The 111,784-nt window shown below is 41.0% G+C and overlaps 9 protein-coding genes across 11 annotated transcripts; 6 read left to right on the forward strand and 3 right to left on the reverse strand.

Annotated features, from left to right (window-relative positions):
• Positions 1-3,153: 3,153 nt before the first annotated feature.
• LOC102713152 (peptidyl-prolyl cis-trans isomerase CYP57) lies at positions 3,154-8,278 on the reverse strand. Its single transcript, XM_006645971.3, has 11 exons — positions 7,968-8,278; positions 7,550-7,728; positions 7,349-7,447; positions 7,105-7,208; positions 6,882-7,026; positions 5,166-5,388; positions 4,917-4,956; positions 4,200-4,413; positions 3,893-4,036; positions 3,631-3,783; positions 3,154-3,494 (listed from the first exon to the last, which is right to left on the reverse strand). The coding sequence occupies exons 1-10, from the start codon at positions 8,185-8,187 to the stop codon at positions 3,643-3,645; spliced, it is 1,509 nt and encodes a 502-aa protein (XP_006646034.1). The 5' UTR covers positions 8,188-8,278; the 3' UTR covers positions 3,154-3,494; positions 3,631-3,642.
• A 9,221-nt stretch (positions 8,279-17,499) lies between these two features.
• LOC102713431 (protein ANTAGONIST OF LIKE HETEROCHROMATIN PROTEIN 1-like) lies at positions 17,500-19,819 on the forward strand. The gene has a single exon (XM_040520150.1). It carries the CDS (start codon positions 17,883-17,885, stop codon positions 19,563-19,565), a length of 1,683 nt encoding a protein of 560 aa, XP_040376084.1. The 5' UTR covers positions 17,500-17,882; the 3' UTR covers positions 19,566-19,819.
• A 13,913-nt stretch (positions 19,820-33,732) lies between these two features.
• Positions 33,733-39,137, forward strand: LOC102713703 (probable protein phosphatase 2C 6). Of its 2 annotated transcripts, none has more exons than XM_006645972.3 (4): positions 33,733-34,542; positions 34,690-35,016; positions 35,109-35,214; positions 38,400-39,137. In XM_006645972.3, exons 1-4 carry the CDS (start codon positions 33,913-33,915, stop codon positions 38,738-38,740), a joined length of 1,404 nt encoding a protein of 467 aa, XP_006646035.3. In that variant the 5' UTR covers positions 33,733-33,912; the 3' UTR covers positions 38,741-39,137. The 2 variants fall into 2 exon arrangements, with proteins under 2 accessions (XP_006646035.3, XP_040380518.1); XM_040524584.1 differs by lacking the exon at positions 38,400-39,137 and adding an exon at positions 35,314-35,514.
• Positions 39,138-41,208: 2,071 nt separating this feature from the next.
• LOC102713974 (UBP1-associated proteins 1C) lies at positions 41,209-44,143 on the reverse strand. The gene is made up of 6 exons (XM_006645973.3): positions 43,947-44,143; positions 43,730-43,804; positions 43,015-43,142; positions 41,906-42,353; positions 41,702-41,815; positions 41,209-41,581 (listed from the first exon to the last, which is right to left on the reverse strand). Exons 1-6 carry the CDS (start codon positions 44,031-44,033, stop codon positions 41,519-41,521), a joined length of 915 nt encoding a protein of 304 aa, XP_006646036.1. The 5' UTR covers positions 44,034-44,143; the 3' UTR covers positions 41,209-41,518.
• Positions 44,144-57,674: 13,531 nt separating this feature from the next.
• LOC102714251 (tight junction protein ZO-1) lies at positions 57,675-60,809 on the forward strand. Its single transcript, XM_040519840.1, has one exon. The coding sequence runs from the start codon at positions 58,178-58,180 to the stop codon at positions 60,428-60,430; it is 2,253 nt and encodes a 750-aa protein (XP_040375774.1). The 5' UTR covers positions 57,675-58,177; the 3' UTR covers positions 60,431-60,809.
• A 3,767-nt stretch (positions 60,810-64,576) lies between these two features.
• On the reverse strand, positions 64,577-70,609 carry LOC102714523 (myosin-17-like). The gene is made up of 19 exons (XM_006645975.3): positions 70,286-70,609; positions 70,048-70,206; positions 69,701-69,933; positions 69,493-69,612; positions 69,162-69,383; positions 68,929-69,068; positions 68,699-68,816; positions 68,527-68,625; positions 68,388-68,444; positions 68,137-68,298; positions 67,914-68,057; positions 67,614-67,817; positions 67,394-67,531; positions 67,243-67,313; positions 65,916-66,015; positions 65,734-65,847; positions 65,398-65,478; positions 65,213-65,310; positions 64,577-65,108 (listed from the first exon to the last, which is right to left on the reverse strand). Exons 2-19 carry the CDS (start codon positions 70,139-70,141, stop codon positions 64,991-64,993), a joined length of 2,313 nt encoding a protein of 770 aa, XP_006646038.3. The 5' UTR covers positions 70,142-70,206; positions 70,286-70,609; the 3' UTR covers positions 64,577-64,990.
• A 3,845-nt stretch (positions 70,610-74,454) lies between these two features.
• LOC102714797 lies at positions 74,455-76,014 on the forward strand (the record flags this gene model as incomplete). Its single annotated transcript, XM_006645976.3, has 1 exon — positions 74,455-76,014. A coding segment is annotated over one exon (1,206 nt), but the record flags the coding sequence as incomplete, so codon positions are not given.
• Positions 76,015-77,376: 1,362 nt separating this feature from the next.
• On the forward strand, positions 77,377-97,022 carry LOC102715080 (small subunit processome component 20 homolog). Of its 2 annotated transcripts, XM_040521049.1 has the most exons (31): positions 77,377-77,445; positions 77,583-77,705; positions 79,791-79,948; positions 80,753-80,797; positions 80,952-81,030; positions 81,105-81,178; positions 81,315-81,421; positions 82,629-82,814; positions 83,025-83,228; positions 83,327-83,528; positions 83,655-83,729; positions 83,819-84,171; positions 84,263-84,455; positions 84,547-84,781; positions 84,856-85,186; positions 85,756-85,936; positions 86,030-86,170; positions 86,261-86,522; positions 86,637-87,119; positions 87,375-87,838; positions 89,640-89,776; positions 89,881-90,062; positions 90,169-90,549; positions 90,628-90,753; positions 90,829-90,894; positions 91,270-93,053; positions 93,127-93,406; positions 93,570-93,803; positions 95,481-95,999; positions 96,095-96,227; positions 96,500-97,022. In XM_040521049.1, the coding sequence occupies exons 1-31, from the start codon at positions 77,377-77,379 to the stop codon at positions 96,754-96,756; spliced, it is 8,064 nt and encodes a 2,687-aa protein (XP_040376983.1). In that variant the 3' UTR covers positions 96,757-97,022. The 2 variants fall into 2 exon arrangements, with proteins under 2 accessions (XP_040376983.1, XP_040376985.1); XM_040521051.1 differs by lacking the exons at positions 77,377-77,445; positions 77,583-77,705; positions 79,791-79,948; positions 80,753-80,797 and having other exon boundaries at positions 80,967-81,030; positions 81,323-81,421; positions 84,544-84,781.
• Positions 97,023-107,352: 10,330 nt separating this feature from the next.
• LOC102715361 (probable WRKY transcription factor 51) lies at positions 107,353-108,601 on the forward strand. Its single transcript, XM_006645978.3, has 3 exons — positions 107,353-107,633; positions 107,744-107,902; positions 108,022-108,601. Exons 1-3 carry the CDS (start codon positions 107,359-107,361, stop codon positions 108,275-108,277), a joined length of 690 nt encoding a protein of 229 aa, XP_006646041.2. The 5' UTR covers positions 107,353-107,358; the 3' UTR covers positions 108,278-108,601.
• Positions 108,602-111,784: the final 3,183 nt, after the last annotated feature.

Consider the following 111,784-nt stretch of genomic DNA (forward strand, 5'->3'; position numbering starts at 1 on the left):
GCCCGACATGGCCCGAGTGGTATTGGGTCGTGTCTGAGATGACGGTATAGGCTGCCAGTGCCGCCCGACATGGTCCGGGCGCGAGCCAGGCGACCCATAAGCCCATTTGGCCAACTATAGTTGTATGGTTGGCCAAGGAGGCAAGGGCAGTCCATAAACTCTTTCATATCACCTATTTTACATTCTAAACTCTCCATAGTGGCTTGGATTGTGCTGAGATTTAAAGATTGGCTCACCTCAGTCTCTCTTGATGGCATCAAGCAATATTGGCCTTCATACATATGGCACTTCTTAGATGCCTGAGTTGTAGGTGCATCCCTTGGTTGGAGATGTCCCTGCGATCAGCTTCTTCGATGATTGTTCGGGCACTAAGGGGCAGCTGGTGTAGCCTACTCATCTTGTCCACGGTGGTGTGTTTCTGATACTTAGCAACAAGGAAGGAGATCATGCGGCTAGCTATGTCACTGGATAAGGCAGACAATAGTATTTCCATGCCTACTTAATAACAAAACAATGGGAATAAGGAATGCGTTTGGATGGTTAAAGATATATATATATATATATATATATATATATATATATATATATATATATATATATATATATATATATATATATATATATATATATATACTCCCTCCTTCCATAAATGTTTGACGTCATTGACTTTTTTATGCACATTTGACTATTTGTCTTATTCAAAAATTTACATAATTATTGATTATTTTTATATCATTTTATTTATTGTTAAATATATTTTTATGCATATATATAGCTTTACATATTTGACAAAAAAAATTTAAATAAGACGAATAGTCAAACGTTTATAAAAATTCAATGGCGTCAAACATTTAGGGACGGAGATAGTAGTAGCTAGATGAATCTTCCATTCGACCTCTGATTTTTTTTTTCCCCATATGCTGGTCTGAGAAGGTGAGGAAGTCGAGTCTGAAAAATAGAGCATATGACTTCCATAGTTCTTATCAAGTGTTTTTCTCTTTAATATATATGCATAAGCGGGTTTTTTTTTTTGCAGACCATAATACAAACACAGACTCTTTTAACACATGTACACCCACCCCTACAAACCAGCAGCGTTGGACTTGTGTGGCCATGGCGCTCACCGTATCATGATCCGGCCGCGACTAACCTAACCATCAATGCTCCTCATTTATTATTATTAAGACGCATTATATGTTTTTCTCCTTAATCTTGATCTCCACTAAACAATCTAAAAATACTTATATTTTAGAATAAAGTTACATGCTAACTTATTATCTATTAAATATCGTATTAGCCTTAGTTCATATTCATTCATCCTCCGCTAGCTAGTTTATATCTGATACAATGCTACACATCCTAAGCTAACCTACAAGTGTGAAACTTCACGAAATTAGCTAACCAAGAAGTGTGAAAGTTCAAGATTCCATGGCGGCCTTGGGCTGCCAAAAACTATGTGCATACAGGATGTTGATTCAACCACAATTAATGACTATCAATCTATTCCAACTTGTACGCGCGTGTTTTGACATGGACAAAAAAAAAGAGAAAAACGTAAGTGTGTTGATCTAGGGTGTTCAAAAAATGTATGGGTCATCTTTTCTCTTTTCAAAGAAAAACCAAACGGCATATTTACAAACAAAAAATAATTTATGAATAGAATTTTTATATACGTGGCAATCTAAAAGCTAAGGCTGACAAACAAACTACGATGAAGCCCTCCAAAATCAACTCCAAATTTATGGTTAAAAGTTTAAATTTTGGCTTATAACTATTATCTGATTTATGGAAGGATGAAACATTATCTAATTTTTTTAATAACTATTTAATAGATAAACGATGAAATTAACTATAATAAAGTTAAAAAACTATTTTAGAAATGTTAGACGATGAACTTATACATTAAAACTTTTTTGCAAAAAGACACTATTTAACAGTTTAAGTTGCACAAACGAACGCAACCTAAATACTTTGGGGTGATTGAACCAAACGGCATATTTATAAATAGAATATAAATTATGAAAATAAATTATATATGTATTTTTAGCTATCCAAAAGTCAATGCTGAAAAATAAACTACGATGAAAAAACCTCAAAATCAACTTTATATTTAAAGTTAAAATTTAAATTTTGGCTTATAAGCATATGCTTAAAAATATGCTTAAAAATAGGGTGATATCTAGGGCTGGATAACAAGCTAGCTCGGCTCGATCCAGCTCATTAATATAACGAGCTGGCTCGGCTCGCCTCGTTATCGTAACGAGCTAAAAACCCAGGTCTGCTCGGCTCGTTATAAAGCTCGAGCTAGCTCGTTAGGCTCATGAGCCATGTATAAAAAGTTAAACTAAATAATTTTTCAATAGGTTATACAAGCAAATTTTTATTTCAACATGCAAATCATATGGAATTGTATTTAAATATTAAAGTTCGAACCAATAAATGACATGATGAACCTATAAAGTACTGAAAACATGCATTCCAGGGTGAAATCACTGAACGCCGGTAAATCTTATGTCTTTGGTCTAGCTCGTTAGGCTCGTGAGTAGCTCACGAGCCAGCTCGAGCTGTCTCGTTATCTCTAACGAGCTAAAATACTGGCTCAGCTCGTTAGAAAAATGAAACGAGCCGAGCCAAGTTTATCACGATTTAAGCGAGCTAACGAGCTACGAGCTTTCTGTCCACTCCTAGTAATATCTATGGCGTCTAGTGTTTCGTGCAACTACAAAGAGTACCTGAATTCACCTTGGAACTAGAAAAAAAATTACTAGTAGTACATCATTTTGGGTGGAATGCCTGCGCACCCTTTACATGTCGAAAGAATTGTGGAAATAGGCTATTGAACTAAAAATAATAGCAGAATTCTCACGATCTTTACGGTTTTTTAGTTAAACCCAGGAGCATGCCTTGTAAAATAAAAGATCCAGTACCATGCCTTGTTAACACAAGAAGAAAGCTAGGCGAAATGCAAATGTCATTTAGGCCTGATGAGTGATGAACCGGGAAAAGCACTTCATCCACGTTGGCAAATCATGCTACAGGCTGTTTATTTGAGACTAGTCAAACTCTAATCGCTCAAGCCTGCAACGTTAGTGATGCCTGCCTGTGACAACGTCGAACTGTTATTTCCGAGATAAACCAGATCACTTATGTGGTCATCTAAATAAATTATTCTGTTGCACATGATAACATGAAAGAAACTAGAAAAGAGAACCACTGCTCCTTAACAAGGATGTTATGAACCTTAGCAAATGTTAACAAGAGCGTCTAAAACAAAGAAGGCTGTCGACAATAGTACCAGAAAAAAAACGGTTTGAATTGTACAATTGTTATTTACAGTTTCATTGACAATTATACAAATGTTCAAAACACTAGTCTACAGGTGGTCCCTCTACCATAAATCATATCATACCATCCGAAACAGTGTACAATTAACACGACCAAAGCTGCAGCCGCGGCACTGATATGAAATGAGAAATCTTTTCCACGATGCAGCTCTGAGAGGGAAACAAAGGTTAAATTATTGCAAGCTGGAAAAGTCAGAAAGGCCTACTACCATCAAGACCCATGATGAAAGAAAGTTTTGGGTACATGTAAGTGTTAAGCTAGCTTATTAAGGAAACAATATAGCACCTCAAGCAGCGGTCAGGTCAGAGATCTGCCTGCCCATTCACGCTCTCTCCGCTTAAGCTTTGCTTGCATCTTGTTGAATTTTTGTTTTCCTTTCTCCAGAAGAGGATCAACCACTACATAGTCATCTGGATCATCTTTCCTCGTCATTCCGTCCTGTAAATATCAGAATATAGCTCAGGCTAAATCCTCACACAATGAATCTATCTACTATTTATGTGCTCAAAAGATGAGAGAATGAACAGGAGGGGATGTGTTAGCATACCTTAGAGGAATCAGGTTTAAAAGTCAACCGGTTGCTGTGCCACCCTGTGTAATCCTCCACTTCATCACCCTTATTTTCTGTGTTACTAGTTGCAGGATTCTTACTGAGAAAGGAAGCCTTAAATTTCTGTAACTTCGCTAAAGTCTAACAAGAAAAACATCAGGTAAGAAACATTGCACAACTCAACTTAGAGAACGCAAAAGCTAACAGGTAGGTGTGATGTTAATCAGATTATGAATAGGCATGAACATCTTGGCATGGTATAAAAAGAAGTTAAAATTACAAGCAAGCAAAAAAGAATCGCTACCTCATCTTCACGACCTTGAAGACGGCGCCTTTTCTGTTTTTTCAAGTGTTTCTCTTGTTCAGCTGGATTCAGTAGTTGCAAATTAGCATCTCCTGTGGACATTCTTTCTGCACTGGCTTCTGAGCCAATGCCTTTTTTCTTCATAGAAAGTTTTCGAGACTTGGTTGACCGGTGGTCTTCATCATCATCGTCATCGACATTATCGTCGTCACTCCTGCAAATATCACATCGGTAAAAATTTAGTAAAACCATTGAAATCTCCCTTAAAATTATGTTTATAAATCCAGAATGCCATGGTCCCCTAATTCTGAACAACATTATGGTTAAAGGACGCACATAAATAAACCACATTTCTAAGATTGATTCTGGTTATAAATAAGAAAAAACGCAAGATAGCGTACATTTGGAGCTTCAGACAGATTCTTGTATAAGCCTGGATATTAGTTTGCCAATTACCAAATGTAAATATCGGTACCAACTGACATTTCAGACCATAATAACGTAATAATGTATAAGAGAGGGACTCCAAGGGGATACATGATAGTTGTGCAATGTTCTACATGGTGATGTTGAAAAAGAGTATATTATAGTTATTTAATACTATTACATAGCCTACAGGCCTTAAACTAACCAACCTTTTCAACATTACAACAGCTATTTCAATACATGAAGATATGTTATGGATAATGTTACACACAAATACAGTAGATAATTAACCTGTGAGCTGGTAACTCCTTATCTTTACGGTGTGCTTTATCTGTACCAAGCAACAAAATAAAGTGCATTAGTTTTCTAGCCAATATTAAACCATCATAATGCATAAGTATTATGGAGAAAAAAATTGTAAACATTGGCAGGAAATAGCAGATCACTGCCTGCCAAAACTGTTACAGTACTATCAAAGTGTTCCACAGTTGGACATTGATGGTTTCTAAAAGGAAAAAATAAATATGAAAGATCAGTTACCTGTTTTTTTGGAGGTTTCACTAGGGCGAATGTCCCCAAGCTCCCTGCGTTTTCTTAGAATTTGAGAGCGCATTCTGTTATCAAAATCCTCCTCATTCTCATCGTCAGGATAATCATCTGTTTCTGAATCATGTTCTGGCTCTCTGAAGTCAGATTTTTTCGATACTAAAGCCTCCCTGACAGATAGAACGGTCTCCTTTTTCTTGTCCTCTTGCTCCTTGGACTGCAACATTGGAATAAGCACAATGGAATTTACATTTAACAGGATGTTAAACTACTTAATACAGTAAATTCTGAAAATTACTATCCAAAATATCTCATGTAGAAAAATGCGAGCATCAAACGTGAAAAATTCTGGGAAATACTAGTGCTCCCAAATTTTCCATCCACTTCCTTAACATCCATTTTGGTGAGACAAAATCCAAATAGGACAGTTTTTGCCCTTCCAAAAGTATCCGTGGAGGGATGAGCAACGGAGTAAAATAGATTATGAATTTAATAATTACATAAATTAGCCATATTATATTTAATTTCAAAACAAAAAATGTTTGCTTTAAAATTATGAAATGTTTTCCTAGTTACTGACTTGAAAAAATCCAAAAATTCACATAAGCTGATATTTAAAAATACTTAAAATTTTGGCATGTTACAAGGGTGAAACTGCCTAAGTAAGAATATAGGAAAACAAAATGAAATTAAAAGGCACGACGTAAGGGGCAAGATGGGCACTTCATGTTCATGCCGTTAGGATGGAAAATGTGACAGTAATTGGTATTTATCAGAATATAAAATGTTTGTGATGGCATCTTGCTACTTCAGACCCTCCAAACAAGTTGATTCTTAACATAATATAAAGGTGGCATTGTAGTTGCAAAATTTGAGCAGAGTAACAGCGTATGCCCAAAAGCAACAAAAGACAGATTGTGCATCATTGATGAACAGCATATAAGAGGAAACCAGATCATAAATGAGACAATCCCTATTAGTACTAAGTACAGAGTGATTTTGCGGTGACAGCATATTTTCTGGAAAATAAAGTAAGGCATCCTTTAATAAAAAGGAATTTCCAGGATACGGTTCAATTCCTGCAGGAATCAGGCATAACAATTCACGTGTTCCAAAGGACGCCTAATATTTGGCTCAGTTTCTTGTAAGTAGATACTTGGCTATGAAGTATGAACTAGTGGGAACTGAAATACAAATATAAATAGCTCAAGTAGACCATCTTCCTTGATAAAGTAGAAAAAAATGGCACATCAAGTCCTGTTTTCATACTGTAAGAGCAATTATGCTGAAAAATTGTCCTCCAAGAGACTAACTATTTGACTTGCCATACCATTTGAATGGCCAAACATGCCTCCTCAATGGTCAAATCTAGCAAGTCATCCTCCCACCCAGTAGGATTGCTATTTGTGGGTCCCACATGGCTGGGTCCACAAGTCATCGTCCTAGCCGTTAGGATTTGGAGAGTGAGGATGGAGAGTCTGTTGTAGTGCACATCAATTTGGAAATGTAATATTTTGACATGACTATCTAAATTAAGATTTGGAGAGTCAAATTTTAGCCATTCTTTTGGAGATGCTTTAAGGCTCTGATACATTAGCACTACTGAATAGTCCGTTTTCTCATATTATTGCTACTGTGGTATGTTCACTGGTCAATTGCCAATATAAATGTACCATAAAAATTTCTTTCACTGCAAGTGATAGTACTTACTAGTTGTTCATCCTGTGGTTCCCCTTTAAGAAACCGGGGATCATCCAACACATCATGAATACTTTTAATTTTGTCCTTCCCAGAGGATGTTGCCTCATTCTCCTCCTCTTCTACTTCGTCTCCAAACGAAAGCACATTAAGTTGCCTGTATGATGAATAAAACAAGTCAAAACAAGTGCACATCTATATTTTCGAGGACGACATATAAAGGCAGTCAACTTACTTAACAGCTTTCTTCTTTGGTTTCGCCTCAGTATCCAACTTGGCCGTAGGCTCAGTCTTCTTAAGTTGTCTTGGAACAATATCATCAAACGGGTTCCAAAGCACCTTCAGAAATAGAGCAGAGATAGCCAACCATTAAATAAGTTGGTTTTACCATAAGTAGTTTGAGAAGTGTATTATATTATCAAATTGTAGATACCATAACAAAGTGGAAGAGCACCAAAAATGGGAGAACAAAAGACAACCTCAACTGAAAGAATTTTCTGTGGGTACACAGGTCGATCATCCTTATCTGTCTCACCATCAGCCAAGGCTAAAAGGTTGAAAATAGAATCGCCGGTGACCTGCATACAACATCATAACCAACCATAATCACCCTAAAATCTAAATGAAATGCATAGCCCCAAGCACTGTCCAGCGGTCAACACTCAAGGCAAACACGGTACCTTCCCAAAGATGGTATTCTTCTTATCGAGCCATTCGCAACGGTCGAGGCTGATAAAGAATTGGCTTCCGTTCGAGTGCGGCGTGCCAGCATTGGCACACGCCACTAAACCCCTGTGGTTAAACCTCAAGCGTGAATGGAACTCATCCGCAAACGGGGCACCATATATGCTCTCACCCCCTGCAGGGTAGGAATTGGACACAAGCATCAGCTTCAATTCAAAAGCACTATACAATTCCCCAATTACATAACGGCTCATACGCAAAACACTAACACAATCCGTGATCAACCAGTCAGCATATTCCAAGCTTTCGGTCACACCATTCGCTCAAGGTAGAAATTCTGATCAGACTAATCAGTACAGTACGGAATCACAAACCCTAGATAGGAAAAGGCTTAATAAGGACTTGGGATCTCACCGGTGCCGGTGCCGGTGGGGTCGCCGCCCTGGACGAGGAAGGACTTGATGACGCGGTGGAAGAGGGTGCCGTCGTAGTAGCCCTCGAGGCAGAGCTGCACGAAGTTGCGCGCCGCCTTTGGGGCCTCCTTCGGCCACAGCTCGATGTCGAGCGGGCCAGCCGTCGTCTGCACCACCACCTTGCCCTTGGTCGGCGGCTCCAGCACGTACACCGACGACATCTTCCCGACCTCCTCCTCTTCGTCTCCGCCGCCGCCGCGTTGCTCCGCCTAGGGCTCGCGCTCCGCCGGCGGGTCGGCCCGTCCGGCTGTCCCGATGGGATTGGCTGTGGCTGCGCCGGCGGTCGGGTTCGTGTGGCCGTCGTTGGGCCGGACCTGACCGGGTTTGATGCCCTGAGGCTTAGGAGGCCCAAAATTTCCGGCCCATTCCCGTGACGGACGGACCAAAATCAAGGGCACTGACGGGCGAAGACTGAGGCCCATCCCGCGTTCTTTTTCAGCCTCTGGAGCTTAGACTTGTTTGTTTCACTCCAACTTTTTTTAAGTTTATATCGTATCGAATGAGTGGACACTAATTAGTATTATTAAATATATATTATTAATAAAATTCACCTCGTATTTTGGACTATTTCACGAGACGAATCTATTGAACCTAATTAGTTCGTGATTAGCAAATGTGATGCTACAGTAAACATTTGCTAATTGTGGATTAGTTATGTTTAAAAATTTTATCAAATGAAATAGCTTTTATTTATACAAATAGTTTTGTTATCAGTCTATATTTAATATTTATAATTAACGTACAAACATCCGATATGACAATGGACTAAAAAAGTTTCTAGATCTAAACGGCCACTTAATTTCTCCTCGACTTCTGTTATTACGTTTTTCATTTCAAACTACTAAACACTACGTCTTATATAAAGATTTTTACTTTAAAAAATTAAGTAAATTATTTTTTAACTTGTAATAATCAACAATTAATTAATTTTACATTAATTATATCTATTGCTTCGCATGCGCCTAATCAGTCAAAGTCCACAGTTGATTAGAACGCGGCACTCCAATATGAACCACATTGCAGACTATTTTTGGGAGGTTGGGGTTCTCTACAGCATACCCTACAGTAATACTGCTCATATGTGAAACCGGATTCGCCTATCAGAGCATCTCCAACGACACTCCAATATGAACCACAAAAAATCAAATATTGGTATTAAAAGCTAAAAACGTACTCCAACAATTGCTCAAAAAAGCTCCCAATTTTTTAGCATCCCCAAGCACCGTTATTCTTTGAGCCAAATTTAGGCCATCTACTGGGACTTCCAATCTCACGATTCACGCTAATTCTTTTCACCTGGCACCATTTTTTGTCCACCTCGGCACCACCACCGTTATTTTTTATGCTCATGTCCTATCTATGGTTATTTATCTATCACAAGTTGTAAAAAAAAGGTATAGTTTCTCTGTTATGGGAGAATGACATATGAGCAAATATAAATAATTGTTAGTTTTTATTTTATAAATATCTAGAAATCCATGATATTCATTGTTCGACACTGAACTAAAATTAGATCATATTTCTGTCATTCTGAACTTATCTGAAGATACATATGCTACAATGGGTGCATGATATCACCTTCTGATCATTCTAGTGGATCATGAACTTAACTTATTTGATTCAGTTACTCTTATGTCCTACATTTTATATATGTGTTATCAGATTTTTATGGATACAACACTTTGGCCTAGCTAACAGTAATTTCCGACGTGGCTGACTAACAAATTTTAGGAACCAATTTTGGGGGCAATTGTTGGAGTTGGGATATGTTTTGAGGGCTAAAATATTTTGGGAGGACCCTAATCCAAGATTATTGGGGACTAATTTTTAGGCATTTGTTAGAGATGCTCTTAGTTATTCGCTACAAATATACTGTCTCGGTCCATAAACATTTGACGTTGTTGATTCATTTTATAAACGTTTGACTATTTGCTTATTCAAAATTTTTTTCAAATATGTAAAGTTATATATATGCATAAAAATATTATTTAAAAATAGATGAAATGATATAAAAATAATTAACAATTATGTATCTTTTTTGAATAAGACGAGTAATCAAACGTGTATAAAAAAGTCAATGACGTCAAACGTTTAGGGAAGGAGGGAGTAAGTATTTTTGGATTACTGATTTCCCTACCCAGCTACCCTCATAAATCTCATGCATTTTACCTCCACCTTAGTCTCTTCTGAAATTACTAGAAATACCTAGGTTGTGTTCTTTTATAAAGATGAAGATAAAGATAAAAGAGTTTTTTAAAATTTTTTGATAGCTATTTAATGGTATAAACTATGAATTAAGTACTGTAAAGTTTAAAAAAATCTACTTAAGAAAGGTAACAAGAGAATTTCTAAATAGAAACTTTTAAAAAAACGCACCGCTTAGCAATTCGGGAAGTGCGTGAAAAAACCCGAAAAAAAACTAAGGAAATTATATAGAGAAGAACTCAGGCTTCTATTGTGATTGCAGGGAGTATGTTATACATTTGATTATTTCCAAAACTGATGCAACTAGTTATTAACCCGCATGTAGTATGGGCTACTATTGTTATTATTATAGATACTCATATTAAATCATGCTCTAAAATATTGTTTATTTTCTGCTACAGTGGCATAAACTTAAAAAAAAGTATTGCAGCTTGTTGGTTTGTTATTTTAGAATTAAATTAACATTATTTATTAATTCCAAATTTTAGAAAACTAAAACTAAAGAGTCCATGATATCTTCAATTGCATACTTTATTTGACCCAAACTCTCAAATCATGATCTTAGCTACTTAACCAAATACCAGATTTAATGCAAGAGTTTTCTCCAAGTATCCAGTTACTATAGATAGATTGATGTGATGCTCTATTACAAAGTGGATCTTCAGCTAAGGGGGTGTTTGGATTCCTCCTGCTTTTTTTAAAGTCCATGTCACATCGAATGTTTGAACACTAATTAGAAGTACTAAATATAGACTATTAATAAAACTCACCACACACTCTGGACTATTTCGCGTGACGAATCTATTAAGCATAATTAGTACATAATTAGCGAATGTGATGCTACAATAAACATTTGCTAATTGTGAGTTAATTAGGTTTAAAAAATTTATCTAATGAAATGCCTTTATTTATACAATTAGTTTTGTTATCAGTCTATATTTAATACTCCTAATTAACGTCCAAACGTTCGATGTGACAAGAGACTAAAAAAATCTCTGGATCCAAACAGCCTCTACCAATGTCTCTTTCTGCTAGTGATGACTTTTGGTAAGTGCAGCAAATGTATATCAACACAGACTTATAATTGTGTCATGGACTGATATGTTGAATAAAACGTGTATCACTCGTGATATTTTTACTAGACAGGCACAATAGTAAATGATATACTTTTCGTCCAAAATATAAGTATTTCGAGCTATGTTTTGTGGGTATTAAGAAAATAGATGAAAATGATAGAAGTAAAGTCATGGTTGGTTGAGAAGAAAATACACAAAAGAAAATTAAATAGATAATGAGCATGATTGGTTGAGATGAGAAGATGTATACACAAATAACAACATTTTAGGGTCAATGATGATACAAATAGTTTTATTCTGGAACGGAAGAAGCACGAAATAATAATGGTGATTCTCCTAAGTCATGATAGAAGGTCACAAGGTACTGGTTGACACAGCCACATGCCATAAATTATAAAACAAGGTCGATTTCAAGGTTTATTTCTTTTCTTTTTTAATAAGGAAAGTGACGAACGACTTCATAGTTTATTTTTACATAATTCCCGGCAAAGTCGCTTTAAATTACACCCTAATGCTTGATTATTGAAAAGCATTTTTTGCATTTTTGGTATCTTAAGAATGGCTTTATATAGGTTTTTATTTACTCTTTCACAAATAGAGCTAAGGCCAGGTTTGTTTGCAGGGGCTTTATTTTAGTTCCTGTCACGTTGAATGTTTGGACACTAATTAAAAGTATTAAATATAGACTATTAATAAAACTCACCTCATACTCTGGACTATTTCGCGAGATAAATCTATTGAGCCTAATTAATCCATGATTAGCGAATGTGATGCGACAGTAAACATTTACTAATCATGGATTAATTGGACTTAAAAAATTTTGTCTAATGAAATAGCCTTTATTTATACAATTAGTTTTGTTATTGGTCTATATTTAATACTTCTAATTAACGTTCAAACATTCGATATGACAAAAACTAAAAAATATCCATGATCTAGATGGTCCCTACGTGACAAAGATCACGAGAATTCACACAACCAAAAAGTCCAAATTTCAGGGATCCAAAATCACCAAAAACACACTACTTTCGCTCACAGGGGGCGAAGTCAACACCCTCGTACTGCTGTGATTCATTGAGACCCTGTTTGGTGGGTGAAAAGAAAATTTTAGGTTTCACGTCGAACGTTTGATTGAGATTTTTTATCACGAATAAAAGATAAAATTTATAGCTCATTTGGACTGTAGCACTTATATTTAATCATGGACTAATTAGACTTAAAAGATTCGTATCACAATTTCTCTAAAAATGTGCAATTAGTTTTTTCCCATTGTTAGTGCTCTATTTACGTGTTTAAATATTCGATGTGATATTTTTTTAAAAAAAATTGAAAACCCTGGACATCTCTCCCCGGGTCAACTAGGCCTATCAATCTGGCCATCTTCGTCAGCGTCGCCGGCTTATACTCGATCGGCTTTGCGCTTTGTTAATGGCGATTACGAGGCTAAACCATGCCAGCTTGTCACTCTTAGCCATTGATGCGCTGGGCAAGGCGACGTCAGCCTGGCGTCGCGGTGACGGGGGCCGCCTCCACCACCACCCGCACCCCACAGTGACGCACCTGCGTGCGCGCGTGACCAAAACCGCGTGGCCGTTGGCTGCAGCAGACGAGCGGCAGTGGCTCAGTGGACTGCGACGGTAGGTGTGGCCACGAAATGATTTGGTGCACGTACGTCAGCACCTACGGATTTTTGTTGATTCTGTTTCTTCGGGTCATCGGGTGATTATTGTACTTTTTTATAGTTATCTAATAGAATAAATAATGAAATTAAATATTATAAAATTGAAAACTATGAGATTATGAACTTTTCTTATAACATTTAATCGTCTGCTAAACGCATTTATAATATAGGGCAAAAGGTTGATTTCTAACATCAATTTTACACGCAAATCAAAAGACATGACAACTACTGATACGTTGTAAAAAAACAATTAAATAAGTGTTTAGATATTTGACTCTAAATAAGTCCAACCCCTTATATTTCTCATATTAACTCTAGATTACTTCCTCTCTTTTAAGGGAATGATTTGTTTATTTCTTCCCAAGAGGAGCTCAGCCTCATGATCCATGGCATTAATATGAGGCTTATCAGTTTTATCTTGTGTTAACAACTCATTCCCTTCGTATAATCATATTCTTCTTTGTTATGTTGAGATGCTATACCTACTCCCTTGCAGCTTGTCCCTACTCATGTGCCACCTCTCTTCTTCCCTCCCCAAATGCTGGTGAAAGAAGCATATGCCTCTTTTTTTTCTTGTCTCTTACCACTTCCACAACTAGAGATACATCCCTTACCCTACTCAAATTAGACCTCACCGAAATCATTCCATGACTCAATATAACTTCATGTACAATAACAGACTATAGTCACTGAAGAGTCGATGAGCAGGACACATCATTGCTTGTGAGACATAAATTACTAATCATGACATGCACCCAAACGTCAAAATGCCGATTCTTTTTTCAAGAAAAAAATGTAAATGAATGTTTAGCAAATTCATTTGTAGTTAAAATCAACATATTTAAACTTTGACCATTAACATCGATCTCTCCAAATATTTCGGGTTTCAACTTTTAAGACAGAAAGGCTATAACTATCTCAAAAAAACATTTTTGAAGTGCCATAGCCTTGCTACATTAATGCTATAGATTTTATACTACTCCCACCATTTCATAATGTAAGATGTTTGATTTTTTTGTAATATTTGAATATTTGTCTTATTCAAAAAATTATAGAAATATCATTTCTTTTGTTTGTGACTTACTTTATTATCAAAATAACTTTAAGCACGACTTGTCATTTTTATATTTGTACTAATTTCTTGAATACGACGAATGGTTAAACGTTGCGACCAAAAAAGTGAAACATCTTGTATTATAAAATAGAGGTAATAGTAAAACTTGTACACAAGTGAGCACGTGTGTAATTCTTCGTTGGATTATCACTACCAGATAGAAGGTGGGGAAAATATTCAATTTCGACATCCTTTAGCAAACAATGAATCCATCGTAAACATTCAAATAACAATCCTAGGGTGCCCATTCAGATATCATACTGATTGGGGCATAAAAGTATAAGCTGTGTTATTTTGTCTAGATTATTAGTCAGTTTTTATATACATGTTTCTTGAACTGCTAAACGATATATTTTTTAAAAAAAATATTCGTATAGAAGTTGATCATCTTATTTCTAAAATATTATCTTATTTCTAAAATATTTTAATTTTATAGTAATTAATTTTACTGTACGTACCATAAAATAGCTATTTAAAAACTAGACAATATTTCTATCTTTAACGTGGTCTAACCAACAATACGGCCATAAAGAAAAGAAAACGATATGCCAGAACGTGCAACCTCGGACATCCAGAAAGAAAAAAAAAAAGGCGTCTTCATTCATGGATACCGCCCTAGCCCAGTTGGGTTGTGCAGATGGACAAATACGTGTCGAGATGAGTCACAACAAACCAACCAGATTTGACCAAGAACTTAATTAACCTGGTCAGGCCGAACATGGTGTGGCCTCCCAGCATTGATACCGTCATAGTACTCACTTCTATTCTATCATTCACGTCGTTTTGATAAAGTTTGGATCCGACGCTTTAAATATTTAGTTTATAAAAAACAGGTAGACAATATTCATAGATAAGTCTCAGAATATTTTAATAAAATTAAACAATAATTTATTTCATATATTATAACAGAAATTATTATAAAACATATTTTAAAAACCGCAATGTTATAAAATACAACTGGAATTATCAACCTAGACGAGACAGAATTACTCCGCAAGCAGCAGCAGCCGCATTCTTTCGTTCTCTCTACCTACTCCCGATCATGGCCTTCTTTTTCTCTCATTGGCAATTTTTTTTTCTCTCATTCTTTGCTGCGCTTTTTTCTAGTTGACAAAATTTTCCCAGTCGGCCACTAGCTAGCACTGCCCAAACAGGACATGTGCGTCTGGTTTGACCGGCTCGTACTGGTCTTCCTCTCCCGGTTCATACTCCTTTTTTTCTCCTCGCCTCCTTCTCGCTGCCGGTTCATACTGGCTCGTGGACTGTTCAACCCGATTAGATTTCGTTTCCAATTGATCCACTTGTGCGACGACTTCATTAGGAAAAAGGTCTTTTTTGGTGCCAAAGGTCAAATCCCCATGTTTTATATTTATAAGAGACGATGAAACGTTGAGAGTTTTTATGTTAGTTGATGTTTTAACCGATTATATTCGTTTGAACAAGATGTAAGAGGATGTTTAGATGACAAAAGTTTTTGGTGCAAATGTTATATCGGATGTTTGATCGGATATTGGAAAGAATTTTCGGACACGAATGAAAAAACGAATTTCACAGCTCGCATGGAAACTGCGAGACGAATCTTTTTTTAGCCTAATTATGTCATCATTACCACATATTGGTTACTGTAGCACATATAGCTAATCATAGACTAATTAGTCTCAAAAAATTCGTTTCATAATTTCTCACGTAACTGTGTAATTAGTTTTTTAGTTCATCTATATTTAATGCTTCATTTAGATGTCCAAAGATTTGATACGATGTTTTTAGAAAAAAAATTTTAGGAACTAACAACGTCTAAATATCAAAGATGTATTGTCATTTATTAATCTATCACCTTGTTTGGTATGTTCAATGATTCTACGATAGTACTGGTCATATGAATATTGCGGTTGAGGGCAAATCCATATGAACACCAACCACGTAAGATCAAGACTTGAGAGTATACGATACACGTGAAACTTTCTAAAAACATCTCAACTCATTGACTAATCGGTCCGCATAATCCTTTTCCTTCGCACTTTACTAATAAGCCACTTATGTGTAGGTAACTCTTTTTATTTTTTACCTCGAAACCTTGATCGGAAACACCCAGTGTCAATTTCTTTCATACTTTTTTTTATTAACCTCGTCTTTTCACTTATATGTATATTTATAAATTAAATTAAAATTTTAAAACTCAGTTTGAACTTTATCGTCGCATTTTTTATGAATTTTGGTTCCAAGATAGCTAAAAACATGTATCTATAATTTATTTTTAATCATTATAAACTATTTGGCTTACGCTTAACATAAGCCTATGGATACATTGTAAATATAATAAATGATGGATCACAGATTTTTAGATTGTTGCTAATTCGTGTACAGTTTTACTGTATATAAAGGGTCTGTTTGGAGAGCTTTAGATTTCGAGAAACAGCGGCTTGATACCTAGCTTATGAGAATCTAGAAAAGCTTCTAAACCCAACTTCTCCAGCTTTATTTTTCAGAATCTGTCTCAGAAACTGTAAATCGTTTAGAACAGCTTCTAGCAGAAACAGCTTAAAAAAAACTGTTGTTGGGTGAATCTCTTCAAACATACCCAAAGTGCAGTCTTGCACACCGCCTTCACCGGATAGAGGTGCGGCTTGTTCCGTAGCTCCCACCGGCCACCGCCTATGCGGCTCCGCCTGGCTCGTTGGGCGGTTTCTGTGCCGGCCAACAAATCAGCACGGTGCCGCGTCGCAGGCGAGAGTCGCAGAAGCAAATCAGTACGTGGCCGGTGGCCCCGGGCTCTCTCCCCACGTCCCGCCTCTCCCGAAAAGGTCGCCAAAAGAGAGAGGGGCACACGAGGCATGTCGGCGACTGGCGGGCTCGACACCGACGCCGCCGCGGTTTTCCCCCGAACTTTTTTACCGTGATGCCGTTGTCTCTGCCCCGACCCCGGCGGTCATTCTCGCGGATGTGCGGTGCGAGGCGATGCTGCCACGCCGACACGGGGCGCATGGGCGATTCGGCAGGCTGACCGCGGGTCGCATCCCGTCACCCCGTGCATCGCGTGTCCCCCACCCCACACACTGCTACACGCGTTCAAGGATGCGGCCGGTGGCCTCTCCTCCCGTCTCCTCCCGTGGCCGGTATCCGCGAAAGGGCAGGCACGTCCGCGGCCGGTCCACGCGGTGTCGTGCCGGGCCAGCCAGCCTATCCACCGCTATCCCCCACCTGCGAAACCGCGTCACCCGCGGGCACGCATCTCCGCGCGCGCGGTCAGCTCTCAGCTTCCCCGCCGTTTCCTGCTCTCTCTCCACCGCACGCACGCAGATGGGTCCGTCTCGCTCGCCTCCTTCCCCCGCGTTCCTTGTCCCGAAAGCAACCCGGCGTCGTCACCCCCACCGCGTTCCCACCTCGCCATCGTCGTCGTCGTCCTCCTCCTCCCCCTCCTCCCCGTCAACATCGCCCCGATCAGAGCGTATTTATATGGCGCCCCCTTTCACACCAGTCTCCTCCGATCCTCTCCTCTCGACCCCCACCCCCCCAATCGAGCCATCCATCCATCATCATCCACCACCATATCACAAGCAGCCGCAGCGGCAGCAGAGGAGGAAGAGGAAGAGGAGGAGGAGGGTTTCGCCTTCCCTATCTTCTTGACGCGCACAGGCCACCAACAACGCCGCCCCCCACCGCGACGCGCGCGCCACACACACACACACCGACGCGACGCGACGCGACGCGACCGAGCGTGAGGGGAAAGAGGTGCGTGGCCTTGGACTTTTGAGGCGAGCGAACCCCCGCGTGCGTGCGTATATGAGATCCACATCCGGCGCCCGCCCCAGCAGCGGTGGTGGTGGAGGAGGAGGGGGAGGGGGAGGAGAGGACGACGACTACGCCTTCTACTACTCTTTCTTCCAGGACGCCGCCGCCGCCGGTGCTGCTGCATCGCCGCTCAGTCTCGACGACGCCGTTGCGGCCGCAGCCGCCATGACCAACGGGGGACGGAAGCGGAAGCGGGGAGGAGGGGATGGGGCGGACGGTGCCGCCGCGTCCAGGAAGGACGGACCTGGAGGAGTAGACGGCGAGGGGGGCAACGGCAGGAAGCGCTCCATCGCCAAGATACTCACCTCGCTGGCGGCGCTCGAGGCGGAGGAGCACTCCGACCGCGCGGGCGCTGCCGACGCGTCCCGGCGGGAGCTCGCGCTGCTCGAGTCCAACGCCGACCACAAGTCGCAGGCCATGATGGACTACTACACCAAGATGGAGGGGAGCTTCGATGCGGCCGCGGAGTCCGACGCCGCCGCGCGGTCCAAGCGCTCGCGACTCGCCGCTTCGGCCGCCACAGCGGCGGTCGTGGCTACAGAGGAAGGGGCAGCCGAGACGGCCGCCGCGTCGGCGTCACCGTCGCGGGCGAGCGGCGGGGCGGGCCACCACCAGCGGCGGCTGTGGGTGAAGGACCGGTCGAAGGCGTGGTGGGACCGATGCAACAGCCCCGACTACCCGGAGGAGGAATTCCGCCGCGCGTTCCGGATGGGGCGCGAGACGTTCGACATGATCTGCGAGGCGCTGGGCTCCGCGGTGGCCAAGGAGGACACCATGCTCCGCGCCGCCATCCCCGTGCGCCAGCGCGTCGCCGTCTGCATCTGGCGCCTCGCCACCGGCGAGCCACTCCGCCTCGTCTCCAAGCGCTTCGGCCTCGGCATCTCCACCTGCCACAAGCTCGTCCTCGAGGTCTGCGCCGCCATCAAGTCCGTCCTCATGCCGCGCTTCCTCCAGTGGCCCGACGAGGCCACCGCCGCCGTATTCAAGGAGAAGTTCCAGACGACCTACGGCGTCCCGGGCGTCATCGGCGCCATGTACACCACCCACATCCCCATCATCGCGCCCAAGATCTCCGTCGCCGCCTACTTCAACCGCCGCCACACGGAGCGCAACCAGAAGACGTCCTACTCCATCACGCTCCAGGGGGTGGTCGGCCCCGACGGCGCCTTCACCGACGTCTGCATCGGCTGGCCGGGCTCCATGCCGGACGACCAGGTGCTGGAGAAGTCCATGCTGCACCAGCGCGCCGCGGCGGGGATGATGCACAACGCCTGCCTCGTCGGCGGCGCCAGCTACCCGCTCATGGACTGGGTCCTGGTCCCCTACACGCACCAGAACCTGACGTGGACGCAGCACGCCTTCAACGAGAAGGTGGACGAGCTCCGGCGCGTCGCCGTGGACGCGTTCGCGCGTCTCAAGGCGCGGTGGGCGTGCCTCCAGAAGCGCACGGAGGTGAAGCTCCAGGACCTCCCCGTCGTGCTGGGCGCCTGCTGCGTCCTGCACAACATCTGCGAGACGCGCGGCGAGGTGCTCGACCCGGAGCTCCGGTACGAGCTCGTCGACGACGAGACCTCGCCGGAGATACCCGTCCGCTCCGAGGCCGCCAAGCGCGCCAGGGACAACATCGCCCACAACCTCCTCCACCGCGGCCTCGCCGGCACAACCTTCTTCTGACGATCGATCGATCGGTCACACCGCCGCCGCTTCTTGATTGGTTCGCATTCGCATTCCCCCCTTGGTACAAAATCCCGACAAGTAGCGATTCTTTTAGCCACTAGAGTAGAAAGATTTTGGTAGGTTTGGTCAGGGCAAAGTTGGTGAAATGTAAACATCCTGTGAAAAAAAGATTCGAATTTGGGCAGGTTTTGTTTTCAAAATCAAGACAAGATATATACAGTTCAATTTACAACATACATGATTGAATTCTAGAATACTTGCAACATCTGCATTGCTATTGTGTTCTGTGAGAATGTCTTCGGCTCTATCTATGCTTGCAACATCTGCTTTGTTATTGTCGTGAGCGTGAACTCTTCTATTCTTCGTACGGTGTTACGGAGTACTTCAACCATTCATCTTATTAAAAAGTTATATAATTATTAATTATTTTGTTATAATATGATTAATTATTATAAAAATTTTAAGTATGTATTATAATTTTATATATTTGATATAAATTTTGAATAAGACGAATGGTTAATTCTAAAAGTTAGGGAGTACTACTGTACTAGCAGTATGTTTGATTGCCATAAGGCTGGCCGATTGTAGTTTGCAGCTTCGTTTGGTCGAAGTACAGGTAAGTACAGGTACATACAACCAAGTTGCAGTTGTTCGTACGCCTTAATTTGCGACGAACGAATTTGGGCTACTTGCTATCTCCAAGGGAGTACTAAAGCGCGAGTTCTTTTAGGCTGAAAATGTGTTAAACCAATTTGCTAATGTAAACTAAACTAACGTCAAATGAGCTAATTCATTAGTTCATGCTCACACAGTTCTCTCGATTGAAATAGCCAAATAGGGTGGACCAATTTACTCACAAACGGTGTATATGGCGAGCTTTCTGTTAAAATAGGCTATACCAATTTATTCACGTAAAACGAGATTTTTTTAGGATATAATTAATTATGGTTTAGCGAAAAATTTCTACAGAAATATTGCTTAAAACCAATAAATAAACCATTTTTAAGTTTTATATAATTAACATGTAATTAATCATGCAGTATTTAAATTACCTTATTTTATATGAGCAAATTCATTCCGTTTATTTTTATCCAAATGGAACTGGCCCTAATATGAAGTACTGAGCTACTCTAGTGGTGAATGTGACAAGACTATCAATCTTAGCCTAACCTTATCCAAGCTTCTCCTGACCAGTCCTTCCGGTGTTCAATGGTTCATAATTGATCAGTACTAGTACTGTGGTAGTACTTATCTTTAACCCAGATTATCCTTCTAGTTAAGCTTAGAGTCTTATCTTTCGTTTAGTCTCGTGCTTATGTTAGTTAAAATTTAAATTTTAAACCTTAAATTTGGTTTAGATATATAGTCATGACTTTTAATCGCTGAGTATGTATAAGTATATATATAAGGTTTATTTATAAATTATTTTTTATTTCTAAATATGCCACGATCAACCCCTTAGGCCGTTTTTGGCTATACCTTTTAACTACCAGATTTCCTTGTTTTTTTAACGGTTAAACAGTGTTTTTTATGAATTATTTTATAAAATCTATTTTAAAATATTATTAAAATATTATATTAATCTATTTTTTATTTTATAGCTAGTAATTAATTAATCATGTACTAATTTATTACTGCGGTTTTCGTATCGACCCAAGACAAACGTGGCTTAGTCTTTTAGTCTGACGGTGCCTTTGTGTAGATCACAATTCAGTCCATTGAACACCAACCAAAGACACAACAGACTTGTAGGTAGAACCAGGCATGGGTTGCTATGCCTGTGCACAAAGATAAAAGGATGCAATCTTGGAGAGGGGACATGGTACTCCCAGGCTTGCAGAGGGCAGAGCCGATGAAGAGGACTTCTCCAACGGGAGCGACCGACGACCGATAGTCTTGCCGCTCAATGTCCATTCTTGCGGCGTGTAGAAGGCGCGCGCGTTACATTCGTCGGTGCTCTTTTTTTTTACCTATTCGTCGGTGCTCTTTTTTTTACCTATACTTATATTTATAATCTAAAATTTAAATTTTTAATATTAAATTTAGAGTTAATTTTAAGGTTTTTTAACAAAGTTTATTTTCAGCCGTGCTTTACATATATAATTTTTTTATTTAAAAATTATTTTTCGCTAGTAGATGTTCTGTTTTTTAATGAAAACGAAATAATCATCCGAAAGAGGTTTTTTTTAAAAAAAAATGGTCGTTGGGATTGGGAGCAGAGGTCGGTGAAAGTTCTGTCAGAGCAGAGGCACACAGGCGACGCGACGAACCGGCCATCGCCTCGCTGGTCAAACGATCGGCGGAGCTACGGCCGCGGCGCCGTGCTGTCCATGTGAGGTGTGGCGCCGCCTCGGATTTGGACCCCATCTCGATCGTTCACTCACGGCCATTTTTTTTCTCCGCTGTTGCTGCTGGCCGATCGACCTCACCGACCGTCACGTCGCGCGTTGGATGCTTGTGCCGTCCGCCCGCCATTTGTGCGCTTTTGTTCTCGGCCGCCAAACATATGTACCATGATGATCATGATCGGGTTCATGCTCTCCATACCGGATCCAAAACCCCTTATTTACAAGCGGCATCTAGATTTCGCGGAAACCTGGACAAACGGATAGAAACACATGATTTGAATATGTTTTGTCAAGATTTAGAATCCAATTTGATTTTTTTAAAAAAATAAAATTGAGAAAAGAAACTAAACAATTTGGGTTACCAATCTTGGTTGACATAAAAGGCAGGATTTCATAACAAAGTCAAGAATATCTAGATATCATAAGCACTTTTAAATAATACTTGGCTTATACTCCCTTTATCCTTAAATGTTTGACTATTCGTCTTATTTAATTTTCTTTTGTAAAATATATAAACATATATACTCCATATGTAGTATATTTAACAATAAATGAAACGATATAAAAATAATTAATAATTATGTAAATTTTTGAATAAGACGAATAGTCAAACTTGTATAAAAAATTAACGTCGTCAAACATTTAAATACGAAGGGAGTAAGAATTTGGAGCGATAGAATCCGAAAATTGAAATACTATAAGATATAAAAAAGTTCAAATTTTAACCCAGATTCATCGTACTAGGACTATAGCATTGTAAACTTAACCTCCACTGTCCTAAGCAAGCAAGCATATAAACAGACAGTGTCCATAAAGAGGAAGAATAGGATAGGACTAAACAAACAGAAACAGCATATCCTTGGATTCGTTCCAACTTCCAAGCACTGGCAGCACAGCTTAAATAAACAGCAGTGCTGCTATACTTACGACGGCCGTATGCACGACTAACGGCAAAACACGGCGACGTCAAAACTATCGGCACACCGCACACAGCGGCAAAATGCGGCGACGTCGGCTAAATCGTAGATATATCGTACGAATTTATTCGGATCGCTAGGCTTAAGATTTATATATACTAATAAATTTAGATATACATATAAATCTAGAAAGTCTTGTAATATTAAACGGATGGAGTACGGTTGATGCATGGACACGGCCGATATTCTGTTCTTCCGGACGGGAGTACTGCAGTGAAAGGAGTGCCATGCCAGCTACCCAAGTGAATCACAGGAACGCCGTGCCACGTGCCCACGTGTACAGGCACGGCAGCCATCAGATTCGTTTCCAAATCGGCAAAAATATGAGTTTTGACTGTTTCTCGGTTAAATACTCAAAAGCGAACGTACTGCAAACAGTGTGTACTCCAGTACATTCCTGTGTTATGTGTTACTTTCTGTTTTAAAAATATAATTATTTTTATAATTTAAATTTGGTATAGTAATATAATCATTTCTGCACCAATTCAGACGATTTTAATCATTCTAATGATTACAGTCAGATGTTTACAAAGAAAATCTAATAAATTTAATATATTAAAAATTAATCACTAAATTGATTAAAAGATTTTAACATCTTCATAGTTTATATTATATATCATAAAAATATTTATATTTTAAAACAGAGATACCACATTATACTTAGGACATTCACAGCGGAGGTACTCCCCCATATGCCATGTAGAATCTACTCCGGATACTGCTTCTTTCATGGTGGAAGCTAGTCTAAATAGGACTCATAACAATTTTAATTAAGACCCACCACCTCTCTCTCCATCGCTCCCTCCTCTCTCTCCTCGTTAATCTCTCCCTCCCTACCGGTCCCATCCTCCCAACCCACCGGTCTCTCCCCGCAACGATGATGACGTTGACGTGGATCTGGCGATCCTCGCGATGATGACATTGATGCTGACGGCATGGATCTTACCTTCACCCTTCTTACCAGAGCCTCCTAGTCACCGGGACGTTCAACGAGAGCCTCTAGCGGGATGGAACGCGAGCGGACGCCAACGAGGCTTGGGCAGCGTGGATCAACGGGGGTGGCAACCTCGTCTTCAGCTCGATGGGTTTATGGCAACGCCCTCATCTTTAGCCTATCCCATGCCCCTCTCCCTAGCGATGGCGGATAAAATCTTGCGACAGTGATGCCGTCACCACGGACCTTGCGACGCCACCTCCACCGTCGGGCAGACCTTGCGACGCCACCGATGAACGGACCTTGCGACGACGACTACGGCGGACCTTGCGCGTGAGAGCGATTTTGGGAGATGCTACATGCCTGGGCCACACGGCGAGGAGGCAAGGTCGGGCAGTACCCAGCCCTAGCAGGTTCCTCACCGCACTCGAGGCCGGGATGCACGTTTCTTCGTCAAGGTCCAAGCAGCTTAGGGCGGGAGAAGGAGGCTAGGTGTCGCTAGCTGTCCTCCGTGGCGTGCAAAGGCCACGCGCCAAGTATTCGCAGTGTAAATGGCCTTAGCCGATATATGGCTATCGGCGCCGATGAGGGGAGAGAGAGAGAGCCGGGAGAGGGGGAGGAGAGAAAGAGAGGAGAGAGGGGAAAGAGAGCAGAGCCGACAATGAGAGAGAAGGAAAAGAGTGGGGAAAGTTAGAGTAAAAAAAGGTGTCAATTTTTTTCATGAAATCCACTTGAGGCATCATGTACTGTAGAAGATGTAGTTTTGTCCTACGTGACATGTTTGAACCACTCCATGTGAAGCTTGCACTGATATGCTCTTAGTGGGGAGCACTTCTGCCATGGACAGATGAACAGAAAATTGGCAACTGAAGGTGCCTGCTTGCAGCCTAGTACTCCTGGATTCAGATCAGGTGCTGTCATACTAGTGACGGCAACTTTGGCTGTACCCAGTCATCCAACCATTCAACAAACCATGGACGCTCCAGATTCATTGCTTGTTGCTTTTTCACTTTTTATTTACCCTTGACTCCAGCAGCTGCTTTTTGGAGGGAAAAAGGCAGAGAGAGAGTCAAGCTTGACGTCATTTTTACCATGGAAAGGGTATTTCGGCCCCAGTGGAGCGCATCCGTAACTGGATATTTTGTCCCGGTCCCTAACTGGGTATTGCATACCCGTCGGGTACCCATACCCGAGTACACACTCATCTAAATTATTATTGTATGACTTTTATATGGGTTGTATTGGGCTTAGGCCAATATATGCTTATTGGGCCTATTTTGATATAGGCATGAATAGCAGCAGCAGATTCCCCAACGGGTAACGGGGACGGGTATAGAGAGAATGTCTCCGTACCCGTCATACCCGTTGGGGATGGATTCTTGTCCATTTTGATATCCGCGGGGAGAGATATGATCTCATACCCATTCCCTAATGGAGTAAATACACATCGGTATCGGGTATCGGGCCCGTTGCCATCCCTATTGAAGATGTCATATTATCGCATAATTCATTCAAGAAACTTCAATGATATGCAGTCTTACAAAAACTACCATGTAAGTAAAGCTCATACATACTGTTGTAGTTCATCCCTAGTGCATCTAAAACAACTCACTGTGATCTTCTTAATTTGCAGGTTGTCAGTAGAACTTAGAAGCCATCGTATTGATTTTGGAAGATGATTAATCAACTTTTGGACCGTCAAAACTTTTGGATTTAGGTTACTTTGGCAGTAACTTTGCTAGTTGATATTAGATTTTTTTTTCCTCGTTGGATGAATTACACCCAACTTCTGAGAGAAAAGTTGAACACTCTAGCTCATTATGTCAGTTATGTGCAAAATATTATAAAGAGAAGTGTATTTCTATTTTGTTTTTAACTATATTTGGTATCTCTTAGAATTTTTAAAAATAAGATCAAAAAGAGAAAAACAAACAAGTAGTTATAGTAATCTTTGAAGCAGTTCGGTTCATAGTCAGTCAAATAGCTAAACGGTGAATGACGTAGTTGAATCTGGAGCATTCATTGTTTGTTGAACGGTTAGATAGCTGGGTACAGCTAAAGTTGCAGTCACTAGTGTGACAGCACCTGATGTGAACCCAGTACTCCTACTGTACACATCGTCTACTCCGAGCAGGCAGCAGCCCAGCAGAATCTCCTTTTTCAGGTAGGGTTGTGCCGGTTGATTGACGATTTTGCGCTCGCTTTGGTTCTTTCTGGAGGAGGATCAAAAGCAGGCCAAAAGCAGCTTCTGCTGCAAAAGCGATTCCTGGCCGATGCTTCCAGGAAAAGGGGCTCGATTTCACTGGAAAATCGTGCATTTCTGTTTTCGTTTTGGAAGAAACTGGCATGCAAATACGATGAACCATATAGGCTGTGTTCGTTTTGTGGAGATTTAGGGTAAGTTATAGAAAATATAAAAATAAATTATTATATGATTAATTAATTATTAATTATAAAAATTAAAATAGATTAATATTATATTTTAATGCAACTTTCCTATGAGAATTTTTTAAAAATCACACCGTTTAGCAGGTTGGAAAACCCATGCGTATACGTGAAAAACGAGTTCCTCTAGGTAAGTAGCAGGGACAGCCGCACGTGGCCATAGTAACAGTAATTATTCTGTTAAAAAGCCTACTTGTCCCCGCATGTTATAACATGGCAGATGTGTGACCAGTGCTAATACGGTTTTACTTTATTTTAATATATCTAGAATAAGATTTGAAAAATAGACCCTTCTTATGTTATATTCGAATGTAAACTTGTTGTTACGTTATTGACAGTGAAGTGGCAACAATGATTTTATATCCCGTTGCAGATGACAACTAACTATCTCTATGGTGTTATACAGACGGATCAACTATACTCCATTCCATCCGTATTTTAATAGATGACAGAGTTATCATTTTTACGCACGTTTAGCAATTCGTCTTATTTAAAAATTTAATATAATTAAAATATACTTAAGTAATAAATCAAGCACAACAAAATAAATGATAATTACATAATTTTTAATAAAACGGATGGATTAACTTGTGTCAAAAAATCAACAATATCATTTATTAAAATAAAAAAGAGTACAAACTTGAAATAGAGATAGTAGAATAATGAAAAGCCTAAATCTACCAAAACATTGAGAGGGAGGTGTGTCCCAGTGGACCCGGCAAATAACGTGTGGTTTCATAACCATGGCGGGGTGGCAACTGGCAACTATCATTCTATCGAGTGTTGCGCTACTTGTGCCAGCGGAAGGACTGCAAAATGTGCATTTGATGATGGATTGTGGTCACTCACTGGTTACTGTTCATAGGTTGAAGAGCTACTATGTGTTTTGCACCTCGAAGTCCAACCATTGAATTGAACAAGAGCAAGACTGCCTCGTATCATCTTATTAGGGTAATTTCAATACGGTTTTCGAATGGTGTCATGTGCTATGGTTCGCAACAGCTCCGTCATTGCTAAGAGGACGGTTTTTGGCTTATTCAGTAAAAAAAAATAATATATTTATAAACAAAAAATAATTTATAAGAAACTACGATAATAAAACCCTATGACTCTTAATTTAAAGTTAAAATTTTAATTTTTAGCTTATAATCATAAGTAGATGCGAAAAGATAATGATAAAATATTTGTTCTAAATCCGCCACACCATGATATAACATCAAGGGGATATAGTGTTTTTACTAATGAAAAATAAATTACGTGTAAAACTTTTATATATATGTTCACTGTGACTCAAAAGTAAAATTTATAAAATAAACCATGATTAAAAAACATGAAATGAAATTTAGAATAAAATTCCAAGAGCATCACTAATATATATGAACTACTTGGTACATATAGATGAGACCCATATGGGTGGTTTTTTGCTATTTTAATTTGCACGATGTATAAAAATAACAATAGACATAAGTTAAGATCCACAAATCACATCCAATAATCTCAGCTCTCTCACGAGAAAGAAGAGAGAGAAAAGAGATAATATATTTTAATCTATATGGATAGTCCTTATAGCTAAAAATATGTTACATGTAAGACACAAGTTGTCTAATTAACTGTGCATACAGGGTTTTATCTCTATAAAACTCATTTCATCTCTCTCTTTGTCAATACGATGTCACGTCATCAAAAATATCTACATAACACACTATTTATTACTCATAAAACTCTCACTGAGATTGGCCTAGGGACCACTTTTTAATACACAGTATGGATGCCGTAAGAGCAGGTACAATAGCAGACTATAAGCTAGCTATAAATATATTTTGAAGAGAAAAGAGAGGGGAAAGAGAGCAGTGACTACTAATTTGTAGCCAGCTGCAGCATGGGCTCTAAAACGCTTAGTGTGTATGACATGTAGGCACTTATATTAATGTTTTATAGATAACTATGGTATAAATTGGTTATTAGATTGACTATAGATAAATTAGAGCTAGCCGTTGTTTATACTGTTTGAACTTGCTCTAAGACCTCAAAACGATAAGAGCCTTCGGTCGTCATCAGCCACCGCATCGGTGTTAGTAAGGGCAAACCTACGTTCCAGTCCACGGCTACACGATGGAACTGTTCGTCCACGGCTCTTGTGATCAGTTCAAGATCCTTGGGCCCATTGGCTTTTGGGCTCGTGGCCTCGCGCAGCGATCGACTTTCAACCAGAAGGATGCTGTGTGGGTTCTGACACCAACGTGCCTCAACTGCTCATGCTACATGGAAAAGAAAGGATTTCTTTTTTTTCTGGATTTATAGCTAAAGATAAAAGTAAGGAAACTGGGGCTGTGTTGCATTTTAAGTATACGGTTTCATCCGTAAGGCACAGAGACTTTCTTCACATTTGGATTTACATAAAAGAAAACATGTTTTGTTGGAAAAGTTCTCCCAAGATATGTTTTTGGAGAACGTTAACGTTTGTTGGTTTATTTGGCAAAGAAAAAATAGAGTATGTTATAAGAAATTAATCAGTGTGTTGGATAATATAGAGCAGTGATATAATGGTTCGAATGTTTTTTTGTTTTATTATAATAGTAGTAAAATATTTAACATTTTAATGAGCCAGTTTTGAGAAATTAATAGAATAATTCATTTTCATGCGATAATGAATTAGGTAAGGAATGATACGAGTGCATGTTTGATTGCCGGCCACACTTTACCCATGATGAACCAATAAAAATGACACAATTGATATCATTAGCCACATCATGGCAAAACTAAGAAAATCTTTCCATATTTTTCTGAGTCATTGATACGTGTGACATTGAACCATATCTTTTCGCTACTACTTATGTTTATAAGCTAAAAATAAAATTTTCAACCTTAAATTTGAAGTTGATTTTAAGATTTTTTATCGTAGTTTATTTTTAGCCTTAGTTTATGGATCACTACAACATGTATATAAAAGTCTTAATTCATAATTTTTTTCCGTTTGTAAATTTGTCGTTTGGCTTTTTCAGTCACCCCATGACCTTATGGATGAGAATCTTGCCACTAATGTATCTGCAACCAAACAACTATTAAATTATTCAAAACTATCTAAAGTTACGGTGACAAACTTTATCAATTTTTTTATGAACAAACACCAAAAAGAACCGATGACCATATATCCTTTGGACCAAACACATCTTTAAGCCACAAGTGTTGAAAACTTGGAATTGCTCTCCCCAATCCCCATCGAGAGAGCAACTATTAGAAAGAAACACTCGTAGCAAGTTCAATAGCATAGCGAACTGTTGGCCCTAAATCATCTTTAGCCAACTTAATAGCCATTTATACGATAGACATATGCTACACAATTAATATCCGATCATATCTATCATACACACATGTGTCTTGAAGTCTGTACTGTAACTAACTAAAAATCCGCTGTTATTCTCTCGTCTCTCTTGTCACCTTAAAATATGGATTTACGTGCTCCTGCTCCTGGTACGATGGTGGTTGGTGCGATGAAGCCGCTTGTGGACGGACACGGTACACAGAGACACGCACCGGTCATTTTCACGGGAGATCTGCCCAAAAATCTCGCGGGGACCGGCCGCCAGGCGTCCGCCCGCCTTCCGCTGGCTCGCGAGCCCCTCTCGCCAGATTGGGCATCTCGCAATCTCCGCATGTCCGGTCTCTTCCGTTACTGGCTAGCGTAGTAGTAGTAGGATTTTTAGAGCGGCATTTGCCTTCCCCTTCGCTGTGGCCTGTGTGGTGGCACTGTTCCTGCCTGCCATGCTCATGAGAAAGAAAAAAGTTATTTTGTGACGGAGTTCTCTCTCAAAGTAAAAAAGGAAAACAGAAATGAACATCCTTATCGCTCACTTTAGAATATGATGACGAGGCAACTAAAACATCAGCTTTCATTCACAAGCCACATGTGCACAACATTCTCAACTATTATGTTTCAAGAATTCAGGGGGGAAAATACTTTCGGTTTTAACCATGTTGCAGGTTTAGACACATGACCATAGAAAACATATATACAGGATCTTGTAGTTTTTTTCAACTCCATATAGGCTTATACCAAATTTAAAACTTAAAGAATTTTTATATTGTATAGTATTTTTTAGAATGATAGAAATACACACGTAAAAGTTTTACCTATAAATAATTCTTTATTCTGTTTTGCCTAGGTTTAGAATAAAGAAAAGATAAGACCGTAAGAGTATCTTTACTTTCATTCATTTGAAAATATAACCATATCTAGAATTCAAGTTTTATGTCATAATATAAGCACCTCTATACTAATTCGCACGATTTTATTCGTTGTAATGATTCTGGAGTTAATCAGATGCTTAGAAATAAAATAAAATCAATCCAAAATTTTACTTCTCCTTAACTTAAGCCAAATAATCTAGAAAATTTATAATTTTAAAACCGAGGCGGTACTTATTTATTAAAAAAAAATCAAGGGGTTAAAAACCCGAATAACTTAATGTTTCACCTGTACTATTTTTTTTAAGTAAGCCGTAGCTTCATATATTAGATATTAATGGCTTCACAATCAGCCATTACCAAATCAAATAAACTAGGGGTGTAACATGCCACTCTACCACCTGGTTATCGCCAGAAACAAAACGAGCACACTCATGGGCTATCCTATTACAGTTTCTATCACCTGGTTATCGCCAGAAACAAAACGAGCACACTCATGGGCTATCCTATTACAGTTTCTATCGGCAAAACTAAGGGTTAAATCAGGGGCATTGTTCAGTTGAAAAATCAGAATTCTATTTAGGGTCTGTTTAGATTCATTTAAAATATTAAATGATAAATGATAAAAGTTTTGGTGACAAAAGTTTTGGTACGGCATTTTTGTAATAGAGGCATACAAAAGTTGCCTTTTTTTTATAAAAGTGAGAGATGGTCCGCATCCCTATGCGCTTTTTGATAAAATTTGCTACTCTAGACAGCCAAATGCCGAATACAAAGTTATCATTTTCTTACCTTAGTGTTTAGATTTATTTAAAAAATGCTTAAAAAATAAAACTTTTATCTGTGAACAGGGCCTTCGTAATAAAAAAAAACAAATCGCACGTACGGATTCAACGAACTTGATGAGGCGCTCGGCTCGAGCACCACCGGGCGGACCTGGCGGCGTACGCGTCGCAGCCCCGCGTCCGATGGGGGGACGCGTGGGTTTCCTCGGCCACGTGTTCCGCCGGGCCCACCGGCCGTGCCCACCTACCCACGTTTGACGTACTATTTCACCACGTGATGATCGGACCGACGGTCCGGATCGAACCGGTACTGCCCGCTGCTGGGGACCACCAGTCCACCACCTCCCCCGGAGCAGCAGAATCACCCTCACGGGGACGACGCTACTGGCACGGACAGGTGGGCCCAACGGCCCGACACGTTGGGTGGGGGGTACTTGCGGCATTGCAAAAAAGGAAAAAATATCACCCGCCTTTTCGGTTTTCGTGGTGAGGCGTGGAGACAGCACGACGCACATGGCGGCACGGCAAGGCGCAAGGATACACGCGATGTTTGCTGTGCGGCCGCATCGCCGTTTGATCGGGGTGTATATTTATTTCTGATAAAAGTCAAATACTTTATGGACTTTTTTATACATGTTTAATTATTTATCTTATTTAATTTTTTAAATATATAAAGTTACATAGATATATAAAAATATACTTAATAATAAGTAAAATAATATAAAAATAATTAGTAATTATGTAAATTTTTTAACAAGAAGGATGATCAAACGTGTATTAAAAAGCCAATGAAATATTATGTTTATAAAAAGATATAACTTGTAAATAAAATTTTTACAAACATGTTTTATAATGATCTAAAGCCAAATTTAATAAACAAACTTAAAAAATCTAAAATTTATTTTAAATTTAAGATTAAAAAATTTTACTTATAAACCCAAGCATAAAAAATGCTCCTAATATGGTGTCGCCCGTACAGAGAGAAGAGAAGGGGGCAGCGGCGCAGGCAGTGTCGCACTGTTGCCCTGCTCGTCACGTTGCCAGCTGCCGCCTCCACGTGGCGGCCGGAACAGCAGGAGTGTCACTTTCCAGGTTTCTTTTTCTTCCCTCCCCTTTTTCTCCACGCAAGCTGTTCGACAGTCTATTTTATCTGTAAATTTTTTCCGAAAATATCAGATTTTTGAACATTTAAAGAAAACATTAAACATAGATAAAAAACTAATTGCACAGTTACGAAAGAAATCTTGAGACAAATCTTTTAAGTCTAATTAGTCCATGATTAGCCATAAGCGCTACAGTAACCAACATGTGCTAATAACGGATTAATTAGGCTCAAAAGATTTGTTTTTTCATTCGTGTTCAAAAACCCCTTCCGACATCTGATCCATCATTTGACGTGACACTTCTCCTAAAATTTTTCTCAATCTAACACACCACCATAGTTCACTCAAAAAAAATTGCTGGACACTTTTTAGCCTAACACAATTCCTGCCGAAAATATATATAGCCTACTGAGAGCAGGTACAATACAGACGTAAGGCATCTATAAAAATATTTTAAAAAGATAAGAGGGGATAGAGAAAAGAGATCGGCTACTAATTTATAGCTATCTGCACTTGAATTTCAAGACACAGTGTGTGTATGACATGTGAGAGTATTACATGTGAGACTATATATTAATGTTTTATAGATAAGTATTGTATAAATTAACTATTAAATTAAATATATATATATATATATATATATATATATATATATATATATATATATGAATTGGGGCTAATCGGCTATAATGTCGAAGTTGCTCTAAAACTGGCCGAAAAGGCAGCGAGAGTGTGACATCATCCAACAGAGGACATTTGTCCAGCGCAGCGCACACACAGGAGTGAGAGGGACGGCGCCAAAGCTGCAGCTCTCCACTTCTCTAGCACCGCACAGCTGCACGAGGCCGCGACACGTGCCCCCCGCCCCCAAGGCGCTGCGCGCTGCTCGCGGCGCCGCACCCGATCCCGCGATCCCGTCCCCACCACCCCGGCTGCGCGCGGCCGACACCTGTCCCCCCCAACACACGCGGCGCGCACGCAAAAAGTGGGCGTAGCTTTCCCACTTCTCTGCCTCCCTCCGCTCTCACTCCGCTGCTGCTACAGTAAAAAGTCGTCTTCAGTATTCTCTCTCCTCTTCCGCGGGGGATCCGTGTCGCTGACATGTGGGCCCATGCACGGTGGGGCCCACGTGTCAGCCTCAGTGTCCCCCTGACTTCAAGTCAGAGGAACCTCTTCCGAGCGGGGACGGGTGCGCCTCGCCTCGTGTCCGTGGGTGTGTGCGTGCGCGCGCGCGCGCGAGGCCGCGTGTTTTTGCCCTGCGGTTGCTGCGCGCGCGCGCGGGATTTTACTTCGTTCCTCGCGGCGGGAGGGGGCGCACGCGACGCGCCAGCCGCGCGTGGGTGCGTTGGCGTGCTCGAGGTGAGGTGTTGGGGGGGGGGGGGGGGGGGATCGGGGGGCGGTAGGGGCAGATCTGGAGGCACATGAGGCGGCGCCGGAGAGGAGGAGGAGGGGAGAGTGGGTGGTGTAGTGTGGGAGACGGAGGCGATGCGGTGCGGCGCGGGTGGTGATCCTGGAGGCGGTTGTGGTGGCGAGTGAGGCGGCGGCGGTGGCGGAGGAGGGGGGCGGGATGGAGGATGTGGCCGTGGCCGCGGTTGCCCCGGCGGCGGCGCCGGTGTTCGGCCCCGCCGCCGCGGCTGGGCTCACACTGATCGCCGCGGCGGCCGCGGACCCGATCGCGGCCGTCGTGGCGGGGGCAGCCATGGACGGGGTGGGTGTGACCGTGCCGCCGGTCAGGACGGCGTCGGCGGTGGAGGACGACGCGATGGCGCCGGGAGGGGAGGAAGCGGGGGAGGCGTCGGCGGTGGGGAGCCCGTGCTCGGTGACCAGCGACTGCAGCAGCGTGGCCAGCGCGGATTTCGAGGGCGTGGGGCTCGGCTTCTTCGGGGCGGCGGCGGATGGCGCCGCCGCTATGGTGTTCGAGGATTCGGCGGCGTCAGCGGCCACCGTCGAGGCAGAGGCACGCGTCGCGGCCGGGGCCAGGAGCGTCTTCGCCGTCGAGTGCGTGCCACTGTGGGGGCACACGTCAATATGTGGCCGCCGCCCAGAAATGGAGGACGCCGTCGCCCCGGTGCCCAGATTCTTCGACATACCGCTATGGATGCTCACCGGCAACTCTGTGGTCGACGGTCTCGACCCCATGTCGTTCCGCCTCCCAGCACACTTCTTTGGTGTCTACGACGGCCACGGTGGCGCACAGGTAAGACCGCCATTAATGACATACCAAATACTCCTCCTAGTATGCCACTACGGATTGCGCAATTAATTTTGGTTGCAATTGAAACCGTAAGCACGAACCGAACAACTTCCGTACAATTACAGTAGATTTTGCCCGGCTCGTGCTCAGGTTGCGAATTACTGTCGGGAGCGGCTCCACGCAGCGTTGGTGGAGGAGCTGAGCAGGATAGAGGGTTCTGTGTCCGCTGCTAACTTGGGATCTGTGGAGTTCAAGAAGAAGTGGGAAGAGGCGTTTGTGGACTGCTTCTCTAGGGTGGATGACGAGGTGGGAGGCAGTGCGAGCAGGGGGGCAGATCCTGTAGCACCTGAGACCGTGGGATCTACGGCTGTGGTCGCTGTGATCTGCTCCTCGCACATCATCGTAGCTAATTGTGGTGACTCACGGGCGGTGCTCTGTCGTGGCAAGCTGCCTGTGCCACTATCAGTGGATCACAAAGTAAGCTTCCATGCCTGTGAGATTGCTTGCACTGAACTTTGGTTCACATATTAACTTGATGTTGATTGTCTTTCTCTTGGTATGTGCTTCAGCCTAACAGGGAGGATGAATATGCAAGGATTGAGGCAGAAGGTGGCAAGGTCATACAGTGGAATGGCTATAGAGTTTTTGGGGTTCTTGCCATGTCGCGGTCAATAGGTACACATACCATTCTTTTTCAGAAATGCGTCTTGTTGATATAGTGGAAGTAACCATGGTTTACTATTCTCATTGGATGCTATTGATATTTTATTTTAGATAATGGATTAAAACCATGCCTCTACATCCAACTTGAATTTATACGGCCGAGGATGCTATTGACATGTTCCAGCAATTTACGTGCTATTTCATTTAGTTCTTGACCAGCAGCTTGATACCTTTTTGTTTGGGTGATATACCAACTGCAATGCTGTTTAATGTTAATCTTTGCTGAACAATAATCATGACTTTTGTTTGGCTATTTGGTTCAGGCGATTGCATTTCCATTTGACCTGACCGCATGCTCATGCCAGGACTTTGTTACACTACTATTTTGCATTTCTTAGAGGTTGTCTAGTCTGTCACAGTGAAGGAAAAGGAAATGAACGATGAATTTAAGGGCCAGAATAAAAGAACCATCAGTACTGCAAGGAAGATGCTCTACTTGTTTGTCTATTTTTTTTGTTAATATGGTATTGATTGGTGAGCCTGCCAAACATTTGCATTACTGAACACAAAAGTTTAATAAGGGCTAATTCATAGAAAGTAATTTCTTTACCTAACAACTATTCATGGATTTTGGATTAGCCAGTACCTGTGTTCATTCTTCCGGACTCCGGTTTTATGCACACTGTCACTTGCGTATCATATGGTCTTGATCCTCTCCAATTTATGTTTGCTCCAAGCACCTCATGAGTCATGACTTGGTATTCCCAAAATTCAAGGCCAGCATGATGGACCATAACAAAATTGCACTGTTTATTGGAAGTTAGAACTTTCTATTGATTATGGAATAAGCATCCCATAAACATCATTATTTCTTAAGCATCCAAGAAATGGTCTTATTATAAAATTTCAATTCAGAAAGTACCTTATGCTCAAGTGATTCTTATTCTTATTCCACTTAGTCCGCGTTTGATAGTGGGGGGAGGAGGGTTAGTTATCCGGCGCGGAAAACATAGTAATAAATTAGTACATGATTAATTGATTATTAATTATAAAAATTGTAAAATAGATTAATATGATTTTTTAAAATAATTTTCCTATAAAAAATTTTCGCAAAAAGTACACCGTTTAATAGTTCGGGAAATGTGCGTGCGGAAAACGAGGGAATTTAGGGTAAGAAATAGGAGGGCTGAACGTGGCCTTATTCAGTTCCATCACGAGCTTCTTCTGTCTAAGAAAGATGGTGGCCCCACTATCCATGTTTTGTTGCCTACTACTCCATCCTAGAAAAAGAGGATTTCTAGGTTTTGTACTTGGAACGTTTGACCATCCGTCTTATTTGAAAAATTTATTAAAAAATTAAAAAAAATTAGTCGCACGTAAAGTACTATTCATGTTTTATCATGTAGTAACAATAAAAATATTAATCATAAAAAAATTCAAATAAGACGAAGAGTCAAAAATTCGATCCAAAAACTCAGAAATTCGCTTATTTTGGGACGGAGGTGGTATTATTGTAGCACTAAGGTAATTGAAAAACAAACCTAGCTAATAGCACATGGAGCTTTATCTTAAGGAAACATTATAACACTATTTGACTAAGAGGTTTGTCCTGATATTGAATAAACAAACATAGAAAAAAAGTCTGTGCACTACAAATCGATTTGTTTTTATTTCGGTTGAGCCCTTTATGTATAGGAGTATATTCCATATCCCATGTCTCTGCTTAACAGTTGTGTATTCAACAGTATATATTAAAGTGAGGTTTCAACAGGTCTTGTGGGCCATCTGCCATTCAAAATTTATATTTGGAGCAGTACTAGCAGTAATGATATAGAGCTTTTGTGTTCACTTTCTGTAGATGTCATAGATTAACAGCATATGTTAGGAACATTTCACTTGATCTCTAATTGGCGATACACATGTTGGTTGTTCGACTTCCCTTAAATGCCAACAGCAGCATAGTATTTTAGGATCATTTTGCTAGCCATGTAATTAATAATGTAACTTTTGGTGTCTGATTTTCCTTAAATGTCAAAGAATAGCAGCGTGCATTAGGCATTCTTCCTAGCTCTGTAATGTTCCCACAGAGATGACTGGAAAGTACCACTCACTAGCTACTGTTAAATCGAGGTGCAAAGCTATTTCTAGTGATATAATTCGACTTTTAAATAATCATTTCATCAGAAAGGTTTAGTAGGCAATGCTTTATTGATCCATGGTTGATCAGGAAGGCAATTGTGGCAACGTAGCAAATGCACCGCTCACTATCCACTGATTTTGAGGCTGTGAGCTTGTGATTTCTATGTTAGGCAACTATCTGATTTTTAGTTATTTCATCTTTGGTCCTTCTAACATCTCATTGTCATGTGTATCAATCCCAGGGTATTCATTTCTGAAGTGTTCATGTTGAATCTCTTTTCGTAAATGAGAGCATATCTATTTATGAAGTTCCTGCCAACCTTTCTTTATCCTTTTTGGGTAGGCATTAGTGTGTTTTTGCTCTGTGTTCCCCCACCGCTGCAATGCTAACCAGTGAACACTGCACATTCATGTAGTGTTCAATCCTATTGTCCTATATTTTTTTGAGATGGCTACATTGGTATGCCAAGTTTTATTTCATCCACAACATGTTAATAGGGTATGACTATAAGTATAGTGACAAAAGGGATGCGTGCGGATGATCTTACTTCACAGAGTCCTTATAGGTGAGGATGCGGTTGTTATTACTTTGCAGCACTCTGTAATCTTTAAACTGAGGCTAGAACTGCTTCAGATCCTTATTTGTTACTAGAAGCGCGAGATGCAAAGTTGAACAATATATGGATTGGTAAATGAATGTAAATTCTATGCCCCCATGGTATTATCTCATTTTATGATTTTGTTGGATGTTTTCATGAACCTCTTTGGATCTTTGGTCTACTCTACCAGTTCAATTATAGATTCATCTTCTGAACCGACATTTATGTTATTACCCTTGCTTTGTCAATAGATACTGTGGTTGATGCACCTCTTTATTATTGAGCGTTCAATAACTGTTGGCCAATTGTTTGGTAAACGCAATTTCTTGTTGTAAACTAGCTGTTACTGTTCATTTTGCTCGTCAATCAGCCAACAGCTTTTATCATGCAATCTTTCAATCTTCTCAAGAATTCATTATGCAAAAACATCTCATCCTTCATGTGTTGTGTCTGTTACAGGTGACAGATATCTCAAGCCATGGATAATCCCGGTCCCTGAGGTCACTATTGTTCCTCGAGCAAAGGATGATGAATGTCTTGTTCTTGCTAGCGATGGTCTTTGGGACGTAATGTCAAATGAAGAGGTATGTGATGTTGCCCGCAAGCGAATACTACTATGGCATAAAAAGAATGGCTCGAACTCATCATCAGCCCCACGAAGCGGTGACTCATCAGACCCAGCAGCTGAAGCAGCTGCTGAATGCTTGTCAAAGCTTGCTCTCCAGAAGGGGAGCAAGGACAACATTAGCGTCATTGTCGTTGACCTCAAGGCACATAGGAAGTTCAAGAGCAAAAGCTAACATCTGCTTGATGAACAGCAACAGTGACAAATTTCTAGGGATCTACCGATTTGGAGAATCCAAATTCGATCAATTTAGTGCACTCCTTTTAGTACACGACTTAGCCCAGTTCTCACGCTATTTTCTTTTACCATTTGAGCCTCCAAGGGCTGTATTCATCATGTATACGGTACAGATTGCGAAATCCGCACCGGGGTTTATGTTTTCCGATGGCGGTGATCATCCCCGTTTTCTGTTCTTCTTTCGTTGTTGCCCCCCTTATTCTTTTTGTTAAGCTGGGCCATCATGTATCTGGCAATGTATATTTAAGCCTGTAGGGTACAAAGAAACTCTGAGTGGTATAAAGGATGATGTACGGCCTTCTCAACTAAGAATCGGGTCCGGATCACCTTGTATTCTCAAAACTAAATGGAAGCAACGATCTGTACAGAGACTCGAAACTAGAGTACATCTTTAATTGACAGAATTAACAATAGACAAGAATTTAGTTCCAAACTAGGGACTCCCTCCGGGTTCTTTTTTACACCGGTTTTTTTTACGCTGTTTGACTTTTTAATATATGTTTGATTCTTATTCAAAGTTTTGTCTAAATATATAAAATAATAAATTATATTTAAAGTTATTTTAGTAATAAATTAAATTACAATAAAATAGATAATAAATATATAAATTTTTGAATACGCTGTTTGACTTTTTAATATATGTTTGATTCTTATTCAAAGTTTTGTCTAAATATATAAAATAATAAATCATACTTAAAGTTATTTTAGTAATAAACTAAATTATAATAAAATAGATAATAAATATATAAATTTTTTGAATAAAATGAAGAGTTAAAGGCGTTAAAAAAAATCAGAGGGAGTACATATCATACGTGAAGTTGCAATCGGAATAAGAAGACGAGTAGGCTTCAAGCCACATAAGTCTGCAAATGAACTGAAAACACATTTTCATGATCTGAACACAAAGAAGGGTAACTAGCGTATCAACTGATGGGGGATTGAGATTCTATTCAGAGCATACATAATGTAAAAAGGAAAGCGTGTTGAAGGTTAATTCGAGGGCAACTCTGAACAAAATGACCTTTTTAGGGAACTGACTAATGACAGTCAGAGGTCGATGTCAAACAAATTTACAATCATCATGAACAAATTACTTCCAATTTCCGAAGGAATACCACCTCGTCGTCATTACTCTCACGAAAAACCCAACATGCTATACCCGTGGGAAAAGAACAAGAACTAAAAGCACAAGCTTCCTGTTTGGAAGAATTGAACCATACTCAACCATATCAGTCTAGCATGATTTGCACAAGATAAAAATTCCAGTTCTCGACATCAATTTGGAACTACAAAGTTTGATAAACCAATCACAAATTCTGATTGAACCATGTTGCTCATGAGAAGTTCAGAACAGAGTACCAAATTAAGGACGAGACCGAGTCAAACCACACTGGCGCCATGTCAGCCAGAACCATTGTCCAAACCGTCTTGAGACCTACTGTGCACCGGTTTTGACAGTTAAAGGACTTGTTTCTATATTGTATTGTGGTTCAGGGACGCAAATCAGACACAGTGCGAAGTTAACGGATCTCAAATGAACTTGTTCCTTATACATTTTACGGGCCAGCCCAAAGAGTCAAAATGGAAATGGGCCATGATCGGATTTGGCCGAGTTAAAAGGAGAAGGATTTGGGTTGGGGCAAAAATATTGTAGCCTATTATTAAAAAAAGAAAAATGAAAGAAAAGAAAAGAAACGAAACAATTGCATATTTGCTTCGTCAATATTTTTTCCCTAATGAAAATTTGCCCTTCTCCCTAAGTGCAAATTTGCTACGGGTTCAGACTACATGGTTTCATATTTGTTACTCCATTAAAAAAGTCATTCTTTAGTTTTTTTTTTTTGGAAAGGAACACAAAAGCATTCCATTACATTACATTACATTACGTAGACACGTCGGCTAAATGACCCTCTACAGAGTTTGTTACAAACTCAGTCAAATGGCCTAAGTAAGTTTCCGAAGTGCCAATCCGCAAAGTGACTTCATGCCTTTGGAATTTTGGTTGTACTAGTAGACAGAAGTTTAGAATCCCAACTCGATGAAATATTGTTTTTCCCTGAGTTCATGAAGACAGGCTCAGTTTGGTAGGAATCCTAGATTATCTGATATGGCGACTCTTTGCATTCGAAACTTTGCCATAGTGCCAGCCACATATGGCATCATTTCTTTCAAGTGCTCTTCTCGAAACTTCGGAGGCAATTGTATGTCTTATTTAGGGAAAAACATATTTATAAATAAAAATAATTTATGAATAAGACTTGTATAAGATGTTCTTAACGATCTAAAAGTACTAAAAAATAAACTATAAAAGTCTAAAATCTAATTTAAATTTTAAGTTAAAAAATCAAATTTTGGCTTATAAGTATAAGCTGAAGCAAAAGGATTGAGCTAAAACGTGTGGCAGCTTACTTTCAAGACAAATATTATTTAATTCGAATTCATAAATCAATGTCCTATAATATTGATTGTTATTGATAGCATAACGTGTTGCCAATATCAGATTAAGATCAGATCAGCCGTTGCTCCCAAAACAATCAAATACAAAATTCACATCAGTTCCCCATGATTGTACAGATGATTCAGGCGGTACAATAATGTATCAATAACAGAACTAAAACACGGCTTTACGCCATAACAAAATCGGGACGGTAAACGCCGTCATTGATCTGACGCGAACGAACCAGTCCACACTCCTCAGGGGCATGATCCATGGCTCTTAATCCTTTGCAACCAATCTAATTTGCTTGCCATCAACAGAAAACCTGGAGCTTGAAGAAATCTGGGACAAGGAACAATTCATCATTTTCCATTAGTTATCAAACAATACGTCTTGGCCAATACTGAAGGATAGCAACTTAATTACTGGCGAGTAAGCTACAAAATTTTTACACTGTACTACCTTATCCATCAACATAGCATGCAACTGCTCCTTATCTTCGATCAAACCACATCCCAGAAGCTCCTTAGTTACTAGCTTTTGTAATTTCTTTAGCTTGAGAGTTCCATCTGGATTCTGAAAGGGGAAAAAGAAAACTGTCACATGTCCAGATAATTTTAAGCACAAACACAAAACAGAGCAGTTTTTCTTGTATAGAAGTCTTACAGTCTGTAGTACTTTGGTAATAATCTTCTTCCACTTAATTTTCTGTTTTTTACATTCTTTAAAGTCAGTATTACTAGCTAGTTCATCCTTAGTACTCTTGATCTTTGCTTTGTGTTCTGGCTCTCCATTTGCAGATTGTATCACTTCTCCGCAGTTCACGCTCGAGTTGTTCGGTCTTTTCGTGTTATCTGGCCCTTCTGAGGTTGCATCATTTGCTCTCTTTCTTTTTACTGCATCTTTGCCCACACCACTTTCACTTTCAGTACTCTTCGCATTATTTACTTGTGTTGATTCTGTCATAGGTGCAGCAATAGTTTCCTTGGGAGTTTGTTCAGCTCCATTTGCTTGTTTCTGAGAAGCATGAAAGGCTTTTGCTTTTGCTCTATGCTTCTTGCCATCTGCATGTGATAAGAGTGTTTGCTTGCTAGTGGTCGTCGTCTTGCAAAGGCTGTGAAACAAATCTACATTAAGTGCAGGATTTTGAACATCTCCATAAATTATTTGAAAGACCTAAATATCGACGTATATTAGTGAACAGTGCTTCAGCTGAAATGGCCTACCTACAAGGACAAACAAGAGAATGTTTATCTAAAGAATGATGATACATTTGTTCTGTACATTTGAGCTTGTGTTTACAAAAAGAACGGGCGACTAAAACTAGCTCTAAGAGTATGTGGTAGAAGATTGCAGCTTGAAACATATCACATTTGTTTCATTACTGTGATAGATAGTGTTTCAATAAAAAGTCTACAAGACCGCATACAAGGAACAAGTGCTCCGACCTTGTACCACTTAAGCTGCAAAATGTCTGATTATGCCGCATAAACACTAAAAGTTGGGTTAACCACATGACACCGTGGACCGATTTCTAAAACATTGGTGATAGACACAATCACACCTCACATACTAAAGAATCTAATAATTCCAAGGAAGTAAATTTCTCTATGATAGTAGCAATGCACGTAAAAAAGCACAAGGTATGAGCATTTTAAAATATAGATTGTTCGGACCAAATATGATGGGACATGGTTTCCACTGTTTCCACAGTTCCACTACAGAACCATCTGCAAATGTAACTATAAATATGCTGCAGGATGAAGTTAGCAAACCTGCAGAACCAAGGTGGATGAGTTGACAGCCCGACGTTGATATCAACATCAGCATTCGGCTTTGGCTTGTCCTGCTTGCCCTGTGCGTTATTGGACCCTTTATTCTGTCCCTTGGGACCATACTTCTCCTGAAAGGGGATGTAGTGTGATACTGACTCAGATTCAAACACACAATTTACACATCAGTCTATAGCAATCCTGAACAAATAGAATGACCTCAGGGACTTATACATTCCTCAAAATTCAGAGAAGACCCTATTGTGATGTGGAGCTAAACTGCTAAGTAATTTTGATGGAATACATCTGAGTACAGACCTATGCAATCCAAGACAGTATTCAACCGATCAATTTCACAATAATTTGATCCAATCCCAATCAAATCAAACCAAATCATCCGATCTCTGAGGTTTACTTACCAATTACTACTACGTAGAACAAACTCCGTAAAGAAATTGTCAGAAATCACAGATTCCACCCTATCCACTAAATTGTCCCAAAAGAAATGACAGAAATTCGACCTGGACTCTCATCATACAAGCAATAGCAAGAAACTGTTACAATACAATACCATCAAATTAAACACAATTCAAACGCAGGCTAGAAACTCTGAATAAATAAATTTATGCAGCGTTGCCATGGGCAAACCAACTGCATCGCTCTTCACTAGAACAGCATGAGCAATCAAGAAATGGGTAGAGGGGGAAAGTGTACTCACAGCCTCGGAGATGCACTGGGTGTGCGCCTGCACGGTGTCCTGGCTGAAGGACTCGCCGCAGTCGATGCAGGAGAGCTGCCGCCGCAAACACACACACAAAAAAAAAAAAAAGAACACGAAACAAGTCAATCATAAGCCACTTGGCCGCTCGTTGCGAGAGGAGCAAAACCAAACCGAGCGACGGAGAGAAGTGGAGAAGGGGGAGGCGGGCGGTCACCCTGTAGGCGGAGCAGGAGCGGAAGTGGCCGGCGAGCTTGGGCTTCTTGAGGTTCTCGCCGCAGTCCTCGCACTGGAACCACACCATCGCCGTCAGCCGTCGCCGCCGCGGCCTCCTTCACCTACCTACGTCGACGCGGAAGGGTAGGGTTTTGGGTGCGGCGAGGGAGGGCTGAGGACGCAGTAGCGGCAATAGGGCGGGTTTGGGGGGTTTGTTCTCCGCGAGGCCGCGGCCGTGGACCGGAAGCTTAAGGCCCATCACCATGTAAGCTCTTCCTCGAACAAGCCCATGTAATCCTCTTCGCATGGGCCACCGGACCAGACGGCCCGCCAGCATCTCTCTCTCTCATGCTTTGTTTGGGACCTAGGAGGAAAAACCCACGAAAATATTGCTCTCGAGGGGATTTTTGGGGTGACATGCACCACCCCACCATTTCCGTCGGAAACACGTCGAATATACAGGATTTCATTTCAACGGAACAAATTATAAAGCAGACGATACCAACTGATATCACCAGCATCTCGCGGTGAGGCAGCGTAGAGGGGCGGCGGAGTGCGGGGTAAGGACGTGCCGGAGTGCGAAGGCGGAGGAGGGATGCAACATGCGTGGAGATCGGCATTGGCGGGGGAAAGCCGGCGCCAGCGCGCGATGCAGCGTAGATATGAAGATAGAGCGGCGTCGGTGTCAAAAACAACATAAGGACTTCCGTCCAGACGAATGTTTGTTCATTAGGCTTTCAGTCGCATAAAATCTATGGCTACAAATTATTCTCTGCTACCGTAGGAATGACAGGGATAAAAATCATGGGTAACAAAAAATTCAGAAAATAGAGGAAAATTGCAAGCCAACACTTTCAACTATTGACCAAAATTATCGATGTACCAAAGCAATTTCAATAAAACAATGAAAAAATGAAAAAAAAAGATATTTGATGCAAACATTCGAACAACATAACGGTACGCAATGAGGCTGAAATGAAGAGAGTGAAATATGTGAACCATACATAGAGGGTGAAATATACGCATTTTGGTTGCTGCGTTTTCTGTTGTGTTGTGTGGTGTGTTTATTCATACGTCTCGACCAGCTATTTCGTCGGCGGTGAGCCACTCCCGATCGGCAACGAGGTCGGGGAGCACCACTACGTCGGACCGCCGCCAGCTCTCTGCCTCCACTCTGTTCGGAACATATCTGGTACTATATTTGTCCCATGATAATTTTATTTTTTGATTTTTTATCTAAAGTTTGACTATTCATCTTATTTAAAAATTTTGTATAGAAATTTTAAAAAATTAGTCACGTATAAAGTACTATTTATATTTTATCATTTAGTAACAACAAAAATAGTAATCACAAAAAATTTTAAATAAAACGAAGAGTCAAAATATTATATTTAAAAACTGAAAAATAAATGTATTTCGGGATAGGGGTAGCAGCAGCGTCTGCATGCCAGTCTTTCACACCGGTGCGTCATCCTTGCGCATGTTGTCGTTGACGTGAAGTGCCTCCACCGCTTCATACATCCTCTTCCTCTTGTTCGGCTTCTTCACGAAATGCTAGATCAATCCGTGAAGCTACATGATCCTGCTGAATACACGCGAATGTCTGAGAGGCTCTGCGTTGTTGTTAGATGTTATACGAACGTGCTAGTCAGTTTAATCATGTCACTGACAAGTTAATAAAATAAACCAATCGACTATTGAGCCGACAGATAACTAAGTACTCGGTCGATAGGATGTTGATGTGTCAACGTTTAGCCGATAGGTTGAACAATTGGTTGTTAAAAGACTTGGATCGACTGAGAATCCGATACACATAAACTCAAATAATTAAATAAATAATGAATCATCTGCTACAATCGACCAAACTCAACTTGCATGTGATCCTTATAAACGTTGCAACACCTAAATAACTATTGACTTAAATAAAGTCGATTGGTGTAGAAACAATGTTGTACGGTAATCAGCTATTCTATTGATATAAATACAATGAGTACGTAGACCTGCAAAGATAATCGGTTATGATCAACTGATAATTGATCAAGATCTATAAAATATCTAGCTTAGCTTGCTAGAAATAATTTTAGAAGATCAAACCGAACCGAGACAGTTCAAGATTACGCCTAGCAATATCAGACAAGATACTAAATATATCAAGATTGCTATCAAGCCAATGAGCCGGTGACTAATAACTTATTGGCTAGAACTCTGATAAAACAATAAGTAAGATACATCGATCTGATATAAACTATTTGATAAACACAATTTAATAGATCGGATTGATCCGAGATAGTATTAAATTAAAGATGTCAAATAGCAAATATCAAATACACATAGACACTCAAAATGGTTGACCAGATCAACATGTCACACATGAATGCTTAGGAGTCTATACGTCGTTCTAGTGCATGACCTAAATTCTTAGAAAGTGCAGGCGTGCTAGTTAGTTTGATCATGTAACTTCCAAGATGAATAAAATAATTTGATCGGTTGTCAAGCCGATAGATGTAGAATCTAGCCGATAGACTAAGCAATCGGCTGTTGAAAGCTTGGATCGGCTGGGAATCTGGTATGAACTCAAATAATTATTTACTAAGAAATCTTACCAATTTTTAGCATTAACAGATCCACAACAAGAGAGAGGGAGAAGGCATGCGGGCGTAGGGAAATAGAAGGGATCTAGATCCTATTACTTGGTTGCCATGCTCGAGGTAATAGAGCTCTCAACACACATTTTGAAATTGGCGTTTCTGTTTCACAAATCAATCTATTGGCGAAACTACATGACAAATTAATCTAATGTAAACCTAACTTGGGGGATGACGACTACAGATAGTATTTGAGACGTGGTGCCCCTTGGACGCGCCCTAATGGGTTCGAAAACGTTACACGACCCAACGACCCAAATGAATGTGCCATAGCCCCTGGTAGATTCTGGACGCTGACTTGTTTCTATGATTAATGTTGATCCTGACATGATTTTAATGTCAAACCAAAACCACTGGATAAATTATAAAATTATATTTCATGCATATGTGGATCATCGAAAACGGTTTGTACGCATCCTAGGTGTCCATTTTAGTGCATGTTGATCCTAGAGGCCGAGGCAGACTCAAACTCGAGATGGACTAGGCCACTTGCCTTACTTAGACGTCCTTGATGGTCTTCTCCAACTCCAAAACTCTCTCTCCAGGGACTTCATGGTTCTCTCCAATGTTCCTTAGTATGATAAAATCATTAGCTAGTAATCTATTCTCAAAACTATGAAAAGAATTACTTAGGAATGAGCTCACATGTATATATAATTTGCAGACACGAGCTCTAGTGATTGAACATTGCATATATTGTGCGTATCCAAAGTATGATGTCTTAATCAAGTTCGGTGACACCTCGACGCATCCCCCACCGGCTTTTTCCACATTCTCCACACTCGCCATATCCCCCATGTCGTAACCGCTCAACCACCTCAAATTTGACCTCTGGCTCGCTGGACCAAATCCAGGCGAGCATGTCGCTAGGACGGGCATGGCATCAGATCTGGTTGACGAGGTGCTCCAATGGTGTGGACCAACATGACTTCGCAGTGGGGCGTTGGCATAAGCTCCGGGCGACAGTTGACGAGTTAGAGAAATTCGAGCTCCACTACAACGTGCAAGGGCCTTTGGCTTCATGAGGCAACGAGTGATGATGGATTCACCAGCGTGGATGAGCTTTAGGTATGTCTCCAGCTACTGCCTCTTGATCCACACTCAAAACTGGCTACCGTCGTTCCCCTTCTTCGTCCCTCGTATGGCTTCGCCCTTTTTCCACCGAGGCCACTCGTGTCTTCTGCAAGACACATCCACCCTCCCGAGATCACTCTCCCAAGTCCCAGTGTCCTCTCTCCTCCATAGAAGCACTTCTCCTATAAGACAAGCTGAGACAACTCGTCACGTATGAGCATTATCCACAATATATGAGGCATCTTTGGATCTAAGGAGTACTATTGCTAGTGCAACATATGAGTCTTGTATGGCTCTTCTGAGCTTGGGCAAATCCACAAATAAGTGCCAATCATTAGAATTATCCATATATGCATGTCTTTACGTGTTAAATTCTATGTGTGTAATATTACATTAACATGCAGGCCTAATGTTTTTTGTTTGATAAAAACGATGTACTGTTGCAGCACTTATCAAGTACTCCCTTCTTTTCGTACCATAAGACTAGATTTGTCTAAATTAATCCATGTATCAGTGTATAGGTATCTAGATTCTCTAGATTATTTAGTACATATATAAATTTTAGGCGAGGCTAAAAGTCTTATAGCGTAGAACAAATGGAATAACTAGCTAGGCAAGGCACTAAAAAGTTCACGGTCACAAATGAGCAGGGAGCGTTTACGATCTTTACAGTTTCGTTCAATTGAGTAAAATGAGCGTCAGACGTTTCGTTTTTGCAATTAATTTTTTACACGGTCTGTTTTTGAAATGAGTTTTGTAGACGAGTCCATTTGCCCAATTTTCGGGAGCTTCCAGTGTGGTGGAGGGCAGGGCAGGTCATGTACTGGACGCGATGCAGTGTGTATCGCTGAACTCACGAACATGCCAGTCACACGCACGATTCCAGGAGAAAGGAAAGGAATTTACGCCGATCGCGAGGGCCCGGGGGGACGCGCGGCGCAAGCCACCCCTGTCCCGGCCGCGGCGTCAGTCAATACGCATGCAGCTCAAGGCCAACGCCTTGCAAACCAACCAAACCAACGCGGCGTTACGCGGTGCTTCTGCTCGCCGCATCAGCGCACCCACGCAACAACCGCGCGTACCATGGAACCACTACCCAGCCCGGCGGCTCGATCGATCGATCTGACTGACGTCGCGCCGCGGCCACTGCCCGCCTGCAAGTCGTCGTGGGCATTTTTTCGCAAAATATGATGATGGTACGCGTGACAAACGTCCGTGCGTGGCTGATGGCTCCCAGTCCCAGCTCAAACTCAGGTGGTGTTTAGCTGCCAAAATTTTTTGTAAAAACATAACATCGAATGTTTGATCGGACGTTGAAAGAGATTTTTGGACACGAATGAAAAAACGAATTTCACGGCTAGCCTAGAAACCGCGAGACGAATCTTTTGAGCCTAATTAATCCGTCATTAGCACATGTTAGTTACTATAGCACTTATGGCTAATCATGGATTAATTAGGCTCAAAAGATTCGTCTCAAGATTTCTTTCATACATGTATAATTAGTTTTTTGGTTTATTTATGTTTAATGTTTTATTTAGATATCCAAAAATTTAATGTGATGTTTTTGAAAAAAAAATAGAGGCAATAAAAGAAGGCCTCAAAATCAGCGGACGACGAATCTCCTCGATCGCCTTGACTTGAAAGGAAATTTTCAATCACAGCCTGCCCTGCCTGGCTGCCTCTTGCCTGCGATCCCTGGATGCACAGATCGGCGTATGGCCTGTCCGACGTCAACCGTGACCCGAGTAGCATCATATACCATTAGTAATGTCTTTTTTTTTCTATAATTAATGTATTTTTGGAATTCAAATTTGACCCATGGAAAATACATTTGGAGGTCTATACCCTCGTCATTTTGCTTTTCTGCTTATGCTTGAATTTTCAATCTTAAATTTAAAGTTTTTTATCATAGTTTATTATTTCAGCATTTGCTTTTATATAGCTAAGAACACATATAGAAAAGTTTTATTCATAAATTATTTTTATTTATAAATAGTCGTTTCATTTTTTTCAAAAAAAACTAAAAGATGGCAGCCCTAATTATCTCATCAATCATCTCATATTCAACTCTTGTTCATTTTACCCCTAACTATCTCTCTCACTCTATATAATCTTCTCATTTAGTAAGAGGTATTTAAATCATTTTCTATAACTAATTTAACTATACAGTACTGGAAATAAAATTATAATGAAACGGACTGAGTATTATACTACTGTAGCAGTAGATGCTAGCTGTGATCACCAATCATTTGGCGCTGAAACCCTCCTGGAGAAAGTGCAGCACGCCAACCACCGCCACCGGTCCACATTCCACAACCTCCATCTCACTCAATCTCAAAACCGGCTAGCTTCCTCTGTCCCTGCAGGTTTTAGGGAACAAAACGGGTAGAGGTTTTACCACCATACTACTCTCCTCCTCGCTCATCATTCTCGCCAAATCTATTTATCTATTATATTATAAAGATAGTTTTAAAGAACCCCAAATTTGCTTTGAAAGATAAAAATTACCACATTGATCTAAGGAAAAAAACTTGACCATTAGATCATGTTAAATCTAGTTTATAATGGTATAAATTAATCGATACAGTTGTATACAAAATACAATTATATCTATAGATGTAGAACCTATGAGTTCTATATAAAATCCACCACATACATGTAGAAATAAAAATATAAGAGTTGTATATGAAATCTAAACTTTATATGAATAGAAGCTAAGAGTTGTATTAAAATATAAACCTATATAAAAAAATATATGAGCTGCATATCAAATTCAAACATAAAAATAAAACTTAAGAGTTTCATATAAAATCCAAACATACTTCTACATAGTGATAGCTATATAAATAAAATTTTGAAGTTGCATATTAAATCTAATTATTATCTAGGCCCCAAAACCTCTTGCCTGATCTGATAACAGTAGCAAAGCCGGTGTACGCATAGCATCGCTCAATTATTATCTAGCCCCCAAAACCTCTCGCCTGATCTGATAATAGTAGCAAAACCTTAGCCGGTATTCCTTGGATGTCCCGTTTTAAGATCAAAACACGTCTTACACACAAGAAGTAGAGTCCATGTTGAGGATGAGTAGCTAGCACCAGCTACAGTTCCAAATCACATTGGTTGCATTGTTCTCCACGCAGTTTCAGAACTCAGACACTGACAGGGCAGGAGCAAGAGGCGAGGCTCCGACCTAATCCTGCACTGATCGTACGTGAGCAAAGCCACAAGTTGAGCGACGCTTTAGGTGGTGTTCATATTAGGAAAATTTTGGGGAGAAATGTCACGTCAAATGTTTGATGGGATGTCGGAAGGGGTTTTGGACACGAATAAAAAAACAAATTTCACGGCTAGCCTAGAAACCGCGAGACGAATCTTTTGAGCCTAATTAATCCGTCATTAGCACATGTTGGTTACTGTAGCACTTAAGACTAATCATAGACTAATTAGATTCAAAAGATTCGTCTCAAGATTTCTTCCGTAACTGTATAATTAGTTTTTTGATTCATCTATGTTTAATACTTTATTTAGGTGTTTAAAGATTTGATGTGATGTTTTTAGAAAAAAAATTAAGAACTAAACAAGGCCTAGACAGCGTCCATGTCGAGCTGTTGTTGCAGCAACATCGGCCATGGACCACATATATCCATCGCTGACAACAACCAGCCCGCCGGCCAAAATTAAAACCAGGGTCCATATGGCCATTAGCTAGGGCCGCCCACATGATATAGTCTTTTTATCGCTTATACTTACGTGTATATACTAAAATTTAAATTTTTAATATTAAATTTGGAGTTAATTTTAGAATTATTTTAATTAAAATTTATTTTCCAGCCTTAACTTTTAGATCGTTAAGAATACATATATAAAAATTTTATTAATACATTAGTTTTCATTTATAAATATAACGTTTGGTTTTTTTCCCAACAATCACCCCATGTATCTATCTACATCCATCTCTTGTCAACTATCATCATCATCCATCCAATGATCCAAAACGACAAAAAGTAATTAAAACGAAGGCGAAAACAGGCATCAAATTTCAGATAAGCACGGACAGATGGACGGATCAGCATTCAGCACTGAATGAAAAAAATAATCAGGTGATGGAAAATGGAATGATAGTCACAGAAAAGCACCCCCTGAAAGCATGCATGTATAGGTTGGCATCACTTGACAAGCAAATGTATGATACAGATTAACCGATACATACACACGCACGCATGCAACTTTCTGCCCCTTCTTTCTAGCTTTGTGCAGTTGCTTTCTCCAACCTCCTCACCCTTTCTGGCTGCAGGCTGATTGGTACTAACACCATCAGTGAGCAACAGCAATGAAGCATGTAGGCAGCAGTACAGTGTGGCAGTAGCCTTGTGTAGTTGACAAAAATTTTCGCTAAAGGGTCACATCAAACGTTTGACCAGATATTAGAAGGGGTTTTCGGACACAAATGGAAAAACAAATTTCAGATTCCGACTGAAAACCGCGAGACGAATCTTTTGAGTCTAATTAATTCGTCATTAGCATATGTTGGTTACTGTAGCACTTATGGCTAATTATGTCCTAATTAGGTTAAAAAGATTCGTCTCACAATTTCTCATGTAACTATGTAATTAATTTTAGCGTTCATGTATATTTAATGTTTTATTTAGGTGTCCAAAGATTAGACATGATGTTTTAGGAAAAAAATTTTAGGAACTAAATAAGGCCTTAATATGGGGATGATACCGTACTTACGTGCGTGGCTAGCGTCCAAATCACCGCTTTTTTTCTGGCATCTAAACTGTGCTATTGCTTTGTGTGGAATTCAGCTATACCTTTTTTCTTTTGGGGGATTTGGAATCTTGTTCAGGGAGGAACACTGGAACAGTACGGGTGTTCTCGTCTTTGATGGCGAGGAGAGGGAAGAGAACCATTAATTGATGCTAATTACTGCAGCCATAGATCCTGCTACTATTAATATCGCATTTAAAAACGAAATCCAGCAGTACTGGTAGAAACATTTAAGAACAAGTACAATAGTTGTAGACGTTTGTTGTCTATTTGACACACACAGATAGCTAAATAGACAGTTTATATAATGAATTGTCTATTTGTTTGTCTACAAAATATTTAATTTATCATTTGACACATAAATCAAGATAATCAATGGTACCAGCGAATAGACGATACGCGGCATACCCGTGCCGTCTCTTCATGAAGAGACGCTGTGGTCGTCTGTTAGATAGGGAGTGGTTTTTTTTACAAGTTTCGTAACATCTAGATGACTCAAAGACATGCATTGCCCTAATAGCCCATGCAAATAAATTTGGCTTGGTCTGAAACAAATGCTGGTGTCAAGTTGTCAAGTGTCAAACAAATTTTGGCTTTGTCTGAAACACATCCAGTTTGGACAAACAAACTAACAAATTTGACAGTTTTCATGGGGAGACTGCGATCCATTTGTGCTGAAGCGTTTGGACTTTGAACGTCAAGACACAAAACCGGGGTATTAGGAAAGGAAAGTTAGCGTTAAGTACTCCGTACTAGTGTTAGCTCAACATCAAATTCAGCGTGTGTGTTTGATGATAGCGTGAATGATGAGGCAAGAGAGAGGCCGGGGGGCGCCGTCCAATATTGTCGTGCCCGATGATGGCCGAGCTTGCTCGCCACCCAAAAGAACACGAGGGACAAGAGGGATTCCGAGCCCAGGAAATCATGGCGCCAGCTTGGAGAAACCGAAAGCCACCGAGCACAATGTTACCTGCGAAAGCCACCTGTGAATTATCTTCGTCGTACTCCCTCTCCGGATTTTACCAAGCGCCGTTAATGACTTTAAGATATGTGTTGTATTTAGAATTTTTTTAATACGTAAAGTGCAAGTCATACCGAACAAACAATATAAATATTAAAAAGACAAATAGTAATTATGTTTTGTAAATACATGTGATGAACGAACAAATGTATGTCAAAAGAGCCAACGCATCATCTTATTACTAATTTTTAACACTCGTTTCATCCTAAAATATAAGATTTTCTATACATATATTCTCATTTAAACCAATAAGAAGTTTCCACCACTAAAATTTCTTAACAGTGTTCCATATTCACAACTGATGATAACATTCTCTCATTTAATTTAGACACTTCCATAAGAGCATCCCCAACAGCTCATCTAAATTTGGTTGTCCATATCTTCATTTGGATGATCATCTAAACTAGTTTTATCCTTCATATCTTTTTATACTCCACTAGATCATTCATATATGGCATTCTCTATATCACTTTGGAGGATGGAGAGAGATCATCTAAATATGAAGGTTTTCTCTTCTAATATAAATGATATCTAAAAATAGATGATAGGATAGACGTTCTGTTGGAGCTCAGTTTGTAGTCTTCATCCTCTATTTCTAGGATAGAGGATGGGATAGATGAGTTGTTGGGAATACTTTAATACTTATGCTTAGCTCTAAAAGTCCTTATATACGGTTGTGCTTCCAGCTAGAATGCCAAAATGGTTGTGTTGGTGTGGCTAACAAGTCACTTGTCTGGCAAGACATGCTCATCATATGCAATGTGTGATGTATTCTGCTTCAGGGAGCAGAAAATGAGGGGGGCTAATCTGAAGCTGTGTCTGCCTTTGAGGGCACACCCTGGCTGCTGAGATGAGGTTAATTTGGTGGTGTTTAGATTGAGAAAATTTTTGGGAGAAGTGTCACGTCAAATATTTGACCGGATAACGGAAGGGGTTTTCGGACATGAATGAAAAAACGAATTTCACGGCTAGTCTAGAAATCGCGAGACGAATCTTTTGAGCCTAATTAATCCGTCATTAGCACATGTTGGTTACTGTAGCACTTATGGCTAATTATGGGCTAACTAAGCTCAAAAGATTCGTCTCAAGATTTCTTTCATAACTGTGCAATTAGTTTTTTTATTCATCTATGTTTAATACTTTATTTAGGTGTCTAAAAATTCGATACGATGTTTTTGGAAAAAAATTTAGGAACTAAACAAGGCCTTTGTTTGTTGACACCAGCTCAAATGTCCATGTTCGTTCGATCGTTCGTTCGTTTCAGGAGTTCCTCCGGAGGAAAACACTCGGAAGACGCTACAAGTTGCTACTACAAAAAGAACACGCGTTGGTTGCTTGAACTAATTAACCATCTGTGCAACTGCCCCTCGCTCAGGAGAAAAAAATTTCCACGTACTCCGTATCATATACATTGCATGTCTGGGCATTTTGTTCCCTTCACGAAATCATTGCACAGACACGTAAGGGGTGTTTTAGATGGTAAAAAAATTTTGCCAGAGATATCACATCGAACATTTGACCGGATATCAGAAGGGGTTTTCGGACACGAATAAAAAAAATGAATTTCACAGCTCGGCTGGAAACCGCGAGACGAATCTTTTAAGCCTAATTATGCCGTCATTAGCACATATTGGTTACTGTAGCACTTATGGCTAATCATGGACTAATTAGTCTCAAAAAATTCGTCTCACGATTTCTCACATAACTGTGCAATTAATTTTTGGTTCATCTATGTTTAATGCTTCATTTAGATGTCCAAAGATTCGATGTGATGTTTTTAGGAAATTTTTTTTGAACTAAACTAGTCCTAAGAATAAGCTTGATTACTGGAGGACGAAAAAAACTAGTAAACGTTGATCACTATGTAACCAACTAATGAGCTCTTCCTAATTTCATAAAGAAGCCTGATTTTTCATTTTATAACTTAAATAATCAATCTTTGAACTGAGCAGTTTTCTAATTCAATTCCGAGATAGTAGTTAATCACACAGTTTATTTATAGCTAATGACTATTCAAGTATTTGAATTCGCGACTCAATTTTGAAAACACCGGTGGGGATTCAGAATTTCAGATGTTAGCTCAAAAGTTGCACTTTCACTCAAAGAACAATACTAATAAAACCGCACTGTTGGTTCGGCAATTAAATAGCGCATAGCCACATGCCACACATGTTTGGTTTAACTTTATGATGAGGTTTTCATTATCTCTTGATACCCCTCTCAATGACCGAAGAAAAACTCGGTTTAGATTAGGGTTGCGGTCTCACGGCGTTGCCTCGCTCCATACCTGCATCGCACCCTTCACCATCGATCGCCTATGGCAGTACACAGCACAAGGCAACACCCAGTGCGCACCACTGCCAACAAGATCATGACCCGTCTACTTGTCGTTGGTCATCACTCATCTCGACTTTCTGCTAGCTGCATCTTAAGCCACCCTCTCCTCTAGCGGCCGTCGCTCCTTCTAGTCATGGATAACAATAACATGCACAGGCAAGCAGCTGTCCCTTGTCACGTAGGATGTTTGGACGTTAATTAAAAGTATTAAATATAGACTGATAATAAAATTAATTATATAAATAAAAGTTATTTCATTAGACAAATTTTTTAAGCCTAATTAAGTTACGATTAGCAAATGTTTACTGTAGCATCACATTCGCTAATTATTGACTAATTAGGCTCAATAGATTCGTCTCGCGAAATAGTCCAAAGTATGTGGTGGGTTTTATTAATAATCGATATTTAATACTTCTAATTAGTATCCAAACATTCGATGTGACAGGGACTTAAAAAAGTCCTGGGCAAACAAACACCCCCTTAGGCCTTGTTCGGTTAGAGAGGGATTGGGCCATAACCCCCATGGATTTCTTCCCTGGGAAAAAAATCGCGGCCCACAGAAAAATCGTTGATCGGTTAAGCCCAGTCGAGGTTTTAGTCCGGCCTATCCAGGATTTTTCCATTGTCTTGGGAGAGGAATTAATCCTCTTCATCGGTGGTGTGGAAAAAAATCCCATCATCTCGTGTGATAATGTGTAAGATCCCAACCTGTCACTTTCTATAAATTCATGTTAAAACGAATAGATGTTTTTATGAAAGGGATTATAGGAAAGTTAGGGATTCAATCCTACAAGGATTAGGTGATAAGGGAGGGGTTCACCCAATCTCCTTCAGGATAGATTCCTCTTGGGGATTAAATCTCAACTAAGCAAGATTCCTCTTGGGGATTAAATCTCAACTAAGCGAAGAGGCCTTAACTTGTTAGGATAAGTAGCCGAGCCGAGCCAAAGCTAGCTCAATATTCAGCCCTAGTTAAGACAGTCATGCTAATTTCAACCTAGCTGGTTTATATTATTTTTCTTTTTGGTAAAGCTGGTTAGCATGGTTATAGTTTGGCTACATTTAACCGCTTTAGCTGGGTTAGCTACATAAAGGATCCATTTGATTTAGATTATTGAGAAGATTATTGCCATTCATTATTTACTTGATTATAAGAAGATAAATCTAAGCAATTAATAATATATTAAAAATTAAGCAATGCAGCAGAAGAAGTTTATTTTGAGAAAAACCATGTTTTTATAAGTGCGAAGGAAATACAATACGTTTCAATAATCGGTGAATAACATGAAAAGAAGGTGAAGTGGTAGGAACCCCACGGTGATACATCCATACAGTTCCACTTACATAGCAAAGACGCTAGGCCTACCTGTCAGTTTGACACAAAGGACCATTTCTGCTGTCAGCTAGCTCATCAACTACTACACTAGTTCCACCTACTTGGCGCCGAAGCTTCTTTCGCACACAAAACAGCGTAATTAGCCAATAATTTATAGTAAATAACTAACTCTCTAAAAATATAAGCATTTATAAAATACAAATTTTTATACACATTTCTGCACTGATTTGTATTATATCTACCATTCCAGTTTTTAGACCCAATAAGATGCTTAGAAAAGAAATTTAAACAATTCAAAATTAAAAAATTAAATACGAATTGACTAAAAGAGAATCTATCAACCCCTCTTTTCACTCTCATTTATGCTTATAAGTCAAAATTTAAAATTTTCAACCTTAAATTTAGAGTTTATTTTTTTGCTTTTATATCGCTAAAAATATGGATAAAAATTTTATTCATAAATTATTTTTTGTTTGTAAATATATTATTTGAATTTTCTTATAAAAAGCCAAACAACAACCATTTTAAATATTTTTACTCTGTGCTAAAAATCTAAAAAAAATGATTGTATTGTGAAGCGGGGTCACTACTGTCTTAATCAAACATTTTTCACTCACCTGTACTTAATAGAGTCCAACGCATTACAATGATTAATGATCCCCCTTAACCAGAAAATGTACGCTCCTCTCTGTCTTTCTTCCAACCAAATCATGTCGTGTCGCCTAATATAATCCTCCAAAAATTATTCAAAACCCAAGCTGCCATCACTCCAAGCAAACCAAACCTCACCTCGCGTTATATATCACTTCACCAGCAGGTCTCGGGGAGAGAGAGAAGGAGAAAAGAGCAAGAAAAGATCAATCGGAAAGCCAAAGCGAGCGAGAGAAAGAAGAAGAAGAAGAGAGGGAGAGATCCAAAAAGCTCGCTACTAACCTCTAGCTGCTCCCCCGCTTTTGGATTCGGCGTCGCCGGCGTCTCGCCCCGTCGCGTCGCGTCGTGGCGTGGCGTGTGTTGGTGAGGATACGTACAGGTTGTGCGCGACGGTGATGATGGACGGGGATGCCCGGGCGAGGAGTGGCGATGGCGCCGGGGCGGGACCTGGCGCTGGGGCGACGTCACCGTCGGCGTCGTATTTGAGTGTGGATGGCGATGACAATGGTGGCGCCAGCGGGGCGAAGGTGTGGGTGCTTGTGCTGCTCTTCTCGCTGATCGTGCTCATGTTCTTGCCGTCGGCGGTGCGGCGAGGCGGGCCATGGGGAGGTGGAGGAGGTGGAGGGGGAGGGTATCAGCGTGGAGGTGGGGGGATTAGTTTGAAGAGTGGCTGGGACGTCGTCAACCTCTGCCTCGTGGTGTTCGCCATCCTGTGCGGGCTGCTTGGACGCGGCGGCGACGGGGAGTCTTCCGGCGCGGCTGCTGCTGCCGCGGCGGCGGCGGCGGCGGAGGAGGGTGGAAAGAGCTCTTCTCATCATCATCACCATCATCATCAGGTGTCGCCGTCCTCGACGGCGCCGACTGCTGAGGCCGTGGGGGAGGAGCCGTCGGTTGCGGAGGTCTGGGCGAGCTTCAACACGTCGGCGGCAACGACGAGCTACGCCAACAACCAGTACGGGCACACGGGGATCCGGCGGCTGAAGAGCAGTAGCTCGTACCCGGAGCTGCGGCTGGACAGCGACGGCGTGTGGGGCCTCACGTCGCCTGAGGCGGCGTGGAGGTTCTACGACGACGCCGAGCTGTACCGGACGCGGCGGCCGGAGCGGGCCGAGCGGAGCTGGGACGTGGATCCGCCGCTCAAGCGTACGACGACGCCGGAGTTGAAGACGATCCCGGTGGACACGTACGAAGTGCGCCGGAAATCGCTGCCCAAGGAAGAGAGGAGGCGGAGGCGGGGCAGCATCGAGAGGCTCCCGAGCATGGCCGAGATCGTCGAGGAGAGGCCGCAGCCGCAACAACCGGTGGAGACGGTGACGCCGACGCCGCTCGCGAGGAGCAGGAGGTGGAATCCTGACATGTTGGACGCGGTGCTGGAGCAGGAGACGCGGGTGCGGGTGGAGGAGACGGTGATGCCGACGCCGCTGGCGAGAAGCAGGACATGGAATCCCGAGATGCTTGGCGCGGTGCTGGATCAGGACACGCGGGTGGAGGAGCCGGCGATGCCGGCGCTGACGAGGAGCAGGCGATGGAACTCCGAGAGGCTGGACGCGGTGCTGGACGAGATGCGGGTGGAGGTGACGCCTCCTCCGGCGCCCGTCCGGCAACGACGGCGCAGCCGCAGCGTCGAGAGCCTGCCTGGATTTGAGGCAGAGAGAATCGTGGAAGAGATCAGGAACCCCCTCCCGTCGTCATCGCCGGCCATGTTCCCGCCGGGAACGCCGCCGCCCCCGCCTCCGCCTCCTCCTCCGGGGACGGTTTCACGGAGCAAGAAGAAACGGAGCGGGAGCGTGGGCGGCGCCAAGGACCTCGCCTCCGCCATTGCTCTGTTCTACCAGAAGAAGCGCAAGAGCATTGGAATCAAGAGCAAGAAGAGGCACCACCACCATCACCACCACCACCTCTCCGATGACCACTATTCATCGCCGTCGTCCGACACCTCGGCGAGCCCTGACGCCACTGTACGCACCAACCCCAACCCCGCTCCGGCGGCGCCGCCGCCTCCCCCTCCCCCGCCGCCGCCTCCATCATCCATCTTCTACAACCTCTTCAAGAAAGGCGGCAGCAAGAGCCGCCGCATCCACTCCGTCGCGGCGCCGCATCCGCCTCCCCCACCTCCACCTACCACCCGCCGATCCTGGAAACCCCCACCGCCTCCGTCCCGTCCGGCTCCTCCTCCGCCGCCGCCGCCTCAGGGGAGGCCGCGCGCGCAGGCTTACCCACAGGCGCAGCAGCCGCCGTTTTATCCCAGGCGCGCTGTCGTCTACTACACCTACCCGCTCCCTCCGCCGTCGCCGCCGCTGCCTCCGCCTCCTCCCCCGCCGCCGCCAATGTCGGAGGGGGAAGAGGAGGCCCCTTCCGTCACGGCGTCCCCGGCGCCGGCGTACTGCGCGAGCCCCGACGTGAACGCGAAGGCCGACAAATTCATCGAACGATTCCGCGCCGGGCTGAAGATGGAGAAGATCAACTCGTACCGGGAGAAGTGGCAGAGGCAGATCCAAGACGAGTCGTCGGCCGTGGCCGTGGCCGAGGACGAGGGGGAGTTCATGGTCATCGGCTCCCTCTTCGACGACGACGACGACGAAGACATCATCTCTCTGCCGGAGACGCCGGCCACCGCCACCGCAACCGCCGTCGCCGTCGGCTTCTAACCAATCCAATCCAATCCAATGAGGTAGCAACGCGAGGTGTGATACTGACTCTGAAAAAAAAAAGGAAAAGTCAAAAAAAAGGAAAAAAATCGAGGAAAAAAACAAAAAAAAGACATTTGAATTCCGTTTTGTTTTTTGGGGTTATATTCCCATCGGATTTATTCTCTATTCTTGGATAATTAGGAGAATTAACAGCTGGGGTTATTGATCACTAATGGAGAGGATCAATGCAGCCAGGGTGTGTGAAAGGGAGGGAGAGATAATTACTCCATTGAACAGAGTGGTAGAGAGAGAGAGAGGGAGCATTTTGTGCTTGTTTTAAAATGGCCAAAAGGCTCTCTTGCCATATTGCATTAGGTAATCAAGGTGATGTGGATTACATTTGTTTGTACACTTTGTGTTTGCTCTTTGTAATATACCAAAAAAAATTAATAGAGCTTTACTTTTTTTCCCCTTGTTTTTAAGCATCTTCTTTTGTACAAGTATGTACAAACTTAGTACACAACAATGTACGGTAGTATGGATATGTACTTTTCTGATTTGGTTGCTGATACCTATACTTCGCACGTATGTTGCTGGCTAGCTGTCAAAGGCTAATTAATGAAATGATTCGATGATTCGATCGGGTGTTTGGTAGTGTGGTTTAATTTTAGTTTGGTTTAAATGTGGCCGGTTGTGCTTAGCTTAAATGGAGCCTCGTGTGGTTGGGCACCATCCATCAAGACGCTGATGGGAACGGCGCATTGTGTTTTCATCATAAACAAACCTCACAAAACATCTCATCATCAGCAATAATTAGCTCAAAGGGATAAACAAACTGAGGGCCTATTTAGTTCAGAAGAAATTTTCACATAAACATCATATCGAATCTTTGGATATCTAAATGAAATATTAAATATACATGAATATTAAAACTAATTACATAGTTACGAGGAAATCGTGAGACGAATCTTTTGAGCCTAATTAGTATGTGATTAGTCATGAGTGCTACAGTAACCAACATGTGCTAATGACAAATTAATTAGACTCAAAAGATTCGTCTCGTGGTTTTCAGGCGCAATCTGAAATTTGGTTTATAATTAGACTACGTTTAAACTTCAAATATATGACCGTACACACCGAGGTGATGTTTTTGCAAAATCATTTTGCAAACTGAACACCTTCTGAGTAGCTATGAGTTGCATTTATCCACTTGCAATGCTTCCCTAAAAAAAATGTGCACTCTGCCACCACTGTTTTGGTGGATGTGGTTGCGATGTGCAATATGGTAGCTTTAGAAAAGAATAAAATTTTGATTAGTGCTAGCAATGGGTTTTTTATATGACACCCTTAATTAATCCATCCACCTTTTTCCTAGTAGTTATTTTCTCCACTCGAATCATGCTCTAAATGGGGCCTAGCTAGCTTGATGATCTAGATGATGGAGTGCAAGCCACTTTGATGTCCTAATCTTTCTGTTGGGGGCACTGCAGGTCCACACTTGACTATTCTCCTGAATATGAATATCTGGCTGGTTTGTTCAGCTATATATTTCAAACACGAGGAAATAATTCAAAAGGTCAATCATAAACTTCCCGAGTGATCAGCAGATACCTTTTTTTTTCATACGGAGTTTGAACTATATATAAAATAAAATCTTTGAGGAGTTCATCTTTCACATGAGTTGTCCAAGGACTCCAAATCAAGATTATTCTTCTAAGTTTTATTTTATTAAAATACTATAATAGTTTATCTCAAACTATATATATAGGTATATTGTTATAATGTCATGTAAATGACCAGGTACTCCCTCTAGTTCTCGTCGTTTTAGGTAAGAGTGTGATCAAACATTTAAACTTTGATTAGCAATAACTTTTAAAAATATTTAGTTTCAAGATACTATGACAATATATATAGTGGTGATTGTTTGGCTTTTTCCAAACGGTATATTTGTAAATGAAAAATAATTTGTAAATAAAAATTGTGTATACGCATTCTTAGCGATCTAAAAGCCAAGGCTGAAAAATAAACTTTGATGAAAACAAATCCTAAAATCAAATCTAAATTTAAAATTCAAATTCAAATTTTGGCCTATAAGCAAAGCGAAAATATGGAGATGATAGCTGAGTTATAAATAAAAAATATGTGTGTGTCATTATAATCAAAGATAGATTTAGACGATCACGTCGTTATTAAAAATATATATCAAATTGGAGGGAGTACCTTTTGAACATACAACCATACAGATATAGAAATTGATCCTATAAAACAAATCCTCAACTTAGGCCTTTCCAAAAAAATTTTGCATTCATCCGTCACATTGAATCTTTGAACACATGTATAGAGCATTAAATATAGTTTAAAAGTAACTAATTACATAGTTTGAAAGAAAATCGCAAGACGAACCTTTTGAGCCTAATTAGTCTATGATTAGCTATAATTACACCAGTAGCTCACATGTGCTAATGACGGAAAGTAGGCTTAAAAAATTCATCTCGTGGTTTTCTAACACCCTATGTAATTAGTTTTTAATTAGTCATCGAAATAGTATTCCGCCTTCCGGTCAAACATCCGACGTGACACTCAACCCAAAAAAATTCGCGACTAAATAAGCCCTTAGCCCTAGTTTGACGCCTAGTAGCTTCTATGTCTCGAAATATAGAGATTTTATGCGTTTTAAGAGAAATCAAACTAAGCAATGAATGATTGTAATTGATTGAAATAAGAAAGTGGTGAAAAATTAAATAGGAAAATGTTGTGATCGGTAAGATTAAAAAAAAGCCAACAAAGAAATAGATATATTTTAAAACAAATTTAAATTCGAAAAATAGCTATAATACGGATGAAGCATGTGACATGATTTAAGAGGGTCCTAAATCGAGCTCATAAAGATTGCTTTTCGACGAGTATACTCGTAGCGTGCATGTTCTTCACGGAATGGGATGACAACCTGCGCGCGTCCGTTTTTCACATGCCAACCTCGTGTGCGTGGCCTGGCCAATTTGGCAACCGGCCGGCCGTCATCTGCTCTCCTCTCCTCAGAAAGGTGACCATCTTTTCACTTGTTACCCAAATAACTGAAAAGGTATATTTATAAATTGTAAAAAGAATGAGATTTGCTTCGATCCAACAACAAAAAGTACCTCCAGATACTGGTATCTCGAGGTACCAAATCGTTTTCCACTATTGGATCTAGCTGATTAGGATATGTACCGCTAGATCCAACGATCAGAAATGATTTGGTACCGCGAGGTACCGGTACCTCGAGGTATTTTTTGTTGGACCGAAGTAAATCTCTAAAAAAATATTTATGCATAAAACTTTTATATACATGTCATTAACGATCTAAAACCAAAACTTAAAAAATACACTATGATGGAAAAACTCTAAAATTATGATTAAAAATTTAAATTTTGATTTATAAGTATAAACGAAAAGATAGTCTCTAAATGTACAGGCGAAACGGCTTCCGCCGTTTGTCACTCTGCATCTGCAAGCAAGCAAGTGATCGATTCCTGCAGCTGCAGGGTGGCGAAAATTTTCAGCTTCCGCTCCAGACTCTGCAAAATTGGCTGCTGCCTAACTGTTTGCCGGTTCACTCCGCAATGCAAGCCGTCCGTCAGATTGCCTGTTACTATCACATGAGACCATATTGGCACGCGTGACATCTTTGGATGATCAGCAGCAATTCTACTGGTTAACTGCAGAACTGCATGCATGGATTGCTTGTCTAGTTTCTGTAGAATCGAAGCCCGACCATGCTGTCTGAGTTGCATTGTTATTAATTTGCAGGCCAGGGGTGTTTGTAATCCTTTCTGGTACTACTTCAGCAGAAGAGAACCAAACCGATCATTCCTTTGTTGTTTGGTGGCTGCATGAACAACGTGGCGTGCTGCATATTTCAGAAGTGTTCATCAAGAACTGCATTGTGACAGATACATCATACATTTTGCTGACCTTGCTTTCTTCAGGCGTCACACAGTTGTTGATAAAGATGTGAGGAAGAGTTCGATGCTCTTAATTTATCATTTACTGTTACATCGCTGTCATCAATCTTGCTCAAACTCTTTGGTGTTGAGCTTCTTGTCATGAACAATTATTACTCATTTTTTGGTCGGCGCAGGATCACATTGACAGGGTGCAAACAAGACAAAGAATGATAGGATATTAGGCATACAATTCAAATGCCAGATGCTTAACAGCGGGTGTCACATTCAGAAAACGAGTTTGATTGATAAGCCCTGTACCATTTCAACAATTTTAGAGCACACATGGAAATGTATACAGCAAGATTGCTTGACTTGCAAGCTTCACACTCTGAAAGCTCCAAACAAAAAATCCTTTTTTTTCTTCTCTTTCTTGGCTTACATATCACTTATATCAGCTCAGCTCTGTACAAGCAGGCACGCACAACGCAAGCAACCACTCTGGTGAAAGCGAAAGGAACACCAACCAAACAGAAAAAAAAATCAATTTTGTATATGCACTATGTACTCAAAAATCAAAGCCCAAAACCCAAAACTGTGGTGCACTATGTACATCATCAGAGCACGAAAAAAGGCGTGTTGATCAGTTTGGTTTTCATTTCAGTGGTTCAAATGTGGAGCCCTTGTTCTCCTGAATAAGGGATGGCAGATCCATATCTGCTACATCGATGTGAACCATCAGCTTTGCGATGTCATCAATGGAGAACGGTATGCTGCAACAAGAAAAATCAGATATACATTCACTCTCTGTAAGGATCGGCTGATCATCAAGCAAACCGAGATTGCAGTGAAGGTAAAAAGGGGAAAAATATGCTACCTGAAATCGTCATCTAACAAGAAGGAATTGATGTCATCTTGCGCCGATGGACTGTTCGATCCCTGCTGGACCATCTTGGTTCGCATGCTCGAAACCACCTGTTGTTTCAGATTATTTAGTCCAAGAACTGAACAAATGAATCCAACAAGCTTTTTTTTGTCAGGAATTGTATTGGAAGCACATACTTCTGGGGGAATGCCCAGTGTTCCATGCTTGTCGTCGCAATACATTGTGCTGATTCGGTATAGCTGCTGCATGCTAAGTGACTGTTTGGCAGGACGGAACGCATCATACAGTTTTATTACTGACGTAAGTAAGATTAGAAAAGGATATGTAGTGTATCCTTCCTTTTTTACCTCGAGGTACTGGTAACTCACGGTATCAAATCGTTTTTGATCGTTGGATTCAACAGTGCACATCCTACTTAGCTAGATCCAATGATAAGAAACGATTTGATACCTCGAGGTATAAAAGGAAGGATGGAAGTAAAACTCGTAAATAAATGTGAACCGCAAGCTTACAGGACAGTAGTTGTCCGTGATTTCTTTGAGAGACTTGTTGTGCTTCTCTTCAAGTATCAAAAGAGCTACCGCCTGCCTAATATGCTTCAGTTCATCCCAGGAAGAACCTGCATACTGTTTTTCAGATGAAGGTTAGGGACTGTTTCCTGATAGACTAGTTGAATTAATGTGAAGATTTTAACCTCTTCCGTCAGCCAAAAGCACCAATGCTCTAGCTCATCCAACCCAGATTTAACGTACTCTCCATTACTGAATGAACAGCATTCACGCCGTAGCAGGAGACTAAAATTGAAGCAATTAAAAATAGTAGGGAAAAAGTGAGCTCATGGTGATAGTTTGAGAAGGAATAAATTTCAAAAAACGCGACTAAACTATCAAATTTCTGCAACATTAGTGACTTATTTCAGTTTGCTATAACAATAGCAGAGAAAACTATCACAAAACAAGTAAACAACAACTTTCAGAATACCCTACCATTACTTGCAAATAGGACCCGCATGTCATACATGTGGTTCCCCACGTGAGTGAGATGGAGGGACACATCTGCATGACACGCCGACACATGCAACATAGTAATGCCACGTCAGCTAACAACTCAGCCTGCCACTTAGGGTCATTCAGTTTGCAAAACTATTTTGCAAAAACACCATATCGACGCGTACGGCCACACACGATGCGTACAGCCACACATTTGAAGTATTAAAGTAGTCTAATTACAAAACGAATTTCAGTTTCTACCTGAAAACCACGAGACAAATCTTTTGAGTCTAATTAATCCGTTATTAGCATATGTTGTTAACTGTAGCACTTATGGCTAATCACGTACTAATTAGACTCAAAGGATTCGTCTCACGATTTCCTCTATAACTGTGTAATTAGTTTTAATGTTTATATATATTTAATATTTTATTTAGGTATTCCAAGATTCGATCTAATGTTTTTGACAAAAGTTTTTGGTAAACAGGGTCTTAGGTTCGGCTACACAGTAGCGATTTGTGGTCCGGCAATCGGTGTCCTGGGTCCAAACCCGATCCAGCTTCAAAAGGGCAAAGGGCAGGATGAGAAGGCAATTTGCCTTGCCATGGCGTTCCTGGTGCCATAGCAAGGCTGGAGCCTGGAGGGAGATGGCAGTATCAAGCACAGGAGCCCTCTTGTCCTATCTTTTCCCTTTAAGCTGCAGGTTTTGACCAGTCGCACCGACCGTCGGTGGAAGGCTGAGCTATCAGTTACGTGGCATACAGCTGGAGTGTATGTATTGACATGTCATGAAGACAAGTCCTGTTATATCACCCAGGCCAGGATGCACATGTATGACATGTGGGCCTCATGTGTTAGCAACATAGGGTGTTTATGGATTGCAGTTTTGTGATAGTTTTCTCCGTAATCGTCGTAGGAAACTGGAATTGGTTGGTAATGTTGTAGCAATTCGATTGTTTTGTCACTAAATTTGCAGTTCTTTGAAATTTACTCAGAAATATGGAGAAGTAAACAGTAAGTAAGCATGTGTACCTGTTGAAGAGTTGAACATTGATGAATGAAAATAATTGGGTGAATAGCTTGCATATTAGGAAGGGAGGCACCTGCAATGCAAAGAGGATTTAATGGAGTATATATATTTAAGTAAAACTGTGTCTAGCACTATTATAGTATTGGATCTTACATAATTGGATTTTAGGGTATTCAGAGAATTTGTAAGAATTTTGATGATGCTCTGCCAATGTGCCATAGAAGCTTGCTGTGCCAAATCTGTTCCTTGGGAGCATGATCCTCTGGGGCTTACAACGAACGTTCTTGGTGCCTAGAAAAAAATTATCCATATCTCTTAACTTTCAGCAAAAATATTTTTGAAATTATCGGAGATGCAGATAGCAGAATACTACCTGAATACAGAGACCAAGCAGTGGGGACAATTCCTTCTTCAAATTGTGCCTGATAATTCCATAGACCTTCTCCAGCAATGCTGTGAGCTGCTGCTTGAAAGCAAGAGCTGGATACTTGGCTTCAACCTGGCAAACTTCACCTAGTCCACCGACCAACCGTCCATCAGAAACTGGACGGTCAGGATGATTCGGAGTTTGATTTTCCTATAAATTTTAACCAGTATTGAGTCCAGAACTCCCAAAATCATTAGCAACATAATTCAGATTGTTGAGAACTCAGAGTTAGCTTTCTCTATATACCTGTGGCGTCTTCAGGGGCGATGTTCTTCGCCTCTGACGAGCCAAAGCAGCTGCTCCATTGATTTTAAGTGTCCTTTGGAGGAGCAGCAGCAATGTGCATGAATTGGATAGCCAATATGCCAATGTCTCATTATTCTCTCGAGCCTTGCAGCAAAGAACAACAGGTTATGATGTATTTTTCCTATGAACAATAGCAGCACTCTGGCAGATGTCTGTCACTCACCTCAATTGCAGAACTTATCTTCTGAATGATGCGGTCAAAAACTGTTGTCCTGTCCTCTTCAAATGATTTCCAGTGGATCAGGCATCGGTAGATGAGGTATGCGGCAATAGGCCTTCCAATAGAGAACCCCAGATCTTCAGATATACACTTGATCAACAGCTCCTGGGTATTTAGAGAAGTACAAAAGAAAATTTGTTAAGAACTCTGACACTGTCTGAAGCACCAAAAGAAGTTCAGAATTAGCATCATACTTGCTGTTGCTTCTCAGCTTCAGGATCAGTCATGCCAGGTAGTTGCGAATTGTTCTCCTAGATTGAAATCACATTTTATTTGATAAGAAACTCATCCAAACAAATATGCTGATCAAATATATTTTAGGATTATACTTACATGGATATCAACCCCTCTATCCACTATCATTGGCTTCACCTCACAATAAACTGCTTTCTCACTCTCATTGTCATTGTCATCCTCATTCTCTGGAGTCAGCTGTTAACAAGCACATGATTGAGCACTCTTAGCATCAAAGTTCTGCATAGAAATCATGTGATTTTCCAGTTACCTGAATATCAGGATCATCACAGTTTACATTTGACGGCAACCTGACATAAGGCACAGAAGTGACAGCCTCTCGAAGCTTTCTGTTTTCTTCCTCAAGATCAGATGCCTTCACCTCCATCCTAAGTACCAAAAAAAAAACATGATGAACACTCTGAATTCTCCCATGAACACACACACACAGTGGATCATCCACTGTGAATAAACATCACGGCAGAGTCTTCAGTACTGAACCTTTTCAGGGAGTCTTGCAGCTGCTTGTTCTTCATCTCCTCGACTCCGAGCAACCTAGCCAGCTTCTCGTTCCTCAGCTCAGCTTCAGAGAGCGCCTTCTTCGCATCAAATGTCGCCTTCATTTCTGCTCCCAGCAAATCCTGCAACTCGAAATGTCGAAATGCAGCATTTGGATCGCATGAACAAGTGCACATTTGGGGGAATTGATGTGTGTGAGAGAGAGGGAGAGTGACCTTGAGGCGGCCGACTTCCGTGGTGAGCGAGTCCACCTTCGCGGTGTCCTCCACCTGCACGACGATCTCCTTGATCACCGGCGGCGCCTCGGCGATGGCCTTCTTGGCCGCGTCCCGCTCGGCGATCACCCGCACCTCCGCGTCCTCCACCGCCTGCTGCAGCACGTCCACCATCTCCCGGAGCCTGCACAGCTCCTCCGCCCTCTCCTTCTCGATCCTCGCCTGCGGTGCGTACCGGGGGTACGCCATGAGAGAGGTGTGTCACAGAGCGTAAGGCGCGAGAGGTAGAAGACGATCGATCGAGAGGAACCGGACGGACGGACGGACGGACCAGCCTGAGCTTCCCGAGCTGCCTCCTCGCGGCGCACCGCCTCCAGGCGCACTGGCAGATCACCGCGGCCCGCCTCGCCGCCACGTACTCCCACGCCGCCGTATGCGCCCGCCATTGCGCCTTTCCCAATACAGGCAAAAGAGAGAATCACCGTAAGAGAAGCTCCATTTCTGCAGCAGCAGCAGCAGTGTGGTGTGGTGTGGTGTACCTGGATGAGCACGGCGGCTCGCGTCCGCCGGCGGAGGGAGAGCTCGCGGCGAGCGGCCATCCCCCTGTACGCGGCCTGCAGGGTGACGGCGGCGGCGGCGGCGCGCGGCCGCAGGCGCGACTCCTTCCATGACAGGTACGCGCGCCGCAGGCCCCGCTCCGCCAGGAGCGCCAGGAAGAGGAGGAACGCCGGGCGCCACCTCGCCGCCTCTCCGTACCTCCGCGCGACCGCCTCTGCAGCGCAGCAGGCACCGATCAAGAACCGACGGCGTCGAGGAGCGACACGGTGAGCTAGGATTCGGGCAAGCTCCGAGAGCGAGCTAGAAGAGCACGGCAGAGATCACTCACTGAGCAGAAGCCGCAGCCAGGCGATCAGCCGCCGCCACGCCGGCCCGCCCTGCGGCGGCGCGATCGCCGCGCTGCTCCTCCGATCCCCCTCCATTGGAGACGGCGAAGCTTGAGCTTTTCTACTCTTCTTGTTCGCAAGAACGAACGTGCATACGAGATCTTGGAGAGGGAAAATCGACGAAGGATCAAACAAACACGTGAACAGTATGAATCAATGACACGATTAAGCTTCGCTTACCGCTACTGCGAGACTAGAGATTCCGACAGAGACGACGCGGCCTCATGATCGCATGATCGATCGGTCGATCGGCCTAGCTTCGCAGTTGGCATCAGCTGATCTGCCAGCCTAGTTGCTAGCTACTTTCCCCTTCGCCTGCACTGGCTGCCTTTCTCTTCTTCTGTTCTCTTTACCATGTTAACAATGACATGTCACCTCAAAGATCATTAACAAGAGAGGAAAAGGAAGTAAAAATCTTATGGCCAGTTCCATGGCAGAATTTCAGTGGTTTCGACAGCGAAATCCATGGGTTATCCTATGAAAAAGAAGACGAAAACTCGAAACTTTTTAGGTAAACAGAACTGTACAGAAGAATGCCGGTGAGGAATTGGCCATTTGCAAATTGCAAAGTCTCGGTAGGCCATGCCTGCCAAATAAACAAATAAGAGTATAATTAATTAGTAGATCAAATAATAATGCACTTCAACTAAACCCAGCCAGCTCCAATGCGAAACGGAGGCGAGGTGGTGTGGCCCGCACATCGCATCCAACAGCTGGAGTGCATCGTCACACTGAATTGATAATAAAATAACTTTTTTTTCTTCTTCTCCTTCTGTTTTTCACCCACCAAAATTGGATTTTTTTCGTTTCGTACGACCAGCTGAATAGAGATACTACTAATTAAACAAGTTGTTGTAGTAGTAACAGCAGCAATTAGGAGATGAAGCAAAAAATTTTGGCCTGCCTGTCCTGAACAGGTACATTCTGTAAAGGTGTAGGGAAGAGAATGGCGAGGTAGGGTCATTGCCAGGGAGATCGCCACGTTGGGAGTATATGGGTCTGTTTGGTTTGTTTGGTTTACATGTATTTCTCTGGCATGACAAACCTCTTACATTCAGGTTAAGTTTGGTCGGTTTATAGAGATACATATGCAATTATTTGGTTTTTGGTGTAAAATAAATCTAAATTCGGTAGATATTATTTGGTTGCCTGCACAAAATGGTTGCATGGAGCGGGAATAGTGCTGGTACTGAGGAGGAGGCGGCGGGAAGGATGACAGACATAACTGCTGCAAGAAAAAGCTAGGTTACTGTATTTTCCGTTTTGGAAGAACTGGTATAAGCTGTCTATTCACAAATATAAGAGCATTTTTGTTTGTTTGTTTACTTATTTATAAATATAAGAGATTTTTATTTATTTATGAATATAAGGGGTTTTAGAGTATACTTTTGTGATCCATCCAACCACAGCATTATTACTCATTATTAGTTGCATCGCTAGACATTCAGCCAAGTAAAGTTCTAGGAGCAACAAAGTGATTTCACCCTAAACTTAAGCTATTTTAAGCGGCCTAGAATTTTTATATTTTTTTACCTAACGAGGATACCATAAGAGCAAGGGCAATAAGCATATATTAGCATGCTATAAGGGTTGTCGTATTGGATTTGTGGTGATATGGATAAAATAAAGGTTAGGGGGGGGAGGGAGAGAAAAATTGGTTATTAACCAGGTCACACACTCGCTACAAGATAAAACAAAAATAGTTGTCATTTTCACGCTTCTGTACAATGTACTGCCCTCTTCGTTTATTTACAGGATTCAAATTTTATACCACAATATAAACATTTCTATATTGATTTCTAGGATTTAAATAATTCTAGAGTCAATCGAATGCTTATAAAGAGAATCTAATCAACTTAAAATTTAAAAACTGATCATTAAAGTGACTAAAAGTAAATCTTTTAACATCTTCTTAGCATACGCTAAACAACCTTAAAATATTTATATCTTAAAAGAGGCATGGTGTAGTATTAACGTTGCCTTTTATATATGATGTAGTAGTTTCTATAGATAGTGTTTGGTTATAGTATAGAACTTTTACTATTACGGAGTTTATTAGCTGTTCGAACATGCTTTGATCACATAGTAAAATGTAGATATTTTTATTGAGAACCGGTCTGTTACGTGATAAATTTCAGATTGTTCGGCTATGAAATCAATTTAATAACCTTGGTCCCAATAATTTCATTTTGTACTCCGCACACATTCCAATACAAAGCTAAAAAACTAGAATATCCTCCCATTTATCAAATATTAATACAACTATCCTCTACTTTATCTACTTTTAATGCATCTATTTCTTATTTTCATTAACTTAAATGCAATGTTTACTCATAAATAAACTTATTTTAGACAATCTAAAATGAGCAAAAAAATAATAGACACTTCAGAGTCAGATCCAAATGGTCCATTTCTGGAGATGTCTGCCAAAGTAAGAAAATGTGTGACCATTCTGGAGCGGTCTGTTGAACCCAACCAAACAACACCTCCTCCATGCAATCGTTTGCTATAGGCAACCAAACAACATCTATCATACCCGGGCTCAGACAATACATGCAATCAAACAACAGCATCTGTATCTACAGACTGGCCAAATTTAGCCTGGATATAAGAGTGAGCCCAGCTAGAGTAATACGAGCAACAAAACATGCCCTGTGTGATCTTTAGGTGCATCACTAGGGCACCTCATACCTGCCAATCTGATTCTAACGTCGTTAGCGGCGAGTTAACAACTACCCTCTGATTTCTAATTCCTAGAATATGGCACAAACTCAGGCGGACGGAGACATCCGTCTAACATAGTCTAGGGCTAGGCGTGCTGACCCTCTCCCCCGTATTTTTCCTTGCTTCATCCTATATTTTGTTGTGGACCTACCCACAACACATGTAATTATTTTCCTCTTCTAATATAAAATTATCCTAATTGGGGCTTAAAAAATATATACCACGATATGCATTGATTCGACAGTGTCAGCTGGAATTTCTTTGGGGTTGATATTTCTTGTGGGTGATTTATTTATTTATATGTTGGAAAATCTCCTGATGAGTGTTTTGAGACAGCGCAATTGCCGTTCTTTTCTTTATTCAGCGAGGACGAAAACGAGACATCTAGTTTTTGGGCAGAACGCACCAAAAGGTCAGCTCTCCAATGTGAATTTTATTTTTCAACTATGATCTTCTTTGCAATTTGCAGTACGGTGAAGATTGAGATGAACGACACCGATGACCTGACAACAGATGTGGAAAACCACTTTCCAGATGCTAAGAGCACAAAACCAAACAAATGTGACTAGTCAGAGTGGCAGCACAGACGTAGTTAGGCCATGTTTAGTTTCTAAAAACTTTTTTCAAAAATATCACATCGAATATTTGGACACCTAAATAAAGCATTAAATATACATGAACATTAAACTAATTATACAGTAACGGGGAAATAGTAACGGGGGAAATCGTGAGATCATGAGACGAATCTTTTGAGCCTAATTAGGACATGATTAGCCATAAGTGCTACGGTAACCAACATGTGCTAATGACGGATTAATTAGACTCAAAAGATTCGTCTCGCGGTTTCTAGGCGGAATCTAAAATTTGTTTTATAATTAGACTACATTTAATACTTCAAATATGTGTCCAAAACTTGATGTGATATTTTTGCAAAAAAAATTGCAAACTAAACAACACCTTAGACTGAACGTGATCCTCTATATTCCCATCGTTTCAAGTTATAAGTTATTTTGACTTTGGATAAATATAGTAGCATGCACAACACCAAGTTATAAGTATTTTGAGCCTAATTAGGACATGATTAGCCATAAGTTATAAGTATTATTGGTTTTAAATTTATGGGATAATTTATATCCGGTTTTACGGTTGAAGACATGACATATATTTGATGAACGTGTAATAGACTTTTCAAAAGGAGAAGGGAGGAAACTATTGGATGATTTGCACAATTGACTAACTATTACGGGCCGGCCCAATAGAACCCTCTACTTAAGTACTGGCCCAAAAGGGTAATCAGCTCTCCGCCTCCGGCCCGCGAAGTCAAGCGCCCTGCCGCCATTTCATCGAGCGCCTTCCCGGCGCGCCCACAGCATCGCCGGTGCATTCGCCGCCGGCGGCAACATACACCCGCCGCGAGCCCCCGAACGCACGGCACAGAGGCTGCAACTGTGAGCACCCCAAGAACAAGCGGCTCCGCGCCACCGCCCGCGACCTGACACCGCTTCCCGTCTTCCGGGGGGAACACCACCGTGCTCGAGAAAATTCCAGAAATCAAGCACTACTATCGCCGGCGCCGGCAGGATGCTCATGCTCCTCCACCTCCTTCTCCGCCGGTGGCGGCGGCGGCCGTGGAGGAGGAGGAGGACTGGGGGGACCTCCCCGACACCATCCTCCTCGGCATCACGGCGTGCCTCCCCTGCCGCGCGGACCGCGTCCGCATGGCCTGCGTCAACAGGCAGTGGCGTAACGCCGTGAGGGAGGAGCCTCGGCCCCCGCCGCTGCTGCCTCAGGTGCCGCCGCTGCCGCCCCAGCTGCCGTGGCTCATCTTCCCCAACACCGAGGCGCCGTCCTTCTACAGCTGGATCGGGAACATGTGCCACTCCCTCCCGCTCCCGCCCGACGTCCGCGTCGCGCGCTTCTGCGGCTCCTCCGACGGCGGCTGGTTCGTCCTCGCGCTCGACGCGAGCCACCGCTACGCGCTCTACAACCTCAACTCCGGCCAGCGCGTCAACCTCCCCCCGGGGATCGGGTTTCGTTCGGGCAGGGAATTCCCCTTGGTCGCGCGCTTCGCCACCCTCTCCGCCTCGCCATCCCCTCGGGTCTACATGCTCGCCGCCATCGTCCTCTTCAAGCAGCAGCTCCGCGTCGCGTTCTGGTTCCAGGGGAGCGAATGCTGGTTCCCACCGAGGGGCCCGAGGCCGAGGCAGCCGCAGGACGTCATCTACTACAACGGCGGCTTCTACCTCGTCACCGCCACCGAGGGCGTCGTCGTGTACTGGCCGGGGTACGGCAACCCGCACAACAACCAGATGCTCATGCGCCGCGTGGAGTACGACATGCTGCAGCGTGCGGATTACGTAAGGGACATGACCCTCATCCGAGGCTATGGATCGGTCACGCGCTACCTCGTGGAGTCCCGGGGGCAGCTGCTCATGGTCGTGAGGTACGTCTACAACGAGGCCGGGACGGAGGCGCTCCGGGTGTTCAGGTTCCAGGTGATGCCGCCGACGGCCACCTCCGTCGGCATCAGCCGGCGACCTCGCGCCACCTGGGTAGACATGCACTACCTGGAGGGGCGGATGCTGTTCGTGGGGAGAGGCTGCTCCAGATCGTTCGAGTCCGACCAGTTCCGCGGATTCGAGGACGCCGTCATCTACTTCCTCGACGAGGGCTTCGTCCCCGACAGGAGGGTGGCGGCGGAGAGGCGGCGCTACTTGTACGACGACATGGGCATTTACGACATGGACAACATGACCAGCACGGAGTGGCCTCCGGCGAATCGCCGCCCCACGACGTCGGACAACGCTCCTGCCACTTGGTGGTTCCCCTGACCACCGCAACCATGCGCTCTCCGGCCTGGTTACTCTTCATCTTACTGCTTACGATACTTAGCATTGCTTTCGTTGCCCTAGTGTGGTGCAGCAGTGCTGACATAGTCATTTGAGATGATAACGCTAGTAGGATAGGATTGCAGGAGAGTCCTGTGCTTCGGTAGTCGATGGTTTTCAGGTTTCAGTTCATGTCCTGCAACCAAGGATCGATTTTGCTGTACTGATCTTTTGCCAGGAAATTGCTGTGCTGTTTGGTACACCACATTCAGGTCTTCATGTTCTCATTTATTCAGGTTTGTGTACGCTGCAACGCGTTGATGATATCTGAACCGGGAATGGGATGATGATGTACAGTTGTATGCCAAAGGTGTTTTCTTTCAGTCTCTGTAGGTATTCTGCAACTGTAAATTTTCATTCAGTGCCTGGTGTTCTCTGCATGTTGCCACAAGCCCGAATGGGTATTTTTATGCTCCTTTTATTGCCTTAATGCCTTGTCAGATGAGATCTACGTATTCTCAACAGTGCTGGTTGTTTTAGTGCTGCAGTGTAATGCTAATGTTACTAAAGATGGTGGTTTTGCTGGAATTTTCGAAACCGAATTTTGCTGGAATTTTCACTGTTATTCATTCAGCATCCTGGTATTTTCTGCGTGATGCCACAAGTTTTCTTTGACACTTTTGACAGAAACAATCATTTCAATTCTGTAGTTTTCCTCTCGTCTAAGTATAGTAATCTATAAATCAAACTGGAATGATGTTGTTGTCATGTCGATGTTTCTACTAAGAACGCGTCCTGCTAGAGAAAGTATGTTGGCTTTCAGAATACGGTGAATACTTCAGTGCATATCAGCATATGTATCTTAACTGCTCAAATTGCTGTTTAGCTTATGATGAGCAAGCAGCCTTGTGCACTCTAGACTGCGTTCTTTAGGTAAACTTTTCTCAGATTTTTTATTTGCTTTTGTGAGCATATCACGAACTGCTAAATAGTGTGTTTTTTGCAAAAAAAATATAGAGAAGTTTATCATCTCATATTTATAAAATATATTTTTCAACTCTGTAGTAGTTAATTCCATCATTTATAGTTAATTCCACCATTTATACTCCCTCCGTTTCATAATGTATTGACTTTTTTGCTGGTAATATTTGACCATTTATCTTATTTAAAAAATTATGAAAATATTATTTATTTTGCTTGTGACTTACTTTATTATCAAAAGAACTTTAAGCACAACTTGTTATTTTTTATATTTGTACCAAATTTTTGAATAAGAGGAATGGTCAAAGTTACAACAAAAAAGTCAAACATCTTAAATTATTAATGTACTAATATTTTTCACTAATTCGTTATACGGAGTATTTGTGAACGGAAGGAATTTTAATTCCTGGAGAAACACAGCCTGCAGAAATGAAGCTAAAGCTTAGTGGGCCGGGAGCCCAGGAGGCCATTAACCAAAGCCCAGGTCTAAGCCCTAGAAATAGGCCGGTGTAACTTCCAAAGCCCATCTCGTCGTCGTCGTCCTCGTCCTCCGCCCAAAGAAAGACCCAGCGGCTCCCAGTCCCAGCCACCGACCGCCTCTGAACCCTAGACAACTTGCCCCCTCCTTTGCTTAAACCCCCGCCGTCTCCGCGTGCTCCGGGCCGCCCCTCTGCCCCCCTCCCACTCGTAGCGAGCCCGCCGCACCTCGCCGGCGGGAAGCGGGCGGGCACGCCCGCCATGGCGACCCCGCCGTACGCGGCGGTCAAGTGCCTCAACACGTCGTCCTCCAGCCGCAAGCGCTTCGTGGTAAGAGCATCCGGCTCCTTTGCTTCCTGCGACCAATCTCTCGCTCCTCCTCCTCCCCCCTTCGCTGGAATCGAGCTCGTGGGACGGGTTTGACGGCTGCTGATGTGGTTTGTGCGTGCGTGCTTGTGTTCGTGCAGTTCAAGTCCTTCTCGCAGCGGGTGGAGGAGATCGACATCGATGTGTACCGCAGCCTTCACGCGGTGAAGGCAGAGCCATCGAGCGGTTCGTCGTTCTTCCTCGACGCCCTCGTGGAGTGGAGGGTATCACACTTCATCCCTCCTTTTCTTTCTCCTTTATTTCTGGTGCACAATCCACAGTTCCACACCCAGATAAGCGGGGAAGCTAAATGTGGTGCTTAGATCACTAATGAGGCTTAAAACTGGAAAATTCGATGTATTGAACAATAACAAACCGTTTCCATTTCTTTTATTATTTAAATAATACATATTGGGTGAAAAAAATGTTGGAAGTTTGTAAATTGGATATGGATTGTCATCTTACTGTTTCATTGACATATATGAAAATGAAGGATAATGCTGTAAAATTAAAATTGTTCACAGTAAGAGCTCCGGAGATTAAAAGTGTTTATTTAAGATTAGTATTATTCCTTAAGTACCAATAGCATAGTCTGGGGGATCTACAGCTGCATAGGAACTAAAATGTTTACATCTAAGCACTTGTGGCAATTTGGTGTGTACACGAAAAATTGCAGATGAGGGTATAATTTTAGGATGTTCTGTACTAGGCATGCTTGTAGGATTTTAGTGCATTTATCTAGAAGTCCAGACAAGGAGATAATTTTGGCTTAATTATGCTTGCATTTTATGTGCTTGCTGATAGAACTAAACTTGTTATTTATCTGGGGGATTATATCTTTTAAAGCTTTGCTGTCTTTATTATTATTTGGTTAAGAATAGTAGTTTTGGAGAATTGAGGGTCATTTTATATTATGATTTCTTGTTCTGGTGTTTGACACGAGCTTCGCGGTGACTGGAAATTCAGTGAATACCAGCATCTCATGAATGGATTATTTCTTGAGGGGACAACTAGAATCATTTTGCATCTTTTCTTAGATTAGATTCTTTTGAGGCTGTATTCTTTGAATTTTAGTCAAATGAGAGTTTTAGCTTTGCTGACTGCATAGGCAAATAGTCAAGTTGACAGAAGGGTAATCATTTTAGTTATTATAGCAGAAAGGTATGTGTTGTGAACAGTTTGGAAGAATTGACAGGGTTTCTACTGGCAGATTCTGCAGGGGTTTAGAAGAGCTCCTGCAGAATGGAATTGTTTAAAATTTTGGAATGGCCATGAGTTCTGTATGTGCATAAATTACCGGAAGTCTGGAACTCTCTGGTTGAACTTGAACGTTAGGTGCAGATATAGACATTTACTTTTCTGGGACTTGTACTTAAGTCATTCCCTCTGGTGAAGCTCTTGCATTGCCAGTTGTGAGAAGAAAACAATGTGCACAAGTTGCTTAATGCCTTTTGACAGCATTAGGGAGTCAAGCACTTGGATTTTTTTTTTTTTGCAATAATAGCTGTGAAGATTGAAAGGATATGTGGATACTCATGATCATTTTGGAGATCATGGCTTTTTTCTAATGATTGGAAATTTCTTGTCATATGTACTTCAAAAAATTTGCAGCGTATCTCGGATTATAGTGTGCCATCTTATGGGTGTTGGCAAACTCTGATTGTGATCTTTGTCATTTTGTGGTGTTTGGAAACAGATGAGTGCTATCATATGTTAGAATTATATGCTTAGCACCATTGAAACAAGAATTAATTTTTTTCAGCTATTAGACTAACATTTTAATATATCGTTCAATCATTAGTATTCAGGTACCATTTCCATGGGATAATGATTGTTGTCTAAGTTAGCAGGCTATATATTGGATGTACAAGGGTTTTTTTTTAAACATTTTCTCTGTTTTGACTTGATGCTGACTTTTTGCGTCAGAAATAAATACTTTACAACCTTTTTGGTAGGGGTTGAGAAACTAATTCACTTAAGATTGGTGGCTTATAAGTTTTTATGGTTCTTTTTAGAGCATTTAGCGGTGGATAGAAAAGTTGGTGTTAGCCTTGAAATTTTAGTCCTGCATTTGCTTGGGTTTTAAGATGCTTGAGGTTGAGGTTTGGATGAAGTTGCAGCGATGAACTGAAGATGACACTTAGCGGCACACCTTTTGGTCCATCTATGTAATGCCTGTAGTGTTTTAAAAGTAGGTTTTAGCGTCTCGAAGGGATTACTAATTTAGTTTTTAATGGTAAATCTGCATGATGTGCAAACATGCAATTAGTCTAACAGCTATTAATATTGCTATGTTCACACTGATTCAGGAGCTCAATACTGCAGAGGACTTCATATCTTTTTATGAAGAGATGATACATTTGGTACAAACACTGCCTCAAATCATATTGCACCGTGAAAAAATATTTTCTGGACTTCTACAAAGAATAAATATGAAAGCAAGATTGTCCCTTGAGCCAATACTCATGTAAGTGGATCATGTATTCATGAACCTAGTTGGATACACTGACATTTTGCTAGTTATTTCCTCGGTTCTATATTATAAGATTTTCTGGCCTTGCCTAAATCCAATTGTGTGCTAATGAATCTAGACACATATACAAAACATATACATTGATACATGGATGCATCTAGGCAAACCCAGAAAGTCTTATAATATGGAACGGAGGAAGTAATTCTTTCCCGCACTGTCATTGCCTTTTTATATTTGTTTGATTTGGACTACAAATATAGTACATAAACAATGAATTGTAGTATTTCATAGTCTAGTTTTTGGCCCCTAAAGAAGTGATATGTGTTGTGTTTATTTTTTTTTTCAAAAAGTTTCCATACTTGATAAGAAACTAAAGACGAGCTTGAATTTGAATATAATGTTTCCTAACCACATGATTTATATTGTTATCCTTGATTTTTCTGTTGTATGACAAACACATATTTGTTATGGTCTGTTTGCTTGTCTGTACGGTCTTGTAGAGATCAGGTTGAGCTTGCTGAACCTGTGGGTATGTTTCTGGAATACTTGTATATGAACTGTCCTGACTCCCGAGCTATTGCATCGTGTCTGGTTCGACGGGACTGTTATAGTTACTGTTTAACATGCAACTCTGTCTATAACGTTTAAAAAGAGTAGTAGATCCAGAAGGGAAATTTAAACTTTGTTTTTTCCATGATCCATGGCATATCCTGAGCACTGCTACTATAATTCAACTACCGCTGTAGTATAATGACTGCGTTACCATTATTATATGTCTAAAATTATTTTTATATGCAGGTTAATTGCAGCTCTGTCCAGGGATATTCTTGAGGATTTTTTGCCGTGAGTTTGCTAATTCAAATTAACTGTAGTTTTTGTTTGCATAGTTGTTGATTTATACTTTTTATGCATTTGTCTATTTCTTGGTGGTGGTTGTTTGCTTGGTTTTGTGTTTGTCTTAACAGGGCATGCCCGTCTTATGCATTTTTTATTGCAGATTTCTAGGAAGACATGCTAGTGCTATTTTAGCTCTCCTTAGTGATGGAGGTGATCGAGATCCTGAAATCTTGGAGCAGGTATGTTATCTGCTTAATGCTATTTGTAAATCCCTGTGTTTGAGCAGCAGAGGTCTTAAATCAGTTTAATCCAGGTCTTCACATCATGGTCATATATAATGATGTACTTGCAAAAGTATCTTGTAAAAGATGTTGTTCAAATTCTCAGGTTAGTTCTTCCCCTTTTAAATGATGAGGTCTGCACCTGTAGGAAATATTTCTGCTCCATTATGGAACCAACCACTTGCATTTATTGCCCACCAAATATTTTTCCACATCATACTGATCTTTATTTATTATTGAAGGATCACAGCTCCACTGAGATATTTTCCAAAGGATTATGTTAGAGAGTTTATGGCTGAATCTGTTTCATTTGTACTGAGGAATGCACCCATTAGTCAACTAATACAAGGTATTCCTCCTTTTTGCTTCTTTTTTATTAATAGCTGGTTAGCAAAAGGGATAAGTAACTTTTGGAGCTAGCCTCTTTAGGCTTTTGACCTTTTGTTTTCAATGATGGTTTCCGAGTAAGCTAAGTTTCATGCTTCGTCCAAAAGAGCATTCTGAGTCACTGACTGTATGGTCAAACTATTGTTCAAAATAGCCCAAATAGCAAACATGGGGTAGTGTCTGCTGATAAATGGCTATCTGTAGCTCTTTGTCCTGTTCTGGTGCTACAGAACAAGAGATAGTGCCTGCTAATAAATGGCTGTCTGTAGCACTTTGTTCTGTATTTGGCTGTCTACAACTAGTTATGGTAACTAGTGTTATTGTAGCATTGCGTCTGTTGTAACACATTTTTTGACTTCATTGTACAGGAACAAATAATCATAATACAAGATAAACCATTTTACTTTTATATTGCTTGATTTAAATTAACATGCCTGCAAAGATAGCCAAGGCTGTGGTGCTTCCTATATCGCTGCTATCTTCTATCAGCTACAAATAATGTTTTGCTGCCGTGCTCCTGCTCTACACTATTCAAAACATTGGCTCCATCTGCCATTAGCTTAAAGTATCAGCACACCTAGCAAAGGTTATTTTAAACTGAACTTTGAAAGAGTAGGCTTAACAGGGTTCATTTCTAAAGGTTGAGGGACTTAAAGAGATTGACTACATAAAAAGGAAGCTTAAGAAGGGCCCGTGCTGCTGTTAAAAAGGGCTATGTCCTTTCCTGTTCATTATCTTCCTCGTGTTATACTTTTCAGCTTATTCCTTGCCCTGTTAGTTTTTGTGCCCTTTTTTCCAATTTTTGTAATTATCGAGTAATTTTAATTGCGTTTGCCTGCTTACACCTTGTCTGTGATGCAAAATCCTGTATCCTAATGATCTGTGCGACTTCAAGCAGTACTTTTCTTAACTTTAGCATACTTTTTTTTGTGCAACTACCCAGTAATCTGTTTTTGAAGGCATATTCTTAAGTTCTCTTATGTAAGAAGTCATATTCCTTTCTGTGCTTAGTAAAGTATTTGTGTTGTTCAGTTAAATCTGAACCAAGTTAAGAGTTTAGGCCAAGCTGCAATGTGATAATCGAGGTGTTGTGAAGATTGCTGACCTTGTTTGAGTAGGCACTATTATGTTATTCTAAGCTACTCATTCTTCTCACCTTTGGTTGTCAGGTGTAAGGAAAGTTCTACTTGAGGCTGCTAAAAATTCATTACCCACACATATAGATGGGGTAACAGCGTTGCTGTGTTATGTCATGAGAGGAACTCATGCAAGGTTTCACTCAAGAGCTGGAAAGGTCATGGAGTTCTTGTTGAGCAAGTCAAACCTCACTACTATTCAAGAAAAATTCCCCAACGGTTAGATAACTTTCTATGCAATGGCATATACTGCTGTAGTTTTTTTGTGCCAATTAGTTTCATTTGCTCTCAGTTTTTTTTTTATTTATCCTAGTACCACTCCTGTTAGCAATTGAGCTAAAAACACTGATGTTTATCATTGATTCATCATGAGTTAGTTTCTCTAATTTCTCTATTTTTCTAAGGACAAATATGACCTTTTTGAATCAGGGTCTTCTACTATTCGTGAAGTCATAACTGGGCTGATCCATAGGTTGTGTGATGAACTAGATCAAAAAGAGTTGCAGTTGATATATAGTTGTTTATTTGAAGAAATAAACGTTTGCATCAAGGATGGCTACCTGGACCATTTAAAGTGCTTGATCGATTTTCTTACCTTTGCTTTACAAAATAGCAAACAAAGTGATGTGGCTGGTATGAGATCCCCTATCCTTGCCCATATGCTTTGGTTACCTGAATTTTATTGGATTTTCACCAGAATGATGAATTTGTTTTTCACCTTTCTTTTCCAGATAAGGCTAACATCCATAAACTTGTTGAATCGCTGGTCAGTGAGTATATGCTACCTGGTAGCTGTACTGGAGAAACTTCATCTGAGGTTCTTGGCAGTGTTCTGGACTTTCTGCTTTGTGTTTTGGATGTTCCAGTTATTTGTGGCAACTTATCCTTCATATCACCCTTCTATGGTCCAGCATTCAAATTAACAGATCCTAGGTAAAATATTACCCTACCTGATAGTGAGTTTACAGGAGATCCCAGATTTCCTGTGCTTATCTTTTCTATCAATGATCTGTCTAGAACCACTTGACCCATTCATTATTTTGGCTCTGGTATTTTCAGCGTGCTTGTCTTTGTGAAGAAACTATTGACAAAGGGTCCACAAATTATACAAACTTTTGAGAGTCAGATATTGAGGTATTTGCTAATATTTGTTGTTATTGCTTAAATATATCTCATACAATTACATACATAATGGTTTGACCCTGCAATTTGATGCCATGTAGTGCAATGGATAATTTTCTTGAGACTTCGCCTGAGGAAGTTCTGTTTATTCTTCTGCATTTCTTCAAGAGATCGAAGAAGCAAATAACTCTTCATGGCATTGATGGAAGTTATTTAGATCGGGAGAAGAAAGTGTGCAAATTCTTTGAATCAAAAGTCTCTTTCTGGCTAGAGCTATTAGACAACATGGTTAAAACTGGCAACCACTCAAGCAACCAGGTGAATGAAAAGGAAGCCGCTATACTATGGGGATCTATTTGCTGCTACCCTAATATTAAAAATGTACCTAGAGATAATTTGTCAATGCTGAATAAGTTAATTTGCAACATTGATCGGCTGCTTGAAGGGGAAGAAGGTGATTGCACTCGATGATCTGTACTTCCTTACAGTAAGAACCATAAATTTGTATTTCTGAAAAGCATAATTTTGTATATATCGATATGCAGAGAACATTAGTGGTCTTCCAAAGACTACTTGGAGAAGTCTACTTGGCGCAGCATTATCATCATATCATGAATTACTGCTTATTGACACCAGAAGAAATCCAGAAACAGGCCATATCCTATCTCTTGCCAAGAGACACAGCACAAGTCTACAAGTACTATCTGCTATAGCTGAATACTTGGATTCCTTACATGGGTATAGTCATGCATACACTCTATTTCAATGTACTATGTTAGTTTGACCATATGGAGCAATTGCTTATTTTTTCCTTTGTTGCTGTTAGCAGAGCAGCTTCCTTGGGGATGGCAGAAGAATGTGGTCCACAAAATCTTTTGGATTTGTTCTCTATCTTTGCTGTTAACTTAAGCAGTCCAAATAAGGATATCCGGATTTTAACATTGAGGATTTTATCCTATTTTGGAAAGATGGATCAACGTCTAGGCACAGATGAGGAGCGACCACACAAGAGGCAAAGAACAGAAGATTCTGGCAATGACACTGTTGACATGAAATATTCTAATGTATGTCCTGTCAGCTATCAGTTAATAATTCACTAACTATTTTGGTTTTACCCTAATGTTTCCATTGAAACCAGGTCTTGGACACCCTTCTGGCTGTTGAATCAACTCCAATATCTGTATCTACTAGCCGGAAAATTGCTATCTTGGTTTCCCGCATTCAAATGAGCCTGTCCTCCAAGATGGTTCATGAAGATTACATACCTCTTCTCTTGCATGGGATTATTGGCATATTATACAATAGATTTAGTGATCTCTGGACACCGGCATTGGATTGTCTTGCTGTCCTTATTAGCAAACATAAGGAGCTTGTCTGGAATCAGTTTATCCAATTTATCGCATTCCACCAGTCAAAGGGTCTGACTGTGAAAAATCCAGATAAGCTGGAAGCTTCAATCCAACCACAATGTATGTCTGAAGATTTTTACAGTGTTTTATTTGTATTATTCTCCTGCAAACCTCTTCTGTCCTGATCATGTTTCCTCATTCACTATTTGTATTTCTGCTTTAGTTGCTCATATGTATGATGGCCAGCTGCATAACTAGTTCTATCTATGTGGGAAGATATTGCAGAAACAATCATTTTTCTGTATTACCTGGCAGTGGATATCTTATCTCTTGCTAGCATTTACTTGTGCTTACGCTGTACATGCTGTACATACTGTTTTGCATGCTACTACTTTAAATATCTATTATGCCTTAGTGCAGCTTAGCTCACCAAACAGATAATTCTGCAAACTTTCACTTATTTGTGATATCCTCCTACTTGGCCTTTAGGAGGTCAAGACATTGAAATCATGCATAGTAATGGGCTAATTGCTATGGTCTTTGAATAACAATAAACATACATTGGCAGTGACAGTAGACCATAAACATACATCAAAACTTTGAAGTACTGGTATTTTCTCAATTTTATTTTCCTCATGTTTTGATGGTTGCGTTGTACTACATTTCTTACTTCATGGTTGATGTTGCAGCTATTTATGACTGCTTCAGCGTATATCTCGCCACAGACTTTGATTGCACACCTCTGGAGACAGTTGCCACTCTGTTGCTTCAGTCTCTCCAGAAAATACCTGATGTTGCTGAGTCTCGCTCACGGCATCTTGTGCCATTATTTCTATCCTTCATGGGCTATGACAATAGCAACATCACTAGGTATCTAGTTGACAAAATGCATTATTTCTGCTGTCTAACTGAGCTTTGAAGTCCTTTCCTTGTTAATGCCTTCTTCGTTCTTATTTTGTGCAGTGTTGATTCATATATGTCTAACAAATGTAAAGGCAAACAATGGAAGATGATTCTGAAAGAATGGTTGAACGTCTTGAGATTAATGCGCAATGCTCGATCATTATACCAGAGCAAGATTCTTCAGGAAGTACTAACTAAAAGGTTTGTGAATAAATATTAATATACTTTTTTCTATTTCTGCAGCTGAAATATTTGTGATAATATGTAAATGAATTTATAAATAACTGACAGGGTCTTAGATGAGAGTGATCCTGACATACAATCAAAAGCATTGGATTGCCTTTTGAACTGGAAGGATGAATTCATGACACCATACAGTCAAAATCTTAAGAATCTAATTGACTCAAAAACCCTTCGTGAAGAGCTCACTACATGGGCAGTTTCATGTGATTCCTTGTCTATTCAGAAAGACCACAGACGTTGTGTTGTTCCTTTGGTTATCCGTGTATTGACACCTAAACTAAGAAAGTTAAAGTTGCTTGGTTCTCGAAAGGTTGGCAATACTTAGCTACTTCTTTATGTATCATAATTCTTAGGTATCATGGGATAGGGTATTTGTATTTTAACTGACAAACTAACTCCTGTATATGTTGCTTTATTGTGCCAGCACACAGGGGTTAGTCATCGGAAAGCAATTCTCCGTTTCCTTATGCAATTTGATTCAAATGAGCTTCAGCTCTTTTTCTTGTTACTTCTGAAGTCCTTGATTCCTGGGAGCCTTCAACTTGAAATATTTGGTTCTCAGTCCGATAACCTGCTTGTAAATATTTCTGACATCATGGGAGCTTCAACACAGATCTGTATAGAGAACCTTACATGGAAAAAAGCAAATGGTTTTCTGCATTTGATTGAAGAAATTTTTGGAACTTTTGATATTGCACGTATTAGTCCAGTTCTTGATGTCCTATTGATTATTGTTGTTCGCTTGCTGGAGAGTTGCATGCGGAATCTGAGAAGTGGGAACGGAGAAGACTATCCTAGCAAGCAATCAAACGACCTTGATGGCGACTGTTCCATGACCGTGGAAGCTGGTAATTCTATGATCTTGAAAGGGTGCTCAAAGGATGGGCTCTCAGCAGACGATACCAAGGTTTGTAATATTATGATAACTAGTCAAATTCCTATTGTCATTCAGCAAATTTCAAATAAATATCATATGTTAAAAACTTAATAAATTGTATAACCACAAATATCATTTTAGGCCCTCTTTGTTTGGGCTTAGGCTTATTGGCTTGAGCTTTTAAGCCGACTTTTCGACTTATATGATTTATAAGCCAGCGACCTCAAAACTTTAATATTAACAAGTGTCATGCATTCTCATCAGCTACCTAATTCTGTTGTGCAGGAAAGTGTCTCAATCAAGCAATTGAAGGACCTAAGGTCTTTATGTATTAAAATTGTTTCATTGGCACTTAGTCAGTATGGGAGTAATGACTTTGGAGAAAATTTCTGGAATATCTTTTTTACTTCTGTGAAACCTCTGATTGACTGCTTCAGACAAGAGGCATCCAGTAGTGAGAAGCCAAGTTCATTATTTTCATGCTTCATGGCTATGAGTCAGAGCCCAAAACTAGCACCATTATTGGAGGCACATAACCTTGTACCAGCTATTTTTTCTATTTTAACTGTGAAGAAAGCTTCAGGATCCATCACATCTTATGCACTTGAGCTCATTGAGAATCTGATGAGGCTGGATAGTGATTTAGAGCAGCATGGAGATCATTCACTGAAGAAAATTCTTGTTCCACACATGGACGTTCTTCTCCATAGTCTCAAAGATTTTGTTAGTTATTGCAGAGAACTTCACAGGTATATTTCTTTGTACTTATCTATAGTCCAACAAATGACACTAAATCTCACACCACTTTGTCACAATGATTTATGTGCTTTATGTTGTCTATCTACTCCCTCTGTACCAAAAACAAAGTCATTCTAGGTTGATTAGCTGAGATTATGGTTTAAGAAGAAAAAACTCTTATTAAATGATGTGTGTTTGGGAGTGGGATGATGCCATGGTGGTTGGGGTTATGATGGGGAGAATTTGGGACAAGTAGCACTTCTTTTCTCGGACATGCAGGAGATCTGCACATCATTTCATTAATAAGAAAGAAGATACGCACAGAGAGGGGAATCTGGGAACTCCCCACCCTAAACACTAACGTATGTTACAAAAACACTAAACGAGACCACTGAAGCCGCAAGGGCTATCGACCTAGCCAACACCTCTTGGAGTTTTGAAGCTCCAACTAAGCACCAAAGTGTGCCTTCATCAACTGCTGATTGAAGCGCCATTGACACACTCGGAGTTGAGCCATTGAGAATACGGTCATTCGTGGGCTTCCAAATTTCCCATGCCACCAAAATTATAAATGAGTTTAGGACAAGTAATGACAATCAATTGAGGGACAAAATTTGAACCCTAGAGTGACATTTCTTTTGGGACTATAAAGTTAAGACCCAAAGCTCAATTGTAGTTGATCCACGTCACCTATAAATCTCAGCCATTGGATCTAATCTGGACGCTCAGTAACCACTAAGTATAGGTAATGTTAATTCTCTTCTCTCATAAAGCCACATCATCTTCATTGTTTTTAGCCTCAGGATGATACATCAAGGGTGTAAATTACATCTCTTCATATCACCTTAATTGTTTTTAGCCTTAGGATGACTCATCAAAAGTGTAAATTACATCTATTCCCCAAAAAGGCACACCATACACCCAATCATTTATAACCTATGGATAATTGATAAAGGCACAAAATATATAAACACATGAAAAAAATTGTGTAGTAGGTAAAAAAAAATCGAACTCATATCTACTATATTATCACCCAGTTCTGCCGCAGCAACGCGTGGGTATCCATCTAGTATCTATTATGAGTGAAACCTCTCTTGTGAGAGGCTATGTCGATTTGAAACTATTCTTTTATATATAAATGTCCTGCATATGCAATTTTTTTGTAAACTGTTCACCTGTTCTATCAGATACTCTATATCTTCATGGTCTGACTATCAGCTAGAATTATGGGCCATTAGCGATACATGATGGTTCATTGTCAGTACTGCAATCTGTTCTATGAACTACGTTTACTTTCGTAGTGTTGTCTACTGTTCACAGGCCGCAGCTGGATTGAGCTCAGCGTGCCCCAAGCGTAACAATCGTACGGCTAGCTCATCGTAAAGTACATCAGACAGAAGCTAGGTTTTTTACAAGTTTTGAAGAGCAAACAACCATAAGATTTCAAAATTAAATTTAAGTGTTACTCATATTTGGAAACATGTTTTGAGTTCATCTAAAACATTAAGCATGTTTGCAGAAATTCAAATTATTTTATAGTTAATGTGAATTAAGCTATAGTTAAACAATGGATCTTGAGCTTGTATTCTATCTCTTGTTTTTTCTTCAAATTTTTTATTATTTTCTCATATAAAAAAAATAAAAAGTAGGGCCTCACCTGCAACAAAAATAAAAAGTTAATGTGAATCGGGTGCTGTCTGATTCATTCTTTTCCTCTCTTGGGGTTATCCACACGGAGTATTCCACATATAGGAGCTTATGTTTCGAATTTTGAAAGCTTGACCCAAAATCTGATATTTTTGGCGTGTACAGGAAATCTGGAATGTGGTTTGGGCAACGTGAACTGAGGTTGTTTAAATTATTGTTGAAGTACATCACAGAACCCTCATCTGCAGAGCATGTTTTAGATGTCATCCTTCCATTTTTCAGTAAGAAAGAATTGAATCCTGGTAAGTCTTTTTAGTCAAGTTTAGCATGCATTTTGTGCATTTGCATGCTTGAAAAAGGAAATGAGTTTATTCTTATTTACTCTCATGTTGTTTTTGTATGGTAGATGAATGTTTAGAAGCTCTACGTGTTGTTGAGGGAATACTTCCAAATCTAAGATGTGGAGTATCTACAAAAATTCTGAATGCACTGAACCCGTTGCTGGCCACTGTTGGACTGGAGCTGCGACTATGTATCTGTGATATTTATGTTGGACTATCATTGCATGAGTCTTCAATGTCCACTCTGGTGATTATTAATACATTTTTTATGTGGTTTTCCTTTGTGTCAATTTCTCTGCAATGCCTAGTCCGTTTCTATAGCTTGCTTTGTGATTATGTGGTATCTTTTACAGGCTAGGTTAATACGGGATCTCAATGCAGTTTCTACCTCAGAGCTTGGAGAACTAGATTATGACACTAGAATTAAAACGTATGATATGATTCAGCCAAAGTCTTTTCTTGACATGAGAGAGGAGCATGTGGGTGCCATATTATCTCACTGTGTGTATGATATGTCATCTGAAGAGTTGATTTTTCGGCAAAGTGCATCCAGAGCTCTTCAATCATTCCTCGAATTCTCTGCTTCAGTCATGAATAATGAGTCGAAACATACTATAGAAACAGAGGATAATTCAAGTGGCATTTGTACAAAAGGCAGTATTCAACATATATTAGAGAAAACTTACCTTCGCAATATGGGAGTGGCAATGAGTAAAGATATCTCGACTCAGAAGGTTTTATTTTTTATTTTTTTTAATCTTAGTATATGATGTTTTAGGTAAAATCTGAAACTAATGCAATCGTGTTTTCAGGAGTGGGTTATTTTACTTCGGGAAATGGTCTATAATTTTAATCATGTTCCATCCTTAAACTCTTTTGTTCCTCTCTGCAAGGAGGATCTGGAAGAGGATTTTTTCCACAACATAACTCATTTACAGGTAAGTTTATTTTATGCACCCCCAGAGGCAGCAAAAGGTAATACTTCTTACTTATGATTGTATCTGTTGCTGTAGGCTGTTAAAAGATCAAAAGCATTGTCTCTTTTCAAGCAGTGCATCAAAGATGCCGAGTTTTCTGAGGTAAATGATAAAATATCATCAAGCTTTTATTTGTGGAGTGGAATATGCTTGTCAAATGAAGTTAAATAGCTTCCTAGATTATTGTTTTTCTATTTTCATCATCAAATTAAAAAGCCCACTGTTTGTACAAAGTAGCTATTGTTGCCATCTGTTACCATAGTTGTTTTTTTCATGCCGCATTTCATCGTATCATCAGTTAGTGCACTGACACCTTATAACAATTGAGTTGTCTTTTCTTGCTTGCTGTTATTTCAGGCTTATGCATTCTTTTGTCAGTACTTCAGGGATGGGTATCAGATATTGTGTTGTTTTTCCTTGAACAAACCAGATACTGTTTTGTTTATTTGTTGACATTAAGCTTATGTTTCATTTTAGGATGTGATGATGAAAGTCTTTGTTCCACTCTTTTTCAACATGTTTTTTGATGTCAAAGCTGGGAAGGGTGAACAAGTAAGAGATGTATGCTTGGATACACTTTCATCTATTGCTGCCAAGGTGCAGTGGGAGCATTATCGGACAATATTGATGAGATGCTTTCGTGAGTTGAGTCTGAAGCCTGATAAGCAAAAGGTCATATTGAGGCTTATATGTGCTGTGCTAGACTCGTTCCATTTCATGAAACCTTCAAACGATGCCTCGAAGAATTCTAATGCTATGGACGAGGATTTGGGTTCTTCCTTGACTTTCTCCTCAACTATAGTCTCTTCTGAGAAGCAACACTACCTGCAAAAGATAGTATTTCCACAGGTTCAAAAGCTATTGGGAGCAGATCCAGAGAAAGTCAACGTCAGCATAAACCTGGTAGCACTTAAAATACTGAAGTTACTACCGATAGATTATTTTGAGTCACAACTTTCAAGCATCATACATCGAATTTGTAACTTCCTCAAGAACCGTCTTGAAAGCATACGTGATGAAGCAAGGTCAGCTTTAGCTGCATCTCTAAAGGAGCTTGGGATTGGGTACTTGCAGTTTGTGGTCAAGATATTGAGGGCGATACTGAAAAGGGGTTATGAACTCCATGTTTTAGGCTACACACTTCATTATTTGTTATCAAAAACCATAACTTCTGACATAAATGGTAGGCTTAACTATTGTTTAGAAGATTTGCTTGCGGTTGTTGAGAGTGATATACTTGGGGATGTTGCGGAACAAAAGGAAGTTGAGAAGATTGCATCTAAGATGAAAGAGACAAAGAAGAGAATGTCATTTGAGACCCTAAAGCTGATTTCTCAATGTATTACATTCAAGACGCATTCGTTGAAGTTAATCTCACCGGTTTCTGGCCATCTTCAGAAGCACCTTACTCCAAAATTAAAGACAAAGCTTGAGATGATGTTACATAATATAGCTTTGGGGATTGAGTGCAATCCATCTACTGAAACATTTGATTTGTTTGTATTTGTTTATGGGCTTATTAAGGATACCACTGCAGCAAGTGAGTCCCAGTGCAAAGAGAACGAGGGATCTGGTCATGGTCAGGAAAATATTTGTAGAAAAACCATCCCTGGGCTATGTGTTAGTGGGTTGCAAAATTCGTATATAATTACAAATTTTGCAGTTACGCTATTGCGTAATCGTTTGAAGAGCATCAAGCTAGATAAGGAAGATGAGGAACTTTTGTCAAAGTTGGATCCTTTTGTTAATCTTTTGGGAGAATGCCTGAGTTCCAAATATGAAAGTGTCATCTCAATTTCTTTTAGATGTCTTGCCTTATTGGTTAAACTTCCTTTGCCATCTCTCAAGGACAATGCAAGTATTATCAAGAATGTACTTATGGACATTGCACAGAGAGCTGGGAATTCCAATGGTCATTTGGTCACATCTTGTTTGAAACTACTTGCTGATCTACTTAGAGGATTCAAGATTTCACTCTCAGATGATCAGCTCCAGATTATTGTTCATTTTCCTATTTTTGTTGATCTCCAGACAAACCCTTCACCTGTTGCCTTATCACTTTTGAAGGCAATAGTCAAAAGAAAATTGGTTTCCCCTGAGATTTATGATATTGTAGTTAGGATAGGAGAATTGATGGTAACAACTCAAACTGAATCTATACGTCAGCAATGCATCCAAATTCTGCTGCAATTTTTTCTAAATTACCCACTCTCTGAGAAGCGTTTACAACAACATATTGACTTTTTCCTTACAAATCTAAGGTATGAATATCTGTAGCTACTTACCTTTGGTATCGCCTTTTACCTTATAAGCTAACCTTGTGCAATTTTGCAGCTACGAGCATCCATCAGGAAGAGAAGCTGTGCTTGAGATGCTCCATGATATTCTTACTAGATTTCCTCAGAGGATAATTGATGACCAAGGTCAAACATTTTTCTTGCATCTTGTAGTTGCTTTAGCAAATGAACAGCACCAGAATGTATCCTCTATGATCCTTCGAGCAATCCAAAAGCTGTTGGGGCGCATTGGTGACCAGGGAAAAAATTCTATTTTTGAATATTCTCTTTCGTGGTACACAGGTGAAAAGCAGAATCTGTGGAGCGCTTCAGCCCAGGTTAATATTACATTGCATGATTTTGAAGTGTGGGCATTTGCAAATTGTACCCGGGATTAGCTTTCATATTTTGGGAGAGCATTGAAGCACTCCTCTCTATATGGTTACATTGCATTTATAGTCTTTATCTCATGAACTGAGAAATAATCCTTGTATTTTACAGGTCATTGGTTTACTTGTTGGGGATCGTTCGTTGGGAATTGCCAAACACCTTAGCAGTATTTTGGCTGTTGCTAAGAAAATAATGGAATGTTCTGTCATTGCTTCTGGAGGACCGCAAGTAGATTTAGCTGATGAAACTTGCCTACCATTTTGGAAGGAGTCATATGAGTCCATTGCCATGATGGACAGGTTACTTTTACGCTTTCCAGAGTTGTACTTCAAGCAAAATATGGAGGTATGATTACTTGTGATCTGTATTTTAAAACAGTTGTACTATGCTTCGCTGATTGCATGCTGAAAGCCATTGTAGTTCGTACACAACTCTTTGTATCATAAGGGTGGGCTGGTCTGCAGTGGGTTGACCCAGACCTGGACCACGTGACCCAAGTCGTTTGCATTGATGCCAATGGGTTGGCCCTTTGGTGCTATAACCCGTTGGGTAGTATGGGTTGGGACCATTTGGTATATACACTGATCTGTGATCTCTGCCAATAAACACATGTATAATTATAGCTAAAATAGTAACTAAAACAATGAGAGTTCTTTCTTTTATGCACAACTCAGAATAACTCAGAATGCTATAGAGTTGCATTCTGATTCTTAATTAACTAAGAAGCCCGAGAACTAAGAAATATAATACAGTTCAGACCTTGGACAGCAAAGAAATTTCAAATTTTAACCAATTAATACAACCAGTACAAAAGTAGAGTGGCCGGTAACACATGTCCAGCATATCAACCACTTGGACGAAGACCTAAAGTCTACTGCATGAACTAGCTTGCAGACTTGAACTGTCTAAGAAAACAGTAGTATAATAGTATTGGAGCATAATAGGAAGTCCTGTCCCAGAGCAGAACTTGCCAGAGCACAGGGTTGGAAGTTAGAACATATGCTTTCCAAGTGAACTCCTGAGTTTAGAACACAAATAAGCTGGACTTTCTAATAAACAAGTACTGAGCTTCATGAAGATTCCGATACCACACAGGAAGAGTGTTGCAGCACCAACAAGAAATTGAAATTGATAGTCACTATATTGTAATCTTTCCATGGTTAATTAAAGATGTATTATAATTGTTTTTTTCTAAAAATCTGCATATTATTGTATTAGCATTGACATAATCTCAATGCATATTTCTGATGCTCCCTCCGAATTTTTTAATTGATGTTACTTTTGGATTTATGTTTGACCATTCGTCTCATTCAAGTTTTTTTTGTCCAAATATGCAAATTATAAATCATACTTAAGGTTACTTTAGTAATAAATCAAATCATAACAAACCGATTAATAATTATATAAATTTTTGAATAAGACAAAGGGTCAAATGTAGATCCAAAAGTTAACGATGTCGATTAAGAAAACCGGAGGAAGTAATTATTTTTGCATTGCACACAGCTACTACTAGAAAGTAACCAGCCGATGATAATTATTTTGGGTTTAGGTGCACATTGATTCTCAAGAAAATTTTATCACGCACCAACATGGACAAGATAGGCACATCAAAGTTCAAACCTACATGTACATCTCTATTCAGCATCTCTCTATCTGAGGGGACTCAGCTTACCCATATGACGAAGCTAGAGATAAAGTTGTATAGTCAAACCCATAATGGGGCTCAATTTGCCTACCTTTGTTCAACTGAAAAAAAAAATCTATAACACTCACTAATCCCAGTTCTGTGATTTCAGCCCAAAGCCCCAAACCCACCAGAAATCCTTCTATTCAAATGTGCTTGAGATATGGTCATTGCTTCATTAGTGTTGCCTTTGAACTTATATGGCATTGAGATTATGTTGTCTAAATCTAAATGATGAATAATCTTTCTGTTTGTGCCTTCTCTTTACTGTATTTCCGTAGATACATCATTATTCTTTTGGTTGTGCAATCAAGTTTGTGACCCAATTATACTTGCAGGAAATTTGGATTATACTTTGCAAGTTGCTGATCCATCCCCATTTGATGTTGCGTAATATATCCAGTTCTCTGTTGGCCTCATATTTCTCTTCAGTAGAGAAGAGTAAGCGTGAAATGAAATTGGATGGCAAGTCTGCACTGCTTGTCCAACCAAGCAGGCTGTTCCTGATTGCTGTTTCATTCTTGAAACAATTGAGAGCAGAACTAAGTGATACTACAGCGAACAATCTAATTGTGCAAAATCTTTCATATGCTGTCTGTAACTTGCATACATTGATTAAGCAAACCTCGCCACATCAGTTCTGGTCTAGCCTTAGTTCCTGTGATCACGGTGCATTCCTTGAGGGTTTTGAATTGTTTGGTTTGACAAAAGCAAAGAACACATTTCTCCTTTGCACTTCTACATCTACTGATGTAAATGGATCCAACCTTGATGGCAGTGAAGAACTTACATCATTGTTAGTTTCTTCAATCCTGAAGAGGATGGGAAAGATTGCAATGCAGATGGAGGATACACAGGTAAGCAGCATCTCTCAACATGAATATTATTCTCAGATCTTAATTTACCTTAAGACGCAATACTTAAGAGTTGTACTTTCACTATGCATATGCAGATGAAGATTGTATTCAATTGCTTCAGCGTGATTTCATCAGCTCTTGGTGCTGAAGTATCACTGTCCTATGCTATCCACTTCTTGGCCCCTTTGTATAAAGTTTCTGAAGGGTTTGCTGGGAAGGTCATCAGTGGTATGAACTCTGTCTTCATTGTTTCAAGCTGGGAATGCTGCATAGTTTTTGGGATTCTCAATCAAATCCTTGTTGTTGCATTTTTCTAATCTTAAGTTTCACTTTTGTGCTGCTATTAAATATATCTTTTAGCATAATATTTGTTCTAACCATTCTTTTTAAACATAACATTTTCTTATATCTTACCAGAATACCAGTGCCATTTCTCTTTGAATTGGTTGCATTTAATCCGCCTTAAACCTATCCGACAACTGCTTACTATTTTGGTGCAGATGATGTCAAGCAATTAGCGGACAGTGTCCGGGACAAGTTGTGTGACCTGATTGGCACCGAGAAATTTGTAGAAGTTTACAACAGCGTCAGGAAGGGCCTCAAACAGAAGAGGGATAGCAGAAAGCAGTCAGAGAAGCTTATCGCGGCTGTGGACCCGGCGCGCCATGCCAAGAGGAAGCTGCGCATCGCAGCCAAGCACAGGGAGCACAAGCGACGGAAGATCATGACCATGAAGATGGGGAGGTGGTTAAGGTAGTGTTCTCGTAGCACGCTATGCAGAATCGAATTGTACAGCGCTCATTTCAGAACCGAACCGCAAGCTCTTCGGGTGGAAGGCCTGCAGGAAATTTTGTCATCCCTAAAGCTTTGTGTTGTCATTCCAATTTTGTTGACGAGATCTAGGATATACCATAATCCAATGTGCTTGTAGATGTGCTTACTGTAAAGTTTACTCCTCCCACCAGTTTAAACTCCTGTCCACAGACATATACTACAAAGGAAAAATTTACTCCTACCTCCGCCCGTTTTATAATACAATATGTTTGATTTTTTTCTTATAATGTTTGACCATTTATTTTATTTAAAAATTATGAAAATATCATTTAGTTTGCTGACTTACTTTATTATCCAAAAGACTTTTAAGCATGACTTGCCATTTTTTATATTTGTACTAAATTTTTAAATAAGAGGGGTGGTCATGTAATAAAAAAAGTCAAACATCTTGCATTATGCAACAGAGGCAGTAGTATTAATCTAGAATCGTATTATTTGATCTTTGGGTCAGGAGCGCATGCGTGTAGAACTGTAGAGTTGATGTCTCGTCTGTTTATTGGTACGCTGGAAACAAAAATAGAGCTGATAACTAGTTTGTTGGTGTTAGTCTATTAGGGCTCATTTGGAAGAGCTGTAACTTTCAACTCTAACTTAATTGGAGTCGGAGTGTGTCAAACAATACAGATTCTAATTTTTTTTGGCACGGAGTTGATGGAGTTAGCTCCTAAAAAATAAACTACGGGGGTGGAGCTGGGTTTTTGCTGCTCCATAGCTCCACTCTACGTCAAAAGGCCCACTACCCTTTATTATTTTATTGCAATTACTTGAATCTGCCACTAGTAAATATTTATATTGGGTGTTAATTATCATATAATATTTTATAATCATATAGTTATGTTATTGAAGTTTAAAAGAAAATAATCAGTATTTAGTTACATGAAAAGAAACATAATTAGATCATGGTTTAATCATGACTACACATAATCTGTCAATCTACTTCGTATTCTCTCTTTTAGGATTTCTAGAGCAAACCAAGCTAGCCAAATAGTTTTAATCTGCTCTCCGGCTACCACAGTAACAGATCTCACTGGAGTTGAAATTTGAAGCTACGATCTGAAGTTTAGAGCTCTACCAAACGGACCAGTGTTTACCTTTTACATGGGAAACGAACTTCGCGCTGATGATGCCAGCAAACATTTTAATGAACAGTGTTCCCGGAATTAATGCCAGCTAAGATATTGCTTCTCAGATGGATATCCAATTACGAAATGCTAGTCGAACAGACTGGCTCTTTGGAGGATAGGAATTTTGATTTTTAAAACCAAAGCTAACCCTTATTGATTTTTTAATGACCATTTTAACATATATTCCTTGGTAAAATACACTATTTTAAAATAGATGACTTAGACATACTTTAGCCCATCTTATTATTTAAAAGTATACCTAATTATCTTTTATTTTGTTGTTATATTATTTACCAAAAAAGGTACTTGAAGCACAATTCACATTTCTACATATTTGTATAAAATTTTTGAGTAAGATGAATGTTGAAATGTATGCTTATATTAAAGTCCATAGCATCTCTGTTAATAAAGACTGAAAAGAGTATTTTTAGGCCCCATTGAATTCGCGAAAAGAAAAATTTTAGGTGTCATGTCGACGTTTGACCGGATGTCTGGAAGAGATTTTCGGACACGAATAAAAAAAACTAATTTTATATGCTTGGAAACCACGAGACGAATCTTTTAAGCCTAACTAATCTATTATTAGTGTTGGTTGATTTATCGGTTAGCCAATATTTAGAAAAGGATATAACCACCGTAATCCTATCCGTGATCCATCTCTAACTCTGAAATTCGTAACCCTTATGGGCCGTAACTGCGATCGGTGGTTACGGGTCAGAATCGGATTAGGAAAAACCCCCGAGGCCCACCAGTGCTATATAAAAGAAGAGGAGCCCACGGGGACGCTCGTGTCGCTTATTCCCTAAACCAGAAATTCGAAATCAAGCTCTCCCGATCAGAGAAGCGCTAGAAGGGTTTCGTGCGGCGATTCCAGGACAGTGCCGTTGGAGACCCGAAGGTCGGAGATTCAAATCAGATCACCGGCAACCTAATCTTGCCGTAGACGAAGGAAAGAAGACGGAATTGAAGAACAGAAAAGAAGGGAATCAGATTGCTTCATCTGCAGGTTTATTTAGTTTTCCGCATTTGAATTAATCGGTGATCATGTGCTGATTAGGGTTTAAATTCGTAATCTATTGTTTATGATTGAATTGAATTATCTAACATTGTGGTATCAGAGCCAATCCTAGTCGTATTTGATCCCATCAGTGATTGATTATGAATCAATTGATTGTTTTCAGTCTGTTAATTAATCTAATCGGTGAAGGACTACATACACTGTTGTTGATTCGAATTCCAAACCGAGAAATCAAAACCTCAAACCCTAGATCAAATTGCAATCAACCAAAACTATTTGATCCGGCTTCGGATTGAAGAAACTCACCGGAGTGAGATTAGTCGTCGTCGTGTAGGCCTCGGCCATCGCATGATGTCGCTGCCCCGCCGTCTCCACTCCAGGGAAATAGGACGCGGACCGCTGCCGCCGTGCGGGCTTCGCCCCGTGCGTGCGTGCACGCGGTCGCCGTCGCCGCCGGACGGGCTTCGGCCCGTGCGTGCGCGCGTGCCACCGCCTCCGCTCTCCTCCTCCGGCCACGCCGGCTCCGCCGCGCGTGCGCCGTCACCGTCGCCGGGTCTCCGCGCCGACAGGAACGGCCGGCTTGGGCGCCGCCGCCTTCGGGCGCGCTCGCCCCCCAGCCGGTGGGTGATGGTCCGCGCTTTTGGCGCACGCCCTCCCCGCCGGACCGCCGCGCCGCCGCCATCCAGCGCCGGGCGCTCGCCGCCCGCCGCCGGAGAAGAGGAGAAAAGTGGGAGGAGTCGAAAAAGCGGCTAGGGTTAGGGTTTTTTCCGGCCGTCGGGTTCTTGATCTCGCCGTGCCAAATCGCAGCCGCCCGATCTGATCGGACGGCCAGGGGGCCGAGTGCCCTCACTCCTGGGCCGCCGCCGTTATTTGGGCCGTCGGCGCTCATGGGCCGACTCGGCCACGTGGGCCAGTGCCCCTACGCGCGCGAGCTGCCTAACGGGCCGACCTCTTGTAGGCCGGCCCGGTAATTGGATGGGCCGAAAATTTAATTTAATTTTGTTTAAATTATTTTTTTAATTTTAGAAATCAATTTATACCTTGTTTGGGCTGTTTAAAATTGCAAAAAAAATTGATAAAATATATTTTATTGCTCAGAAAATTATTTCTAGTCAAATGGAACCAACGGGAAGTTTGCTAGAAAAAATTTATGATGTGAAGTTATTTATTGACCAACGTTATTTATGATTTCACGTCAATTTAAATTTGATTATTTCTTCCTTGATTATTTCTGCCCAACGGTGATATAATTAAGGATTTATTTTATTTTTCTAAGTCTTTTCTGCCCAACGGTGATTAGATTTGGAGAAGTATTATACACATATTATTTTATTTTGATCAAAGGTTTTATAGTATAAATTGTTATCTGCAGCTTTGTCACAGCTCAAAATGATTGAGCCACTTGATGGGGCTAATTATGCTGAATGCTCCTGAATTTGGGGCTGGTGGAAAATGATCTCGCACTTAGAGAGGATCTACCCGTGGAGCCAAAATTAGCTGACTTCATGGATGAGAATGGTGAGGAATACACCAATCTCAAGTGGGCTTACGATGAAAAGTGGCCCGCTTGGGAGAAATCAAACATAGTGTCCCTAATGTACATCAAGAGCAACATCTCTCCTTCCATTATAGGGGGGATTGCTGACTCTGACAATGTTAAAACGTATCTGGCAAACATTGAATCGAACTACAAGGCGTGTATCAAAACCTATGCCAGTACTCTTATCATGAAAATGGGCTCTTCTGTCTATGATGGAAAGAAAGGCATCCGACAACACATCATGGAAATGTCACACATGGCTCATCAACTAAAAACGATGGACATGGAAATTTCGGAAGCCTATCTTGTCCATTTCATCCTGAACTCACTAAACTCTGATTATGATCCATTCAAAATTCACTACAATACTCAAAGAGAAAAGTGGACCATTTCAGAGCTTATCTCCCACGCAGTGGAAGAGGAAGAGCGTCAAAAGGCCAAAAGGCAGAAACACATTGATCAGCTCAACCTCGTCAACTCTAAGGGCAAGAGAAAGTTCCATCAAGGAGAAGCCTCTGGATCAAAGAAAAAGGGCAAGCCACCTCACCCTCCGAAACAAGGAGGGAGTAAGGCTGCTCAATCAATTGCTCAACCTTCAGCTGGGCCAAAATTCAAGAATCCTCACTGCACTTTCTGTGACAGTGATGGACATTGGCACAAAAACTGCCCCCGCTTCAAGGAGTGGTTGGCCCGTAAAGGTATAAATGAAATTAATGAAATTTCCAACGTTAATGAATCCCTATATGTTGAGTTTTCCCGGAATTCTTGGTGGGTTGACTCAGGTGCCACCGTGCACGCCACTAATTCATTACAGAGATTGAATGGCGTCCAGACGCTAAGAAAGAGGGAGCACATCCTAAGAGTAGCTGATGGAGCGGAGATTGAAGTGGAGGCTGTTGGAGACCTCGCACTCAAGCTTCCCAGTGGCTACAATTTAATATTTAATAATGTCTTAGTTGTTCCTTCCGTTAAAAGAAATCTTATTTCAGTTAGAGTCCTAGCAGAGTCAAGATATGACTGTTATTTTTCCAAGAGAACTTGTTACATTAAGCATCTAAATAAAATAATTGGTCTTGCCTTCGTACGAGACAAACTCTACTTGCTCTCTTTGGATCATACTGTGATGAATGTCATAAATGCCTGCAATGATAAAAATGAGACTTCATCGAAATTGTGGCACTGTCGCTTAGGCCACATTTCTAGGGGGAGAATCGAACGTCTCATTAAAGAAGAATTATTACTCCCCTTAGACTTTTCTAACGCTGATCATTGCATAGATTGCGTTAAAGGAAAATTTGCTAAATCAATTAAGAAAGGAGCCACTAGGAGCACGAGTCCACTAGAAATAATTCACACTGATATTTGTGGACCGTTCCCAGTGACATCTGTAGATGGTTTTGATTCATTCATTACATTTACGGATGATTACTCCTGTTATGGATATATTTACCCCATAAGCGATCGTTCTGAATCTCTCGAAAAATTCAAAATATTCAAAGCAGAAGTTGAAAACCAGCACAACGCGAAAATTAAAATAGTGAGATCAGACCGTGGTGGTGAGTACTATGGGAAACATGCTCCATTTGGGCAAAGTCCTGGTCCATTTGCTCAATATCTTCAGATTCATGGGATTATTGCACAATATTCCATGCCTGGGGAGCCTCAACAAAATGGAGTGGCAGAAAGACGCAACCGCACACTCATGGAGATGGTGCGGAGCATGCTTAGTCACTCCAACTTATCAAATAAATTATGGATTGAGGCATTAAAAACGGCTGCACACATACTAAATAGAGTTCCAAGCAAGTCCGTGCCAAAAACTCCGTATGAACTGTGGACCGAAAGAAAACCGACATTAAATTATTTGAAAGTGTGGGGCTGCCGTGCAGAAGCAAAATTATTCAACCCCCAATTAAAGAAACTAGACCCCAAGACTGTGAGCTGTCATTTTATCGGTTACCCATCACATTCTAAGGGATATCGATTTTACTGTCCAGACCGTGTCACTAAATTTGTAGAAACCAGACACACTGTCTTCTTGGAAAATTATGAAATGGGGAGCTCACAGGAAAGGGAAATTAATCTTGAGGAAATTCGGGTGAGTATTTCTTCTCCTCCGGAAATCCAAGAGAATAATGTCCCTATTTTTCATAATGCACCACAAACTGTAGTTCCCACAGTTGGCGCTACGGCTACTGCTGAGGAAAACATTGAAACCCATGAAAATAATGAGCCTCAACAGAGTCCTGTGATACACAATGAAGAAGAAATTCCGCAACCTGATCCTGAACCGTCTGTGGTCAATAATGAAAATCAAGAATTAAGACGATCACAACGGAACAGGAGATCTGCCATCCCTGATTATTATGAATTTACATGGGTGAAGATATTGGGAAGGTAGACGACCCCACCTCATTTAAAGAAGCCATAAGCAGTAAAAATACATCCAAGTGGGTTCAAGCCATGGAAGATGAACTCAAATCGATGAGCCAAAATAAAGTGTGGGATCTAGTAGAAATTCCTAAAGGAGTAAAAACAGTAGGCTGCAAATGGGTCTACAAAACTAAATTGGACTTCAAAGGAAATATCGAACGATTCAAAGCAAGGCTTGTGGCGAAGGGTTTTTCGCAGAGAGAAGGAATTGATTACAATGAAACATTCTCTCCTGTCTCTAAGAAAGACTCATTCAGAATTGTCATGGCGCTAGTGGCACATTATGATTTAGAACTCCATCAAATGGATGTGAAAACAACATTTCTAAATGGCGACTTAAATGAAAATGTTTACATGGCTCAACCAGAAGGTTTTGTTGTGGAAGGAAAGAGCCATATGGGATGCAAACTTAAGAAATTCATCTATGGACTTAAACAGGCGTCAAGGCAATGGAACCTTAAGTTCGATGAAATTATCAAGAAATTCGGATTTAAGGAAAATAAGATGGACAACTGCATTTATACAAAAATTAAAGGTGGGAAATTCATTATACTAGTACTCTATGTAGATGACATTTTATTAGCAAGCAGTGACAAGAATCTGCTGCGAGAAACCAAAGAATTTTTGTCATCAAAATTTGATATAAAAGATCTCGGTGATGCATCATACGTTTTGGGTATTAAGATTCACCGAGACAGGTCCAAAGGGGTGCTAGGTTTATCATAGAAATCATATATTTCCAGAGTATTGGAAAGATATAATATGAGCAAATGCTCGACATCACCTGCTCCAATTATGAAAGGGGACAAGTTTGGTTCATTCCAAAGTCCGAGAAATGAATTGGAAGAAAAAGAAATGACTAAGGTACCATATGCTTCAGCTGTCGGAAGCTTAATGTATGCTCAAGTTTGTATGCGACCAGACTTGGCGTTTGTAACCGGGATGCTTGGCAGATATCTGTCTAAACCAGGTATGGACCACTGGAAGGCAGTAAAGAAAGTATTGCGTTATTTGCAAGGAACTAAACATTACATGCTCACATACAGAAAATCTGATAAGCTTGAAGTTATAGGCTATTCGGATGCTGACTTCGCAGGGTGTTTAGATACCAAGAAATCTACTTCTAGGTATATATTCACTCTTGCGGGGGGAGCATTTCATGGAAAAGTACTAAACAAACACTGACTGCATCGTCGACAATGCAGGCAGAATTTGTGGCATGTTATCACGCAACGGGGCAGGCTGTATGTTTAAAAATTTTATCCCGAGATTACAAGTGGTTGACAGCATTGAAAGACCACTGACTATATACTGCGACAATGAGGCCGCAGTTTTCTATACGAGTAACAACAAGTCAAGTGAAGCTGCCAAACACATTGACATTAAATACCATGTTGTGAAAGATAGAGTACAGGATCAAACAATCAAAATTGAATACATAAACACTAAATCAATGCTTGCGGATCCGTTAACTAAAGGCTTACCTCCCAACTTGTTCAAAGAACATGTGGCCAACATGGGATTGTGTAATGACCTTGAATAAAGATCCTGGAAACCGGGGCAATTAAGTTCAATCAACACCTGCTTAATTAATCAAGGGTTTATTCGTATGATATTATGAACTATAAGTCTTGTCGTCTCAATGATGCGAAATGTTGTTGTGACACATTGCTTTAGGGAGCTGTATTGTATGATGGACTCGTAATTAACCTCTAAATCAATGGGAGAATGTTGGTTGATTTATCGGTTAGCCGATATTTAGGAAAGGATATAACCACCGTAATCCTATCCGTAATCCATCTCTAACTCTGAAATTCGTAACCCTTATGGGCCGTAACTGCGATCGGTGGTTACGGGTCAGAATCGGATTAGGAAAAGCCCCCGAGGCCCACCAGTGCTATATAAAAGAAGAGGAGCCCACGGGGACGCTCGTGTCGCTTATTCTCTAAACCAGAAATTCGAAATCAAGCTCTCCCGATCAGAGAAGCGCTGGAAGGGTTTCATGCGGCGATTCCAGAACAGTGTCGTTGGAGACCCGAAGGTCGGAGATTCAAATCAGATCACCGGCGACCTAATCTTGCCGTAGATGAAGGAAAGAAGACGGAATTGAAGAAAAGAAAAGAAGGGAATCAGATGGCTTCATCTGCAGGTTTATTTAGTTTTCCGCATTTGAATTAATCGGTGATCATGTGCTGATTAGGGTTTAAATTCGTAATCTATTGTTTATGATTGAATTGAATTATCTAACAATTAGCACATATGAGTTATTGTAGCACATATGATTAATCATGGATTGAGTAGACTTAAAACAGTCGTCTCATGATTTCCTGCCTAACTACGCAATTAGTTATTTTTATCTATATTTAATGCTCCTTAGATATCTAAATATTCAATGCATATTTTTTGGAAAAAAATTAGAACCTAGACGCGGCCTTAAATTCTTGCGTGTAGTGTAAAAGAAAAACCATCCCAGAAACATTCACATACTCAATTATTGCTTCCAGATTAACTCACCACTAAGTATGGCGGGATGGCGTACGTCGATCAACGTCGCCCCCGGTCGTGGCCGCGGTCTCCAGCCGAGACTACTCGTCCCTCCCATCATCTCAACCGTACGGCTGTGTTATTTTCAGCGCGAAATTTTTAATGCCGTTAAATGACGTGTTTTTATAAAATATTTTTATATAGTAGTTTATTATCGTATTTTTCTAGAGTACAATTTTTAATTTAGATTATTTATCTTTCTATTTATAATATTAAATAATTGTTAGAATTAGAGAATCTTTCACGCACACAGCCAAGTACGTTGAGTCGCTGCCCGAGCCGCGCTGCTGTGCCTTGACCACAACAACCGTGCCGTGCCACCGGGCTCACGCTCACGTTCACGTTCACGTCGTCGATCGACAGCTAGAGCTACCTGGCCGGCCCCGCGAGCCCCTGCACTGTCCCTGCCCGTCCGGCCGACAATACAAGGGCTTCTTTAGTTCGCGAAAAAAATTGGTTTGATGTTACATCAGATTTTTATCGGCCATTGAAAGATTATTTAATAACTAATTAAAAAATAATTATATAGGGTGTCGGAAAATCACTAGTTTTAAAACTAATTAATCCGTTATTAGTCCATGTGAGTAATTATAGCTAATCATAGATCAATTAGTTTACATATGTTTGAAGATTCGATACGACGGATTACCCTGAAAATTTTTGGAAACTAAATAGGGCCTGCTAGCGATCAGCCTACCTCACCTCCCGTCGACGTCCGCCGTTCAAAGTCGCCGCGCCGGTCCACGGCGACGACCTGTTTAACAGCGCACCACGACCACGCCACTCTCTGCCAACTTCCACGTACGCATGCAGCATGTATTGTTAGCTAGCTGGTGGGATCGTGTGTTTTAGTCCATACGCTACTCCCGCTATTCAGTATGTGTTCTTTCACCGAGGAACGATAAAAAGGATTATCTTAATAGATATTTAACAGTATAAACAATAGAGTAAACTACTAATACAAAACTAAAAATCTACTTTAGAAATGAAATAGGGTGAACTTCTATATATAAATTACTATAATAGTTGCTAACTTGCTATGTGAAAACAAACCACTATAGAAATTGTAGGTGGATAATAAAATGTACAAAAGCTGTCTCATAATTAGAAATTCCTTGTATTTATGCACAAACCAAAATAACATTAACACTTATATATTTATGATGGTGTATATAGCTAGAACTTTTATTATTTCATAAACATTTTATTTTAAAAAATAAACTTCCCTCAAAACTCATTTTTAAATCTAAACTTTTTTTGCCACGTCACCTTCTCTGGCATGGAAAAAAAACATTGCCACGTATTCGAATTTGGTGTCAAAGTACCCGGTTTGTTACTATTATTTGGCTACGCCAGGCAGGTTCAGAGTTAGAAATAAAAAGATCATTTTTTTTAAAAAAATCATCTTGCTAGCACAATGATCGATGTGTGGACAGAAGCCTGCCACCCACTTGGTGCTGTTTTTGTTTCAGTGGAGACTCCCCCCCCCCCCCCCCCCTGCCCGCGGCCGCCATTGCCGTCGCGTCGCCAACCGTCGTCGGTGTCGCGCTCGCGCGCGCGCATCCATCCGGATCGAGACGTGTAGTACAATACCGTGCTGCGGCGATGCTTCCTGCCCGCCATTTTCCAGGCAAAAAGTCTCGCCCGCGCCCGCGCGCGCGCGCGCGCAACCCGCACGGCCGCACCGCACACACCGCAGCGCGCGCGCGTCGCGGTTTGAACGCGGCCCGGCCGGGGTCAGCGCGCGCGTGCATGTGTCGCCATGCATTTCCTTTCGCCTTGTAGCTCGCTGCACCGGCACAGACAGAGTTGGGTTGATAAATCAAGCTACGACGCTAGCTGTGTGCGCTTGTGTTGCGTGCCGTCATGTCGTCGTACTCGTCTCTCCTCTCGCTGAGCCCCGGCGAGTACCAGTGCCACCAGGCCGCCGGGTTCGCGGCGGCGGGGGAGGACGACGACATGGCGGTCGCCGCCGCCGCCGCCGTGTCAAGCTACCTCTCGTTTGATATGGATTTCGTCGGGGAGTACTACCCGCCGGAGACGGACTTCCACTCAAACCAAGAGACGACGCTGCTGCTGCACGGCGGAGATGGCCGCAAGAATGGTGAGAGGAGGGAACATAGCCATGGCAAGATCGACAAGTACGGCCGTTGGAACTTGGAAGAAATCCCTGACAAATTTCTCTACGCTAGCTAGATTTCATAGTTTAGAGAGTTCGCTGTTAATGGCCGTTGCTGAATGAATCTTGCAGCGGGGCGGCGCCGGCGAGCGGTGGCGCGGGGGCCCTTCCGAGGAGCAAGAACGACGGCAAGATCGCGTTCAAGACGAGGTCGGAGGTGGACGTGCTGGACGACGGCTACCGGTGGAGGAAGTACGGCAAGAAGATGGTGAAGAACAGCCCCAATCCAAGGTAACCCCATCCCCTCTCGCCTCACTCGCCGGAGCATCTCGCCCGCCGGCGTCGGCCACGCCGCGCCACTTATGATCGGCTGACGATCGACGCGCCGCCGGCGTTGTCGGTGCATGCAGGAACTACTACCGGTGCTCGGCCGACGGGTGCCGCGTGAAGAAGCGGGTGGAGCGCGCGCGCGACGACGCGCGCTTCGTCGTCACCACCTACGACGGCGTCCACAACCACCCGGCGCCGCCGCACCCCAGGCCAGCTGCCGGCTACTCGATCGCCGGGCCAGCTGCCGGCCACCGCCTGCTCGGCCTGAAGGAGGAGGAGGCGGCGGCGATCGCCCTCTTCAGGAGCACCTCGGCCACCTCGCTGCACCTTCCTTGACGTACTGTCCCGAAGCGCCGGCGCCGGCGCCGGCGGCGCGCACGGTTCGGCATGAGTGACGACTGACCAGTGACGATTACGGTCAAGTTCTCTCCGACGACGAAGGCGAGACCCGACTCCATTGCGGTCCATCCACACATGTAGATTTTTCATCAAAATTACACGAATTCATGTACAATTGCACTACAGTGTTTGGAACAGAATTGTACTTTTTTTTTTTTGCTATGCAGTTTGAGTGTATGATGGATTGTATATGTCTTCAAGATTTGTAAGTATTAATCAGATCGGTAATATAGTTCAGCCATGGTGGGACCATTATCTGAAAACGAAAGCCATGATCAAGGTTCTAAATAATGTATTTTTGCAAGCTCGTTGTGGATTAGTTAGCTCTGGTTGGTGTAGCAAATTACGAATTGCGAACGCTATATTCCAATAGTAGAAAAAATATCACTCAAAATATTAGTAATCAATTTACTTAATGAATTTATAAATTGTAGAGTGGTGCTTAATTTACTCATAACTTGGTAATTTAGAGAATATTTTAGTCATAGAGCCGAGTCTTAAAAGATTGGACTATATATACACACACTATTGTTTGGGTGTTTTACGAAAAAAACCAAACAACATATTTACAAATAAAAAATAATTTATGATAATAATTTTATATTCATATTTTTATTGATATAAAAGACAAGGCCAGAAAATAAATTTTGGTGAAGAAAACTCAAAATCAACTCTAAATTTAATGTTAAAAATATAAATTTTGGCTTACGAGCATAAGCATGAGAGGAAAGATGGGATAACATCAATTTTAAATTTAAGGCTAAAAATAATTTCTCAATTATTTGTGTGGCACAACGTTGTTACGGCAGTGGAAATTCCTCGCTACTGCTATCGTGGCAACATCCACTATTCAGGGGTTGTGTAGATGGGGCTAAACTTTTTAGCCCCACATCATATCGGATGTTTGGACACTAATTTGAAATATTAAACACAGAATAATAAAAAAACTAATTTCATAAATGAGAGCTAATCCGCGAGATAAATTTTTTGAGCCTAATTAATTCATAATTAGCAAATGTTACTATAGCATTACATAGGCTAATCATGGATTAATTAGGCTCATTAGATTCGTCTCACGAATTAGTCCAAATTATGGATAAGATTTATTAATAGTCTACACTTACTATTTATAATAAGTGTCCAAACATCCAATGTGACTAGGGATTAAACTTTAGTCCCTGAAACAAACATCCCCTTGGTACTCCCTCCGTCCCTAAATGTTTGAGCCGTTGACTTTTTTATATACGTTTGACTATTCGTTTTGTTCAAATTTTTTTACAAAATATGTAAAGATATATATATATATATATATGTATAAAAGTATACTTAACAATAAATAAAATGACATAAAAATAATTAATAATTATATAAATTTTTTGATAAGATAAATGGTGAAACATGTAAAAATAGTCAACAACGTGAAAGGTAGTACTTGGGTCATTATAAATGGGCAAGGAATGTTAACAACTTGAGGCTGAGGGGATGTTCACTCATTTTTGCATGTGGTTGGAATGATTATGAAAGTTTTTTTGCATGTTCACATCACTTCCCCCGAACGCACCATGTCCTACCAACCTTTAGTCATGAATGGGACTATCATTAAAAATAGAAAAAAGTTTGAATTACCCCATTAACTACAGAAACTGTGTGAATTTACCCTTAATAGAAATTGTGATGCTATTAGGATTTTTAACTCGCCACACAAATCTCGTTGCTATCCGGACCAATGTCGATGCAGTCAGTCTATTGGTCCAAAAATCAAAGTTACAATTTAACTGTGTAATTACACTACATCTCAAGTTTTATAATGAAAATTGATTGTGATAGCTTTTTAGCCATGTCCGATAATGGCAGCAACTTGGCTCGGTCAAAATAAAGATACTAGGCTTGCTCATTTTATTGCTGCCTCAACCGTATCAACTTTTGGTAGTGCGTCAAACTAAGAGTCTGTTTGGATTTGAATGTCTCTTAGTAATCTATGGATTTTTTTCATAATAGTTCCTCCCCAGAGACTACAAAATTTATGAGGGGCAAAAAAAAAAGTTCCTCATGTTTGGGACAAGAGAGACTTTTTCCTAAAAGTCCCAGGAACTTTTTTAGATCCAAACATGGTTTAAATATATCTTGCCATCACTGTTCTACCGTATTTTTGTAACTCTAAAAAGTTTCTCGCGTAAAAGCACACTACCACACAACCCTAATACACGACGACACTATAGGTGCCATTTTCTATAGCGCCGGTACCTATAGAGCATTCTCCATCTTCGTGGGATAAAAATAAAAAACCGACACTAATACATTACCAAAATTTGGTACAGTTCAAAATGTGTCAAAAATTGGCTTTGTCAGCTTTCACTAGGGTTGCTTCTGGAGAAAAGTTGCTCACTTGTCATGCCATCATAAAAGTGAGCCAGGGTAGAATAGGATGCCATTTGTATGAGTAAATTTTCTGGACAAGTATATTTGCCAAAGTGGCATATTGGACTAGCGCTAAATACTCCCTCAGTATTTTAATAAACAATATCTTTGATTTTTTACACAAGTTTGACTATTTATCTTATTAAAAAATTTACATAGTTATTATTTTTGTTATGATTGAATTTATTATTAAATATATATTAATTATAACCTACATTTTCATAAAATTACACAAAATTTTTGAATAAGATGAGCGATCAAACGTGTGTCAATAAGATCAAACATGTATAAAATCAATTAAATCAATTGTATCATCTATTAAAATATGGACAAAGTGTTTTCACCGAAAACTAGCATCTACTGCTTGACCACCCGTAGGGATGGCAACGGGAACGTACCCGATGGATATTGACAGAACGTTCTCCTCCCCGTAAGTTAAAATTTGTCCCGTTCTCATCCCCGTCCCCGCTCGTGGGATACATTTTCCCGTCCCCGTCCCGATCGGGGATCTCATACCGTCGGGTACCCGTAACCAAGTACACACTTAGTACCGGCGGCATCTCCTGAGGAGGGATGGGGTCAGTAGAGGAGGTCTTCACCGAGCAGCTTCCATGGCGACGAGTGGCGCCGGCGAGGTTGACAAGTCCGATTAAGGCGCAGCCGCGCAAGCAGTGGAAATTTACCTTACGCGGCAGGAGGCGGAAGAGGCGTGACAGGAAGAAGGACCGCCCGAGGTGGTCGACGAGCTTGCAGATCTGCTTGGACTGCACGGAGACGAGCTGCTTGTTGCCGCCCTCCTACCCGTTCTCCTGCTCGAAGACGATGGCCCGACCTTCCGCTCCTTGGTCGTCGTGGCCGAGAGGTGCATGGCGCTGTAGGAGGGGGAGGGTCTGGAACTCTAGATGGGTCGCCGGCTCACCGCCTTGCCAGAGCAGACGCTGCAGACGAGATGGAGATTTGGAGAGGAAGAGTGAAAGAGCGATGCAGCAAGCAAGGGATGGACGCCGGACTGCCTTGGAGTGAAAG

The sequence above is a fragment of the Oryza brachyantha genome, chromosome 1, assembly GCF_000231095.2.
Source record: "Oryza brachyantha chromosome 1, ObraRS2, whole genome shotgun sequence".
In the NCBI taxonomy this organism is placed as follows: Eukaryota; Viridiplantae; Streptophyta; class Magnoliopsida; order Poales; family Poaceae; genus Oryza; species Oryza brachyantha.

What these genes read in the sequence shown, in the direction of transcription:
- LOC102713703 (XM_006645972.3), top strand. Translation starts at nt 33,913, where the DNA reads ATGGAGGATGTGGCCGTGGCCGCGGTTGCCCCGGCGGCGGCGCCGGTG. An exon ending in CACTATCAGTGGATCACAAA is followed by an intron (nt 35,017 to 35,108) that starts GTAAGCTTCCAT and finishes TATGTGCTTCAG; the next exon opens with CCTAACAGGGAGGATGAATA. An exon ending in TGCCATGTCGCGGTCAATAG is followed by an intron (nt 35,215 to 38,399) that starts GTACACATACCA and finishes TGTCTGTTACAG; the next exon opens with GTGACAGATATCTCAAGCCA.
- LOC102714523 (XM_006645975.3), bottom strand. Translation starts at nt 70,141, where the DNA reads ATGGAGGGGGATCGGAGGAGCAGCGCGGCGATCGCGCCGCCGCAGGGC. An exon ending in GAGCCGCCGTGCTCATCCAG is followed by an intron (nt 69,613 to 69,700) that starts GTACACCACACC and finishes GTATTGGGAAAG; the next exon opens with GCGCAATGGCGGGCGCATAC. An exon ending in AATGTTCAACTCTTCAACAG is followed by an intron (nt 66,016 to 67,242) that starts GTACACATGCTT and finishes CTTCAATTTTAG; the next exon opens with TCTCCTGCTACGGCGTGAAT.
- LOC102713974 (XM_006645973.3), bottom strand. Translation starts at nt 44,033, where the DNA reads ATGGTGTGGTTCCAGTGCGAGGACTGCGGCGAGAACCTCAAGAAGCCC. An exon ending in CATCCACCTTGGTTCTGCAG is followed by an intron (nt 42,354 to 43,014) that starts GTTTGCTAACTT and finishes TTTGTTTCACAG; the next exon opens with CCTTTGCAAGACGACGACCA. An exon ending in TTACCAAAGTACTACAGACT is followed by an intron (nt 41,816 to 41,905) that starts GTAAGACTTCTA and finishes TTCCCCTTTCAG; the next exon opens with AATCCAGATGGAACTCTCAA.
- LOC102715361 (XM_006645978.3), top strand. Translation starts at nt 107,359, where the DNA reads ATGTCGTCGTACTCGTCTCTCCTCTCGCTGAGCCCCGGCGAGTACCAG. An exon ending in AGCCATGGCAAGATCGACAA is followed by an intron (nt 107,634 to 107,743) that starts GTACGGCCGTTG and finishes TGAATCTTGCAG; the next exon opens with CGGGGCGGCGCCGGCGAGCG. An exon ending in AAGAACAGCCCCAATCCAAG is followed by an intron (nt 107,903 to 108,021) that starts GTAACCCCATCC and finishes CGGTGCATGCAG; the next exon opens with GAACTACTACCGGTGCTCGG.
- LOC102713431 (XM_040520150.1), top strand. Translation starts at nt 17,883, where the DNA reads ATGAGATCCACATCCGGCGCCCGCCCCAGCAGCGGTGGTGGTGGAGGA.
- LOC102714251 (XM_040519840.1), top strand. Translation starts at nt 58,178, where the DNA reads ATGATGGACGGGGATGCCCGGGCGAGGAGTGGCGATGGCGCCGGGGCG.
- LOC102715080 (XM_040521049.1), top strand. Translation starts at nt 77,377, where the DNA reads ATGGCGACCCCGCCGTACGCGGCGGTCAAGTGCCTCAACACGTCGTCC. An exon ending in GCTGCTTGAAGGGGAAGAAG is followed by an intron (nt 84,172 to 84,262) that starts GTGATTGCACTC and finishes ATCGATATGCAG; the next exon opens with AGAACATTAGTGGTCTTCCA. An exon ending in CAGGAAGTACTAACTAAAAG is followed by an intron (nt 86,171 to 86,260) that starts GTTTGTGAATAA and finishes AATAACTGACAG; the next exon opens with GGTCTTAGATGAGAGTGATC.
- LOC102713152 (XM_006645971.3), bottom strand. Translation starts at nt 8,187, where the DNA reads ATGTCGTCGGTGTACGTGCTGGAGCCGCCGACCAAGGGCAAGGTGGTG. An exon ending in CCCCACCGGCACCGGCACCG is followed by an intron (nt 7,729 to 7,967) that starts GTGAGATCCCAA and finishes CCTACCCTGCAG; the next exon opens with GGGGTGAGAGCATATATGGT. An exon ending in TGAAACCTCCAAAAAAACAG is followed by an intron (nt 4,957 to 5,165) that starts GTAACTGATCTT and finishes TGCTTGGTACAG; the next exon opens with ATAAAGCACACCGTAAAGAT.